The 113,085-nt window shown below is 54.6% G+C and overlaps 7 protein-coding genes and 1 non-coding gene across 13 annotated transcripts; 6 read left to right on the top strand and 2 right to left on the bottom strand.

Moving 5' to 3' along the window:
- Nucleotides 1,367-5,844, top strand: GHDC (GH3 domain containing). 3 transcript variants are annotated; one of them, XM_013972555.2, is made up of 10 exons: nt 1,367-1,475; nt 1,698-1,786; nt 1,967-2,247; nt 2,547-2,668; nt 2,947-3,448; nt 3,852-4,044; nt 4,155-4,226; nt 4,303-4,436; nt 4,725-4,810; nt 5,059-5,844. In XM_013972555.2, exons 3-10 carry the CDS (start codon nt 1,980-1,982, stop codon nt 5,275-5,277), a joined length of 1,596 nt encoding a protein of 531 aa, XP_013828009.2. In that variant the 5' UTR covers nt 1,367-1,475; nt 1,698-1,786; nt 1,967-1,979; the 3' UTR covers nt 5,278-5,844. The 3 variants fall into 3 exon arrangements, with proteins under 3 accessions (XP_013828009.2, XP_017920599.1, XP_017920600.1); XM_018065110.1 differs by having other exon boundaries at nt 4,725-5,844; XM_018065111.1 differs by lacking the exon at nt 1,967-2,247 and having other exon boundaries at nt 2,547-3,448; nt 4,725-5,844.
- Nucleotides 9,779-10,993, top strand: HCRT (hypocretin neuropeptide precursor). Its single transcript, XM_018064069.1, has 2 exons — nt 9,779-9,802; nt 10,619-10,993. The coding sequence occupies exons 1-2, from the start codon at nt 9,782-9,784 to the stop codon at nt 10,991-10,993; spliced, it is 396 nt and encodes a 131-aa protein (XP_017919558.1). The 5' UTR covers nt 9,779-9,781.
- KCNH4 (potassium voltage-gated channel subfamily H member 4) lies at nt 13,402-29,890 on the top strand. Its single transcript, XM_013972609.2, has 16 exons — nt 13,402-13,574; nt 15,468-15,701; nt 16,009-16,155; nt 16,289-16,413; nt 17,251-17,494; nt 17,800-17,957; nt 20,909-21,116; nt 21,552-21,746; nt 22,185-22,384; nt 24,028-24,277; nt 24,848-25,080; nt 25,952-25,990; nt 26,189-26,541; nt 26,799-26,905; nt 27,521-27,594; nt 28,830-29,890. Exons 1-16 carry the CDS (start codon nt 13,499-13,501, stop codon nt 29,223-29,225), a joined length of 3,039 nt encoding a protein of 1,012 aa, XP_013828063.2. The 5' UTR covers nt 13,402-13,498; the 3' UTR covers nt 29,226-29,890.
- Nucleotides 25,495-25,566, bottom strand: TRNAC-GCA. Its single transcript has one exon. It is a non-coding gene; the product is annotated as a tRNA-Cys (tRNA).
- On the top strand, nt 32,306-54,372 carry RAB5C (RAB5C, member RAS oncogene family). Its single transcript, XM_005693844.3, has 6 exons — nt 32,306-32,456; nt 49,554-49,807; nt 51,272-51,423; nt 51,630-51,752; nt 52,824-52,917; nt 53,448-54,372. Exons 2-6 carry the CDS (start codon nt 49,642-49,644, stop codon nt 53,561-53,563), a joined length of 651 nt encoding a protein of 216 aa, XP_005693901.1. The 5' UTR covers nt 32,306-32,456; nt 49,554-49,641; the 3' UTR covers nt 53,564-54,372.
- HSPB9 (heat shock protein family B (small) member 9) lies at nt 55,160-55,717 on the bottom strand. Its single transcript, XM_005709618.3, has one exon. It carries the CDS (start codon nt 55,661-55,663, stop codon nt 55,190-55,192), a length of 474 nt encoding a protein of 157 aa, XP_005709675.2. The 5' UTR covers nt 55,664-55,717; the 3' UTR covers nt 55,160-55,189.
- KAT2A (lysine acetyltransferase 2A) lies at nt 57,105-65,810 on the top strand. Of its 2 annotated transcripts, none has more exons than XM_018065108.1 (18): nt 57,105-57,502; nt 57,644-57,767; nt 58,103-58,248; nt 58,341-58,430; nt 58,731-58,912; nt 59,004-59,195; nt 60,927-61,033; nt 61,225-61,335; nt 61,437-61,573; nt 61,657-61,865; nt 62,047-62,173; nt 63,502-63,612; nt 63,916-64,059; nt 64,311-64,425; nt 64,509-64,545; nt 64,632-64,695; nt 64,830-64,914; nt 65,022-65,810. In XM_018065108.1, the coding sequence occupies exons 1-18, from the start codon at nt 57,164-57,166 to the stop codon at nt 65,213-65,215; spliced, it is 2,514 nt and encodes an 837-aa protein (XP_017920597.1). In that variant the 5' UTR covers nt 57,105-57,163; the 3' UTR covers nt 65,216-65,810. The 2 variants fall into 2 exon arrangements, with proteins under 2 accessions (XP_017920597.1, XP_017920596.1); XM_018065107.1 differs by having other exon boundaries at nt 61,434-61,573.
- On the top strand, nt 66,030-75,844 carry DHX58 (DEXH-box helicase 58). 3 transcript variants are annotated; one of them, XM_018065104.1, is made up of 13 exons: nt 66,031-66,292; nt 66,487-66,655; nt 66,872-67,073; nt 67,452-67,642; nt 68,963-69,079; nt 69,668-69,794; nt 69,946-70,137; nt 70,943-71,205; nt 72,055-72,204; nt 72,299-72,460; nt 73,601-73,791; nt 74,895-74,991; nt 75,252-75,844. In XM_018065104.1, exons 2-13 carry the CDS (start codon nt 66,488-66,490, stop codon nt 75,432-75,434), a joined length of 2,043 nt encoding a protein of 680 aa, XP_017920593.1. In that variant the 5' UTR covers nt 66,031-66,292; nt 66,487; the 3' UTR covers nt 75,435-75,844. The 3 variants fall into 3 exon arrangements, with proteins under 3 accessions (XP_017920594.1, XP_017920593.1, XP_017920595.1); XM_018065105.1 differs by having other exon boundaries at nt 66,030-66,655; XM_018065106.1 differs by lacking the exon at nt 66,031-66,292 and having other exon boundaries at nt 66,351-66,655; nt 73,601-73,690; nt 75,252-75,842.

Here is a 113,085-nt window from a genome sequence, read left to right as displayed (position 1 = left end):
TACCAGGTAAAGTTATTTATCGAGAACATGTGTTAACAGGTTGTGTCTGTTGGGCTCTAGCTTTATTTTTTTTTTTAATTTTTATTTATTTATTTGGCTGCTCTGGGTCTTAGTTGTAGCATGTGGGATCTAGCTCCCTGACCAGGGATCGAACCTGGGCCCCCTGCACTGGGAGCTCAGAGTCTTAGCCACTGGACCACCAGGGAATTCCCGGGCTCTAGCTTTAAAAGGGAGTGATACTGATGAATCTGTTGGCAGGACGCAGACATAGAGAACGGTCATGCAGACATAGGGAGGAGAGAGTAGGATGACCCGGGAAACTAGCACTAACATTTATGTACAATGTGTGCGTGCGTGCTAAGTCACGTCAGTCATGTCCGACTCTTCGTGAGCCCGTGGACTGTAGCCCGCCAGCCTCCTCTGTTCATGGGATTCTCCTGGCAAGCATACTGGATTGGGTTGCCATGACCTCCTCCAGGAGTTCTTCCTGACCCAGGGATCGAACCCGTGTCTCTTATGTCTCCTGCATTGTCAGGCAGGTTCTTTACCACTAGTGCCACCTACGAAGCCCAACATATATACACTATCATGTGTAAAACAGATAGCTAGTGGGAAGCTGCTGTATAGCAAAGGAAGCTCACCTGGGTGCTCAGTGATGAGTTGGTGAGGGGTGAGATGGGGGGAAGGGAGGGAGGCTCAACAGGGAGGGCGTATATGTATCCATATAGCTGATTCACTTTGTTGTACAGTAGAAACTAACATAACATTGTAAAGTAATTATACTCCAATTAAATATTTTTAAAGATAAAAATAAAAAGGTAATAAAGTGAAAAAAGAAAGTAAGCCCATACAAAATCAGGATGACAAGTTAATAAATTATAACTACAAAAAAAGCGGGGGTGGAGAATGAGATTCTTCTCTGTCTTCGTGGTCCCAGTAGTTCGCCTGTGATGCGCCACACGCTGCTTTAATGTTTATTCAATAACAAAAGGATTTTCTTTCTCTACTACCTTTGTGGAGGGCAATTCTAGACTGGAAAAATGTTGCTTTTGGACAGTGCTCAAGTTTACGCCTGCTCCAGGATGGGATGTGCCCACTGCCCACTCAAGCTGATCTGAGACACTCTTTTCTGCACTTAGGTTTCTCTTCCTTCACCGACACAAGTCTGAGGACCACTCTGCATGCTAAGTCACTTCACTTGTGTCCGACTCTTTGCAACCCTCTGGACCACTCTACTCTGGCTATAACTTCCCTCCACCTGCAGGCTTGGGCCACCTCCTAGCTTCGCGGCCCTTAGGCAACCTGTCCCTTTAAGAGCTCTCCCGACCCCGCCTCCAGCTCCACCCTCAGGCCCAGCGGCAGGACTTCCCCTTAAAGCCTGGGCTCCATCTTTCTGGCTAGCTGTGTACTGAGGCTGTTCCAGAGCCTTGAGGGGCCCTTGGGTGCCGGGCAGAGGCTCAAGTGGGCTGCGACAGGTGCCTGTGGGACGTGGAACCACTGCTAGGGGCTCAGGGCTTGTAGGGGGGTGGGGGTTGGCGGGGAAGGGACACGATGCTGGGACAGGGTGGATCCTGGACAGAGCAGAGCCTCTCGGGAGTAGACCAGACCTGTCATCAGCTAAGGAACTGCTCTGAGCCAGGTGCTCTGCCTTGCCCTCCGTGCTCCTTCTCAGGGGTATCATTATTTCCATTTTACAGGTGGGGCAAGGGTATGGGGCTCAAAGCAGCTGACTGAGTGCCCCAGGGCCAGACAGCTAACCAGGGGTAGAGCCAGGATCCAAACTCAGGTCAGTGTGACCCCAAAGCCTTGCCGTTGTCTCCTCCACATCACGCGCCTGACAGGGGTCCAGTCTTCTTCCCCAACTTCCCTTTGAACTTGATTTTCCTGTGCTCGGCAGAGTGAGGGGAGGAAATGGGTTTCCCCTCCTCCCTGCAGTACCAGTACTTGGAGGCCTTCCTCCTTCCAGGAGCTGCTTGGAGATGCTGCTGCTGCTGCTGCTGACGACCCTGTTGCTGCTGCTGCCACTAGCCATGCTCCTGTGGCGGCCGCGGTCCCAGGATGCCAGGCAGTCCTGGCTTGTCCGCCTCCAGCACCGTGTGGCGTGGGGGGCCCTGTGCTGGGCAGCCGCCTGGCAGCAGAAGAGACTAGCGCAGAGCACGTTGCACGCGGGCCAGAGCCAGCAGCAGGCCCTGAGGCGGTGTCTGCGCAGAGCCCAGGGTCCCCACTGTCCCCTCAGAGGGAGCACAGGTGTGTTTCCCAGGGTCTGGGGAAGTGGCCCAAAGAGAAGGAAACCCCACAGGAGAGTCAGATTCCAGAACCCAAAGACTACCCTTTCCCCTTCTACCGCCAGCACAGAGAGAGGTCTGACCCAGAGAAACTACCGAGGCCGGATTGTTCAAGATGAATTTTGTCATCCTGGCCCCTGATAGCCTCTCTCCCCTCAGGCCTGTTCTGGATTCCTTTGCCGAGGGTCTCACCAGTCTGGTTTGAACCCTTGGGAAACTCTGTGGCTTCATGGGGATTTTATAATGTCTTTGGGGCTACAGATATAAGCACCTTCCGGAATCATCTCCCTCTGACCAAGGCCAGCCAGGCCCAGGAGGAAGAAAGTGGCGAGCAGCCCTTGCCCCCCACCTCAAACCGGTACCATGGTGAGGCCTCTCTGCAGGTAAACGGGGAAGGCTGGAACCCAACCCCATCAGAGGTCCCTAAGTGGAGCCAAAGCCTCCCATCAGGATGGGAAAAAAGCAAACAGCAACAACAGCAACAAAAACCTCAAAACAAAACTGGGGGGCTTCCGTGAGGGTCCAGTGGTTAAGACTCCCCGCTTTCAGTGCAGAGGGTGCGGGTTCGATCCCTGGTGACCAAAAAAAAAAAAAAAGAATATCTGGGGGCTCAGAGTCTGGCTCAGGCCCAGGGCCAACACTGTCTCTTGTCTTCCTCCAGGCCACCTTGCTGGGTCTGGCAGCCCTAAACAAGGCCTACCCGGAAGTGCTGGCTCCAGGAGGCACGGCTCGTGTAACTGCTTCCTCCCCTTGGCCCTACCCCCTCCCTTGGCCTTGGCATGCCCTGGGCCAGGTGAGCCCCCCTGGAGCCAAGGACCCAAGGATCCTGCTCCTGGAGGCACTGAGGTCCCCAGGGCTGCGGGCTCTGGAAGCTGGGACGGCAGCAGAGCTCCTAGATGTCTTCTTGGACCTGGAGGCCCATGGGGAAGAGCTGGCTGCGGCCATCGCTGCCGGGAACCCAGGAGCACCTCTCCCCAGACGGGCAGCCGAGCTGCGGGAGGCCCTGGAGCAGGGAACCCGAGGACTGGCCCTTCGGCTCTGGCCAAAACTGCAGGTGGTGGTGACTCTGGACGCAGGAGGCCAGGCTGAGGCTGTGGCTGCCCTGGGGGCCTTGTGGTGCCAAGGGCTCACCTTCTTCTCACCTGCTTACGCTGCTTCTGGAGGTCAGCAAGACTCAAGGGTGGTGAGGGGCACACAGCTAGCTGCCAAGTTGTCGTTGTTGAGTTGCTAAATTGTGTTCAACTTTTTGCGACCCCATGAACTGCAGCAAGCCCTATATAGTCATCTCATTGATTCCTCCCCAACACCAGTTCCATTTTACAGATGAAAAAACTGAGGCTCAGAGAGGTTAAGAGACTTACACAGATTTATACCACACCAGCATTTTCTCCAGGTCCATCACCTCCAGAATCACTGCCTCTTCCCAATTAGGGCCTTAGAAGCAGAGGGCTGAGCCTGGGGGAGCCGGGAAGGATGGAGTGGAGGGGCAGCAGGGGGATCAGATGCGCAGAGGGTTAGGGCCTGGGCGAATGCCTAGCATATGAAGAGGCTGCTTGCTCCCCACAGGGGTGTTGGGCCTGAGTCTGTGGCCAGAGCAGCCCCATGGCCTGTACCTTCTGCCCCCTGGAGCCCACTTTATTGAGCTGCTCCCACTCAAGGAAGGAACTTGGGAAGAGGCTACCCCCGCTGTCCTGCTGGCTGAGGCCCAGAAGGGCAAGGAGTACGAGCTGGTATTGACCAACCACGCCAGCCTCACCAGGTGAGCATCTGCCTGCCCTCATCTCCCCACTCTCAGTTAAAGGCCATGCGCATGCTGTTGAAGTTAATGGGCCCTCGGGCCTGACCTCATCCCCACTCCCTCCCCATCAGGTGCCGGCTCGGTGATGTGGTACAGGTAGTGAGTGTCTACAATCAGTGTCCGGTCGTCAAATTCATCTGCAGGTAAGTCACCCCCCGGGTCACTGAGGGACCATGCTCGTGCCCTGGGTTCCTCTGCCTCCTGCTTCCTTCTCCCCAGGCTGGGCCAGACCCTGAGTGTTCGAGGTGAAGTCACTGGTGAGGACGTGTTCTCTGAGGCCCTGGGCCGGGCCGTGGGGCAGTGGCCGGGGGCCAAGCTGTTGGACCATGGCTGGGTGGAGAGCAGGATTCTGGGTAAGCTTTTCCACTGGCTGACTATCCCTCACCCATACCCACCCCGCTGGGAGACCTCTAGGAAGGAGGAAAGACCCAGCCATTTCTGCTGCTCCTAACAAAAGTCCTTCCGCATATCTAACCCCGCTCCATCCTGCTTCAGTCTCTACCCATTTCCTCTCCATTGACCCCACTCCTTGCCAAGAAACTCCTCTCCCCTGTGAACCTTGGAGTAGGGGCAGTGGGCTTGGGCTTTCGAAGATGCCCCATTCACAAAACATGTGTCCGTAATAGGCGGTTTGTCCACAGATTCCTCTGAGGGCTCCGCTCCCCACTATGAGGTATTTGTGGCACTGAAGGGGCTGAGGAACTTGTCAGAGGAAAATCGAGACAAGGTAAACCAGAGACAGGGACAGGATACAACTGAATGTCCCCTTCACTCTGCACACCGCCCCGTGCGCCATGCGGATGTGGGGGAGGGAGGAGAGCCTCCCTGGAGCTCTGGGAAGGGAGGGTTGAGCCCCACGGACACACGTGTACACATGAAACTTCTAGCCACGCATACCCTGGGCACAGCTGTGCGCGCCTCACCCACATGCCGCCCAGCCCCACATCAGCCTCACTTGAGCCGTTCTGTTCTCAGCTTGACCACTGCCTTCAGGAAACCTCCGCTCACTACAAGCACCTGCGGTTCCGGGGCAGCATGGGCCCCGCCCAAGTCCACCTGGTGGGGCAGGGGGCCTTCAGGGAACTGCGGGCAGCCCTCGCTGCCTGCCCTTCGGCCCCTTTCCCTCCTGAGATGCCCCGGGTCCTCAGGCACAAGTCCCTGGCCCAGTGCCTGCAGAGGAGGGTAGTGTCCTGAGCTGAGGCCTGCCCCTGGCCCCGTTCACCCCCATGGGCTGCCTCGCTCTTTCTTCTGGGGCCCCTCTGGATGTGGAGCCCTTGGCCAGGGTCTTCATGTGTCAGCTGACAGCTGCCCACGAGAGCTGCTGCCCTTAGGGAGGCCCGACCTGGTCCATCAGTTCCGAGGAGTTGACTTCAAGGACAGAGCAGACACCAGCAGCGCCCCGCCTAGAGCCCCCAGCCCACCCTAGAGGACAGGGGGAGTTCCAATCCATGCTGGCAATGCCTGTGTTTCTCAGCCTGTGCACCAGGCAGGCTGGAAGTGTTGGAAGTTCAGGCTCCCAGGAATGACCCTCAGCTGGCACGGAGCAGGGGCTGGTGACCACAGACCTCAGCTTTGTCATCCCTCAGTAGAACAACTCTGAAGTGTATTCTGTAGCATCTCCCTCTGAGGGTCCCCACCAGTTGCCCGCAGTGGTAAACTTCTTGTTAACACGGTTCTTACTGGTTTTCTTCCTGTCTCTCCTGTCCCTCCTCCCACATGCTTTCTAGGGTCACCTGCCAAATAAACTTCTTACACCCAGAATCTTGGCTCGGGATCTACTTTTGGGAAAACCAGGGACCCCATTCGCTCTGCTCCTGCTACAGCCTGGATTGCCCTCTCCGCTTCAGTTCTGGACACTAGGGCTTTCCCTGTAACTTCTGCTCCAAGCTGGAGTGGGCCCTGAGTGTGTGCCCTTGGAGACCTGGGGGACCCCTACCACAGCCTAGGTCAACCTAGGAGACACTGAGCACCCACTGACCTCTCCCCATCCCAAGCCTTCCCTAAGTGCAGAGGGGCTGTTCCTCAACTCCTCTTGCCCAGGCTTAGCACAAGTCTCCCTTCCTGGCCCAAAACCCACAAATCACTTCCATGGGCAGGACCTATACTGCAAATCATAAAGAATCACAGCAGGAAGCAGCCCCAGAGACCATCTGGGTTGACTGTCCATCTTACCACAGGGGAAACGGGCTGGCCTTCAGTTTCAGCAGGCTCGTGAGTCTTGTCCAAACCTTGCAGCGCGTCCTAAATAACGTGGCACCTAATCCCAATCAGCTGCCAAGCCTCAGATTCTTTGTTCTTTTGTTTGTTTTAATATTTATTTATTTATTTGTCTGGGCCGGGTCTTAGTTACAGCATGTGGGGTCTAGTTCCCTGAGCAGGGACTGAACCCGGGGCCCCCTGCATTGGGAGCACAGTTTAGTCACTGGACCACCAGGGAAGTCCAAGCCTCAGATTCTGACTCTGAATTACTACTTCTGAATCAGTTCAGTTCAGTTTGGTCGCTCAGTTTTGTCCAACTCTTTGCAACCCCATGGACTGCAGCGTACCAGGCTTCCGTGTCCATCACCAACTCCTGGAGCTTGCTCAAACTCATGTCTATCGAGTTGGTGATACCATCCAACCATCTCATCTTCTGTCGTCCCCTTCTCCTCCCATCTTCAATCTTTTCCAGCATCAGGGTATTTTCCAGTGAGTCAGTTCTTCCCATCAGGTGGCCAAAGTATTGGAGTTTCAGCTTCAGCATCAGTCCTTCCAATGAATATTCAGGACTGATCTCCTTTAGGAGGGACTGGTTGGATTTCCTTGCAGTCCAAGGGACTCTCAAGACTCTTCTCCAGGGTGGGATGATTTGGGAGAATGGCATTGAAATATGTATACTATCATGTAAGAAACGAATCACTAGTCTAGGTTCAATACAGGATACAGGATGCTTGGGGCTGGTGTACTGGGATGACCCAGAGAGATGATATGGGGAGGGTGAGGGGAGGGAGGTTCAGGGTTGGGAACTTATGTACACCTGTGATGGATTCATGTCAATATATGGCAAAACCAATACAGTATTGTAAAGTAAAAAAATAAAATGCCAAAAAAAAGAAAAGAGTCTTCTCCAACACCACAGTTCAAAAGCATCAATTCTTCAGCTCAGCTTTCTTTATGATCCAACTCTCACATCCATACATGGCTACTAGAAAAACCATAGCTTTGACTAGACAGACATTTGTTGGCCAAGTAATGTCTCTGCTTTTTAATATGCTGTCTAGGTTTGTTATAGCTTTTCTTCCAAGGAGCAAGCATCTTTTAATTTCATGGCTGCAGTCACCATCTATGGTGATTTTGGAGCTCAAGAAAATAAAGTCTGTCACTGTTTCCATTATTCCCCCATCTATTTGCCATGAAGTGATGGGACTGGATGCCATGATCTTAGTTTTTTGAATGTTGAGTTTAAGCCAGCTCTTTCACTCTCCTCTTTCACTTTCAAGAGTCTCGTTAGTTCCTCTTTGCTTTCTGCCATAAGGGTGGTGTCATCTGCATATCTGGGATTATTAATATTTCTCCCGGCAATCTTGATTCCAGCTTGTGCTTCATCTAGCCTGGCATTTTGCATGATGTACTCTGCATAGAAATTAAATAAGCAGAGTGACCATATACAGCCTTGACGTACTCCTTTCCTAGTTTGGAACCAGTCTGTTGTTCCATGTCCAGTTCTGTTGCTTCTTGACCTGCATACACATTTCTCAGGAGGCAGGTAAGGTGGTCTGGTATTCTCATCTCTTTAAGAATTTTCCACTTCTGGATTTCACACCCCAAATCCAGGTCCCTGCCCCCATCTGCCTGGCCCCTACCTCAGCCCATGACTCCTTACTGCTCAAATCCTCCCATAGTGCCCCCCGCACCTGTGCCATCAAGACTAACCAGCTTAGCTGATAAGACCCTTTGACCCACTCTGACTTCACTTACCTGGCCAGCCACCTCTCTCTTCTAAGAGAAGTTGCGATCAGTGGACCACACCCTGCTTCCTGCATGAGTATAGCACGGTCATCTCTAGGTCTCTGCTCAGGCTGTCCCTTCTAGGTAAAGCCTTCTCTCCCAAGCTTACTTGATGGAAACTGACTTTTCACAGAAGGCTTTTGCAGAGTCCCCTCTCCATTGAGCTATACTTTTGCTGGGTCACCTCCCAGCAAAACTGGGCCAGGGCTTCCCTGGTGGTCCAGTGATTAAGAATCTGTCTGCCAATGCAGGGGACATGGGTTCAATCCCTGGCGCAGGAAGATTTCACAGGCAGCAGAGCAACTAAGCCCATGAACCACAACTGCTGAGCCTGCAAGTTGCAGCTACTGAAATCCCCATGCCTAGAGCCCATGCTCTGCAACAAGAGAAGTCACTGAGATGAGAAGCCCCAGCACTGCAACCAGGAGACAAGAGTAGCCCACCGCCTGGCACCCAGCTATAGAAAGCCCGTGCGCAGCAATGAAGACCCAGTGCAGCCTATGCGTGCTTAGTCACTTAGTCAGTCGTGTCTGACTCTTTGCAACCCCACGGACTGTAGTCCACCAGGCTCTTCTGGCCATGGAATTTTCCAGACAAGAATACTGGAGTGGGTTGTTGCCACTTCCTTCTCCAGGGGATGTTCCCGACCCAGGGATCCAACCCGTGTCTCCTGCATCGGCACGCAGATTCTTTGCCATAGTGCCACCTGGGTAGCCCCAGTGTAGCCAATAAATAAATAATAATAATAAATTTTGGTTGTTTTTTTTTTTTAAGAAAACCAGGCAGTATCTTATGCACACTGTCACTCCAGCGCCCAGAGCAAAGCCTGGCACAGAACCAGTGTTCAGTAGACAGTGCCCTAGATAAGAGAAACTCCAGCCTAGAGATGGCACATGTCCGTCTCCCCATGGCGGCTCTCCTCCTGCCGGTGATGGGATGGGACTCAATCCATCCCGTTGAGGCAGCCCAACCAGGTAGAAAGCTGGCGAGGTGCAAGGATAACATTAGTTTCAGCTGGTGTTCTTCCACTACCCAGGAGTGGCTTTTTAAGGTTTTCCATCTTGGAGGTTGGTGGAAGGGGCAGAAGGAAGAAGAGCCAGAGGGGAGAGAAAGTCAGCTAAAACACCTTTTCCACAGAGGAAGAAGGCCCTGAAGCATAAAGGCCCCAGGGGCAGAGACAGAAGCAGGGGGGAGAGGCTGTTGCCTGGCTGCCCTCCCCCAGACACACACATCCTATGGAGCGTGGGTCTCATGACTGCTTCCTTTCCTGCCCTTAATTAGCAGCTCCCCCTATGCACCGTCCCACGCCAGCCCCCAGGCAAGACCTCTTTTGTGCTCCCAGATTCCTAGGAGAAAGGTGGCCTCATTAGTGCCTGGAGACCGCCCCATCTCCAGGGAGCAGGCAGACAGACAAAGCAGGGGACCAGGGGCACAGAGATCCAGCTCAAGACTCTGATCGCCTTGGCGGTCATTCCTGGGGCCCAGCCTGGAGACGGCACTCCTGCAGGAGGCTAATCTTAGATTTGCCTTTGTCTGTTCCCGGAGTAGATGCAAGCACCCATCTCTCCCCGCTTCCCGCCTACCACCTCTGAGCACTATAAACCCCAGGGTCCTGCTAGTGGGTTGCAGTTAACAGCCTCAAAGTTCCTGGCTATTTGGACCACTGCAGATGACACCTTTCCCGGCTACCCCACTCTGAGCTCCAGACACCATGAATCCTTCCTCTACAAAGGTAAAGACCCAGGGATGGAGGGGTGACTTAGGGGCAATGAGACCGGGGACAGTGAGAATGCTTGCTCGGGGAGCTAGAAGGAAGGTTGAAAGTGTCTTTTCCTATATGGGTTCTGAGGCAGGATGCAGGGTGGACCCTTGACAGAGAATTACACTGGACTGTGCCCTGTTCTCCTAAGAGTTCGTGTTTATCGAGCTTTTACTATGTATCAGGTGCAATTTGCACCTGTCATCTCATCCTCCCAGCAGCCCTGCACAGCAGGAATTACTTAATACCCAGTTTACAAGTGACAACGTTGTGCCCCATGAAAGGGTAGGAAACGGGTCCAAACCCACAGAATCGTTTCCCCTGCAAGGGATCAGGCAACAATCTGGATCCTGCCAGTCCTTGATTTTCCCGTGTTTGCCCTCTGTGGGGAGGAGGAGCGGATAAATGGGGCTTCTGTTTCCCTGAGCAAAGTCTCCATTAACTTCTGGGGCAGATTCAGACATGCCTGTTTCAAATGGAGTGGTCAGCGCTCTAATGAGGGTACAAGGGACTAAGGGCACCCAGAGGAGAGAGAGATTCATTCTGCCCAGGGGGTTTCAAAGAGCTTACTGGAGGAGATGCTCTGCTGGATCTTAAGGTCAGTCAGTTCAGTCGCTCAGTCGTGTCAGACAGAGCCCGTCAGACAGCTTTGAACAGAGAGGCAGGAAAGCCAGGCTACAGCGAGTGAGAAGCGCCGGCCACGAGGGGGCGCCGAGCCAGCTGGGCAGGACCCGGACGTAGGGGCTGGCATGCGGGCGACCCTCAGCGCCCGGTCTCCGCCTTCCTTAGGTCTCCTGGGCCACCGTGACGTTGCTGCTCCTGCTCCTGTTGCTGCCGCCAGCGCTGCTGTCACCCGGGGCGGCCGCGCAGCCCCTGCCCGACTGCTGCCGTCAGAAGACGTGCTCCTGCCGTCTCTACGAGCTGCTGCACGGCGCGGGCAATCACGCGGCCGGCATCCTCACGCTGGGCAAGCGGCGGCCCGGGCCCCCGGGCCTCCAGGGCCGGCTGCAGCGCCTCCTGCAGGCCAGCGGCAACCACGCTGCCGGCATCCTGACCATGGGCCGCCGCGCAGGCGCAGAGCCAGCGCTGCGTCCCTGCTCCGGCCGCCGGTGTCCCTCTGAGGCCGCCTCATCCGTGGCACCTGGGGGACGGTCCGGGGTCTGAGCTCTCGCTCGGGTCCAGTCCTGGCCCTACCCTGGCCCCTCCCTCACGCCCGCAGGGAAAAAAAACGTGTCAGCTCGCAGGGAAAAGGGGAATAAAGTCTCCCTGTTAGTGTGGCTGCTCTCTGTCCCTGTGCGGTCGCGTCCCGCCCTCCAGGGGGCGTGAGAGTCTTTCGAACCGTAAAGAGCCGGAAAACCCAGAGTTCGGTTTGGGAGTCTTTGAACCACTCTCGGGTGGGCGCTCTTAGGGCAAGAAACTGTGCAAGTCCCCGGAGAGCGGAGAGAACCGCATATGTGAGTGCTAGGAGGGGAGAATGGGGGCAGACACGGTCCTCGGTGCTCCGCCAGTCATTCTGAATCGCCAGGCCTTTCCTGAGAGACGCGGAGGAAGGTGCAAGCAGAGGAGCGGGATGCGGCTGGGAAGGAGGGAGCCGCGCCCGCCGAAAAGGCAGGGAATATGAGGTTCAACAGGAATCTTCCAGAGGGCTACAGTGTGGGATAGGGCTTTTGGGGGAGAGGTGAGGCACTGAAGGGGAGGCGGTTAGGCTTGTGCAGCCCAGATTGTGAAAACCCTCACAGATCATCAGGCTTTGCCCTTTATTCAGTAGGTAGCTAAGAGTCAGGAGAAGTTCTTAAGCAGGGATGAGGCAAGATATTTCCAGCAATTTCAATGGAACACCCCTGTGACAAGTTGAATTGTGCAACCCCTCCCCCTTCCCCATTTACATTTGAAGTCCTAACCCCCAGCACTTCAGAACATGACCTTATTTGGAAATAGAGTCTTTGTGGATGAAATTAGTTAAAATTCAATCATACTGAGGGGGGGGGGAATCTATCATACTGGAGTAGGGTGAGCCTGTAATCTAATATGACGTGTCCTTATAAAAAGGGGGGGATTTGGACACAAATGTACACGAGGAGAATCCGTGTGAACATGAAGGCAGAGATGGGTGATGGATGTACAAGCCCAAAAGTGCCAACCAGCCACCAGAAGCTAGAAAATAGGCATGCGACAAATATTCATCGAAGCCTTCAAAAGGAGCCAACCCTCAGTCATTTTGGTCTTGGACTTTCAGCCTCCAGAATGGAAACAACAGGTTTCTGTTGTTTAAGTCCCCCAGGTTGTGGTACTTTGTTACAGCAGCCCTAAGAAACTAAAACCCAGAAGTAGAGGTGCAGAAAGATGTGGCGCTTTTTAGCATATAACGTCCCAGATAACACCCAGCTCAGACTTGGGGTGAGGGTGAGGAGCACTGACCTGCCCTCTCCCCAGCCCATCTTCCCTTTGTCATTGGCTTTAGCTGTTTTTTTCCCCAGGAAGCAGCCACCCTAAGCCACCACACTCAGCTGCCACAGTAATTTTCTGCTTCCATAGTGAAAAGTCCCATGTCTGGTGTCACCTGGGTCCTTGCTGCACTGGTTTCGTTTTGGGGAAGATGAAGAACAAAGCCCACCCGTGCACTTTGGGGATTTATAAACTGGATCTTTCTCAGCCCCAAATTTACCTCCAACCTCTCTTCCACTTGAATGGTTGCAGCGAGAAGGAGGGTTAAATCAGAATGATAGGAAGAGGGGGCGAATAAGGACACAACTGCTCTCCAACACATTGTGTGCCAACGATATGCATTATGCTATTAAATTCACACAACCATACGAGGTAAAAATTATTAGCTCCATCTGACAGGTAAAGAAAGTGATGCTGCTGGAGGCTGAGTCACACAATTAGTAAGTGGCAGAGCTGGGATTTCTACCCAGTGGACTCCAGAGCTCTTTTCATCCATCCTGCTGAGGTGAGAGGCAGAGTTAGTCAGGGTATCCTATGCAAACTAAGGCACAAGTGACGGTTCTAGCATTTGAGTTTCCTGCCCTCTCAGCGATCCTCCACCGGGAAAACTAACCTCTTTAACTCTTTGCTGTCTCATACTGGAGCGCAGGAAGCTAAGGTTGCTGCGAGATATCCCAACTCCAGCAGGCGGCGCTGTGAACCAGACACGAGTCCCAGCGTGGGCGGCTAGAGGGGGAACCCGAGGGGAGGAGACACAAGGAGCCGCCAGGGAAACACGCGTGGGGGAGTGGCCACCCTGGAAGGTGGGCGTGTCTGTCATTCAAGCCCCGCCCCATCCCTTGGCGCTTCGGCCTCGGGTGGGCGTGTCCCAAATTCTCTGCGGGAGAGACACGCGTGGGCCGTTCCCCACCCGGAGGAGGGCAGCGGAGGGGAGTGAGGGTGTCGCTGGCGGCCCCTCCCCGTTTGGGGCCACGTGGCGGGCTCCGGGCGAGCCCTAGGGAAAGAACATAGCCCGTGGGGAGGTGGGGGGACCGAGGCGGCGCCGAGACAAGCGGAAAGCTACTGGGTTTGGAACAGAGAGGCGGCGGCAGCGGCGGCGCCTAGAGGGAGGGGAAGAGGCAGGCGGGCGCATGGGGCGCCCCGGCCCCGCCGGCAGCGCGCCCCCTCCGGCCCGGCCGCGCTGAACGCCCCCAGCGCTGCGCCTGGAATCTGCGCCCTGAGGCCATGCCGGTCATGAAGGGGTTGCTGGCCCCGCAGAACACCTTCCTGGACACCATCGCCACCCGCTTCGACGGCACGCGTGAGTGGGGTGGAGGCTGAAGCTGAGGGTTTGAGCTAGAGGTCAAGTCTCCTTTGGCGCTCGCGTGGGTCTCCTGAATATGATAAGAGAGACCCAAGGCGAGGAGAATGGGCTAGGAGGGTCTAGGAACTACCAGAGCCCCAGTAAAGGAGCAGAACTAGCAGCGCCCTGGGAGGGGAAACGCGGAGAGGACCAACAGTGCGGGCAGCCAAGGTTGGGGCTGTGTGACAGGAGGCAGGAAAGGTTCTTTGCGCAGCAAAGCGGAGGAGTCCTTGAGAGCCGCCCACTCTCGGGCAGGGCTCTGCTGGGGGCGTGTATGGGAGTATCCAAGACGCGGAGGTGGGACGAAGTGGCCAGGTGCTTTGGGGTCTGCTCCCCGACGACTGCAGCATCTACTTTCCCCAGAAAAAATAAATAAATAAAAGAGAGACATAGAAAAGGTCAGACTTTTGCAGGACCTAGCTTGGATTAAGGTCACGCACCCCCAAACTGTAGCGCGTCCCTGTCTGGGGGAGGTATGGCAGGAAGGCAGGGGGTGGTCTGTGTAACGGAGAGAACTGCCTGCCCTCCCAACAGAGCTTGAGTTCCAGGTTCAGCACCTTGGACAGCCACCATCCTGCTTCCCTTCCTCTTCTCCCACCATTCCCTTTTCCTACTTTGGAACTGAACGATCTCCCCTTGCCCGGTTCGGACACCCAGGCTGAGATCTGGAAGGTGGGGGGAGCGGTACCTGAGGGAGGAAACAGCCGCTGGGGCCCTACCCGCCTCCCCACCCAGCCCCCACACACACCTCCCTTGTTTCCATAGTGCCTATCACCCGGGCAACCGACCTGGGATGGAAGAAGGAGGCTGCTTGCCCAGGGCCCAGCACCTCCCAGATACCTTCAGTATCCCCATCAGCTGCTCCATCCCCACACATTCACCCCTCCTATCACCCCAGGACTGGTTTCTTCTCAGATCCCTTCCTTCAGCTGAGACTGTCCCTAGATGGCCTACCGACCCCCCGCCCCACCCGAGGCCTCCCACCCAGTGGAACTGGAGGGGAGCCAGCTCAGGTTCTGTTGCTGGGTTTGCTGGAGCCACAACTTCATTGCTCAAGCCTGTCAAACTTTGATAATGGGGACAGACCCCCTGAACTTAGCTAAGGGATGCTAAAAACAGGACTTTTCCTGGAAGGCAGGGAATGAGGATGCTATTCATCACTGTCTTTCTCCCTACACAAAGGAGACTGGACAATAAACTCTGAGTTTGGATAACCTCTGCTTTTTGGTTTCCTATCAATAACATGGGTGTGATAACCCCAGAATCTCTGCCTTATCCAGGATAGCAGCTATGGATTGTGCTTTGAAAGCTGGGCAAATATGGGGCATCATTTCACCTTCTCAGTGTAACACTTACTATGTGCCAGGATTTGCTCTTCCCAGGTAACCCATGTAACTCACACCAAACCTTTTGAGGAAGATATATAATCCCTCACTTTTCAGATAAGGAAGCTGAGGCACAGGGGAGTTCATTAACTTGTTCAAAGTTAAGCAGTCAGCAAGTGGCAGGGATAGGGTGCTGGAGCCCATGCCCTCACTCACCATGCTGTGCTGCCGCCTACGGTCACAGCTCATCAGCTTCAAGGCAGAAGTCATGACCTCTTGGAGTTCCTTTTCCAACCCCCTAGACTACCCTGTCCCAGTTCCAGGCCACCCTTAAGTCCTTGTCCTTTTGCTCTATCTCTTCTTACTCTCATTTCAGGACATCCCAAAGGGGATCCAGGAATCCCATGGAAACCTGGGAAGCTCCTGTCTCTAGGATCTCTGACCTCAGCTTGGGGGAGGTATGGCTCACCTAGAAACTGAGCTCCCCTCCTGGCCTTGGCCTGACCTTAACCCTTTCTTCCCACAGACAGCAACTTCCTGCTGGCTAACGCACAGGGCCCGCGGGGCTTTCCCATTGTCTACTGTTCCGACGGCTTCTGTGAGCTCACAGGCTACGGCCGCACTGAGGTCATGCAGAAAACCTGCAGCTGCCGCTTCCTCTACGGTCCAGAGACCAGTGAGCCAGCCCTGCAGAGGCTGCACAAGGCTCTGGAGGGCCATCAGGAGCACCGCGCTGAAATCTGCTTCTACAGAAAGGATGGTGAGGGGATCTGGCCTGCCCTGCCATCCTGCCCAGACCCCAGACCTTACCCAGAGTCCACTGGGAGACTGGAAACCTGGTTGCTGGTCCCCACACTGCCACAAGCTGACCATGTGACACTGAGTGTATCCCTGACCCTCTCTGAGCCATGGTTTTCCCATCAGGAAGGTGAAGGAGATGGCTGACAAAATCTCTGGGCTTTCCAGCTCTAATCCTTGGCCAAGCCCTTTGATCATAAAGAGGGATGAGAGAGAAGGGGATGCCACGAGCTGCTCACCCTCCTCCTCTTACCTCTCCACACCTGCAGGCTCAGCCTTTTGGTGCCTCCTGGATATGATGCCCATCAAGAACGAGATGGGGGAGGTCGTACTTTTCCTCTTCTCCTTCAAGGACATCACTCAGAGCGGAGGCCCAGGACTTGGCCCCCCAGGAGGCCATGGCGATAGTAATCATGGTAACCTCAAGTCTGCAACTCTGGGGAGATGGCGTGAATGGTCAGAAGCCCTTGCTCAAGGGCACCCAAGCCCTCTCCCTACTCAGCATCATGGATGTGCCCCCACTTATTGCCGTACCCTTCTTCCCAACAGAAAACTCCCTTGGCAGGAGGGGAGCCAGCTCAAGACTTCGATCTGCCAGGAGGCAGAGCCGTACTGTCCTACACCGACTGACTGGCCACTTTGGCCGCCGGGGCCAGGGAGGCATGAAAACCAATGTGAGTCCAACCTCTACCCCAACATCTCCCAGACATGTTTTTGAGGCACCCTTGCTACTGTGTCCGTTTCCCTGTCTGTCCAATCTCCTTCGAGTGGCTTGTTCTTTTGTCCGCCGTTGCTCACGTATGGCTCTCTGCTCTATCCCGTGTTCCCCCACGTCTCCTTTCATCCCCCTCTTCCTTGCTTCCTTGTGATTGACATTACGCTGCTCTGATGATGCCACAAAGGTGGGGCTCTAGCAGGAATTACATCACCCACCTTTGGGTCTTAGGGTTACCTCGTGGGGGGTATGAAACCACGTTAGTGGTCCCAGGGAGAAAGCCCCCATTGGGGTCTGGCATCTGACTCTGTGTACCACTCCTAGGACCCTGATGAAGCCATGGGTCTCCAACCTTCTGAGCAGACCGTTATGGCAACAGGGAATGGGGTATGCCATGTCAGCCTCCCCTCAGCCCTGGGATATACTTATCCTCTACTGCATCCCTAGAACCCAAGAGGATCTTGAGGGAGAAGCTAGTGACCCCTCAAGCTAGGGCATTGTCTGACTGGTCATAATCACCTTCTCAAGAGTGGTAAAGGTCAAACCTTAGAAACCTTGTGCATGCACACACACACACACACACACAAAACATGTGATTCCAAAGAGCAATAAGTTGGCAGAGGAAGGAAGTATCAGGTGTCAGCTGCCAACCCCCACCTCCTGCACGTTCTACATCCTCTTGTGGTTGTGCTTGCAGTGCCCACTCCACCCCTTTCCCCGATCCCTACCTGTCCCTCCCCCAGCTTTGGCTCCTCTTTTCCCCACGTGTCCCCAACCGCCACCCCTCTCCCCTTAGAACGTGTTTGAGCCAAAGCCATCAGTGCCCGAATACAAGGTGGCCTCCGTGGGGGGGTCCCGCTGCCTCCTCCTCCACTACAGCGTCCCCAAGGCCGTCTGGGACGGCCTCATCCTCCTTGCCACCTTCTACGTTGCGGTCACTGTCCCCTACAACGTCTGCTTCTCGGGTGATGATGACACGCCCATCACGTCCCGACACACCCTTGTCAGTGACATCGCCGTGGAGATGCTCTTCATCCTGGGTTAGACCCTCTGCCCCATGTACCCTGGTGGGTGGGGTGGAGGGACCCACTCACCCAAGCCTCATTTCATCCTGGGCTTGCCGGACCCAGATATTTAGAGCCCACCTATTTCTGGGTCTTTACGTCCTCATGGTCCATGAGCTCTGCCCCTGATCCCTGGAGCCTTCAGCCTTTAGACCCCTCGTCTTTTAAGAACCAGTCTGAAGCCCAATCCATCATCCCCATTCCTGCCTCCAACACTATTCTGAGTCTTACACAAGGTACCTTGGCCAAGGTCCCTTAGTAACAGCTTCTTGCATCCCCAGATATCATCCTGAACTTCCGCACCACCTATGTGTCCCAGTCTGGCCAGGTGGTCTCCGCTCCTCGTTCCATTGGCCTCCACTATCTGGCCACCTGGTTCTTTGTTGACCTTATTGCTGCTCTACCTTTTGACCTGCTTTACGTCTTCAACATCACCGTGGTGAGTGATCCCTGTCCTGCCTTGCAGCCTAGCCTGGCAACTTCAACACAGCATCTCCCATTAAGGGACCCACCTCAGTCCCAGACTCAGTCATCAGCGAATATTTGCCAGGCATCTGTGATGGGCAGAGCCCAGCACTAGAAACCAGGAAGGATCCAAGAGCATCTGCCTTCTTGGGGAGTTCAGCTCACAATCTCTGAGGGAAGCTGAGACAAATGAAAAGCTAACTAGGGCTACCAAGGCGGCATTGGTCTGCAGCCAAATGAGTGGCACTTTTCACATTTTTATTTAACAAACAACGGATGAGCATTTAGCTGTCTGCAAAGCACTGTGTAAGGCATGGTCACTGTGGAGGAGAGGGATAAGGATTCAGCCACTCGGCAGCTAAGCTGGTAGAGACAGCAGGAGCAGAAGAGGTGAATGGACTGCAAGACGGGGCCCAGGTAGTGCTGCGCAGGGGCTGGACGCAAAACTAACCGACCTTGGAATTCCAGGCTGGAACACGGGCTCCCACAAAACTGATCTGAAATCTGGCTGTTGCAAGGAAGCCAAAGCATGGCAGTTGGGCAGAGGCTGGCGTGGTCTAGGAAGGGTTCCCGAGGGAGGAGGTGAGAGCTGAGCTAGACCCTAGACAGAATAGGCCCCAGCTGGCGGGAGACAAGGAGAGGGAACATTTAGGGGGAACGTAGCAAGCCAAGATGAGGAGGTAGAGGCTGCGGGGTGGACTTGGATGCAGAGAGTCCCAGAACTGCCTGGAGGCGCCCTCAGTGGTCAGCTCTGCACCCAGCCGGCAGATGCCAGGTCTTCTATGACCCAGGGAGAGGGAGTCCCACTCTGTGTCCCCAGACCCCCTTGAATGGGGAGGTGGAGAGCAGTCTCCCCGTGTGCTCCTCTGCCTGCCACACTCAGCTATAGCGGGAAACCACCTACACACAGCCGGATTTAACTAGCCGCCAACGGGCTGTGGGCCTCTTCTCCTGGCTGTGTACACGTGTGTGCATGCTCCCACACACGTGCATGTGGGTGTGTCTGCCCTGAGGCTCTGGCCGTTCCAAGTGGAGCTCCTCACCTCTCCCCTGGGTGCATCCCACCTGGTTTGTGCCCACCAGGCAGTCCCCCCTTCTCTGGTAGCTTCAGGAGCACTTTACAGTTTTCTAAGTTCTTTCACACATCATCACGTAGGAACCTCACAGTAGCCTTTCAGGGCGGATTCTCATATCTTTCTTTCTCAGAGGTAGATGCAGAGGCTCAGAGAGGTTGAGTGGCTTATTGAAAGTCACACAGCTAGCAATGGCAGGCAAGAGACTAGAACCAGGTCCCTACACTCCCGGTCTAGAATTCTTTCCAGCATGCCACCCTGCTTCCCAGGAAACCAGCGTACCTGAGTGGATGGCCTGGCACGAGGAGAGAGGAGGAGCCATGCTGGGGCTAGAGGGAAGCAGAGCAAAGATGGAGGCTAAGTAGGCACTGGCAGAGCCATGGACTTGAAGGAACTAGGCCTGAGACATCCTGGTCCAATGAGGAGAGCAGGGCCCCAACGGAGTAGGGCCCAGTGGTAGGTGACAAGGGGAAGCCTTGAAGAACTCAAGGTTGGAGTCAGGAGCTCTGAGAGCTAGGGGTAGGCATTAAGCCCTGGAGTGCATGTTCAGTAGCTAAGTTGTGTCTGCCTCTTTGAGACCCCATGGACTATAGCCTACCAGGTTCCTCTGTCCATGGAATTCTCCAGGCAAGAATACTGGAATGGTTTCCCTTTTCCTTCTCCAGGGGATCTTCCTGACCCAGGGATCAAGCCCGAATCTCTTGCACTGGTGGGCAGATTCTTTACCACTGAGCTCCCTGGGAAGCTCCTAAACTGTGGAGAGGGTCGATCAGAGTCACCTCCTTTCCAACTCCTTTGTCTAAAATTAGAGAAAATGTCATGTGACTCAGGAGCTGTGTAGGGCCAGGGCTAAAGGGGATGCTCCTGGAAGCCCCTGAAGGGACAGTGAGGGGCCTTCATACAAAGTTCCGCATGTGCTGCCCCAGAGCCCCCAGCCCTAGCCTCCAGGCTGCCCCACCCAGAGCAGTGAGAACATAAGCTCTCACCTGCGCATCATGTCCAAGACTAGAAGGGCTTATCAAAACACAACCAAAACAGTCATGGTTAATACCAGCTAACTTTTACAGGACCCTGACTAACTTCAGCAACCCACAGCAAACCCTGCAAGGGCTGGGGCCTCACAGTCTAAGTACCCTGCTCTCCTCTCTCAGCATCCCAGCTGTAGCTGATCCATAAGGGATGAGGTCCCTAAACCTTCCCCTGTCCACAGCTGATTGTACCTAAGACACTGGGGGCTTTGAGCAAGGACCAGAGATCATTATGTCTGTTGTCCTGCCTCTGACTTGCCCTTTTACCAGCCAAGGTGCTAAGAGGCAGTATAGCACAAATGGACTCTGGTGTCAACTCAGATTTGAATCCCAGTCCATGATTTCCTTTTCTGTGCCCTTGAGCAAGTCACCAGCCTCTCTGAACCTTACTATACTCATCTGCACACTGAGAAAGGTGATGAAAATTGGACCGAAGGCGTAAGTCTGTCTGTTTTTATGAGGATTACAGTTATTTAGCCCAGTGCCTGACACACATAGTACTTGCTGTTAGCCCTTATTAGGGTTGCGTTGTTGTTGTATTGGTCGCCGCAGTGCATGGCTTGTGGAATCTTAGTTCCCTGACCAGGAATTGACCTCTCGCCCCCTGCAGTAGAAGTGCAGATTCCTAACCACTGGACTGCTAGGGAAGTCCCCATGATTAGTTTTGGTATCATCCTGTCCCCCTTGCATTTCCTGGTCACCTTCTCAGCACAGCAAGGATCCTTTTCCTCAGGCAGCCTCCCCTAGCTCCAGGGCACCTGGGGGAGGGGGGAACATTGAGGAGGGGCCTGCTGACAGCCTCCCCTGCTGCACCCACTCCGCAGACATCGCTGGTGCACCTGCTGAAGACGGTGAGGCTGCTGCGGCTGCTGCGGTTGCTGCAGAAGCTGGAGCGGTACTCGCAGTGCAGCGCCGTGGTGCTCACGCTGCTCATGTCGGTCTTTGCACTCCTTGCCCACTGGATGGCCTGCGTCTGGTATGTCATCGGGCGTCGGGAGATGGAGGCCAACGACCCCCTGCTCTGGGACATCGGTGAGCCACTGACCCCCAGGCTTTCACCAACTACCCATTCACCTGCCCTGTCCAGGCAGGCCCCCAGGCTGACACCCCCACCCCAATCAGGACCCCACCCCCACCCCATATGCCTCCATCCCTCCAATAAACATGCAATCGAATAGGCGATCAAGTCCCAGCTCCTTGTGAACAGGAAGCACTTATAAACTCTTAGAGAATGGAAGGGGCCCCTAAACAGTCAGCAGTGTAGGGAGCTGGTAGCCTTGAACTGCAACTGTAACCACTTCAGGGCCGGGAGGCCCAGACACGAGCTGCTCCTCACATTTCCTGTGCAAACCTCCCCTCACCTCTGTAAATACTCCCCTCACCCAAGGTCAAGTGCAGACAGCTCAGGGAAACCCCATTCTCCACTGCTCACACAGCCGGGGCTCCTTGCATCCCTCCACCCGCTAGGCTGGTTGCACGAGCTGGGCAAGCGGCTGGAGGTGCCCTACGTCAACAGCTCAGCCGGCGGCCCATCACGGCGCAGCGCCTACATCGCTGCGCTCTACTTCACGCTGAGCAGCCTCACGAGCGTGGGCTTCGGCAACGTGTGCGCCAACACTGACGCTGAGAAGATCTTCTCCATCTGCACCATGCTCATAGGCGGTGAGGCGGGGCCTACCAAGCCCAGCGTGCAGATGGGGAAACTGAGGCCCAGAGAAGGCAAGGTGTCCACCCACGACCAGACACTGGGAGAACATTCGTTCATAGATGTTTGCTCAGCACCTACTACATGCTGGCCTTGGGGGGAACGGCCAAAAACTGGAGGGTTGCTTGAGAAAGGGATGGGAAGCCCAAGTTCATGACCTAATGGGGTAGGGCATGAGAGAAGCAACAGGTGTGACCCGTCTCAGGACCACCTGCTATTCCCTGCCCCAAACCCAGAACCTGGCATCAGGTAGGCACTCAGGGGCCCTCTGGCTCTCCTGCCCCTCCCCAGGAGCTCAGAGACTGGTCCAGGGCAGGGGGCTCACCGTGGAGGGCGGGCGTGGGGGGCGGAGCCCGGAGGGGTGGCCATCCCTGACTGCCCGCTGCGTGCCACAGCGCTAATGCACGCCGTGGTGTTCGGGAACGTGACGGCCATCATCCAGCGCATGTACTCGCGCCGCTCGCTCTACCACAGCCGCATGAAGGACCTCAAGGACTTCATCCGTGTGCACCGCCTACCGCGGCCGCTCAAGCAGCGCATGCTCGAGTACTTCCAGACCACGTGGGCGGTCAACAGCGGCATTGACGCCAACGAGGTAGTGCGTGGCTGGGGGGCGCCCTGTACCTGCAGCGCAGAGGTGCAGGAGCGGGGAATGGGGTCGAGGCCTCTCAGGGTTTGGGATGGAAGCAAATGGGTTGCAGGGAAAGGCAATGATGTTCACAAGGACACACACCTACCAGAGTCCACATCCCTTTTCCTTTACACGTGGCTAATGCCATGGTCAAGCATCTGCTTGCAGCCAGTCTCTGTGCTGGACACAGGAGTCCTGGGGAGGATTACCCCCAGCCCTTACCCTCGGGGAGACAGCAGCCTGGTGAGGCAGACAGCTTGGTAAACAAAGAGTTACCCAGTGAATGGGACTCTACTGGAGAGAGTGGGTGCAGCAGCGCCATCACTGTGTCTGAAACTCAAAGTGTCAGGGGAGGTGGCACAGAAAAGTGAACATCGTGAAGGACAAGAAGGAAACTGGCCTGCTACCAGAAGGCCATTCCAGGCAGAAAGAGCAGTAGGAACACAGGTCTGGAAATACTGACGCCAAAGAGCAGGACAAGTTCAGGGAACTGAAAGTAGTTCAGCGAGCTTTCAGGAAAGGGTGTGTGAGCACTGCGGAGGAGGGAGCAGCAGAGGGTGGAGAGAGGGGCTTGGGATGGGGGCAGGCCCAACTCAGGGATGGCCTTGGATTTAGATTTTGTCCTACCACATTTTTAGGCTCAGGAGTCACCCGCAGATCCAGAAAGTCTTTTTAAAAAATTATTTATTTTGGCTGCACCAGGAAAGTCCCCCAGGAGGTATTCCTGAGAGCAGGAGCCTTGGGACTTGGTGATCAGCTGGTTGCAGGAAAGAAGCTCAAAGAGATTCCTGGGTTTCTGGCTTCAGCCAAAGGGTGGGATGGAAGCATTACCCAGGGAAGATTGGATTTAGGGGTGAAACTGAGAGGGTCAGGGTTGGGCCATGATGAGGGTTTCATGCCTGTGGGGGATCCAGGTGGAGTCTGCCCCATGGGTAGTTGAACACACAGGTCTGGACCTGGAGGTAGGGCTCCAGACTCACAGGGAGTGGGGAAAGTTGTGGAGCTGGTCACTATGATGCAGCGAGAGTGTACAAACTAAGAGGAGAGCTGAGGAAGTAGGTTGGCTGAGGAAGAGGAGCCTGAAGGAAGCAAGTGGAACAAAAGGGAGAGGTCAGCAAGCCTGAGTGGCCAAGGGGCTCCAGGAGATGAGGGTAGAACCATGAACATTAAGTTCGGCCCCCAAGAGGTCACTGCTAACATCCAAGGTCTAATGTAACCCTGCTTTTTACAGATGGGGACACTGAGGCCTAGAGAGAGGAAAGGGTTTGTCCAGAGCCCACAGGGATTTATGCAGAGCTGACTTCTAGTCTCCTGGCTTGAGGGCTGACCCACCAGGGATGGTCCGTGCATACTCGGGGTTGAGTAACTAGGATGTGTGTGTGTGAGACCAGTGTGTGTAGCCATGGGCAGTGGACAGACAGAAGATCTAGTCTCTGCCCCATGACTTGGGTTAGGAGGTCAAGCTGAGATGAGACACACAGAGGTCTCCCTGAAGGTCAGAAATGGGTAATTTGATCTCTGTCCTTGAAGACAGCTCAACACATCTGTAGAGCTCAAGTAGCTGCTGCCAGGGGAAATGGCCAGAATGACCTTTGCCCCTTATGCAGTTACTGCGTGACTTCCCAGACGAGCTGAGAGCTGATATTGCTATGCACCTGAATCGGGAGATCCTGCAGCTGCCGCTGTTTGGAGCAGCGAGCAGAGGCTGCCTGCGGGCCCTCTCCCTGCACATCAAGGCCTCATTCTGCGCCCCTGGCGAATACCTGCTGCGCCGCGGGGACGCCCTGCAGGCTCACTACTACGTCTGCTCCGGCTCGCTGGAGGTGCTCCGTGACAACATGGTGCTGGCCATCCTGGGTGAGGATCCCACCTCTACCTTCTCCGTACCCCGGATCCTTCTCCCAGAGGCCTTGGGAGGGGCCAGGAATCTAGGGACTGGATAGCTGGCGTTCTGGCAAAGGAGTACTCTCTCTCAGTCCCAGCATCTACCACCATCCCTTTTTGACCATTCCTCTCAGACCCTTACCTCATCCCATTGGCCATCCCTGAACCCATCAACCCTTCCCCAGTGACTATTCCCCCAAATCAACTCTCCCACCATACTGTCTCCCAACTCCCTTGACCCTTCTCCATCAACTTTCAACTCCACTGACCCACTACCCTTTAACTGACCTCTCTGGCCATTCTGTATTGACCATCCAATTCCATGGATCATTCCTCCACCCTTACTGACATCCCCAACTGACTGTCTCCCAACTTCACCAGCCATTCTCCACTAACCTGCCAACCCCATTGATTATTTCCTCCAATTCCATTGCCTGACCCACCTTCAACCATCCTTCAAACACACTGACCATCTCTCACGAATCTACTAATATCCTCTGGGTCCCTCTGCCCTAGCTGACTGTCCCTATCCCTCACCCACAGGAAAAGGAGACCTGATTGGGGCAGATATCCCCGAGCCTGGGTCAGGCATAGCTCCAAGCTGCGTGCTGAAGACTAGTGCTGACGTGAAGGCACTCACCTACTGTGGCCTGCAGCAACTGAGCAGCCAAGGGCTGGCCGAAGTCCTGAGGCTCTATCCTGAGTATGGAGCTGCCTTCCGGGCTGGCCTGCCCCGGGACCTCACCTTCAACCTGCGCCACGGCTCTGAGACCAATGTACGTAGACCCCCACGGCCTCCACCTCCTCCAAGGTCACCTCCTTCAAAGTAGACCCTCCCCCAGCCCCAGAGAGAGCCTCATGAATTCCTTCCACCCTGAAAACATCATCTCTCAACCCTGGGCACCCCTTCCATTGCCCCGCCATACTTAACATCTTCAACCCACTGACCCTGCTCCATGGACCATCATCCAACCCCATGGACGATCTCTCACCAACTCTACTTCCAACTCAACTGACACAGCTCCTGTTGGTCCCCCTTCTGCTCAATCCAGACTCCTCAAAAGTCAAGTCGCTCAGTCGTGTCCGACTCTTTGCGACCCCATGGACTGTAGCCTGCCAGGCTCCTCTGTCCATGGGATTCTCCAGGCAAGAATACTGGAGTGGGTTGCCATTTCCTTCTCCAGGGGATCTTCCCAACCCAGGGATCGAACCTGGGTCTCCTGCATTGCAGGCAGATGCTTTATCCTCTGAGCCACCAGGGAAGCCCCAGACTCTCAAAGGACCCCCACTTTGAAAACAATCCCCTCCATGTGCTCTTTCTCCATCAATTCCCTCCCGCTTTGGACTGGGTCTCCTCCCCTGGGGCTTCCTCTGCTCCACTCAGCAAATGTTTCCTGGGCCCATTTTTGGTTTAGGCTCTGGGCCAAATCTTTAGTTTACACCCTAGATCTTGGACTTTAACTGCTTTCCAGACTTCTGTTGCCACTCAGGAGTCGTCTGAGTTGGAGTTGGGGGTATCTCTGACTCAGTTCCACAAAAAGGCCTCACATTCTCCAACCCCATTACTCTGATGGGCAGGACTAGGAGGTGCTACCCTGGGGGAGTGGGGAGGTGTGAGTCAGCCAGAACCCCACTGTGTCCCTGCAGGGCCTCTGCCGCTTTTCCCGATCCCCTCGCCTCTCCCAGGTAATGCATCCTTCCTGGGTAGGGTTGAAATCGCATGCAGAGGTGGGGGCGCAGGGGTGGACGCATCTTTCCTTGACTGCCCGGCTGCAGGGTGAAAGGAGAGGTGATGGGGGGCAGCAATGCCAGTGGAGGCTGTTGCTCACTGTAGGGGCCCGTTGTCGATTGCCCTGTGACATCAGCTGCATCCTCTGCCCACAGCCCCGTTCGGATAGCCTGGGCTCCTCCTCAGACAAGACCCAGCCATCCATCACAGAGGCCGAGGCTGGGGCCGAGCCTGGCGGTGGTCCCAGGCCCCGGCGGCCCATCCTGCTGCCCAACCTCAGTCCAGCGCGGCCCCGGGGCTCCCTGGTCAGCCTCTTGGGGGAGGAGCTGCCCCCTTTCTCAGCCCTTGTCTCCTCTCCTTCCCTGTCCCCAGCCCCTTCCCCTGCCCTGGCTGGCCGGGGCCACAGCCCCTCCCCTCATGGCCCCCCCAGGGGCTCTGCTGCCTGGAAGCCCCCCCAGCTTCTCATTCCCCCACTGGGAACCTTTGGACCTCCGGACCTCAGTCCCCGGTGAGATGCCAGCCTCCTCTGCCTTCCCTATACCCCTGCTGGCTTCCAGAACCTTCTCTGGGCTCTGTCCCTAGCATTCTGACCAGTGCTCCACCCCGCCCTTCCTGATCCACCACAGCTTGCAACCCCACCCCTGTGTGACGGCTGCTCCTCCCCAGCTCCCTGGTGCTGCAGCCCCATTCACCCTCTGCCTGCTCTGCCCTGCTCTGGCCCTTACTCTCTGCCCATGGGACTGATGACCACTGCCTCCATCCCAGGATAGTGGATGGCATTGAGGACTCTGGCAGCACGGCAGAGGCCACTACGTTCCGGTTCAGCAGGCGGCCTGAGCACCCTAGATCTCGCTCGCAGGCCCCTCCTACAGGTAAGGGCCAACAGTGGACTTCAACTCACAGTCACCCACCCACCATCCATCCATCTATCCACCCATCCCACACATAGTAAGGGTCTACCAGCTGCCGGGTGCTCTGCTAGGAGCATACAGATGAACCAGACCTGGCCCACACTTAGCAAGTGCCTGGTCTAGTGGAGGCAATACCTGTGTTCTCAGACGAATGGTTCCAGATCAGAGTGCTAAGAGCCACGACCGAGACAAGAGCGAGAGGAGGGAGCCTCTAACTCTCCTTCTTAGAGGAGGGGACACTTGAGGTGGGCCTTAAAGGGTGGGTAGGAGTTTGAGTTGCGGAACAAGGCAGTTGGAAAGGCACATAGGCATGAAGGGTGGTTGTATTCAGATTCCAAGGAGAAACTTCGTGCCTAGAGCTGGGGGAGGGTGGGAGGTGGGTGAGGCAGGGGAGCTGTTGGAGAAGTGATACGGCCTCAAAACCAGCCTGAGGAGCTTGGGTTTCCCATCATCCTGACCCCAGAGCTTCCTCTACCCTTGCTCTTGGCATGCCCAGTGACAGGAAGGGCCCAGCCCAGGCTGCAGACTCAAGCTCCCTGCATTAACCCAAATCCCTTCTCCCCACTCTGTCTGCAGGGCCCATGCCTAGCCAGGAAGCTGCCCCTGAGGCTGAGGAGGTGAAGGAAAAGGTCTGCAGACTGAACCAGGAGGTTAGTTGGGGTCCGTTCCTCTCCTCCAACCTTGGGATCAGAGATGTGCCTCATAGAACAGCATTGCAAAGGGTTTGGAGCCAAGGTCCTGATTTCAGATATTCGTGTTAGCTGTGTGACCTTGGGCAAGCCCCACAACCACTCTGGACGTCAATCTCCTCATCTGAAAATGGGGAGATAGTTCTTCCCATCTCGTATGCATTAGATGAGGGCGCATATGTGCCCAGTTGATCCTTAGCGGGTTGTAAGTACTCAGGGAGGGCTGCATCCCTGCCTTCCAGCTGACTCAGGAGGTCTGGCCGGAAAAAGAGGGCCTCTCCACTGACAAGGGATTTGCTCCTGCAGGGGCCATTCCCCCTACCCCCACCAAGTCACGTGCTCCAGTCCTTCCCTCCCCGTCTCCTTCCCCTCCCTGCCACCACCTGTCTGGGCAGCAACTGTGGGGCATAACCTGGGGGGCCTGGACCCTCCCATCTGAATCCTGTTGGGAAAGAGCCCAGGTCCTGTTTGCTGAGATCGTGTCTCCACCTCCCCTTCAGGGATCTCAAAGCCACATCCACAGCGCAGCCAGGCCCAGCCCTTGGGAATGGGCCTTCCCTGGGTTCTGATAAACATCAGGCATCCCCAGGGGTGCACCTGGGTGGGGCGGGGCCTGGGCAGGGGGCAGAACCAGCCCTGGTTCTGCAGGATTCAAGGTCAGTCCTGCTTCAGCTGGCAGTTCTGGACCAGTGGTCCCCCGGCTTCAGCATCATTATCCAGAGAACCTGTTAAAATGCGGACTCCTGGGCCTCACCCAGTTTGGAATGTCTGGGGTGGGGCCCAGAAATCGGCATTTTGACAAGTTTTTCAGTTGATTCTGTAGTTCCTGAAATTTGAAAAATGCTGAATAGACATTTGAGCGCCTGTGATGTATCACCTGAGAGTAAGCCTGCGTCTGTCACTTCACAGCTGTGAAGCCTCTTTGAGCACATTCTTCTACATCTTATAAAAGTGTGTGCGTGGCAGGGGTGAGGGGGTGGGAATAGCAATAGCTGTCGTCCCAAATCCTTTTTTGGAAAGAGGCTGGGGTATTTACATCTAGACAAAAATAACTCCTGTCCTGTCTTCTTCTTCAGAGGGTGGCCATGAGCAGAGAGTGGATATGAAAGCCCTTTGTAAACTGGGGAGGGGAGTGCACCTAGGAGGGATGATGACTGTTGTGGCACCTGGGAGACAATTTGATGTGTTTTCAACAGATTTCCCGTCTCAACCGAGAAGTGTCTCAGCTTAGCCAGGAACTTCGACACATGATGGGCCTGCTGCAGGCCAGACTGGGTCCCCCGGGCCACCCAACAGTCTCGGCTTGGCCCCCACACCCTCCTTGCCCACCTCAGAGGCCTCCGTGCAGTTCTCCTTATATGTCCGGACCACCACCTGGCCTCCACGATACTACTCGGGCTGAGGTCCACTGCCCGGCCAGTGTGGGGACAGCAGAGATGGGGGCTGCCCCCCCCAACCTGCGACCCTCTGTACGGTCCCCCTACCTCTCTGAGCCTGACCCTCTGGGACCCTTCCCAGTGCCAGAGGCCCCGCCTCCGAACTCAAGCCTCATGAGGCACAACTTCCGGTCCAGGTCAGACACGATCCACTGACACTGGCCACGGGCCCAGGCCTGTCTGGGGTGGGTGCTGCTGCCTGCCATCCAGGGAGGGGCTGGGCCCCTTGGCCTCCTGCCTTGGGTCAGCAGCCACCAGCGGGTCTGGTTGGCTCTGGATTCTCTGACCTTTTTTAACCAATTCTGGTCACTTGTGACTCTTCCCTTTTCCCAAACCTTCCTCTATTCTCCTCTGTGAGGGGAGCCACCTGAGGCCGTGGAACCCAACAGGCATGAGATGGACCACAGTGCCCATTAAGCTGGGCAGATGAGATGTCTGGCTTTCTCCCCAGGACCTGGAGGCAGGTAGAGATGGGGGTGGGGTAGGGAAAGGGCCCCAGATCCAGCCTAGGAAATGAAGACTGAGGAAAGAGCAGGCAGGATCTTGGTGTCTACAGCAAGGGATTCTGGTGCGGAGATAGCTAGTGATACTGTGAGGTCTTTTGTCCCAGCCCCCAGGTCTCTGCTGGAGATGGGAGTCCTAACCACTGGGAAGTCCCCTGACTGGCATTTGAGTAACCCAAGACTTCTTAGGGCTCTCAGCATCAGTCCAAGGTGGAGGGGCTCACTTTACTCCACAGCCCACATAGGAAATGAACCAATGACCCTAGATATATATTCTTTGACTTGCACAGTATTTTTTTTTCCAAAATATGAATGCGTTGCCATATTCAAAATCAGGAAAGTTCACATAAAAATCCAGATATTCTGGGAACTTCCCTGGCGGTCCAGTGGTTAAGACTCCATACTCCCAATGCATGGGGCCCTGGTCCGTTCAAGCCCTGGCCAGGGAACTGGACCCCACATGCTGCAACTAAGACCCAGCACAGCCAGAAAAAAAAAAAAATCCAGATATTCCAGCTTCTCTAAACAAATTACAGAGATCTGGCAATTCTGAACCAACATTGCACCTGGCAATAATTAGTGGGGGTGGGGGGAGGGGGTGCTGTCCTCTTTGGATGAGGCCTGCATCCTCCACGTCTTTGCAGTCCCCAGGTTCCTTGATCATTTCCTGACACCTAGCTAGCTTCCCTCCTTTGAATTTTTATCTGATCTCTGTTGGTATCTGAGTTTGTAATCCCTGCCTTATAGTGTGCTTCCAGGTTCCTTTGCCCCAGTGGGTGCTTTTCAGGTCAAGTAATATCTATTTCTACCCCTGGGGCTGGGGCCTGTCCACATCTCTGTTTCTGTCTCTCTGCAGGCCAACACTGAAAGTGGTCTCTTCTGCTGCCAGCAACCTGAAACACAGTCCCAGCAGCACTCCTTCCACTCCCCCACCCCTAGACCTCAGCCATGCCTGTTCTCCCCCTTCCAACATGGTCTCACTCAGGGCCTTCTCGAATATGCACCCTGGTTTCCAGCTCTCCTTTACCACCCACCACCCTGGGCTCACTTTTGGATAGGAAATAAACTCTTTTATTTTTGTAGTTACTGGCTCTGGCTGTTTCTGGGGGCTGGTGTGATAGCCCCAGGGCTTTGGAGAAGCATATGTGATAGTCACTCCCACACAGTACCCCAGGGCCCTGTTACTGTCTCTAGGAGGGCAAAGGTGCCAACCAATCCACTTGGCACCACATTCACGCCACCAGGAGCCCCTGGGATGAGGCAGAAACCTTAATGAGTCACTATGGGCCCGTTATACCCACCCTCCCCCCAACCTGGTCAGAGCCACAGATTCAGACACAGTGTGTGGGAGGGACAGAGCCCTGACTCAGGTCCACCTCCAGCCCTGGAAAGGTGGCCCACGGTACTCGCCACCAATCCTGCAGTAACTGACCCTGTCCTTCTTGCAGGCAAGGTACAGCAGGGTCTGGAGGAAACCACTTGTCACCAATCAAGAACCTGCTAGGAATCTCACTCTGCCCCATCCCCTCTGCTCTCCTAAGCTTGCTCCTCCTTCTGAGTTTTCGCTACTTTGATGATCACTGCAGGGGTGGATGTTACGGATGCTGTTAGAAAGAGGCACCCTGGTGACCAGTTGGAACTAGATGTGGGCAGTTTTGTGGCAGGTTGTCCCAGAGAGGTTGCCAGGTCGATTCTCCAGCTCAGGCTCCAAAGTGTGATTGGTGTTGGCTGGCAGCATAGGAACGATGCCCATAGCTATCTCTGGGGTGAGTTTTGATTCCATACAGTTTCTGAGTAGTGTCCCTGGGGATGGGATGCAGAAGTAGAAGAGACACTGGTTTGTGTTGAGGCGTCGGGGGGGGGGGGGTGAGGGGCGGGGGAGGGCAGAAGCAGAAATGGTCCAATTCATATTGTGTTGTTCAGTCGCTAAGTCGTGTCCGTGTCGGACTCTGCAACCCCACACACTGAAGCACACCAGGGGAACAGAAAAAACAGAAATAGTCCCGATCCATATGAAGGGCAAAGTGGGGCAAACAGAAGTGGTTTCAATCTGCATTTATGGAAGGATGGGGAGAGCTAAGGCAGAAGTGATCTGGTTCTGTATTTGGCATCAGAGAACAGAGCAGGTTCTGGTTGGTGAGGGGAGAGGCAGGGCAGAGGCGGAGGTTGGGATTGAGCCAAAGGCGAAGCGTGCTGGTTAACAGCTGGGAGATAGAGCTCTTTCCACCCGGTAGCCGCCAGAGAGCCCTTCTGATAGCGACTCCATCATCTTCCCATCTCAGAATGTCCCTAACAGTCGGGCTACCAGAACTGACTTGGCCTTAAAGCGCCGAGAGGCTTCCCTGGGCTAGCGAGTGCTGAAGACTGGTCCACGCAGCCTCACGTGCATATTCACTCACACCATGTCTTTCCTTTCTCAGTTCTGCACACACAGCCTTCTGCCCTGTCGCAACGCGCTGCCTCTCGACTCCCCTCGGGGCGCCAGGAACCCGCGATGACGCGGTCGGCGGGCCTGGCCTTAAAGAGTTCCCGGCCGGGCTCCGCCTAGCCGGCAGCCGGCTCCACCCTAAGCCTAAGTCCCAGGCTGCCACCGACTCCTCCCAAAGCTACGAACTACAAGTCCCGCCACCCTTCGCGCGCTCTCTCCCGCCTCTCCCGCGCCCTAAGCCGGCGCTGCCAGTGAGTAGGCCTAGAGTACCTCCCATTGGTCTCTCTGCCCTGTCAGTCACCTGAGAGTACTGAGGGGCGGGTCAGAGGTGGAGATCCGGATCCGGAGCGGCTGAAAGGCGGAAGTGGAGGCCGGAGCCTGGGACACAGCCGGGGGGAGAGGAGCGGAGCCTGTCCGAGCCCCGGCCTCAAGTAACGCCGCCGCCCCGGAGCCGCCGTGAGTGTGCCTGACCTGGGACCCAGTGTCTCTTTCGTGTTGAAGCCTCTCCGGGGCAGCCTTTCCTCCCGCCCAACCCTGGCTTAGGGAGATACTGATCCCTCCCCCGATCCGTAGCCCCTTCTTAAGGGACTCCCCAGGCGTCGAGCCAGAGCTGGGAGATCTCTTCTTTCCTTCCCTTATCTGCCCTTCCTGAGCCTTTGGAAATCTCTGTGGCTCTTCTCTGGCCTGTCTGGTCCGATTGTGGGAGGGAGAGCCCCTAAGTTCCTCTCTCTCTGCTCCCAGAATTGGAGGAATCTTTGTCAGGTGTGAAGGATCTTGTCCCCCTTCTCTTTCAGAGGTAGCCCGGAGTGTTGTCTGTCGCCTTTTTCCTGCCCCTCACTCCCCATCCCATAAAAACAGTTGTCCCTCCAGCCCTGGAAGAATTTTATCTCGATTTCCTGGGGCTGGGGCTGGGTGGGGGTGGGGGTCCTGGGTGAGACTGCTCCCACAACTCCTTAACTTCCTCTCTCTCCTGAAGCCAGAGAGCCACCGAGGATCTCAGCAGAGTTTAAAGTCTGGATCACTCTTTAGGAATGAGCTGTCTTCTTGTCTTGCCCCCTCAGCCCCTGTTCTCTAGTTGTGTTGTTCTCTTGAGTGTATCGCTCACTCTTCCTGCCTCTGAACAATTTAGCTGAGGTTTGCTCAATCCTAGCTACAGATCACATAGATCAGGGTGGCTCTGCCCATTCATTATCTTCTCTCTCCCCTCCTCCTCCCCACTTGCTGGAGTCCGAGCCCTGTCCTCCCAGAGCACGTGAGTGGTTCCAAGCTGCCTCAGAGGGGACTGCTCCTCCTGGGACTGCTGTCTGTTGGTCTTTAGGGAAGAGGGAAAAGACCAAAAATAAAGAGTCTGGAACTAAAGAGTCCTGGGCTATCTCTTTCCATCCCTATACAAGCACACTTACCTCCTTGATCAACAGGTCTCACCACTTTTAGTCCCAGGGTCTATTTCCATTCCCCTCTGGGCTTGATCATGTAAATCGTAGGTTACAGAGAATTAAGTTGAGGTCACAGTAGCACCTCTGGGTTCTTAATGTGTTCATTTTTTGTAGCCCAAGGAATTCCTATGCATGGCAGAAAGTGCTGATTTCTCCTAGCTTCTCCGAGCGACGGCCTGTACTGACATCTGATCCTTGTCCACTGCTTAGGACTTAGGTGTGTGAAATGGCTGCTGTCTCAGACCAAGCTGGGAGGTTCTTTGTTATGTGGCCAAAGTACAGGCCAGAGACTGTACCTTAATGAGTGCAACCTGACTCTGAAGGCCATGACTGACCCTTGCTATCTACAGTGGAGGAAGGGAGGGAAGGCCATGCAATCTTTGGGAATTTCTGAAGCTCTTCAGTGTTCTGGGCCATCTTTACTGCCCTTGGATGCTCCTTACAAGTATTCCAGTTGTTTTGCCTTGAGATCTTTTTGACTTCTTTTGGACAGTGTCTGACTCCTATGAACTTTCGAGCTAGACCTAGGATGCACTTATTTCATTTTTTATTGAACAACAAAAAAACCTTGTTAGTGTCAACAGTCAGGTCACAAGCTCTCTCTGTCTCTCTGAACTTCTTTGGAGATTGCTGGAGACTTCTGTGACTAACCTAGCTTCTCTAGCCTGGCCAGTCTGTGTTCTTGAGGGGCAAAGCCAGAGAAGCTGGCTGCTCGCTGGCCATTGGTCTCTGACCAAACTTACCTCCTCAGTATTGGGGTATAGTTTCTGGAACTCTGGGAGTCCTGGGATGAGGCTAGCTAGCTTTCTGAGGAGACCTTCTTTGTTTGGGCTTGGTCTCCCAGCTCTGATTCTAAAGCAGGCTTTTGAAGGAGAAGCTCTCCCTTTCAGAGAGACAGGAAGGCATTAATGTCCTGGGTTAGGCATGTACTTCTGTCATCCAGAGATTAGAGAGTCCAAGCAGAGATCTGACACTGCTTGGCAGAGAGAGGGAGGGCTGTGGGTGGGACAGAAGCCCATCCCCTCTGATGCCCTTCTTCTCTTGTCTTGCCTCTGACAAACAGTAGGCCTTTTTTCTTTATACTGTGGAAGGGTGGTAACAACTAATTTTTTATAAATCAGTTTAAAGTTGCCAAGTTCTTTTCACACGTGTTCCTCACAAGAGTGCTGGAAGATTGTGGGACTTGTATGTCCACTTTAGAGACGATGTTGAAGGAACTTAAGTGGCTAGCCTTAGATTACACAGTCAGAAGAAGGTCGAACTGGGTCTGTTTTGGGATTTGATGTGCCTCATCTTCCCTAATAGCGGGTCCTCCTTTGGTCTGTTTTTGGAAGGCATGAACATTCGGATGGGCAAGCAGTGGCCCAGGTGCAGACCTTTTAGCATCCTCACCAGTAACCTCCTCTGAGTCTGGTTTTCTGCCCCACCCTCACCCTACCCTCCTGTCTTCTTTCACCCCTGTTTCTGGGGACCATGGCAGTTATGAGTCCCAAGTCAGGACCCTTCAGGGCCTGAGAGTGCATGCCATTAATTTCTTGGGAATCTGAAAGTCATGATGGCTGGAAAATGAAAGCAAAAGTGAGTGGACTCATGGTCCCTCTGGGCAGGGTGAAGGGCACAGAGAGGTGGTGGAGCCGGCCTCTGCTTAGCCTCCTGATTCTCCCCTGGTGCTGCCTACTGCTTACAGTGGGAAGAATGTGGCAGTCCACCAGGGGCTCCTTTCACTGGAGTTTACATGGAAACACAGAATAAGGTCAGAAATTTAAATTCAGCCCCACCAACCAAGTACTTCTCAAAAGGACCCTTCTTCCTCTAACCCTTGCCTGGTAAACAGAGGTGGTGTGGTGGGGTGGAAGGCACGAGAGCTTTAGAGTCAACCAGGCCTGAGTTGTCATCTGGACTCCCTCATGTACCAGCTGTGTGGCCTTGGACTTGTTGACCTCTCTGAGCCTCTCTTTCTTCCAGTAAAATGGGGATACAAAATATCTTGCCAAAGTGGAAACAAAGGGGACAAAGAAGTTAGTCTGTTCCCTGGCACAGAATAGATACTCACAAGGTCCATGGGGTTTTGAAGGTACATCGTAATTTATCCCTAGGATTCTGAGTCAGTGTTTCTGCCAGTTTTTACTGTGATGCCTGGTGCTTGGCTGGATGGTTGCCATGTTGTCTCATTCCGTGGATGGGGAACAGAATTGATGTAGGTTGTGTTCCCATTTTACAGAAGAGAATGCTGAGGCCCTGATTCTGCTCCTCCCACTGGGGGTTCTCAGACCCACTGGATACTCAGAATCATGGATCTTTGCATCTCCTAGGGACTTCAGTCTTACGCAGTTTTAGACGTTTTTATATTCAAACAATCCTGAATCTATTATAGATTGGAATGCAAAGTTTGCATATATTTAAGCTAAAACAGGAAACTTGAGGACAATATTTTCGTTCCTGCAGGCTGCTTTGGGTTCAGTTCCCAGATTTCTGGGCTTTTGCATTTTCTCTCGCCTGAGTTGAGTCAGGGGTACTTTTGTTGGGGCCATCTGAGAAGTATCACTTCAGATAGGATTTGTAAACCAGGATGTCCCCCAACCCAGGTAATAGTGCTTTCAAGAGCCTTGACAGAGTAGAACTGGAGTATTTCTTTTTATTTTTGGAGTGTTTCTTAAGAAGTTCTCTGCGTTAATAGCCTGGTACTGTAGAAGGTTGGTTTTCAGAGTAACTATCCCATCTCCTGTATATAGGAACAGTCATCCAAATAAAAGCTACATTTTTGAATCGTGCTTCCTGTGTGCAAGGACAGACTGACTGCATTCAGTCCCCAGGTTATGGTGGAGTGAGTGGCAGAGCAGGAGGAAAGTTGAAAGTCTGTGCTCGGGCCCCTCGTCACCCTGTCTCTGGGTGAACTGTGCGCTTTTCCCTTTGCGTGGAAGGCCCTTCTCCGCCTCCCGCCTGTGAGCCGCAGTGCCCAGCTTTTCTCTCAAAGCGCAGCTGGAACATCACTTCTCTGTGAAGCCCTCCTCTCCCGAGGGAGTCTGAGGGCTTTCCTCTTGCTTGTGCTTTCCTTTCATTGCTTGTGGTCTGCCTCCTTGTCTAGCAGATGAGCCCCGTGGGGGCACCAGTTGTGGCCTATTCTATCTCTGTGCCATCCTGGCACCCAGCATAGCAGGCCCCCCACTGTGGTTGTCCAAGGAAAGGGCAGACATTCAGACCTGCCCTTGAAGCAGATGGCAGCCTGTTTCCTCTAACTCACCCAGCGAGGATGCAGTGAGCCTGGGATTCAGGCTCACATCCCTCTGATCAATTTCTTCGTCCAGCCGCCACATAGTTGCTCAGAGATAGGAAAGCAGACAGGTAAACAGGATGAATGCTACAGTACAGGTAACAGGAGGGCCAGAGATAAGCCACCAACTCAGTTTCTAGAGGGTAGAGCTCTCCGGATATCACGTCCCACACAAGCTTTCATCGGAAAAGGGCATGGCCGTGGCCGTCCATGGTCCACTGACTGCCTCCCAGCGCCCATGCACCTGGTCGCTGTGCCCCGTGGCTGTGTGTGGTGGTGGGGCAGTGCTGACCCCAGGCCAGGGTTTGGCAAGGGTTGATGGAAGTGAACTCGGCTCTGGTCCCTGGGTCCTCGCTTGCACGTCTGCACAAGGCTCATTCTTGTAAGAGTGGGCCTGAGAAAGTGGTGTTGGCAGAAAAATTGCAAGGGTCCTAGAGTTTTCACCCAAACTGCACACCCCCCCCAACTCCCACATGGTTTCCACTGTGATTAATATCTTACATTAATTAGTATTGTACATGTGTTACAATTAATAAACCAGTTATGCATTATTGTTAACTAAAGTCCACAGTTTATTCACAGTTGCCTTTTTATAAAAGTTAATTACTTGGTTGATCTGGCGGTGACAGGTCTTGGTTGCGGCACACAGGGTCTTCGGTCTTCACTGTGGCATGCAAGCTCTTAGTTGCAGCCTGTAGGGTCTAGTTCCCTGACCGGGGATTGAACCTGGGCCCCTTGCATTGGGAGCGAAGAATCTTACCACTGGACTGCCAGGGAAATCCCACATTTCCTTGGTTTTTATCTAGTGTTCTTTTTCTGTTCCAGGATCCCGTACAAGACACCGCATTACTTCAGTTGTTATCTCTCTGTAGGTTCCTCTCCGCTGTACATTTTTTTAGACTCTCCTTGTTCTTGATGACCTGGACGGTTTTGAGGAATATTGGTCAGATATTTTATAGCATATCTTTCAGTTGAGATTGGCCTAGTATTTTCCTCACGGCCATACTGGGGCTATGAGTTTCGGGGAGGAAGACCACAGGGCTAAAGTGCCATTCTCACCACATTGTATCAAGGACGCGTCCGCTCTGCGCCGGCTGAGGTGTTTGTCGGGCTTTCCCACGTCATCATCTCCCCTGCCCCTTTTTGTGCTCTCCTCCTTGGAAGGAAGCCCCTCTGAGAAGTCCACACTGGAGAGGTGGGGAGTTATGCTTCTCTCCTCCCTGGCAGAGGATCTATATGGGTTGTTTCGAACTCTCGTACACAAAAGATTTGGCTATTCTCCCCCATTTATGTATTCAGTGAGTTATATCAGTATGGACTCGTGGGTGTTTATTTTACACTGCGGTTTATAATCCAGTGCTACTTTATTGTTCAGGTTGTCCCAGCTTTGGTCGCTGGGAGCTCTTTCAGCTCCCTTTGGCCTACCCCCATCCTCTCGGGGTGTTTTGGTTTTCAGTTTTGTAAGCACTTCCTTACTTTTTGGCACTGCAGGGTGCTTCAGGCTTACCTTGTGTGTTTCCTGGCCTGGTCCTAGAATCAGCTGGCTCTGCAGGGCCCCTCCTTTTTAGCAAATGCTTCCTCTCAGCTGCATTGATATGGAGTTATATGGTTGGGCTCAAGTTATTTCTCCTCTTGATGGTTAGTCATAGTTGCTGAAGCCTCCAGGGGCAGGTGAGGTGGAACTGCACCTGGGAAATCCAGCCCGGGAGACTCCTGGGAGCTGACCCCAATGGCCAGCAGCTGCTTCTCCATACTTCTCCTACCCTCTGCCTGATGCTTTTTGACTGAGCCCAAAATGGTCGGATTTGGTATTTACTTTGGAATTTACTATCCATTTGGAAGGATGAGGTTCATAACCATTCCTGTATTTCAGGTACTAAGTTCTCCAGCCAAACCTTCCAGAATTCTTGAGTCTGGTAGGCGAGTCCCTGTGGTCCAGGCCAGCATTCTATTGCTGTCATTCAAAAACAGACCTCCTCTTTAGGGGGGCTTGCACAGGGTTTGTGGCTCCAGGCAGGCCCAGGGCAGGCTGTCACTTTGAGCTGTGATCCTGAATCACTGAATAGCTTAAATCCTTCCGTTGTTGTGTCATCCCTCTGAAGATGTGTAACCTGCTGGAAACACTAACTTGGGACCTGAACAGGAGTTGGTTTACAAGCCTCTTGCCTTCTATTCAGAGCTCCATGTGTGTCCCCTTCAGGTGGCTCTGTCAGAAGCATCCCAGGCGTGGGGGAGGGCGTGGGTGGCCTCCTGAACCCTGGCTGCTCTGCTAGTCATCAGATTGCTCTCTGTGCGGCTCTGAAGGCTGTGGTGATTAATGACACCAGTCTCCAAATCCCTAGCATTTGCAGCCTGGTGTTTTAAAAGGAACTCTCGTGTCTTTGTCAGCTGTCCTAGCCCTGTCCCCTCCCCCTCTCCACAACCGAACTACTTCTTCCCTTTCCTGAAAGAGGCTCTGAGATGGAAGGAACGCCGTTTGGCTTTACGATGTTTCATGTTGTGGGACTTTTATTTTTTTTTAAGAGTTCTTGTTTGCCTGGTTGGGGGCTTTCACTCAATGTTGATTGTTTTTTTGGTTTTTTTTTTGGACGACGGTGGTGGTCCCCACCCTCTGTTCTCCTGGCTTTGGAAGTCAGTCTCCAGAGAATACAAGGTTATGGTTGTTTACAGGACAGAGGACATCAGCAGTGAGCTGGTCCTTTTTCTCAGGCACTGGGGGAAGTTGTTGTCTTAGTCCATTTGGGCAGCTGTACAAAATTACAGCAGACTGGGTGACTTACAAACAAAGAAATTTACTTCTCACACTTCTGGAAGCTGGAAGTCCAAGATCAGGGGCCCAGCATGGTTGGGTTCTGGTGGAGGCCCTCTTCCAAGTTGCAGACTGCCCACCTCTGGCTGTGTCCTTGTGTGCTGGAAGAGGCAGGGGAGTTCTCTGGGAGTCTCTTTCATTAATAAAAGGGCACTCATCCCACTCATGAGGGCTCTGCCCTCACAGCCTCACCTCCCAAAGGCCCCACCTCCAGACACCATCCCAGTGGGCATTAGGGTTTCAACATAGGCATTTGGGAGAGGAACGGAAGTATTCAGAGTCAAGCTGTTGTCCTCCTCAGCACGCTCTCCAGATGAGGGGCACTGATACACGGGGTCCGGGAAAACTGGAAGCAAAAGCAGTACGTGAATAGTGTTGGAACGTTTGGTGGAGGACTCCGCTTTGTTGGGACCTCCCCGCCACAAACGTTTACAGGGAGAGCTCTCCCTGCGTCAGCTCGCCCTCAAGTGCTTGGTGGAGTCTTTTCTGCATCCTTCCCCAGCAGCCCTGGGAGATCGGTGGTGCTAATCTCTGTTTTGCACGTGAGGAGGTGGGTTCAGTGATGCAGTACAGACTCACCCTAGGAACTGGCAATTCTTGGACCTGAAGTTTGTCTGACTCCAGCCCTCGTGCTCTTCACCCCTGTGCAGATGGAACCTAAGAGGTTCTGTCTGGACTGTGGAAGCATCTCTTCCTCTGGGCTATGGCTCTGTTGAGGGATACAAACCGTATGGCAGATGGGTGTGTGTTGCAGCCTTGAGCTACCCCATTCGCTCGCCAGACCTAACCAGTCTGTATGTGCCTCTCAGGCTCGGTTCACCACACTGATGCACACCCACTGTGCGTCAGGTTTGATGTTATGCGCTGTTAAAACAAAGAGAAACCCATAGTCTGCCTTTGAGAATTTTATATTGCGATCGTTTCATCTGCAACAGTGCCCTTAGTTTCTCTCTCTTTCTCACTTCCAGCCCTCAAGCCCCCAAGTTCTCCAGACTCTTGCCACCGACCACAGTCATGAAAATAGGGCCATGAAATAGAAGTGTGATTCACTCATTGAAACCTGTTGAGACTCATGCATTGCCTGACTTCTTCCCCTCACCCATCGACATTTTGTACGACAAAAATTTAACAAAGGAGAGATCAGCCTAAAATACTGTTCTTTGGGATGCAGACTCCCTGGAGCAGCCATCATCCCTCAGACCCCGCAGCAGGAACTTTGACCTTGTTTCTTGGTGGCTGGGCAGCCTCTGACCATAGCGTGTGGGATGTCTGAGCAGGAGGAATTTGGTTTGCTAGATCTAATACCTGATTCTTTTCCCCTGCTTGCCTGTGAAGCATGACCTCTGCCCTCTGCTCTCTGTTGAGAAGCTAAGGGCAAAACAAAGCGGGGCAGTCACTTAAACCGGCTTTCTTTCTTTCCTTTTTTTTTTCTTTTTTCGTTAAGGACAGGAAGGGTTTGTGAGAGGTGTCAGTTGTTGGTATGAGTAGCTCGGTAGGCAAGTGTTGCTGATGACCCTGACTTTCAGCAAAGGTTTTTGGAGGCTTTTCTGGCCTGGGGCTGCCGTGGAAGCAGCCGCTGTCCAGGCATGTACTCCTGGCTCCTGCAGAGACCTTCCCAAGACAGAGGACTCAGTGGGCCCTGCGTTGTTGAGATCCTAATTAGCGCTGTCTTAGGAAATGAACTGTAGGAGCATGAGCAGCTCAGACAGAGGAATCGTGAGGCTTGTGGGTTGGCCGGTATCCTACATCCATTCTGACTGGCTTCCACGTGACTCAGACTCCATCCTGGGACCATAGTAGGTATAGGCTGGGATGAGGGAGGAAGCTTGCCCGGCTCTCTTCTTTGTGTTCCACCCAGCCCTGGCAGGTGAAGAACCGGGGATGGAGTGAGGGTGGGGAGCCACCACACCGCCTTCGTCCCATCCCCCCTCCCCTGTAGCTGGATGCAGAGGGGTTTGTGCCACCAAAAAAGCGTCAGACTTCCAATTGGGCTTTTGCTTGAGGCCTCTTAGAGAGCTGCCCTACATGGGGCCAGAGATTCTGACATAGCCTTGAGGACTGAGGTGTGCTGAGCTGGAGGCCAGGCCGTCTTAGGGAGAGTCTCTTAGTGGCTGTGGTAGGCCCGTGCACCTCCAGGACCTCTTCAAATCAGTAGGCAGGACAAGCCTCACATGGTGTAGCTGCTGGCAGACCCCTGTCTGTCTGGCCTTCCTCACCACCCTGCCACCCAAGTGACCAGCAGAGAATCCCAGCACTGCCCCTGGGTCCCAAGGCCCTTGGGTAGATGGTATGGACGGGCACACTGGCCGGGCCATGTCAGCAGATCCCGGTAGATAAGCCCCCGCCCCTCAGCAGCCTTTTTGCCCATGGACACAGGAAGAGAGGGCCTGGAGGTTTCCATCCAGCGCTGACTCTGCTGTCCGCCTCTCCAGGGAGACCATCTGTGGTCGAGGGCTGAGAAAGCAGCTTGGAGATTGGGGAAAGATTTCTTGGGGCTCTTGCTGGGGCCGGGCATGGGGAGGCCAGGGCTCCGACCTCAGGGGTGGCTTTCACCCAGCTCCTCCTGGCATCTGTGCTGAGCGATACTGCCAGCCTCCCCTACCAGGGAGAGGGCTGCAGGAGCAGCCACACTGTCCAGGCTGCTCCTTGGCACGGCTCCAGACACGGGAAGGCCCACGCAGTCACGTGTAACCAGGGTGTGTGCCTCTTGGTGTCCCTGCATGCGGTCCCTTCGGCAGGTGTTGGTATAGCTGGTGGACCCCGTGCTCACAGCCTCACTGCGGTGCAGGGGTCTAGGCCCCCAACCCCGTGGAGTCTCCCTGTTGGAAGAGAAGAGGGGAAACTGCTCCCGGTTGAGGGAGTTGGGCGGGCTGGGGCAGATTCCGCGGCCTGTCCCAGCAGTAGGACCCTCCCCTCTCACTCCATCTGAGTCCCCCTCTGGGATGATTTCTCTCCCTGTCCCCTGGACAGGGAGTCACGTGCTGTGACTGTAAAGGCAGCACCCCTTCCCTCTCCTCCTGCTTCCATCTCCCCCAAGCCCCTTCCTTCCTTGTGGGATGAGATTGCAGCCCTGGCCCCATACACCGTCACATTCTCCCCAGATCTCAACCTGCGTGCACTGCTAAGCTTCTGGCTTCCAGGGCCCAGCTTCCTCTATTACACACTCCAGATGAGACTCAGGCCCTTGGTGTGGTGATTCCACACAGTTGCCAGTGGTCACGCAGGGAGGACATGCCTCTCTTTGAGTCCACCCCTAAACCCTTTTCCCTCTGGACTGCTTGGGGAGTGCAGAGAGTCTCACCGCTGTAACCTCTTTCTCCACACTGAAAAGACATCAGCGTCGGCTTTTCCATGAAGCTTTAAACAACCTTAAAATTCTTTAACCCACAATTAAGTACAAACCATAAGTATGTTCTTAATATGTATGCAGCAGGCACATTTGTTTATGTTGAATTCTACCATCTCGCCCCTTGTTTGTTTGGGTATCTTTGCTCTGTTGGTCCTCTTCTAATTCAGACAGCATTTTTTTGATTGCCTTTACTCTGCATCTTGTAATACTAAAATATAAAATATTTTATCTATAGGGGAGTTAGATTGGTCTCATGTTTCTAGACTTTAAGTTTTCATTGCTGTATGCAAAATTCTGTACCAGCAGCATTTTAAATCTTTTCATTAACATGTAACTTATATACAGAGAAACTTACAAGTCTTAAGTGCATTTTTGCTTGTGTAGACATCCATGTGGGTGCGCCTGGTGGCTCAGTGGTAAAGAATCCACCTGCCAGCGCAGGAGATGCAGGTTTGATCCCTGGGTTGGGAAGCTCCCCTGGAGAAGGAAATGGCAGCCCACTCCAGTACTCCTGCCTGGAGAATCCCATGGACGGAGGAGAGCCTGGCTGGCTCCCGTCCTGCTGCAGCTGCTATGTAGTTGCTAAGTTGCATCTGACTCTCTGTGGCCTTGTGGGCTGTGGGCTGCAGCCTAAGCTCTTGCCCACAGACTGTAGCCTGGAGCCCCTGGGGACGCAGAAGAGTTGAACACAATTTAGCAACTGAACAACAACAGACATTCATGTGTCTGCCTCCCGAATCAAGATACAGAACTTTTCCATCCAACAGCATGCTTTTTTTTAGTTTGATACAAAACTCCTTTTTCCACAGTTAAAAGCCATATTTTGGTGGCCCTGTTACTCTTGGTGGCTGTAGCGACATTATTAATATTCTTGGGCTTTCTGTCTCTGATTGGGGAGCCTTGCTGGAGTTATAATCCTGGGCTTGGGCTCTGCCACCACCCGACTGTGACCCTGGGCAGGTCACTTCGCCTCCCCTTCACCTCCTCTGTGATTGTGAAGAGAAGCATTGAGCTTTGACAACCAATGAGTCAAAGCTAGTTAGTTAGGCTGTTAGTAGTGTGACAACCTTGCTGTTCACAAGTCCCTCACCTTCAGGAGGATACTGTGCCATGCACCCTGCATGTTGTTTCATTTAATCTTGTTTCATTTAGCAACGCTGTGTGATTGGTGTTAGGTAATACCATTTACTAGATAAGGGACGAGGGGCTGAAGCTGACAGCGGTCACTCGTCTGACTTGGCCAAGGTCACTCAGGCTTTAACCAAACCCAGTTCAGCCTCCCAAGTCCTGACTGCTAATAGTGCCAGGAAAGGGCGTGGCGCCTCCTGTGGATCTTGACTCCTGTCTCTCTGGATCTGCCACCAGCTGGAGGCCTGGGTAGTCCTGCTGTGCGTCTGCCCTCTGGTCCTGGGTGCCAGTCTTGGTGGTTCTGGTTTTCCCCTGTGCTTTTAAGTCTAGGGGTGAATCAGCTCCCCTGCTGATCTGAGCTTTTTAATGTCTTACACCTTAGATTTAAAAAAGAAATTTGTGTTTATTTTATTTTGGCTCTGCTGGGTCTTCGTTGCCGCTGCTTTCTCTGGTTGTGGTGTGCAGGCTTCTCGTCGCAGGGGCTTCTCTTGTTATGGAGCATGGGCTCAGTAGTTGTGCCTGGGCTTAGTTGTTCTAAGGTTTGTGAGGTCTTCCCAGACCAGGGATCAAACCCGTGTCCCCCTCACTGGCAGGCTGATTCTTAACCACTGGATCACCAGGGAAGTCCCCCCACCTTACCTTTTGAACCTAATTACCTCTCCTACCTTCCCTGATTTGCTCATTCTCTGTAAGTTAACAGGTTGCTTCTGCTGTCCTCTTGCCCAATTCTCACCGTGTTAAATATTCAGGAATGCTTTTATCCAGAGTAAAGTATAGCTGAAGAGTCACTGGCCAGCACCCCCCAACCCCCAAGGCTAACCTTGAGTAAGCAAGTCTAGAGTCTCAGCCCAGCCTCTGGCCAAAACGAAATCTGGTTTCCCTAATCTGCTCACTATCCACGCTGTGCTGGGACTCTCAGCTAGAGGAAGTTTCTGAAGCAAACAGGAAGTTCAAGAGACACCCACCAGCTGGAATTGCTCACTCTTTACCAGGAAGGACAGAGCGTATCAAGTGGGTGACTTCATGGATTAGAGAAGGGAGAGGTGAACTTTTCGAGTATGGATGCTGGGGGCAAGGGTGACACTCCAGCAGCATCTGGTGTCTTGGAGAGGGCTTCAGGTGTTGGGCAGAGCCAAGAGCCAGTCCCCACCCCCAGCTTGCTCCACCTGTACTGTCCACAGTACCCAGCTGGGGGCGCCTTTTTGTCTCATTTTCCTCCCTCCTTCCTGTGCCAGCTGCAACTCTTGGGCTTAAATCAGCCAGGTAGAATCACTTAGGGAACTTATTTTTATTTTATTATTTTGGGGTTTTGGCCATGCTTCACAGCTTGTGGGATCTTAGTTCACTGACCAGGGATTGAACCTGGGCTCTTAGCAGTGAAAGCGCTGAGTCCTAACCACTGGACTGCCAGGGAATTACTAGGAAACTTATTTTATCTTTTGTTGTTATGTTTTGTTTTTTTAATTAATTAATTTTTTTGGCTGCTCCAGGTCTCAGTTGCATCATGCTGGAGCTTTCATGGTGGTGCACAGGCTCTGGAGTGTATGGACTTCAGTAGCTGCAGAGTGCAGGCTTAATTGCCCTAAGACATGTGGTGTTCCTCAATCAGGGATGGAACCCAAGTCCCTTGCATTGGAAGGCAGATTCTTGGGACCACTCGGAAAGTCCCAAAGAGACTTATTTTAAAAAACACTGATTTCTAGACTCCACTCCTAGAGATTCTAGATTCAGTTGGTCAGCCCTATTTTCTAAACCTAGTGGGTGATTCTGATGGAAAAAAGTTTGAGATCCACTGACCTGGTGGCTTAGACAGTAGAATCTGCCTGCAATTCAGGAGACTCAGGTTTGATCCCTGGGTCGGGAAGATCCCCTGGAGAAGGGAATGGCTACTCACTCCAGTATTCTTGCCTGGAGAATTCCATGGACAGAGGAGCCTGGCGGGCTACAGTCTACAGCAGAGTCGGACACAACTGGGTGACGAAGCATGCGTGCACTGAGCAAGACCTAAGTGTCTAGAGGTCAGAACAGCAGCATCCTGCTCTTTTTTTCCCTCTTTCTCTTACCCCCTTGGTTTCAGGCTGGGCTAGGCTGGGCTGTTCATGGACCAGAATGTTTAGGAGCTCGGATCCCTTCTGCCCTTTCATGTGCCCTATGGAGAAAGGTGTAAGGGTATCTCCGCCCTCACAGTCTCTCCCAGTTGCCTTGAAGATTGGGAGTGATGCTTGTTCTAGTGGCCTCTGAATGAACCAAGTTCTGATATGGAGCATGGGGGTGGTGGGTGGCTGGGTCATGGTGAGAAAGGGCCCTCACAGTGGGTCTGAAGCTCGACACATTTCAGCAGCTTCATGAAAATATCCAGGAGGAAATTCATTCCACTTGTGTTTTTTCTGGTGCTGGAGAAACTGGTTATATATATATATATACACACACACATACATGTTTTGGCCTATTCTATATCTTATAAGAAACTTTGACCATAACTTCAGCTCTTCAAGAGAACTGGATGGATTTCGGTCTGAAAGAAGACTGACTTTTACTGTGTCATTTTGGGTTAGAATGCCACCACTTGACTGCACCTATGGGTAATCTAGCTGCTGGTTCAGGAGGAAAGGTTCCCAGACAGAAGCCCAGTTCAGTGAATTCACCTTTACTACCTGCCGGGGGTCCATCTCTGATTTCCCAGTCTTGGGAGGGGAGGGCCTAGGGCTTCCTCCTGGGGCCTTGGAGTATGGCCTTTGCCTGTCTCAGGCACCTCCATGTCTCCGTGTGCCCTTGGTGACAAAATCAACTTCCTCTGTGCCTTAGTGTCTGGGAAGGTTCAAGACCTTGGCTCATGTGATCACTGAGTGGGGCCAGGAAAACCACGAGGCAACAGGCCATTAAAAAAAATGCTGTGTGTGCCTGCTCAGGTGTCTCTGCAAGGCAGGACTGGCATCCAGGAAGAACATGTCCCCAGCCAGTTTGTACTAGGCAGAGCACCTGCAGCGAGTTATAAAATGCAGACGCCAGGCCCTTCTCCAGCCTATACCGGAACCTCCGGGGGCTGACTGCACGAGTGGTTTTGTTGTGTAGACTGGGTTGCGAACCACTGCATAAAAATTATATGTCTCTTCTTCTGACTTGTTTAAAAAAATCAGAGTTGTCTGGGCAGGTTTGGAAACCCGCTGGCTTGATAAGAGCAAGACTTAAGTGTTACCTCTATTTTTCTTGACTTGTGAGTGCTGCTTACCCCCCACCCCAGTAACCCTCAGCCCCGGCTGTTTTGGTTTTCTTGGAATTGTGTCTTCACCTCCTGTTCCCCTTTCCCCACTCATTCATACCTCCTTCTCCAGTGCCCCAGCCGCTCTCTGTTGCTGGGCCAAGATCACGCATCACGTGGACTCATGGTACTAACCAGCCCGTAATTCCACTGTGGTTTCACACTGTCGCTGTCACCTGGCCCTGGGCAGCTCCTCCCACTGGTGGCAAAAGTACACAGGGACTTCAGGGTGGCTGCGATTGGCAGCCAGAGCCAGCCCTTGCTGGGCCAGGAAACTACTGCCACAAAAGGAGAGTCTCATTCACCCAGCCGCTCAAAACCAAACACAGAGGGAGGGCATTGCCTCCACAGTGCCCCCTACAGCGGGGACTGTGGCTGGCATCCAGGTTCCCTCACCACATTCTGGGTGGCTCTGAGCAGGGCAGTTAACACCTGAGCAGCAGGCTATATCTGAAAAATAGGAGATGGTTTTAAAGCTTAAAGGAGATGTTGGTTGTGCAGTTGTTCAGTAAATGTCAGCTGTCTCTGAAAACCATTTCATTTGCTGAGTGCTCTTTGAATTCCCTGTTTGTTCAGAACACTGAGAGGAAGGCGACAAAAGAGCCGAAAGCACAGACCTGGCCTCAAGGGCGCAGTGTAGGGTCTTGCCAATATCACTGATTGGGATGAAAAGAGAAAGCATCTAAAACTAGAAAATATTTCAAAACTAGCATTTCTTGTCACCAAGTGAGGACTCCCCCCCCATACTTCCTTCCTTGTGCTCTTGGGGAATAGGTGGCCCCCGCTTCAAACCTCTTTTCCTTTAGAGCCATCCAGAAAGGAAACTCTTGTTCCTGGTTAGTGAATCACTCTTCCTGAAGCTCACTTTTTCAGCGAGTTGCTGGGAGAACTTGGACGTGGAGAAACGATTTGAGGTTGCACAAAGCGAGCCCTTTGTGCCTGCTTCTCACATGAGCACAGACCACTGCTTCTCACAAACACCCCCCTCTTCATTCACACCCCCTCCTTTGACTGGCGGGGAACGTGCTCCCCGTGCTCAGGGGCCAGTCGGGCTGCCTTGCTCTGAAACCTTTCCTGCATAGACTCTGTCCTGCAAAGGGCAGTCTCATCCAAACCTTTTCTTCTCAGCTTAGGTTCAGATGCCCCACAGCGTCTTCAGGATACAATACCTACTCACAGAGCTCGTTTGTCAGACATTCTGTGTACGTTCTCATACCAGTTAATCTTCTAGAAGCTTCTGGAGATGGGTGCCTCAGCCTTCCTTTCAGTCCCAACCACCACTAACAGAGTGACTAAGATGTCAGTGTAGGAACACCAGCTCCGGGTGGGGTGGGGGATATGCAGGTCTTGGCTCCTGTGTTTGTCTCCGCCCATCCACACCTCCCTCCTTGCCCTCCTCCATGTCACCCTCTGACTCTGCCAGTGGAGAATGGAACTGTGGCCTCTATTTAAAAGGGAAATTTGGCAGCCCTTCTGACTGCCAGCAGAGCTGGCTGGCTGTGGTGTGTGTTTGGTTTTGTGTGTGTTTGGTTTTTTAATGTGTGTGAGACTTCTGGGCCATCAGAAATGAGAGAGCTGGTGGGGGGCCGGGGGAGAGGCTCAGGAGGAGGGAGTGAAATGAAGCTTTGATTCCAGCGCACAGTCCAGCCTCAGATTGAGAAAGTTGGTCAGTCCTTCTGGAGATGACAGGACAGAACGACTCTTTTGATAACAACGTGCACCTGGCCGGGCCCTGGTCCCTAAATGCCCATGAGGTTGACCAAGCACCTTGTCTAAGAAGCTTTCCACGGGGACTCGCCGTTCCCTGGTTGGCCTCACCTCCCACTCTGGCTTTGCTTAGAGGCGGGCTGTGATCTGAGCTGCCAGGCCAGAGGTCCACTGTTGTTGAGCTAGATCCTAGAATCTTCTGAGCCAGTTTTTGATGCCCCATGTTGCCTGTTGACTTACCCAGCAGTCACCAGGCTGGCAGATGCCCGTTCCTTTCCTTTGGGTGTTAACTTGTATGCGAAGGTACATTTCTGGGGTTGGGAAGTCAGTGTGTTTGCTGAGAACTGTGAGCCTAGAGTTGGGTGGCCACTTTTCTCTTTACCATCAGATGGTTGTAGGGCCAAGAGATGTGAATTATAGCCTAGTAAGGGCTCATGTCCTAACTTCTGGAAGAGTGGGGCAGGATGTAGAGGGAGAGGGGAGGCAGTCAGCCAGGTCGTCAAGGAGGGCGGAGGGAGTGACCTGTGGTTTAAGAGGGGCTCACTGGGCCACAGTCTTTATACTAACCCAGTACTTCTGATCTCTCCCTTATAGTTGGAGTCCCCCTCCCCACTAAGTGCCTCTTTGCATAGCACCGGCCCCTGCCCCCACGCTCACTGGTACCACTACAGCGGGACGGGCCATGGCGGGTCGGGGAGGCGCAGCACGACCCAACGGACCAGCTGCTGGGAACAAGATCTGTCAGTTTAAGCTGGTCCTGCTGGGGGAGTCCGCGGTGGGCAAATCCAGCCTCGTCCTCCGCTTCGTCAAGGGTCAGTTCCACGAGTACCAGGAGAGCACAATTGGAGGTGAGTGGGCCCGAGGGCAGGGATGGTGGTCTCAGGGAAGTGGAAGAAATGCCTGGGCATCGAGGAGAAGGGACACTTAACTGCGCCCAGGCTAAGCATGCCTCGGGCAGCAGCAGCTCGCCTCCCCTAAACCCTGGGATTGAATCCAGCAGCTGGTCTCCATGTCTGTGTCCCAGCAGACATTTAGTGAGAATAATCCGAGAGACTAAAACCGCCCTCTTCCCCTGGTTCCACCTCTTGGTTTACCTGCGTGGCCCGAGGTACCCCCCCACCGACCTGGGACGGGAGGGCTCCATGTGGGTCTCTGAGGATTGTTATCCTCTTACCACAGCCAGGCAGTGCATCAACCCTGGAATGGGGAAATGGCCTTGTGAGAGAGGGCTGGTGTTTCTGAAGCTGACCTTTAGCCCTTCTTGAGCCCTAACCTGTCTCTGATTTCCTAGTGATTTCCTAGCATGTAGCTTGTGATGGTCTGGTCTCAGCCTCCTGCCTCAGTGGCTAGTATACTCCTCGAGGGGCTGGGGCTGACCTTGGGCTTAAGTCATCCTTTTTCTACCCTCTTGGTTTGGTAGGAGGTTTCCAGGCAGCTGGAAACAGAATGGGCCGTGTCAGCAGTCTTCGGCTGCCTCCTCAGCACTCCAGTCAGGAGCTGAGAGGGGGAAGTGAGGCAGTGCCGCAGGCCCCTCAAGGAGGTGTGGGGCGGGTGGCTGCAGAGGGCCAGCTTCCTCCACAGAGCTGCCCGGAGTCCTCTGCTGGCTCTCCCGCTTGCCAGTCCCAGCTCCAAGACTCTTCCTTCGAAGCACATGCACAGGTGCTGAGTGTTCCCCTGCCTCCTCCGGCCAAAGATAGGGTCACTGTGTTCCCTGAAGGTCGAGCCAGTCAGGAGTGAGTTGAGGGCAAAGCCAAGGGTGGCGGCAGCCGGCGTGCCTGGAGGTGGCAGGGGCGGCGATGGGAAGCCAGTCACCCAGCCTCTGCCTGGCAGTAGCACGGTGTGTACTTCATTCTTCCCCAACATAGCTGAACGTGTGAGAGTGTCCTCAGGACACCAAAGGCCAGCGACACCCCTGGGCTGGAGCAGAGAGAGGGGCTCGGAGTGTTCTCTGATGGGAGAGCAGAGGAGGGCGTTGGGCCCACCCTGTTAAGCTTGGAGCCTGGTTTCTCCTGTAGTCTTCCTCTCCTGCCCCTGCTGCTGCCCTTCAGGGAGGGCTTCTGCAACAGCTTTCCTTCTCCTCCCACTCCCTCCTGGCCGGGTCTGTAAAGCCTGTGCAGCCCCGGCCCCCTCGACACACACAAGCACCAGCTCTGCCTGCCGTGCTCAGCTGCTCTGGCTGCCAGCTTGGGGGTTTTCGGTGCCCCCCTCAGCAGCAGGCTTCTGAGCGCCAGCGCCTGGATGGCTCAGCACAGATGTGTGGGGGTGTTTTCTCAGCTCTTCCGCACCTGATAACACCGCCTTCCCTCTTCCAGCGGCCTTCCTCACACAGACCGTCTGCTTGGACGACACAACAGTCAAGTTTGAGATCTGGGACACAGCTGGACAGGAGCGGTATCACAGCCTGGCCCCCATGTACTATCGGGGGGCCCAGGCTGCCATCGTGGTCTACGACATCACCAACACAGTAAAGACTTTCTCTTGCTTCTCCACCCTTTGTTCCTGTTTGGGGTGTGGGCACATTTTCCTCTGGTGTTGGCGGGCGTCTCTCCAGAATCTTTAGGGTGGGGGCATCTTAGACACCTGGGCGCTGTCAGCTCCAGCCTCTCCAGCGAGTGGCCCTGGGCAGAAGGCCCGCTCTGTCCTGCTGACGCTCTGGCCCTGTTTCCCCAGGATACCTTTGCACGGGCCAAGAACTGGGTGAAGGAGTTACAGAGGCAGGCCAGCCCCAACATCGTCATTGCGCTTGCAGGCAACAAGGCGGACCTGGCCAGCAAGAGAGCCGTGGAGTTCCAGGTGGGGGACAGAGCAGACTTGGGGGGAGGACGAGCTGGCTGCACTAGGCTTCCCCAGGCTGCTCGGGCTTTGCGAAGGACTGCATGGTTGGTGGTAGGGGAGCTTCTGTCCGAGTCCCCTCACGGCTCGAGCACAGCCTAAAGGGAGTGTCATCTGCCGCTCTGCCTTCTGTGTTCATCAGGGTTGGATGTGTGTGTGTGTGTGTGTAGATAGCAGAAGCTTCAGCTTACTTTTTCTGTAAACTGACTTTTTAACAAAACAGTAAAAAACTTCTTTTTTTAAACACGTGCACATCGGAAATTTTTAACAGTACAGGAAAGTGTATAGGATGAAATTTGGGTCTCTAACCCTAGAAAGTCAGTCCCCCTCCCCCCAACTTCCTCTCAATTTCTTGTCTTTCTGGAAAATATACACAAGTCCTGTTGTTGTTCAGTCGATAAATCGTGTCCGATTCTTTGTGACCCCATGAACTGCAGCACGCCAGGCTTCCCTGTCCTTCACTATCTCCTTGAGTTTGCTCAAACTCATGTCCATTGAGTTTGCCATTCAACCATCTCATCCTCTGTCACCCTCTTCTCTTGCCCTCAATCTTTCCCAGCTTCAGGGTGTTTTCCAGTGAGTTGGCTCTTTGCATCAGGCCAATGAATCTCTTTCTTTACATACTGTGTGGTTTTTTTTAACCAGTTCCCACCTGATGGATTTCTAGCTGTGTGTAATTACAAAAGACTAGAAACAGTGCCGTAGTCAACATCCACATACTTTTGTCCAAGTGTGTGAGTGTATTTATTTGTAGGATAACTTTCTAGAAATATTTTTTAGCCTAGTAATTTTGAAAAGCAAGAGGGCAGAACTGGGGCCCATGGATACTTGAGTCAGACATCTGCTGATGTGTGTGAGCTGAGAGGTGCTGTATGTGACGCGGAGAACTCAGAACAGGGGCGCCTTAGGCCTGAAACCCGCTGCATCGTGTCTGTCGTATGGAAGACACTCATCGGGGACCATTGTTCTCCTGGGTCTCAGCCCCTGTCAGTGTTTCCCTCCCACTCACTTTCTCACCTCTGTCCAAATCAGGAAGCACAAGCCTATGCAGAGGACAACAGTTTGCTGTTCATGGAGACATCAGCAAAGACTGCGATGAACGTGAATGAAATTTTCATGGCAATAGGTAAGTGGCCTCTGTTCCCTTCCCCCAGCCAGGGCGTATTACTTGCTTGCTGTCCTGTCGTAGGTCTGTGGGGTCCCTTCATCAACAGATCTTTTACCATTTTTAGTACTTTGATAAAATTGTTTTCTTTTTCATCTCTCAGATAAATATAGTTCACTCCAGGAATTTCTAAAACCTGAGCCCACGTCTCAGCACTTCACTTCCAGACCCTTTATTGTACCACCATCTAAAACTATACATCACCAGCTCCCTACCCACTACTTAGGATTTTTCCCCCCCCTCCTTTGGATCTAGAGTCATCCTGTGTGGGTTTGAATCCTCACTCTTCCACTTATTAAACTCTGTGGTCCTGGGAGAGTTATTTAACCCCTCTTCGTCTCAGTTTTCTGCAAGACCCAGAACGCACTTGGCACATAGCAGTGAAGCCATCAGTATGCTGGGTATCACTGATTGGGTGGTACCCAAGTGGCCTTGGGAAGAGTGCTGGGGTTCCCTCACAAACACACATCTTCCTGTTCCTCTCCCAACAGCTAAGAAGCTTCCCAAGAACGAACCCCAGAATGCAGCTGGTGCTCCGGGCCGGAACCGAGGCGTGGACCTCCAGGAGAACAACCCCGCCAGCCGGAGCCAGTGCTGCAGCAACTGAGCCCCCCTTGCCTGCCCACTGCCCCCACCTCCTCCGCCTCAATGACCCGACTGGAATCCACTCTAACCAATCGCACTTAACGACTCGGGCCACCACTGGGGGGGCAGGGGGAGGGGTCCACCATGATTTCTCCGTATCATTTTGATCATAGGCCGGAGTGAGTTATTCCACCTGCACCTTTCTGTACAAATACTAATTCAATTTTAAGTCTTAAGTCACTTTTTTAATATATATGATCTGCTCTTCCCATTTCCTGCCCTTTCTACTGCTCTCCCCCTCTTCTTCTGCTGGTAGTAGCCACGTGCCCCTGTTCCACCCCCACCCTGGTGTGTGGGGAGGCAGGGGTTGGATCAGTTACCCTTCTTCCCCTCTTGCTGATTAGCGGGCTCAGCAGGAGCATCCATATCCTTACTGTGTCTGGAGTGTGCTTGGTTCTGGGTGGCGGGGCAGGCCCTTGGGGCCAGGGAAGGGAGAGGCAGCTCTTCCCTCAGCTGGCAGTCATCAGGCTGCAGCGCCCGCCTTACCCCCCAACTCACAGCTGGGAGAGAACCCACAGCATTACCACAGCATTATTGTGACAGCCACGAACCCATTGCTCATAGCCCTCTTCCCCCTCGTCCTTGGTCACCCTGACCTCTGGCTCTGAGCCCTGTTCTGACCAAATCACGATGATGAGTATTTGGGGGTGGGTGGGTAAGGGGGGGTAGTGGGAGGGAATGGAACCAACTTTTTCTGTATTTTGTATTGTATGTTTTCTTCAACATGTAACCAATCAGTATCTTGTCAATATAGTCAGCCGATCGACCTCCCGCTTGTCTTCCTTGTCTTTCTCTCTCTGGCAGAGTTTATCAGGCCATAGCCTCTCCAGCTTCCTTGAAGTTAATTTCACATGAACCTCTAAATCTTCTTAAACAAAAGCGTTCTTCCCCATCTAAAGTGAGGGGATGTTGGTGGTCATGGTAACCAAGAGAGAGAGGCCAGCTGTTACCAGCTCTAACCGGGTGGCATGGGGTAAGAGTGAGCTGAGGCTGAATCTCACCAAGATGAAAGTTGAGGGTCCAGCATTTGCCTCTCCTCAACCCCCTCCAGATTTTATTGGGGCATGTGCAGTCTATATTTGAAAATAATTGTTCTCTCAACACCAGAAACAGCCTCTTTGGGGTTTCTTGACTAGTCTGTACTAGGCTGGTGAGGGAATGGGGTCCTCTCACCCTTTTCCCTGAAGAAGAAGGAACACCCCAAGACCTTTGGAAACTTGGCTAGTCCTAAGGCCAAGATAGCAGCTCCACACCAGATCCAAGTCACCTGGTTCCCCGTCTCTCCCGGGGCCTTCTGCTGGTCCTGGAGTCCAGTGATGGTGGGGCCCTTTCGGCTCTCTGCTGCTCCCTGCTGGAGCTGCTGGTCCAAGCAGTGAGCCGAGCTGAGTGAAACAACACTGCCCACTGTCCCTCCAGCTTCCCCCCAGGGCCTGATTTATGATAGGCCACCACCTTGAGGTGCCTTTCCTTCCCCTCTGGGCCCTCCCCTTGGCCTTCTACCTTTGTTCAACTTCCACCTCTGATCCCAGCCCCAAGAAAAGACCACGGACACTGAAGCTGTTGCTCACTACGGTGGTTGTTTACTGGGTCAGGCTAGTTTCTTAGAGCCACGGCTTCTGAATCTCGAGGCGGGTCCTGTTTGAGCCTCAGAGGGAGGCAGTGCCCGGCACTGGCCACGGACACACAGCTGGCCGGAGGGGGTCAGGCAGCAAGTCATGGCAGCGGGATCCAGGTCCGGTGGTAGTGACATTTGCTGGTGCACCTTCTGCGCCACGCGGAAGCCGGTCCCATCCGGGTTGCAGCCCTCCAGTTGTCGCTGGCCAGTCACCACCAGGCATCCGCTGTTCACCTGAACCAACAGCTCCTCGGGGGTGAAGCCATGGGCATACAGTTTCATCTGGAAGCCATCTTCCGGGTGGACGTTGTCCCGCACAGCTGCCACATCCTCCGTGAGCCGCTGCACCGGTAGAGTGGCCACCTGGTTCTGTTCAGTAAAGGCCACGCTGGGACATCGGGAGGCTGACTGGCTCCCGCTAGGGAGACTGCCACCGACCCGCTGCATCCGAGTGAGCAACTGCTGTTGGGCTCGAGGCTCAGAACTTAGCGGCCCGTCGGAGCTGGGGGGCGGGGCCTCGTGGCCCCGCGTCGTTACACAAGCGCTGCGCGCTGCGCTGAGCGCTGCGCTGAGCAGCTCTGAGCAGGGCGCTCCCTTGGCTTCCAGAGAGGTTCGGTTCCGCTGAGTTTGAGGTCAGCTCTGCTCCGGGAGTTGGTGATGGACAGGGAGGCCTGGCGTGCTGCGATTCATGGGGTCGTAAAGAGTCGGACACGACTGAGCGACTGGACTGAACTGAACTGAACTGAACTGAACTGAACTGAACTGAACTGCATGTCCTACCTCCACGGGTCAGGTTGGCAGCTGCTCTGTAGCCTCTTGCTGCTGCTTTTATCCCAGATCCTGCTCCTTTTTTGGTCAGGGCTCTGTCCTACCTCCATCACAGGGCCGGGCGGCCAGGGCTGTGACCCAACAAAAGAGGTTGGCAGCGCTTGAGCCCGACCATGCAGCGGTCACTAGCATGGAGTGAAGATGAGATTGAGCCATGAGACTCTTGCTCTTCTGCGAATCAGGCCTTGGGGCAAGGAGGACTGCCCCCGAACAGAGCCATCAGTGTGACCACGGGGTCATTGGTTCTTGTAATATCCTACAGTTCTCTGACCACATATGAACCTGTACTAGGAGATGCACGCGTCTTTCTGGTTTCCTTCATTCATCCTACCCTCGGCCTATCGCGGCAGGCTCAGAGCTGGGCTCTGGGACCACACAGATGAAGACGTGGGCCCTGACTGGGAGGTGCCCACGGTGTGGGTGTATAGCACGTCCCATGCTCCCTCATCCCCACCTCAGGAGCCTTTTTCCTGACCCTGGCCATTACTCTGACGCTCAGTGCTTTTAATAATAAACCTCTTTTTGTTGAAGTATAAGTTAACACAGAGAAAAGCGCACAAAGCACAACCATGTAACCACTTAACAGGTCAAGAAATAGAACTATTGTTATCTAACCACCACCCTAGTCGCGAAGAGTCGGACACGACTGAGCAACTGAACTGAACTGAGCTAGCTGCAATTCTGTGTCCAGAAACGTGTGGGATAGGGGCGGAGTGAGGGGAGGAGGGAGGTGGGCGTGAAACCACTACACTTCTGGCCCCAGGCCTGGATTTCCACCTTTATGGCTTGAGAGGTGATTCCCCAAACAGAAGCCTGTTTTCTGGGGTGCTTCTCCTTGCCCTCAAAAGGCAGTAATCTTGACTACCTCGGAAGCCTTCTAAAAGGATTACAAGTGAGGAGGAGTCAATCTGGGGTGCTGGCTCGAGCCTCGTTTGGCTGTCCGGGATCGAGGGACAGGACAGAAAAGTCTGGAACCTGGAGGCGACGAAACTAACCGTGAAAGACTACAACTCCCATCATACCCTGGGGCAGCGACGCCTGCGCATTGAATGCCGGTTGCCCATGCGGCCCTAGGGCTGGGAGCGCCGCGCTGCGCCGCGCTCCGCTTCGGGGGAGGCCATGGCGGAACCTTCCCAGGCCTCTACCCCGGCCCCTGCCGCGCAGCCCCGTCCGCTTCAGTCCCCAGCCCCTGCCCCAACTCCGACTCCTACCCTCAGCCCAGCTTCGGCCCCCACTCCGGCTCCCACTCCGGCACCAGCCCCTGCCCCAGCTACAGCCCCAGCCGGGAGCACAGGGACTGGGGGGCCCGGGGTAGGAAGTGGGGGTACCGGGAGCGGGGGTGATCCGGCTCGACCTGGCCTGAGCCAGCAGCAGCGCGCCAGCCAAAGGAAGGCGCAAGTCCGGGGGCTGCCGCGCGCCAAGAAGCTTGAGAAGCTAGGGGTCTTCTCGGCTTGCAAGGTGGGGGCGGGGCCTGGGGGTAATAGGGGGCGGGGCTTGGGGCATCCTAGGGCTTGGGTGGGAATCCGGGCAAAGCTGTGACAGGGGAGCGGCTACTCTTCTCCGGGTTACACGCTTATTGACTGATATTTCTGCTTCCAGGCCAATGAAACCTGCAAGTGTAATGGCTGGAAAAACCCCAAGCCCCCCACTGCACCCCGCATGGATCTGCAGCAGCCAGCGGCGAACCTAAGCGAGCTGTGCCGCAGCTGTGAGCACCCTTTGGGTAAGGCAGATAGTACCCGTGGAACTGGGGTTGGGGAGGTGGAAGTGCTGGGTCCTGCTTGGACAGGACCACACAGTTTCATCTCTGAAAGACAGAAGATGCCTCCTAAGGAGGAATTGGGCTGGGAGTGTGTATGCCCCAAGGAAGCAGAAAGGAAACCTCCCACCAAAAGAGACAAGAGGCCCCCCAGGGCTGACATAGGAGCAGTCAGTCTCATTGCCTGGTCACACTGGTCAGAGGGACTGAGGATGTGTCTTGGCTGGCAATAATGAGGAGGAGGAAGTCCTGTTGATTTTTTTCTGTCAGTGTTTCCCAACGACCACTTATTCTTACAGCTGACCACGTGTCCCACCTGGAGAACGTGTCGGAGGATGAGATTAACCGGCTGCTGGGGATGGTGGTGGACGTGGAGAATCTGTTCATGTCTGTTCATAAGGAGGAGGACACGGACACCAAGCAGGTCTATTTCTACCTCTTCAAGGTGAGCTTCCTTCAAATGAGAGTGTGAGTGGGCAAAAGGGAGGCTGGGAAGCTCTGTGCTCCACTGATCTCTACCCCTCCCTCTTCCTGCAGCTCCTGCGAAAATGCATCCTGCAGATGACCCGGCCTGTGGTGGAGGGGTCCCTGGGCAGCCCCCCATTTGAGAAGCCTAATATTGAGCAGGTGGGATGAGGAAGGTGGTAAGAGGATTGAGGGCATCTTGGAGGAGCGGGGAGCCTGTGTTATCTGCCGCCCCCCGCCTGCCCTGAGAACAGGGGAGAGGTTAGGAGAAAGGAGATTGCTTTGTGCTAATCTCAGGGTGGGTATACTAGGTGGGAAGCGGTATAATCTCTCCTGCTCAAAGTGAGAGTGAAAGCCCGAGAGAGCCCCCTGCCCTCAGGAAGCACCTTACTTTTGGATAAGAAGGCCATGCTAGCTGCTCACACCTCTTCTCCTATTTTTTCCCTTCCCCTCCCCGCCCAGGGCGTGCTAAACTTTGTGCAGTACAAGTTTAGTCACCTGGCTCCCCGGGAGCGGCAGACGATGTTCGAGCTCTCAAAGATGTTCCTGCTCTGCCTTAACTACTGGAAGCTTGAGACACCTGCCCAATTTCGGCAGAGGTCTCAGGCCGAGGATGTGGCTACCTACAAGGTTAATTACACCAGGTAGGTCCAGCCAGGGATAGCATGGGGGGAGGCTTGTAGGCTCAGCCTGAACTTGGTTTCTGCTCTCCCTTACCACCTCCTGCTCTTGCAGATGGCTCTGCTACTGCCACGTGCCCCAGAGCTGTGATAGCCTCCCCCGGTATGAGACCACTCATGTCTTCGGGCGCAGCCTTCTCCGCTCCATCTTCACGGTTACCCGGCGACAGCTGCTAGAGAAGTTCCGAGTAGAGAAGGACAAGCTGGTGCCCGAGAAGAGGACCCTCATCCTCACCCACTTCCCCAAGTAAGGCTCGTTCTGGCCCATCAGGACCTTGCACCACGCTCACATCCTCCCTCTTGTCCCCTTTTTCCAGGAAGGCTTCCTGGATTGGTCCCTCTTCTCCCTCCATGAACCTTCTGGGGTCTGGACCTCTACCTGGGAGGCTTGCCCAAGGCCCAAGTGTAATTCACTAGCTCTTTGCCTGTCTGTATACTGGTGGGATGGCAGGTATATGGCCTGAGTGCTAGTGCTGCCCCTGCCCACCCACCTGGTAGACATGACTGCCTGTTTCCCTTGGGGCATGGACACAGCTCAGAATCCGTCTCACCACAGCATTCCAAGAAACCAGAGCTTAAAACTTGAAGAGAAGCCAGTTTCCACCCCTGTTCTAGTCCTTGTGTAAGATTTTTCTCTGTTTTGCCACACTGTCTTTTCATTTTAAACGGGTTCATAGGTATCCACAGATTTCCAGGTGGTGCAGTGGTGAAGAATCCACCTGCCAGTGCCGGAGATATAAGAGATGGGTTCGATCCCTGGGTCGGGAAGATCCCCTGGAGGGGGGCATGGCAACCCACTCCAGTATTCCTGCCTGGAAAATTCCACCAACAGAGGAGCCTGGCAGGCTACAGTGTATGGGGTTGCACAGAGTCGGACTCGATGGAGCAACACACACACAACCCACATACACACACACACACCACACCACACACATACACACCACACCACACACACATACCCACCCCACACATACCCACCCCACATACACACCATACCAGACACACACCGCATACACACCACACCACACGCACATACCCACCCCACACACACACACCACACCACCCCACACACACCCCCACCCCACACATACACCCCCCACATACACACCACACCACACACACACACCCACACCACACACCCCCCACATCACACACCCCACACACACACACCACACCCCACACACCCCACACATACACACCCCACACCACACACACCCCACACATACACACCCCACATACACACCACACACACCCACACACACCCACATACACACACACGCCCCCACACACATCCCACACCGCACCACAGACACACACCCACCCCCCACACACACGCACCCCACACATACATACCCCACATACACACCACACCCACACACACCACACACACACACCCACCCCACACATAGACACCCCACATACACACCACACCACACACACCCTATACACACACCACACCACATAAACACACACCCCGCACACACACCACACCACACACACCCCCACTCCCACCCCACACATACACACACCACACATACCCCACACCACACACACACACCACACCACACCCACACACCACACCACACCCACATACACCACACACACACACTCTGTCTCTCTCCTGACTGATCCAGACCCTCCTGTGCTCCTCCAGCCACCAGGTGGGAGCAGGAGGTAGCAGGAGAGGGTGGAGTCCCATTTCGATACTGAGGCCCAGGGTGACTGGGTGCCCTGCCTGGTGCGCAGCACAGGATGGCATCATTTCAGGCCTTGTCCCCCTGCACTCCTCACCCTGGCATACTGGGCCTCTGATCTCTTCTGAATCATCCTGTCCTCCTATCTTCAGAGAGGGGCTCCCAGAGCACAGAGGCCATCTTTGTCTCCCAGGTCCCTGGGCGGCCTCCAGTCCCTGTGTCTGGCCCAGGCTGCTCCCTGTCGGAGGACAGAGTTGTGGGACAGATTGTACCCTTCCCCACAGATTCCTGTCCATGCTGGAGGAGGAGATCTATGGGGCAAACTCTCCGATCTGGGAGTCGGGCTTCACCATGCCGCCCTCAGAGGGAACACAACTGGTGCCCCGGCCAGGTACGTGCGCAGCAGGCTGTCTGCTTGGCCTTCCTGGCTGAGCTCAGCACCTCTGGGGGAGGAGGGGCTGCGACTGGTAGCAGGGGGGATGTGCAGGAGGGCTCGACAGGAGTGGGAGAGCCAGGCTATCTTTGCAGGACACACCCTACCTTTGAGTTCCATCCCGATTGTTTCCTCTTTTGCTCTCTCAGCTACAGTCAGCGCTGCAGTTGTTCCCAGTGCCCCCATCTTCAGCCCCACCATGGGTGGGAGCAGCAACAGCTCCTTGAGCCTGGATTCTGGAGGCGCTGAGCCCATGCCAGGTGGGTACTTGACCCCTGACCTCCACCCCTTGTTTCCCCCACCCAACCCTGGCCCGGTCTCTCTTGCTGTGCCTGGGAGACCTTGCCAACCCCCTCAGCAGGCGAGAAGAGGAAGCTCCCAGAGAACCTGACCCTGGAGGACGCCAAGCGGCTCCGTGTGATGGGTGACATCCCCATGGAGCTGGTTAATGAGGTCATGCTCACCATCACCGACCCCGCCGCCATGCTAGGGCCCGAGGTGGGCAGCCCAGCCTCCCAACCCATTGGGCGGGGGCTCACCCCCGGAGACCCTGGCTCATCACTCCCTGCTCTGGTTCCCAGACGAGCCTGCTGTCGGCCAACGCCGCCCGGGATGAGACTGCTCGCCTGGAAGAGCGCCGAGGCATCATTGAGTTCCACGTCATCGGCAACTCGCTCACACCCAAGGCCAATCGGCGGGTGTTGCTGTGGCTGGTGGGGCTACAGAATGTCTTCTCCCACCAGCTGCCGCGAATGCCCAAGGAGTACATTGCCCGCCTCGTCTTCGACCCGTAGGTCCCTGGGAGAGCCCAGGCCACCCCCCACTGCTCCCTGGGCCTCTTCCTCCATCCCTGGGGAATTCTTGCTCCTTAGTTCCCAGCACTGTGTGCAGCTCAGGCCTCCGGGGTGGTGGGTTCCTGAGGAACATTCAGGGGGCGGGTAAGGCCTGTGACCTGAGCTCTCTCCCCTCAGGAAGCACAAGACTCTGGCCTTGATCAAGGACGGGCGGGTCATTGGTGGGATTTGCTTCCGCATGTTTCCCACCCAGGGCTTCACGGAGATCGTCTTCTGTGCTGTCACCTCCAATGAGCAGGTCAAGGTGAGTCTATGCTCGCCCCCAGTGTGGGTGGAGGTCAGGGAGCTCCTGGTCCCAGCTTCATCCCACCCCCTGCTTCCGAGTCTGGACCAGGTCAGAGCAGCACAATGGTGACACAGCTGCCCCCAAGCCTTCTTTTAATGGCCCGACACTTCCTCACATCCCCACAAGGTGGCAGTTGTAATTTGATAACTGAATTAAGAAAACACCTGTCAACACAGGGTGCCCAAGAATCAGTAACACTTGTTTTCCGCTAGTTTTATGGAGATGCAACTGACATGTAGGACTGTGTAAGTTTAGGATGTACAGCCCGACGCTTCGACTTATATACATCATGAAACAACCACAGCGAACATCTATCATCTTATATAGGTACAAAATGAAAGGAGCAGAGAAAAAATGCTTTTTCCTTTGTGATGAGAACTCTCCAGATTTATAGTAACACTTTTAAATGGATCTGTGTTTCCTTCATCACAAGAACATGTACATGCATCGGAGAGTTGATAATTTTTTCAACAATCCCGCTCTGGGTGGTCGTCCCGTCTTCTATCCTGTCTCAACAGGCCGACTAGTAGGGTCCCCGGTTTGTCTTACCTATTTTTTTAAAATGGTGTGGCTACTTTATTTTTTATTTTTATTTTTTGGCTGCACTGTGAGGCTTGCCAGGTCTTAGTTCCCCAACTAGAATCAAACCCACACCCTTGGCAGTGAAAGCAAAGTATCCTAACCACTGGACCACCAGAAGATTCCATGATTGTCCCATTTTCCATAACTCAGATCTGCGTGGTGCCTCCGGTCCTAATGTTTGTGGATGACAGGGTGTCTCTTTGGGGTTCAGATGTCATGATGAGGGGGGCCCTTGTGATCCCCTCTCCCCTTTCCTCCAGTTCTGAGGCCCAGGGACTGGGAACCGTGGCCTGTGGACCACAGCTTCCCGGTTGGGTTTAGATCCAGGCTCTCCCTGCCATGGCTGGTCACCTGACCTGGACATATTTCCTGACATAGCTGAGTTTCAGTTTTTTCTTCTGTAAGATGGAGGTAATGATAGCTGTTTCATGGGTTAACTTGAGGATTGCTCTGTAAAGAACCAAGCGTCGCACCTGGCCTGGAGTAAGCGCTTAGAAACCCAGCATCCTTTGCTTTTCTCCCTATAAGCTCCCCTTCCTCTGCCGGTCGCCTTTCCTCCTACCTGACTCAGATCCCCTGGCTGTCCCCACCTCCTTTCCAGTCGGCTCCCTCCTGTCCCTGCCCTCCTCTCCCCACCCTCCTGAGGCCGCTCTAGCTGTAGGCCTGCCTCCTCCCGCCTGATGAGCTCTGCCCCTCCCCTGCAGGGCTATGGCACTCACCTGATGAACCACCTGAAGGAGTATCACATCAAGCACAGCATTCTCTACTTCCTCACCTACGCCGACGAGTACGCCATCGGCTACTTCAAGAAGCAGGTGACTCTCACCTCTGTTTGCCCACTGACTGGGGTCAGGAGTCATTCTGTCTCGCCCCCGGTGTGGGTGGGCTTCATGTCCCCTGTTCCATCCAGCACCTGTAGGGAAGTCCTTCATGCCTGTCTTTCTCCCTCCTGCTGCTGCCCCAGGGAAGAGGCAGCGGGGAGAGCTGGGAAGTTCTCAGGGTGGGGCACAGGGGTCGGGGGTGAATCAGGAAGGGCTGCCGGCCTGGAAATGTTCCAGGGACAGATTCAAGCTGGAAGAGCCTTGCTGATGGGTTGGTGGTAACTCTCCACTCCCTAGGGCTTCTCCAAGGACATCAAGGTGCCCAAGAGCCGCTACTTGGGCTACATCAAGGACTACGAGGGTGCGACACTGATGGAGTGTGAGCTGAACCCTCGAATCCCCTACACAGAGCTGTCCCACATCATCAAGAAGCAGAAGGAGGTGAGTATGCTCACGTGCGTGTCTCCATGGGGCTCTCCGTGAACATGCGCTTGAGTGAACACGCGCTTGAGTGAACACGTGTGTGGGTATAGAGATGCGTATATACCTGCTGTGCACACATGAAGTGGGGCTGGCCAGGGTCTTGGTTCTTGCGCTGCCTCGAGGGGCAAGTGGGGGAGCCCTCCCTGCCTGCGGCCGGAGAGTCTGGTCGCTGGAGCTGGGTTGGCCTCTCAGACCCTTCCTTCCCTCAGATCATCAAGAAGCTGATTGAGCGCAAACAGGCCCAGATCCGAAAGGTCTATCCCGGGCTCAGCTGCTTCAAGGAGGGTGTGCGCCAGATCCCTGTGGAGAGCGTCCCTGGCATTCGTGAGCAAGGGTCTTGGCACGGGAGGGGTTGTGCTGCTCGGGGTGTGGATAGGCATTCTTAAGGGTGTTCTCCCATTTTGCAGGAGAGACAGGCTGGAAGCCACTGGGGAAGGAGAAAGGGTGAGTGTTGTGTGGAGGGAGTGGACAGTGTGGGGCAAGGGCAGCAGAGGGCCCAGGAGCCTCAGACTCGGCCTCTCTTGCTCCAGGAAGGAGTTGAAGGACCCTGACCAGCTCTACACAACCCTCAAAAACCTGCTGGCCCAGATCAAGGTGGGGAGACCAGGCTCTCTTCTGGGGGTCCCTGTGCCAAAGGCTGTGGCTTTCTGACCAAGGGTGAGGGGGTGGCAGTCCCGAGTTGGGCAGGGGCACAGTGGATCTGGACCCAGCTTGACTGTCCTCTGCAGTCCCACCCCAGTGCCTGGCCTTTCATGGAGCCCGTGAAGAAGTCAGAGGCCCCAGACTACTACGAGGTCATCCGCTTCCCCATTGGTGAGGACCCTTCCTTCTAACCCCTTCCTCCCACGCCTGCCCCAGCTCCGGCCCTCCATGGCCGGGCAGCCTCTCAAAGGTATGCCCTTTCCTCTCTTGCTGCCCAGACCTGAAGACCATGACAGAGAGGCTGCGCAGCCGCTACTATGTGACCCGGAAGCTCTTTGTGGCCGACCTGCAGCGGGTCATTGCCAACTGCCGCGAGTACAACCCCCCGGACAGCGAGTACTGCCGGTGCGCCAGCGCCCTGGAGAAGTTCTTCTACTTCAAGCTCAAGGAGGGCGGGCTCATTGACAAGTAGTCCAGCCTTGGACCTCGGCCTCAACGTGGAATGTCTCCTCCTCCAGTTCTGATCTCATCCCTGGGGTGCCCCTGTGCCCAGGTCCCCCTCTGTCTGAGACACTCCAGCCCGGGACCCTCCAGCCCCTGATCCTGCAGCCCTTTCTGGGCCCTGAGGCATCCCCAAGGCTGCAGCTCTGTCCCACCTTTCATCATGTCTGAGCTTGGGAATGGGTTTCCCTGCTCTGGGAGCCTCTAAGCATGGCTAGTGGCCAGAGGATAAACGCTGCCCCGCCCTGGTGCCCCCCCCCCCCCGCCCCTCTTCCTGATCCGATCCCCACACACACACACACACACACACACACACACACACTCCCCACAAGCGATACAGCTTTGGAATCCTGGGCCTTGCTCAGATCACTGGTTCCTCAAGGGCAGGATCCCCAATTTTAGCTTGAGTAGGGGGCATCAGAGCTTGGAAGCTCAAGCTGGACTGAAGGGGCCATGCCTCACCCGGCACTGCTCTGTTTGTCCCCTAGGGGTAGGGGGCATGGGGACCATTCATTTCCTGGCATTAATCCCTCCAAGGGAACAATAAAGTTTTGGTTTTGTTTTGTCTTGTGTGGTGGTTTCCTCAGTAAAATCCCCTGTTGACCCTGTTCCACCAATATCCCCTGCAAGCTGGGGCTGCCCTTCCCAGCAAGCCTCTGGCCCCTCCCGTTCCTGTCCCCCCACCCCCCGCGCCCCGCCCCCGCCATCTCCCTGCTGGCTGCTCCTGGGGGAGGGGCTGAGCAGGACCCAGGCTGCTGTCCCGTTCGGTCAGCAGCATTTCTCTTCCCCTCACTGCCCACCCTCACCCTGCACCAGCCCCCGACCCCCGGCCCCCGGAAGCACAGGATTTGTTTTTCTGAAGGGCCTGGAAGGGAGATTCCTAGATTGATCTCTGCTGGGCTGGCTCCTCCCCTCAGTTTCAGTTTCGATTTCCTTCTCTGCAGAGCCCAGCAGCATTTGGGCTGAGCCGGCAAGGCTGCAGGCCAGACAGGCCTTGTCAGCATATCTGGGGCTGGCGTGGTCTGCTCCCACCCACCTCAGGTTCCCGGTAGGTCCCAGTGTTGCCCTGCCCCTTCTCCTTCGAGCGCGGAAGATGTTCCCACCCACCACCGCCCCACGCCCTGCACAAGGAGCTCCCCCAACCAGATGGAGCTGGCCAGGAAGGGGGAGTGGCTCTGACAGGGGCTGGGCCTGGGAGGGAGCCAGGAGGGTCTTTGGGTCTGAGCTCCCTGCCATTTCCAGGATGGAGCTGCGACCCTACCAGTGGGAGGTGATCATGCCTGCCCTGGAGGGGAAGAATATCATCATATGGCTGCCCACAGGCTCTGGGAAGACCAGGGCAGCTGCTTATGTGGCCAAGAGGCATTTAGAGACCGTGGACGGAGCCAAGGTGGTTGTATTGGTCAACAGGGTGAGTGTCCTGCCCTCCCCACACTGTGGCTTCTCAATTCCTCAGGTAACCTCTCAGGAGCCTCCAGAACTCCAAAGTGGCTGTGACCATCTCTAAGTTTCCCTGTCTCTTCACCCATTCCAGAAGCCAGCTATGTGCTGAGGGGTTCACCTGGCTCCACCCCCATCCCCCAGACCCTCATCTAGCTTCCTCTCCCGTCTCATTCTCCACCTCCAGGTGCACCTGGTGACCCAGCATTATGAGGAGTTCAGCCGCATGCTCGACAGACGCTGGACCATCACAACCCTGAGCGGGGACATGGGGCCACGAGCTGGCTTTGGCCACATGGCCCGGAGGCACGACCTGCTCATCTGCACAGCTGAGCTGCTGCAGAAGGCACTGGCCAGCCTGGAAGAGGAGGAGCATGTGGAACTCAATGGTGAGGGCTGTGGGCAGGGGAAGAGGGTACACCCGAGGCACCCTGCCTGGGGGACCCCAAGGCTCCTGTTGTAGTAAAGGAACACTTTATAGAATGAGGAATTCCCCATTCACCAAACCCCAGCATACACCCCAGTAGAAACAGATCTGGCTAGAGTGCAGGATTTGGGGCAGGTCCCTTGCCCCAGCTGAGCCTTAGTTTACTAATCTGCAAGATGGAGGTAAATTGTCCCTGCCTGGCCCATTCTCTGGGGCCCAGGTGCAGGCTGTGAAGGGAGGGAGGGATTCTCAGATAAGCTGTAAGGACTGCGCAAAACAAAGCTTATGGGAAGAAGGGCTGTGCAAACTCAGGTCATAACCTTCCCTTGTGCGCCCCCAGCCTTCTCCCTGCTGGTGGTGGATGAGTGTCACCACACGCACAAAGACACCGTCTACAACATCATCCTGAGCCGATACCTGGAGCTGAAACTCCAGAGGACCCGGCCGCTGCCACAGGTGCTGGGTCTCACCGCCTCCCCAGGCACTGGCGGTGCCTCCACGCTCAAGGGGGCCATTGACCACGTCCTGCAGGTCAGCTTGGCCCCTGTGACCCACCCACCCTGCCCTATACTATGCCCATCAGCTCTCCCCAGGCTGCCCCTGGCGGGGAGGATTGGGGTCCCTTCCCCACCTAAGCGCTAGCCTCGCGCTTAGAATAATCTCCCAAGTCCACTCTAGCTTATAAAGTCCCACATGATCGAGCCCCTGCCTACCTCCCACCTTCATTTCCTGCACCTTCTCCTCCCTACCACCCCCTGCCCAACTCCCACTTTTCTGACCTTCTCTCTGAATCGTGAGCATGTCAGGCTTGTCCTCATCTCAGCACCTTCTGCCCTGAGTGTCTTTATCCTGCATTTCACCTGTCGGTTCTTTCTCATCATTCAGGGAACAGCTTAAATGTCACCTCTTCAGAGTTTTCCCTGATCATCACTGCACTGTTCCATACCAATTTTATTTTTTTCAGAGCTAGTTAACACTACTTGAAATACTCTCATTCTGTTACTCTTTACTCGTTTATCATTTGTCTCCCCATTTCCAATGTAAGATGCTTTATATCCCCAGGAACTAGAACAGTACTGGGCATACAGCAGGGGCAATAGCTATTTGATTTTGTTGTTGTTTGTTTTTAAATTTTACTTATTTATTTTTGGCTGCATTGGGTCTTCCTTGCTGCTGTGCACAGGCTTCCTCCTGATGCAGAGAGTGGGGGCAACCCTTAGTGTGGTATTCTGACTTCTCATTGCATTGGCTTCTCTTTTTGCGGGGCACAGGCTCTAGGTTCGTGGGTTCAGGAGTTGTGGCTCGTGGGCTCTAGAGCGCAGGCTCAGTAGTTGTGGTGCAGGGGTTCAGCTGCCCTGAGACATGTGGAATCTTCCTGGACCAGGGATGGAACCCAAGTACATTGCATTGGCGGCTGCTGCTGCTAAGTCGCTTCAGTCGTGTCCGACTCTGTGCAACCCCAGAGAGGGCAGCCCACCAGGCCTCCCCGTCCCTGGGATTCTCCAGGCAAGAACACTGGACTGGGTTGCCATTTCCTTCTCCAATGCATGAAAGTGAAAAGTGAAAGGGAAGTCGCTCAGCCGTGTCCGACTCTTAGCGACCCCATGGACTGCAGCCCACCAGGCTCCTCCGTCCATGGGATTTTCCAGGCAAAAGTACTGGAGTGGGGTGTTGCATTGGCTAGTGGGTTCTTAATCACTAGACCACCATAGCAGTCCACAAGATGTTGGTTGAATACATGAATCCCCATTCCTGATGGCCCTGCTTCAGCCCACCCTGCCCCAAAGCTCTGCCCATTGTCCCCACACCTCCCCCACCCCCATTCCAATGAACCCATCTCTGTTGCCCCAGCTCTGTGCCAACCTGGACACATGGAGCATCATGTCACCCCAGGACCATAGCCCCCAGCTGCAGGAGCACAGCCACCAGCCCTGCAAACAGTATGACCTCTGCCACAGGCACACCCAGGTACGTAGAGGGAAGGCTGGGGCCAGGGGTGGGGTCTGGTGTCAAGTTAGGGCACCTGGGATTGAGCTCTGACTCCACCCTCACCAGCTATGTGGTTCCAGGTTATTTGCTTTTGTCTCAACCTCCATTTCTCCTTTCCATGAAATGGGGCAGACACAGCCCATGCCCTCAGCCTGCTGTTTGTTTAGACTCAGATGCCACCGTGGGGGAATCTCTCAAAACCCTGGGCATGGTTTGCAAACTGTGAAGCTGGGCACTTTGTCCTGAGGCTGTTCCAAGCTCGCTCATGCGGTGCAGACACTGTCTGGTGTCTGCTCTGATGGGGCTGGACAGGACTAGACAGACATCACTGTGCTCAAGCCAGAGGTCAGGGGTGCAGACAGAGCAGGAGCGGGGTGCAGGACTCCGGCTCCTACCTCCAACCAGAACTCCTCCACCCAGCTGGCCTCCCTCTGGGGCTGGCTCCTCTCCAGCTCCGATATGCCGCCAGTAGCAACGCAGCTTCACCCAGAGATCAGCTTCGCCGCTAGGTGCCCATTTCCTCTATGTGTTTGGAAATCCCCTCACACCCTCACTCTTCTCGCCCAGGACCCGTTTGGGGACATGCTGAAGAAGCTCATGGACCAAATCCACGACCACCTGGAGATGCCCAAGTTGAGACGGGACTTCGGGACGCAGACCTATGAGCAGCAAGTGGTGGAACTGAGCCAGGATGGTGAGGGGGGCGCCCTAGGGGAGGGTTGGGAGGTGGGGGCGATCCGGGGTGGGGCCAGCCTGGGCGGAGCCTTCGGGGGCGGAGCCTAGGCGGACGTTGACCCCTGGAGGGGCGTGGCCACTCAGATCCTACGAACCCAACCCTCCCGCAGCGGCTGAGGCGGGGCTCCTGGAGCAGCGGGTGTACGCGCTTCATCTGCGTCGGTACAACGATGCGCTGCTGATCCACGACACGGTCCGCGCGGTGGATGCCCTCGACACGCTGCGGGATTTCTACAACAGGGAGCGCGCCACTAAGACCGGGGTCCTACATGCTGAGCGCTGGCTGCTGGCGCTGTTTGATGGTGAGGCTCGCAGCTGAACTAGAGGTCAGAAGCCAGTCAGGGCACAGGTCCCACCAGGGGTAGGAGAAGTGCTAATGAGGGTACTGGGGCCCTAATTTTCTAACCCACAGTCAAAGTCGAGGATATGACAAAAGATAGTATGCCCTCGTTTGTGAAGGTTTGAGTGGGTGTAACAACTAATTCATGTTTATGACAAAGATTTTTTTAAAAAACCATTTAATTGGGAACGATCCTTTAAAGTTTGGGATGTGTGGTACCTTTAAACTGGGAAAGTGAGGTGGTCAGAGGGCGAAATGTAAGGCTAGAGAAGGCCTCAGCACAGGCTGGAAGGCAAGGATCCTTCTGAAAAGACCTGAGGTTGAGTCAATCCCAGGGAGCAAAGATTAGCATGAAAAGATCCAGGGGTTACTGAGTGTGGTTGCTCCGACGTGCCGTGTCCAACGCTTTGTGACCCCATGGACTGTAGCCCGCCAGGCTCCTTTGTCCATGGGATTCTCCAGGCAAGAATACTGGAGTGGATTGCCATTCCCTTCTTCAGGGGATCTTCCTGACCCACGGATCAAACCTGGGTCGCCTGCATTGCAGGCAGATTCTTTACTGTCTGAGCCATCAGGGACGCTACCAGGGCAGGCAGAGGGTATCCTTAAATGTGCTTTTGGTGCTGTTCAGGGGAATTAGGCAGGAGCACGTATCCTCAGGCACCCCTCCTCCCGACCCCATACTCCTGTAATGTTATCCCTATGAATCCCCCACCCTAGCCATGCCTTGCCCACCTCCAGGCCTCTGTTTTGGGCTTTTCTGGCAGATCACAAGAATGAGCTGGCCCGCCTGGCAACTAGCGGCCCGGAGAACCCGAAACTGGAGGTGCTGGAAGCGATCCTGCAGAAGCAGTTCAGGAGCCTTGACAGCCCCCGGGGCATCATCTTCACCCGAACCCGCCAGAGCGCTCACTCCCTCCTGCTGTGGCTCCAGCAGCAGCCAGGCCTGCAGACAGTGGGCATCCGGCCACAGGTGTTGATTGGGGCTGGGAACAACAGCCAGAAGACTCAGATGATCCAGATGACACAGGTGTGGGCTCTGGTGGGAGGAGCTGGGGGCGGGGGAGTTCCCTAGAGGAGAAAAGGGGACAGAGTCTTCACCGAGCAATGGGTGACTGATTATGTCTGGGGGGAGGCCAGAGAGCTGGGGCAGAGATAGAGACCCTGAGTTCCCTAATGCTGAAGGTTCCCCTAGTCTGGAGGTCTCTGGGGGAAGAGATGCAGAGGCTTGGGGAATCTATGGGGACAGGCAAGTGATGTCCTCAGAACAGAGAGTCAGGGGCCTGGGATCCCTTGCGTGAAGAGAATAGGTCCTGAGAGCTCCTAGAGTAGAGGGGCAGGGACCTCTGGGGACTCCTAAGGGAGACGGTCCATCCTAAAGGAAATCAGTCCTGAATATTCATTGAAAGGACTGATGCTGAAGCTGAAACTCCAATACTGTGGCCACGTGATGTGAAGAACTGACTCATTTGCAGAGACCCTGATGCTGGGAAAGACTGAAGGTGGGAGAAGGTGGGAGACAACAGAGGATGAGATGGTTGGATGGCGTCACTGACTCAATGGACATGAGTTTGAGCAAGCTCTGGGAGTTGGTGATGGACAGGGAGGCCTGGCGTGCTGCAGTCCATGGGGTCGCAAAGAGTTGGACACGACTGAGTGACTGAACTGAAGGGAGACAGAGTTTACATGGTTACCTGGGAAGATGAGCAAGATCCTGGGGGGTACTTGAAGATCGAAGTGGGAATTCAAAGTTCCTCAGGAAAGGGACCAAGGTTGTGAGTAAAAGGGCCAAACCAGGAGAGGCTGAGCTAGCAGGATGGTTGGACTGAACCTACATCATTTACCATCTTCTTTCTCTTCCCCCACCCGCCAATCCCAGCGGGACCAGCAAGAAGTAATCCAGAAGTTCCGGACTGGTACCCTGAACCTCCTGGTGGCCACAAGTGTGGCAGAGGAGGGGCTGGACATCCCCCAGTGCAATGTGGTGGTGCGCTATGGGCTCCTGACCAATGAGATCTCCATGGTCCAGGTGCTCAAAGCAGCCCTTCCCCAACCAGCCCTCAAAGGGTGCTGTGTGTGGGACCCCAGCCCCACTTAGGTCCCTCTGTTTTCTCTTTCCCCAGGCAAGGGGCCGGGCCCGGGCCAGCCAAAGCGTATACTCGTTTGTGGCAGCCCAAGGCAGTCGGGAGCTACAGCGGGAGCTAACGAATGAGGCGCTGGAGGCGCTGATGGAACAGGCAGTGGCTGCTGTGCGGGCGATGGACCAGGCCGAGTACCAGGCCAAGGTTTGTGGGCAGCCTGAGGGGAAGGCGGCTGAGGACACTCTGCCTGGAAGGTCTCTGACCACTCACACATACACTCCCTGGGTCCCCCTTCCTCTGGGGGCTAACCTGGCCCACTTGGGAAAGGTAGAGGCTGGAGGCTGGGGGGGTAGGGCTACCAGGGAAGGCAGTGGCTGTTCTCCAAAATGCCTTGGGAGCAGGGCTTATCCAGGGCTTTGAATTTACCCTTATCACCAAATATTCTGTCTATCTGGGAGAGCCGCCTTACAGCCCTTCTGGAACCAGTGTAGTGGAGCATGGGAGTGTAGTTGCCCAGTTGTGTCCGATTCTTGTGACCCCCATCAACTGTAGTCCGCCAGACTTCTCTGTGCATGATGTTCTCCAGGCAAGAACACTGGAGTGGGTAGCCTTTCCCTTCTCCAGGGGATCTTCCTGACCCAGGGATTGAACCCAGGTCTCCTGCATTGCAGGCAGATTCTTTATCGTCTGAGTCACCGTGGGGACTCCCTTCTGGAACCAGAAAGGGGGAAACAAATAGACACATCCACAAAATAAGCCCAGAACCAGGACTGAAATGAGTTCCCCTGAGGTAGGATCACCAATATCCAGGCTTGTTCAGGATGGTCCCTGCTTCTGTTGTCCTTGCATAATTATTCATGATGCCCCATGTTAGATTCCCTGGTGGCTCAGCTGCTAAAGAATCCGCCTGCAATGCAGGAGACCCTGGTACAATTCCTGGGTTGGGAAGATCCCCTGGAGGAGGGCATGGCAACCCACTCCAGTATTCTTGCCTGGAGAATGCCCATGGACAGAGGAGCCTGGTGGGCTACAGTCCATGAGGTCACAAAGAGTCGGACACAACTGAGCAATTAAGCACATGTTAGATTAAGTGAAGCCACTTTGCACAAAATCCTCCAAAGTAGGGGTAAATATTCAGCAAGAAAGCTTGCTTCCCTCCCATAGTTGTCCCCACCCCCCTATTTTTTGCCACAGAGCTGCTTCTAACAGCTCCAGGAATGGTTGAAGAAGTCCCTTCTGGCTGCTAATGATCTGAGGTCTTTGGGAACCCTTTGCCCCCTGAAAGCATTCCTGGGGTCAGGTCTCTCTGGTCTCAGCCATGCCCAGTGTCCACTCCCATCTCAGATCCGGGATCTGCAGCAGGCAGCGTTGGTCAAGCGGGCAGTCCAGGCAGCCCAGCGAGAGAGTCGGCAGCGCAAGTTCCTGGCGGAGCAGGTGCAGCTCCTCTGCATCAACTGCATGGTGTCCGTGGGCTATGGGAGTGACCTACGGAAGGTGGAGGGTACCCACCACGTCAATGTGAACCCCAACTTCTCGTGAGAACTGTGGAAGGGGATGTTGGGATGGGAAGAGGGGAGAGAGGAAGGGGCATAATGGGGGATGAAGAATCCCTTGCATCCAGACAGTGCTTTGAGAGTTTGGGAGGTTAAAGAGCATTTTAACAACTACCAAGTGTCCATTTTCACAATAGTCTGATTAGACAGGTCTTATCATTATCCCATTTTACAGGTGAGGAAACAGAGGCCCAGAGAAGCTAAGTGACTTGCCCAAGTCCCCACAGCCACTGTGTGGTTGAGCAAGAGTTGGAATTCAGGAAGCCAAATGCTGAGAGGCCACAAACTGGCCCCTTGGTCCTACCTACTTTGAAGACCTGAAGAGGGCTAATTGTCCCCAAGCCATCCCCTTGTCTTCTACCATAGAGGGTGACCTTCCCCTATCCTCCATCCATTCATTATTTATTAGGCACCTGCTGTGTGCCAGGCCACGATCTTCACAGTTTCTTGAGGTAGCATTTCCACTATATCTTGTCTTGAAAAAGGCACTGGATTAGAGTATGTGTGGAGGTTAGGGTGATGCAGTGGGAGTAATTGTGATTGACATGAATGGAAGAGGTGGTGAAGGAAGAGATTCTGGAGGAACACAGACTGGCCTGTGGAGGACCTTGAAGGTCAGACCTGAAAGTTTGGCTTTTGTCCTGTAGCCCGTGAGGAGTCTGGGAGGGATTTTTGAGCAAGGGCATGTCAGGGTCAGATGTACATTTTTAGAGGATCACTCTGGAGGTCGGACACGACTGAAGCAATTTAACAGCAGCAGCAGCAGCAGCTGGAGGTTGGTGGCAGGATGACATGGGGTTGAGAAGAATGGGATAGAAGGATAAGGGAGGGAGAGCTGTTGGGAGACTGTTAAAATCATCCAGGTGCTGAGGCCTGAACTTGGGCAGAAGAGGATGCCGGGGAGGCAGCATAGGCAGAGCATAAGGAAAATGGGGTTTCCCGGCCCTGGGACGTCTCTGTGCCTCCTGACAGGCAGAAAGGCCCAAGGCCCAGGCAGAGGCTTCGCAGGCAGGAGAGTGTGAGACCTGGGGTTGGGGTGGGAAGTGGGGTTTGTGAGGGCTGTGGCTACCCCCATCCCTTTCCAGGATCTACTACAACGTCTCAAAGCAGCCTGTGGACATCAGCAGAAGCTTCAAGGACTGGAGGCCTGGGGGTGCCATTAGCTGCCGGAACTGTGGGGAGGTAAGTGCCGGGGCTGTGGCCCTTCGCTCTAGCCTTGAGAAGTCCTCAGTCTGAGAGAGGGGGCCCACCACCCTGCCCCAGGACCTCCCAATCTGGGGAGCTCCCCCACTATGGTAGGGAGACCACAGCGTGATAATAGGGAGATAGTTCTCAGGCTGAGGTGGGAGACACAGGCCCAGCATGCATGGACCCCGACTGGAGAAAAGAAGCTGTCTGAGGACAGAGACTCAGACCTGGCCATCTCTCTCCTCTCCCCCCAGGCCTGGGGTCTGCAGATAATCTACAAGTCAGTGAAGCTGCCGGTGCTCAAAGTTGGCAGTATGCTGCTGGAGACACCACAAGGGCGAGTCCGGGCCAAGAAGTGGTCCCGTGTGCCCTTCACTGTGCCTGACTTTGACTATGTGCAATATGCGGAGGGCCTGGCGGGCCTCTCTCTGGACTGACTGCCTTGTCCTGCAATGCCCAGCACAGCCTGCAGGGGGCAGAAGAATCCACAACAGCCACCATCTCCTGGGCAAAGCCTGGGTCCAGCCCCTCCCACCAGAGTCACCAGTTCCTGAGTCCTGGCTGACCAACCAGCCACAGAGGAACCCCGGGCTCCCAGGCTGGCTCGACTCCTACACTGAGGAAGCAGCCAGAGAGCCACAGCTCATCCCAGATCCCCTCACATGTACATAGACACCTTCGTATACACTGGCTGGAACTGGGGTGGGGGTTTGGGGTGGACCTGAGGCAGGAGAATGGCCATCCTGACTAGGCATCGTCACGGCTTCCCTTCAACATTCCTTCCCTGCCAAGGCCACTTCTATGTTTTGTGATTCTCCATAAATTAAAGAAGTGGAAAACGGGTGTAGAAAATGTGTGATGTTTGAAAAACAGATGTGTGAGGTATAATTGATATTGCTGTACATATTTATAGTGTATGATTTGATAAGTTTAACATATGTACGCTCTTCCACAATCAAGATAATGAACATCGCCGTCACCCTCAAAACTTCCTTGTTCCCGTTGTGATCTTCTCTTCCCCTTCCTCGTCCGCTGATCTGCTTTGTGCTATATTTCTAATGTCAAAAGCTTTTTTTTTTAACACCCCTCTTTATGGGTCTCATTCATGTAACCTTTATTTGGACAGAGCATCAAAAGTCTAAATTTGAGAGCCATCAAGAATGTGAGGCTTTCTCACCTCTTCCACCCCATAATAGGCTCAAACCCCAGTGACCCCTCTCTATCCTCTCCTGACCCCTCGGTCATCTCCCTGGGCTGGGGACAGGCTGAGATCCAGGATTTTGAGGGGTAGGGCTCAGGCAGGCATGGGGTGGGTGGGAGAAGTTGTAAAGGCCTAAATTTTCTGTTCTCATTTTAACAAGAAAGAGAAAGGCAAGATCTAGGTTGATTCTTCAGGGAAAGGGCTATTTCTGTAGTAAGAGGCCCAGCAGGCAGGAGTCACCTTCAAGAGGAAGGGAGGGGGTTAGGGCAGAGATTTGAGAGCAGGATGGCAGTCCTTCCTGCCATCCCACCTCCTCCTCTCCTGCTGCACCCCTGCTCCTGCCTAAGGATAGATGGGAAGTAACGCACACTCCCTTCTTCGGCATCTTTCTTCAGTCTGCCTCTTGTCTGACTGAGGGCTGACGTTCCAGTTCCAGTCTTTTTGGCCTCCACTCCCCCAGAGAGTGTACCCTTCTTTCCTAGGGCCTCTCCTGCTAATCTCCAGCGTTCCTTGGCCCTGGCTCCAGGAGTCACCCTTCTCTCCTGTCCCATCTGTGCCTCCCAGGACTGCTGCTTCTGCCCCTCTGCTCCCCACTTCACCTTCAGTCACGATCTCGCCTGTCAGCAACGTGCCTTTTACAGGTCAATAAAATTAGCGACTGGGGGCAGAGTGGGGTTGGAGGGGGGGGGCAGGGGCCCAGGGGTGTTAAGCTCAATGGCCTTGAATGTGGCTGGACGCACGGAGTCCGGACGCCTATCATTCCAGGGCTAAACAGTGACAGCTGAGGGACCTGAGCTGGCATTGAGGGCAGGGTGGTTGGGGGAGGCGGAGATGCTATGTTGCTGGGAGAGAGATGGACAAAGGATAAAGATGACCTGGGCACCTCAAGGTCCCCTCGGTGGCCTGGGCCCCTGCACAGCTGACCCCTGGTTGGGGGGCCTTGACTTTAGAGGCGGTGGGAGAGCTTTGCAACCACTTTGCCAGGCTGGGAGAGCTTTCCTGAGCTCAAATGGAACGGGGAACGCAGATAAGGAGAGGTTCCCAGGCTTGCTTCTTCGTGTGAAGGGGTCTTCACATGGAGCCACTGCCTCCAGGGCACCTGGGTAAGGTTGCCTGAAGAAGGGCGTTTCATGAGGTCCTCAGGACCCAGGCGCCCTAAGCCTTCAGGAAAGCCAGAGCTCCTGAGCGTCCCTAGTGGCCCGGATGCCCCCCGCCCCGCACACCCGACCCCCGCTTTCTGCCCACCTGAGTAAACCAGTCGGTCCCACCCCGCGGAGGCTCAGGAAGGGGCGCGGCCGCCGCTCCCCAGGCCCCGCCCCCGCCCGGGCCCCGCCCCCTCCCCGGCCGACTCGAAGCCGCTGCGCTCCAGAGCGCGGTGGAGAGCAGGTGGCCGCAGCCGGCTCATCTCTGCCCCGCAGGTAAGTCCGCGACGCGGTCCGGTTCACGCTGAGGACCTCAGGGCAGTGCGGGAGAACAAGGCAGCCCCTTCCACCTGTTATGTCCCCTCGACTCAAAACTGGGGGGCCTCGAGGGGCAGGGAGGAACCCCCGTTGGCTCTGAGCACTGATGCTGGGCATCTGGGTAGAGGGTGAGACTAAACTCTGGAGAAGTTTCGAGGGTTCCGGCTAGCTTCCCTTGACACTGGGGCTGGCTGCAAGGCACGGAGGACAGAGCCGGACGGTAGGCACGCAACGTTCTGGAGGAGAGCAGGTGGAAGGTGGGGACTGCGGGGTTCATTGACTAAAGGAGCCCCGTGCCTCATCAAGGGCAGCTTCCTTCACCCTCCCTTTACGGGGTGATGGGGTGACCCAAACGGCTTCTGTGGGGAAATGCGGTGAGAGCTGCTGCATAGCTGAGCTGGAGCCTGGGTCTTTCGGTGTGCCCGGCGCAAACACACCTGGATCATTTATTTACACCCTGGATACAGATATGTGAGGGAGAAGGGGATGATGGAACAGGGGCTGCTCTAGATGACCCGGGGAACCCCAAGAGCCTGGGGACTGACTAGATGTTTTCTGTGTCCAAGTCCCAGAGTCAGATGATGGAGGTGATCACAGAATCGGGCCTTATGGTAGACCTGGGTGCATTTGCACCTTCTGTGTCGAGATTTGGGCTATAGGCAGGTCCTAACTCCTAGGATCACAAGGAAGCCATCCTAGAAAAGGAGGTCCTGGGCTGCCAGCTCAGATGTGGTGCTTAGCACTTTGAGCCACAAAGGAGAGTCAGACTTTGGGTGTTGGTGCTGTGTCGGGGTAGAGCAGAGAACCCCGGATTGTAGAATGGGAGAAAGGTCAGGATGTTACTGTCTGGGATCCAGACAGGACTCCTTGGACCTTCTAGAGATCATCGCAAGCCAGCAGACAGACCAAGACCCAACTCAGGTGGGGAGGGGGCTTCCTGCATCTGAGTAGTTTCCCCATTGCGTTGTCTCCTCTCACCACATACACCATCATTGTCGGAAGTCCTTCCTCATATCTGACCTTCATCCCTTCTGCTTCGGTGCCAGTTTGTTGCTTCTGGGAGGGGGAGGCAACGGAGGCTATAGTGGAAAGAGTGGGGGCTCTGGGGTCACTTAGACTTGGGCCCCATCACCTCTATCTGCTGAGTGACCTTGGGTGAATTCGTTAACCTCTGAGTTCGCTTCCCCATCTGTAAAATGGGGATAATAATAGAACCCACCTCATAGGGTGGCTGCAAGGATTACATGAGAACACACACGTAGAGCGCTTAGCACAGTGCCTGGCGCCTGGTGAGGGCTCAACAAGTGTAAGTGTCCCCTCGCCTGTAGGACAGCAAAGCCGATCTGCGGGGGGTAGGGGTGGGGTTGGAAGTTCTTTTTTAAACTTGGCCAGAGAGAGCAGTGCCCTTCACGCCCCCTCCCCCCACCCCCACCCAGCCCCTGTTGGTCTCTGGATCTCAACTAGATCTGTCTGAGCTGCCCAGGGTCCTGCACCACCTTCTCCTTTAGTCACCCTGCTTTTTGTCTCCAGGGTGAGGAGAGGGGTCCCTGCAGGGCAGGGACCAGCAGCAGCCCACTTGGGGAGGGCTGTGTCCCAGGGGAACAAACTAACTTAGAGACCCAACCCAAAGAAAAAGGCCCATTGTCATCACCTCCCTGCCCTCCCCATGTCCAGAAATCCACAAGTTGGGATCAAGCGGCACTCAATTTTTTTCAGGAAGATAAATAATACAAGTGACTGAAAGTCCTGCTTGGGGATTGTCCAAGCTCCCCTCCAATGAAAAGACAGCTCCAGTCCCTGCCTGGCCTGAGCTCTGGAGGCTGCCAGAGAAGGCTGGGTCTAATAAGCACCGTTAAACCTGGGCAAGGGCAGGGCTGCCCATGTCTTGGCTTTGTGCTTTCAAGGGCTCTGCTCTGGCCCTCATCTTGCCATCCCTCTCTCTGTGGGATGAAGAGTAGTCAGCAGGGCTAAGGGGATGGGCCTGAACATCCCTTTCGAGACCACATGCCCCATACCTGTGGTGCCGAAGGTCCCTGCCCAGAAGGTTGCCAGCTTGCTCCCAGCCCATGCAAGCCTCTTCCTTGAGCTTGCTCTCCTCAGGGCAGGTCACACACTAGTGTGTGCACCCCTGGACCTGAGAGAGGGACACCTGAAGATGGCCAAGGGCAGCTGTCTGCAGCGTGTGAAGATGGAACCAGGCTGTGTGTTGAGGCTGGGCATCTACCTCCGTGCATGTGAGTCTCTTGCAGTGCAGAAAGCAGCTGGCTGTAGGAAGCGGGGCTGCTGGCTGGGGCCAGAGTAGGAATGGAGCTCTTTCTCTTTACACAGAGTTCTGTAGAACTCCCAGGAGTCACAGGAATCTAAATTGGAAGCTGGTCTTCCAGGTAATTATGAAAGTGTATTTGTCAAGGTGGGAGTTTAGAATGTATTTTGTTTTATTTTAGGCCACACCACATGGCTTCGGAATCTTAGTTCCCCAGCCAGGGATCGAAACAGTGAGAGTGCTGAGTCCTAACCACTGAACCACCAAGGAATTCCCAGAATATATCTTAATTAGCAGTTTACTAGCTTGATTTATAATTTTTAAACATTTCGACATGGATAGGTGGGCCCCTCTTTGTCCCCCTGCTCTAGGCCTTGCAAATGTTAGGGGTGGAGCCCACAGCATCAGCAACCAAAACTGTTATTTGGTGAATTCCCTTCCTGCTCTCCCTGTCCTAACAGCACCCCTCTGAAACTGGGCTTAGGACACGCCCACCTGGACCATGAAGGAGTTTCAAGGTGAAATGAAGACTGTCAGCTGTCACCGACAAGCGGTGCCCCCATGGGTCTGCTGACCTCATTTTCCACGCCAAAATTGGGACATTAAAAAAATATCTCCTGTGATGCTTAACAGGGAAGGGATGAGGGGGAAAGAGGTTGCTCATCTCCTAACTGTGAAGCTGATGTGAGCACTCACTGGACCCAAGGAGCAAGGAGGGAGTTCAGTGGGGACTGCAGCAGGTGGGATGGCAGTTAGACTGCAGGAAGATGGGGGCTGGACCCCACCATCTCTCCGGCTGCCTGTCTGAGGGGGCGCTGGACTCGCAGCCAGGAAGAGGGCCGTATTTCTGGAATGCAGGTCCTCCTGTAAGTTTGGGTGGGGAAGAGTGTGGGGGCCAGCTGGTCAGGCAGTGGGAGTAGTCCCCAGCAGGCAAGAATGGCACACTGGTCTCGGCCATAGCCGAGTGCCCTGTGGCACCTGAACACACCGTCTGTTCAGAAGAAGATGCACAGCCTTTTGGAGTCGTGTCTGACTCAACTCTCCGATTCTGATTGGGCTGCTTGAGGATCAAGCCTGCCGCCTTGGCCTCATTAGGGCTGTGAGGTGCTTGATTGAACTGGACACACACTCACACTCAGACACACACCCAGGCAAGCATGCCCACCTTCAGCAGCCCACAGATGTCACTGTGCATGGTAGTGTACCCCTCATCACTGTCCCGAGTACAATCCGGGCTACGGACCCCACCATGGACCCACTCTGACATGTGGGCTCTGCCAACCCCTTGCCTTCACCAGAGTTCACATTCTCTCTCCCCTATTGGTGACTTTTCATTTCACCTTGGGTGACCCACCAGCTCCAGTGGCCAGGGCTTGGCTTACTTGAGGGTGGCTGGGGGCCAGATGCCTGCAGAGGTTCAATGCTGGGGACAGGAGGCAGCCGTGCCGCCCTCCTAGGACTCCTGGCAAACCCCACCGGGCTCAACAATCAGCCCCTCTGCTCCCCCGAGGCTGGAAGGGAGTGTCTCTGGGTCCCTGTGCAGTTCTGGGAGGCTCTCAGCCTGTAAGCGTGTCTGTCCATGTGTCCTGTGTGCTGTCAGGGCGGCCCTGCCCCTGCTTTTATGTCAGTCATTTTCTGCCTGTCTCTGAGCCTCTTTTTCTGTGTGTCTTTATTCCTCTTCCCTTTCTCTGTGTATCTGTCTCTGTCTCTCTTGGTCTCCTTCTGTCTTTTTCTGTGTGTCTCTGCCCTTGCATCTGTCTCTCTGCCATGCACACACATCTCACTCCTTGTTCCTCAGCTCTGTGTCCCTGATGGTGGGGGCGTCTCACTAGTTCATCTTTCAGTATCTGTTCGTCTTTGCCTCCCCCCATCTCTGCCTCTAAGTCTGGGTCTGTGTGTCTCCAACCTCTGTTGCTCTCAAGAGGCGTCCCAGGGGAATGGGGCAGCCAAATGTCTCTGACTGCAGAATAAGGTGACAAAGCTTCCCCGGGTGCTGCCATCACCTCTGGCCCCTCCAACTGCCAGGAGAGAGGACTGTCGGGTTCCAGGAAGGACCCTGAGGCTGGCCCACCTGCCCTGGCTCCTCTGCTAAGAACTTGAGAATTGGGGGCTTTGGTTCCTGACTGAAATAGTCAGTGTTTTCTTCTGCCACAAGGCCCAGGGTCATAGGCCTGGCAGTGGGGCTGGGGGTTCAGAGTGTTGAGGGGGAGAGCCCTTGTCTGTGACCTTGAGCCGAGGGAAAGAGGTGTTCCTCAGGAGGCTTCCTAGGAGCCTTCCTCAGAGGGAGGCTGATTTGATGCTTTTCTTTTTCCTCGAAGCAGCCAAGCTCAACGCACCCACCCCAGGCTCCAGCTTCCAGATCCAAACCACCGCTGTGCTCCCCGCCCTGTTCCAGATATTTCTGCCAACTGCCCCAGGGCCTCAGGGCCTTGTTCAAACAGCCTCCTTGCCCTGTCCCCCTGCCTCCTCACTTCAAGGGGCCTCTCCTCGCTGCCACGGCCTCTGGTACAGGAGCAGCTGTGTTGGCTGTTTGTTTATCTGACTAAAGTTTCCTTGGGTGGGGTGCAGACCAATTCCATAGGTGCTTTTTTCCCCTCTGCAGATGCCCAGACCAGAGACCAGGCTGACCCTGCAGTGCCCCCACTGCCCTCCCCCAGGCCTCCTTCAGACTCTCCTACCTCCCCAGGCCCCACGCATCTCCACCCTCCTGATCTCAGATTTGTTGATCCCCACATCTGATGCCAACAACCCCCTCCCACTGGCCAGGCAGGAGACGAAGCTATGACACTGCCCCGTACCCCCATCCCTCATCTAGGGCATGGGAAATACCCTGAGAAAGTGTTGGGAATTGGAACCCATGAGTTCTCTGGGTGTTCCCAAAGAGAAACATGTGGGGTGTGGTCTTCAGAAAGTGGGAGAAGTCTGCCCGTGTGCCTACCCACCCTCATTGGCCGAACCTGGAGCCAGCGGTAGAATGAGACTTCAGGAAAGGATTCATTCTCTAATGGGTTTGGGGACCCCTCCCAGGATTCATCCCAGAATGATCTCCCTGAGACCCCAAGGGTCTTTCCGTCCCTGGACTTTGCATGACAACGTACTACGTACAGAACCGCTACATCCTGCCCGATGAAACCTGGAGAGTTCATAAAAATCCCGAATCCAGGCAGTCTGGACTCGACCCCAGTCTCCTCATTCCCCACAGCTAGGCCTCCTCCAGGATGGAGCCAGAGCTGCTCTGTGGGCACCAAGGAGCCCAGGCTGCCTCGACTGTCCCTGTCATCTCGCCCTCACCCACACCTCCTCCACCTCCACAGTCTGTGATGGAGACGTCTGGTCCCCACCCATGTCTCCAGCAGGGAAGGGAGTGTAGGGGCCCGAGCCTTGTGACCTCGTTCTGAGATCTGCTGTCCTAGTTAGCAGCTTCCCGAGGGGCGAGGGACACCAGAACCTTTCAGAGATGCTTGCATACCATCTGGGTGCTAATTGGGAACGGGAACGTCCCTAGTTGAGGCCAGGGACAGCTATTCCGGGGCCACAGGATGGGGTGTGGGGGTGGAGAGGCCAGAGGGGGGATCAGGAAATTTCCCCAAATAGCCTGGCCAGCAGCCACATGTGGGAGCTAGGCCCGGGGGAGGGGGGCCACACAGCCCAGCTGGGCAGGTGGGGAGCAGGCAGCTGGCCAGTTGACACATGGTCTTGAACCTCAAGCTGGGCAAGGGGCAGAAATGAAGAAGGACTGGTACGGTCTCCTTTTTTTCTGCAAAAATGGAATTCTCTGGAACTTGCGGTGGAAGACTATGTCCCTGCCCTGTCTCTTTAACTCTCCCACGGGCCTTTGTAAGCCCTAACCCATCCCCCAGCCCCTCAATCAGGTGACACTGATTTATTCATTCATTCAACAAATATTTATTGGGACTTCCCTGGTGGTCTAGTGGTTAAGACTCTGCACTTCCATTGCAGGGGGGCACAGATTTGATCCCTGGTTGGGGAACTGAGATCCCGCAAGCCACATGGCACAGCCAAAAAAACAAACAAAAAACCTCACGAATATTTATTGAGCACCTACCATGGGTTGTGTTTTCTAGGTCCTGCCCTGGGAATTCAAAGAGAAATAAGACGAGGGGTGGGGGAGCAGGGATAAGAGAGCATACAGAGAGGCAGGCAGGGCATCGACCTTAAAGAGGGGGAGGAGGGAAGGCTTCTTGTGGTATTTCAGCATCAGCTACAGAAGCGAGAGGTAGGAGCCAGGAGGAAAACAGAGCTGCAGGCAGAGAACAGGTCTTGAGATCCTCTGGGGTGAGGGAGAGCTTACTGTGCTCCGGTAAGAGAAAGAGCCACTGTGGCTGTAGCTAAGTATCCTAGCAAGGCAGGGAGGGGCACAAAAACAGATCTGAGGGGCACGGGATATTTTGACCTGGACATTTTGACCCCAAGGATGTTTTGAATGCAAACATTTGAAACCAAAACATACCAACACTGAAGACTTCTTCAGAAAGTGCTTTCCCGTTTGAACTCTGTTCATCCAATTTAATTCCTTCATCAGATTTTTCCATTTTTTTCCCTCTATGGTACAAACACATTTCCTTTTTTTTTCATTCTATTTTAACTTTATTGAAATTATTTTCACTGGCATCAATTCTGTATAGATTTTGCAGCCGAGAATTGATTCGCTGATCAATTTCACAATGATTAAAGGCCCCCGACCCTGCTCTCCACCATTGTGTGAGTGACTGGGTAACTCCGCCAATTTTGGAAGATTCGAATGTAAACAGATTTGTGTTCAAGATTGGATTCTTGTGTCCAATTTAGCCAACAACAAGTTTTCTTGTATCTGGTTCTAGCTATTACCAGTGTTACTTGTACCAGCCAAAGTCTTAGGTGGAGAGTTGCATTCATATCTCAGTTAATCTGTGGGCAGGATCATGGATTGCAGAGAAGGGTTTTGGGGAGGTAGATAGGAGCCAGATCTCCTAAAGTAAGAGAAGCCCTTGGAGGTTTTAGGCAGGAGAGTGACATGTTCAGATTTGCCTTTTACAAAGTCTCCTCTAGGGAATTCCCTGGTGGCCCAGTGGTTAGGACTGGGCTCTTTCACTGCTGAGGCCCAGGTGCAATCTCTGGTCAGGGAACTAAAACCCTGCAAGATGCACAGTGCTACCAATCAATCCATCGAATAAAAAAGCTCCTCTGGCCACGTGGAGAACAGACTGGGAGGGTGGTGGAGGCAGGGAGGCTGATGAGGAGGCTGTTGTGCCAATCCAGGTGGTAAAGAGAAGTGAACAGCTTGAAGACAGGTTAGGGAGATAGAAAGACAGGGTAATCCCATCTTGCTTCCCAGATCCCAGCACAACCCTCCCCACTCTCTCAGAATGTCCTCCATGCCATTTCCCACACCTCAGCTCCTGCCATCTCTTTCTCTGAGGTCCCAGATACCCCAGGGTTCGGCCACTTGAAGTTTGTACAGGGTGGAGACCAAGAACTGGGGTGTTTTCCTTGGGGCTGCCTCCCAGTCTGTCTCCTGGCTGAATGTGGTGAGGGAGGGTCAGGGATGCCCTGCTGAGGTTGGGGTTCAGGGATGGAATAGCCCTCAGATCCACCCACCTAGAGCACGTGGCTAGAGCAGCCAGGAAGACCACAGACTTGGCCATGAAACAGACCCAGACACAAGGCACTTGTCTGGTCCATGGCTCTGAGCTCTGGGTGTGACCCTGGGCAGGGGTACAAAGGGGCCTCTGTCAGTGCAGGGCACGGAGCCCACCTGGGCCAGGCCAGGCGCTGGAGGAGTGAGGAGGTGGGCTCTAGGGTGTTTGAAGAGAGAAGGCTTGAAGTAACTGACCTGAGGTTTGGGTGTCATCTGGGGCAAGTCACTTCCTGTCCTTGACCTGTCTACTCACCTGTGAAATAGAATCTGAATCCCAGCCTCCCAGAACTAGCTGCATTGTCAGGACTGACTTTGTTGATGAAAACTTTACCTTCCTGGAATCATGTATTTTAAAATATTAGTTAACAACCACACATACTGATCACCGGGTACCTGTTTCCAAAAACACTGTAGAAACATTGACTCATTTAATCCCTGTAAAAACCCTCTAGGAAAGATCCTATTTTATCCTTGAATCTGCCTGCAGTGTGAGAAGATCCATCCTTGGGTCGGGAAGATCTCCTGTAGAAGGGCATGGCTACTCACTCTAGTATTCTTGCTGCAGAATTGTCCATGGAGAATTCCATGGACAGAGGAGCCTGGCGGGCTACAGTCCATGGGGTTGAAAAGAGTTGGACATGACTGAGAGACTAACACTACAGATGGGGAAATTGTGGCTCAGAGGTCGCCAAGGCCACACAGCTGGGAAGAGGCAGGAGTAGGACTTGAACCCAGTGGGGGCTATAGCTATACTATGCTATTTCCCTACAGGAAGGGGTGATCATCCCATAGGCCAGGGAGCCCAAGCACAGGGTGGGGGGCCTGATTCTTCATCAGGGATGGAGAGGGATTCAGGAACACCTCTGCCTTGAGGAGCATAACCATGTAATCTCTCCCTCCCAGAGCCTGGCCCCTAGGACAGGGCTACGAGTGACCAGAGACCCAGGACAGGAGAAGAGGGTGGAACAGGGCGTTACAGGAGCAGGTCACAACCCTGCCACAGTTGTGGGAGCGGCTGTGACCAGCAGAGGCTGGGGTAGGTGTGGTATGCCTTCAGCTAGGACTAGTCATACCTGTGGGGTGCCAGACTTGGAGCCATGTGGTTGGAGGAAGGCCAGGGTCTGGCTGGACGTAAAGCATGGACATGTAACAGAATGGAGTCAGGGGCTTCTGCCAAGGGGCTGAGGATGCTGGAGAAACAGAGCCCAAGTCCACAGCGTCAGGACTTTCGGTCTTCCTGGAAAGCCTTTGAGCATGTGCAGAACCTGAGTTAAAAAGGAGGCGAGGCTTACCAGGCTGAGGTCAAACAGCCCAGTAGCTTACATCCTAAGCAGCAGGTGGTCCAGTGTGGGCGTGGCTCAGGACTGGATGTGGAGAGCTATGAGTGCCAAGCTCTGAGCTGGTACTTGCTCTTCCAGATGCATCTCTAGGTCTGTCTGCTCTTCGGAATCACCTGGATGCTTGTTAAAAAGGCAGACACCAAGCCTCACTCCAGATTCTGAATCCCTGGGATGAGAGCCCAGCCCAGGATGCCTGACAAGCTCCCTGGTGATGCTCACGTAGCCAGGCACATGGGAAAACTGCCAGGTGATGGGTTCTCGCCCTTGGCTGGACATCAGAATCACCTGGGCAGAACCGAAAATTCCTGGTGCCCAGGCTGCAACCTGGACAAATTCCATCAGAATCTCTGAGGAGGAGTCCCATCATTTTCAAAGCTGCCTAGGTGATTCCAGTGAGCGGCCATAGTTGAGTATCTTCGAGCAGCCCTGACCCTTATCTCAGGCAGCTCTGGGCTGAACTGTGCCATCCTCAGAGAGTCCTTTCCTGGCCACTTGTTCTCCCTGACCTTGTGCGTTTATCCACGTATTGACCTGACCATCCTAGATTGCAAGCTCCATGAGGGCCCCTTAAGACTTTTGTTCATTGCTGCATCCCCTAGGCATAGAATGGGGGGCCTAGCATACAGAAGACGCTGAACGGGTATTTACTGAGTGAATTTATCGAGTCCTTCCTCTCTGTCAGGCCCAAAGGGAGATACTCTCCATATGTCATCTCAATTTTCCCAACAAATCCACAAGGTAGATACTTTTGTACCCATTTTACAGATCAGAGAGGTGAAGCGGCTTGCCCAAGGTCTGAAGGCTCCAGAACCCAGGCTTTGTCCTGGGCCCTGAACTGCCTCCCAGCCAAGGGCTTTGGGCAGCCCCTGCTGTGGGAAGCAGCCTGACAGCCTGGAGGCTGAACGGAGGGCCTGGGCAACCGAGGGTATGTTGACTCAGCCCATTCCCAGGGCATTTCTTGGAAGCTCTCTGCTGGTTTTGAAAGGCTTCCTTCATGGCCTGCAATGGCTGTGTGCTTCCACCCACCTGACTGATTTGAGAGGAGGACTCCTTGATGCGGTCGGCAGCTGCTCCCTGGCCAGCAAGATGGACCATGGCCATCCCACCATCTCCCTCAGCCAGTGCGCTCAGAGGCTCTCCCCTCCCTCCTGCCCCAGGTGACCCCAGATTCTCAGCGTCATTCTCAGTGCTCCCCTGCCTTCATTCTTCTAAGGTTAGCATGTGTTAGGTTCAGTTACTTATACTGAGGAAGAGGGGAAGACCTCAAAGTCCAGGAAGGTGGGAGAATTCTGCTGGACAAACTAACCAAAGAAAAGCATCAGGAAATGAAGGGTGGGTTGGGGAAACTCAAAGATCTAAATTTCCTTAGGGTTGATCCTGGCTGGTAGTCAGGGCCTCTCCTGGCCTCTTCTGAATGCAGCTCTTTAAGTAGGAAGGAGGGTAGTCAAGATCCTAGTGAGGACCCCTGGGCCCTCAGCCATTCCTTCTCTTCCATGGGGCAGTATGAGCAAGTCCCTGCAGTAAGCTGACTGCCTTCTAGCCTGCTGCTGCTGCAATGAATATTCTGGGGAGGGGGCCACCCCTGCTGTGGACACCCTAGTCCCCAGCCTCCTCTCCTCCTGCTCCAGCCTCTCCTACATGACCCAGGCAGCTTTGCCCAGCTGGGTGAGGAGGTTGAAATAATTTCCCTTGCGTTGTCAGCAAACACAAGTTGGATATAACTCTGGACTAGGGAAGACTGGGGACAGGCTGGCAGTCTTGAGCGGCAGGATGATGGGCAGGAGGGGAGGGGTCTAGTCTGGATATGCAGACGGGCACTATGTGTTGGGAGAGGAGATTATTTGTGAGGTTTCAGGGGTTCCACCCAGGCCCGTTTGTCTTTCCTCTCTTTTTGCCCCATTAGTTTCCATTGCATAGCTGGGGGAAGTTCTTTCTGCAGTCTTACCACTGTCCCTCCTGCTTTAACTAACAATATCATCCCCTCACATTATAATGGCTCTTCACAGCCTGCAAGGTGTTTTCTATTTGTTATCTTATTTAATCTTCTCAGCTGTCAGCCTTGGGTTAGAGGAGTTATTATTAGTTAGTGTTAGCCCCATTTCATAGATCAGGAAACTGAGATGTGGGGAAAATGGCCATGTTCCCAGTCACAGGTCAGTAAGTGGCAGAGTGATATGTAAGTGCTTGTTTGCCTGATTACAAGTTACTCTAGTTTTCATGAGGCCCCCCTCCCCAAATTACTCTCACAGACACACACATACCCTTTACCCCCAGCTCCTCACTCTTCCATGTCACCACAATTCAGAAGCAGCCCAGGCCTGAAAAGGTCATGGTGTCCATCCCGCTGCCTCTAGGCCAGTGCAGTGGAGCCTCCATGGGGCCCATATCTGGAGCTCATCTGGCCATGGTCCAGGAGAGGGTGATGGTGGCAAAGGCGGGGGAGTCGAGGGTGTCAGCTGCTGCTGCTTCTTTTTGAGCAAAGACTTTTAAAGGTTAATGTGATAATCTCATCATGATTACTGCAAACTAAGGACCTCATGCTCATCCAAGAATCTATTACTAGCCATGCAGGAGGGGCAGGGAGACTGCACGGGGCCCACCCCGCCTCCCCACCGCCATCCTCACGCATGTTGAGGGGGGCCGAGCCTTTCAGTTTTACGTTTTGTTTTTAGTGGAAAGAGGTATTTCTAGATTATGGTAAGGATGCTTGGGTCTCCCTACTTCAAGACCTGGACCAAGGGATCCCAATCCTTCCCTTTTACGTCTAAGTTACTGTTCTAGGAGGGGCTGCTGGTGGATCTGGATGCAAGGCCAGAGATCTCAGAAAATCAGGGACCTGGGAGGTCATCACACCCCCCGACCCCATCTTCCCTGCTGGGCAACCAAGGCCTGTTGCTGTTGTCCCGCATCACGCCTGCCCAGAAGTAAACCAATTAGCACCGTGTCTGGTTCTGTGTTCCCAGCGCCTGTCTCATTATTTGGGGATTTATGTCTCGGTCACCGTGAAGGACGACTGTCCCGGTTTCCACTGGGGGGAGCCCGGCCAGCCATAGAGCCCAGCGGGCGGCAGGAGGTGGTGCTGTCCTGCTTGGGGGCAGGATGGGGATTTAATTTCAGGGGGATTTGCAAGCAGTGGGGAGCCGCCCTGGGCACATGGTGGCTTCGGGCTATTTTAGGAGGCAAAAGGCTGGCCCTGTGGGGGGAGGGCTCTCAGCCTTTAGCGATTCTGCCCTTTCAGTGGGAGTGGAGAGGACCTGGGATGGAGGAGGCAAGCCCACCTGAGGTTGAGGCTTCTCCCAACTTCCTGAAACTCAGGGCCCCAGAATGAGTCTGTACTTCCAACCCCAGGTGGGGCAGTGAGCAGAACACGAGCTGCTGACTGGGTAAGGGTCTTTGGCTCCTCTCCTGAGCCCCTCTGTTGTAGACTTTCTAACTGGGGTCCTTGGTGTTATTAGAGGGAAAAATTAATATAACCATCTCACACATTTGTGATAGGAATTATATTTACTGAGTGCTTAGGGAAGGCCCCATGGCACAGGGGAAAGGGCACAAGCTTAAGGCCAGACACACCCGGCTCCCGTTCTGTATGGGTCACTTCCAAGCTGGTAATGTGGGTTATGTAAGCCCTTTCATCTCTCTGAGCCCCAGTGCCCTGTCTCTAAAGCGAGGACCATAACGCCTCATTAATGACGCCTGTGTTATTAACTGGGCACAAATTATGTCAAGCACACTGCAGGGATGATCTCTCATCACCCTCTGCCATGTTAGGATGTATTAATTGTCCTGTGTTACAAATAAGGAAACTGAAGCTCAGAGAGGGAAAGTAACTTGCCTAGGCCCACACAGCCAGAGCAAGGAACCCGATCCATTTTCTGCGCCCACAGTGAGGGTTGGTTCATTCCTTAAATCCAGCAATATGTGTTGGTTATCTTTGATATGCTGGCACTGTTCTAGGGCTGGGGATTCATCACAGACAAAACAGAGGAAACGGAGGGACTTCCCTGGTGGTCCAGTGGCTAAGACCCTGCATTCCCAGTTTAGGGGCTGGGGTTCGATCCCTGGTCAGGGAACTAGATCCCGTATGCCACAACTAAAAGTTCCCACATGCCACAACAAAGATCAAAGATTCCATGTGCCACCCCGCCCCACCAAGCAGCCAAATAATACATATTTTTTAAAAATACGGAGGAAGAGGAGATAATGGGATGAGGCTGAGCAGCAGGGAGAACTGAGTCGGCCAGTTAGAGACACAGTGGCTTTATTTAGACTGAGAATTATTTTCTGATGGCATTATGGGGGGAAGGTGATAACTAGGGGATGGAACCCCTCCTTGGAAGATGCTAGGTGGGAAAGGGAGCACCAGCATCCCAGCAACCCCAGCTGTCAGGACTAGGAAAAGGGTTTCCTTGTTGTCTTCCTCCTCATCCCACATTTATAGGAAAAAAGTCTGGGTGTATTGGGATAAGGCACTATGAGATAGAGGAAAGAAGGCCTAGTGTTTAGAGTCAACCAGATGGGGTTCAATTTCACCCCTTTCTGGCTGTGTGACCTGGGGCAGGTAAACTAACCTCTCAGAACCTCCCTTTCCTTATCTTAAAAAAAAACACTGTTTATTTATTTTTGGCTATGCTGGATCTTCGTTCCTGTGCACGAGGGTTTTTCTCTAGTTGTGACAAGCAGGGGCTACTCTTCGTTGCAATGCATGGCCTTCTTATTGCTTACAGAGCACAGACTCTAAGTGGGCGGGCCTCAGTAGCTTTGGCACATGGACTTAGTTGCTCCTCAGCATGTGGGATCTTCCCGGACCAGGGATCGAACCCGTGTTTCCTGCATTGGCAGGCGGATTCTTTACCACTAGGCTGCTAGGGAACCCCTCTTTTGTTATCTTTAAAGTGGGGAGAGGAATGCTGACTTTTCAGGGCTATTTGGGAGGAGAAAATGGATCAATAAAGATGTGGGAAGGGGCTTGAAAACAGAAGGCTCACAGCTAGGAGCTGTGTTGTGTGTGTGTGTGCAGGGTCGGAGTTTGGGGGTGTGTTATCCTGGTGTATCTAGGTGAAGCCACGTCTTTGTGATGGCACTCAGCTGGCACCTGTGCTCCTGTTGAATGATTTCAACAGGCCAGGCAGAACAGGAGAGCCAGCAAGCCTAAATACAAGGTCCGGTGCTCACACTGCTAGAGATCGTTCTCTGGGTGACGAGATGGGGAGGCTGAGCTCGCCAGCAATGACATGAAAATAAATGAGGGAGGTTTCATGAAGCCTTGGCTCTCTATAGAGCTGACTCAGAAGTGCAGAAAAGTTAACAGTGGGCAGCATTAATAGAGGACAGGATAGAGGGTCGGGGGAGGTGATTCCCTCCCTGGCTCTGTCTTAAGGAGGTCATTGAAAGCCTAAATATGTTTAAGAGGGATATGAGTGGGATCATAAAACTTCTGGAGACAAGTTTTTATTGAGTTGAGTGGTTCAAGTCACTTGGTCACCATGCAGGGTACTGAGCAGAAGGAAATGAACAAAGGCCCAGAACTAGCCCCGTCAGCACAGTGGTATAGCCTGGGCAGGGTCTGGGGACAGTTACAGCATGATAAGTGCAGTGTTAGGGTCCCATACAAGATGCCCTAGGAGCATGTAGGAGGGGCTTCCTGGAGGAGGTGGCCATGTCAGGGGAAGAACAGCTGAGGGAAATGGGTCTCTTTCACTGAGCAGAGAGATCCCTGAAGAAGAGGCTGCCAGCCATGTTCAGCTGGCTGTGGAAGGTGGGGAGGGCTTTTTCTGCATTACCAGGGAGCAGATCTGGGCTTCCCTGGTGGTTCAGCAGATTAAGAATCCACCTGCAATGTGGGAGACCTGGGTTCAATCCCTGAGTTGGGAAGATCCCCTGGAGAAGGAAACAACTACCCGCTCCAGTATTCTGGCCTGGAGAATTCCATGGACTGTATAGTCCATGGGGTCGCAAAGAGTCGGACATGACTGAGCGACTTTCACCGAACCACTAGGGAGCAGATCTAGAACCCGTGCTCAGGCATTACAGGAAAGCAACTCTCAGCTCCCATACTGATGGGCTTTCTGTCCTTGAGACCCTCCATCAATGGGACGGGCCATCTCGAGAAGCAGTGAGTGCCCCGTCCTCAGCACGTTCAAGCAAAGGCCAGAGGCTAACTCATCAGGGACAAGTTACAAAAGGGACAGGATGACCTCTAAGATCCCTCCCAGGTCTGACCAACTGCATGCAGTTTGCTATGGACAGACATAGGATGTGGACCATGACAGAGGAGACGTGGTTGGATCAAGTTAGAGGGTGGCTGTGTTGGGGGTGTGCTTGCCAGGTACTGCCATGTGACTGTCAGCTCCACTCTGCGCTTACTGGTTTTTGAGTAACCCCTTCACTGAGATATGTCACACACCATACAATTTGCCCATTCAAAGTGGACACTTTAATGTGGCTTGACTCTTGGAGTGGGAATGAATTCAAGCATTCATTCCACAACCCTTTATAGAGCATTTATAGAGCTTAGCGCTGGTGCTTCCGATACCTGGAAAATAAAAGCCCTTTCCCCACGGGGGAGACAGGTAAGTGTCTAGGCAAAAGCATTGCATCTTGGGAGATGTGCTTAAAGGGAAAATAACCAGGGCCTGGGATAAAGATAATAATAACCGGGCTGGGGAAAGGGGGTCCTGGGGAGGTGATAGTGGAGTTGAGGCCTGAGTGGCAAGGAAAAGGCCTTGTGAAGATCAGGGGAGAGTTGCAGGCGGAGGGAACAGCAGAGACCTCAAGACAGGAGTGAGTTGGTAGATGTGAGAACCAGGAAGCAGTGCCAGGAGCTAGCAAGTGAGACATCACCAGGGCTCCCCGTGGCAAGACCTCCTCTCTGGAAGGCCTGTTTCACACGAAGGCTGGCCGGAGCGTGAGGTGGGAAGAAGGGCACTGGTCCATATTCTTTAATACAAGAGCCGTTCCTATCGCCTTTCTTTGAGACTCTCCAGTAATGGAATGATGGCAGGTTCTGTTAGGAGGCTATGCCATTAGCCCCTGCCTCCTGCCCTCCTCTGCTTGGCTTCATTCTCCTGTCTTATGCCCCAATGTGGGCCAGAGCCAGTGCACTGATTCCCTGGGAAGAATCAGAAATGATCCCCAGCCACATACACCAATGATGTTTCCCCAACAGGCCCACTGATTTAATCCCCTGACCTGTGGACAACCTGAAATCTCCCATTTGCTCCTGACTTCATGTGTGACTTTGAGCCAGTTACTTAACATCCCCAATCTTTCATCTCCTGGTCTGTAAAATGGGGATCAAACCAGTCTGGGGCAAGTTGTTATGAGGACTGAGTGCCATCCCTCTTGGCACTCAGGAGATACTCCATGAATGTCAGCTTCCTTATTCTCCCTGAGCTTCCCCCACAAAGAGGGGCTGGTTTACAAAAGGGTAGGGAAGGGTTCCCAGGTGGTGCTAGTGGTAAAGAACACGCTTGCCAAAGCAGGAGACACCGGTTTGATCCCTGGGTCAGGAAGAGGCCCCTGGAGGGCATGGCAACCCACTCCAGTATTCCTGCCTGGAAAATTCCATGGACAGAGGAGCCTGGTGGGTTACAGTCCATAGGGTGGCAAAGAAGCGACTTAGCATGCACAGGCAGGGAAGGTCACAGCAGGCCAGTGCGGGGTGGCCAGTGCGGGGTCCCCTCCCACCAACTCTGGGACCCTTTGGAAGGTGAGGGGCACTCAGGACTGGCCAGCCAGGGGTAGGGAGGCTACTCACCGATGGGTCTAGCCCTGCCGCCAGAAGAGCCCCTGCATCTCCCCTGTCTGCTGCCCGGGGAGCCCCAGCGCCAGGCCACTTTCCCGACCCGCTCTTCTGCGCTCCGCTCCGGGCGGCGCGGCTCCTGGCACCTGCTCCCCGTGGGCCGCCCAGGGGCGGGCTCCGGGGACGCGGCGGCTGCCCCGAGACGCGCGGGCCCGGGACTCATCCGCCGCGCACCTCCGGGAGCCAGGAGCCGGGAGCCGCCGAGAATCCGGACCGCCCTGGGCGGCCGCGGACGACTGGATGCGGCCCCGCTCGGGTCGGAAGCGCCCTTCAGGTAGGCGCGGGCGCGGGCGGTGGGACCGCACTCCCGGCTCCCCATCCCGGACCGAAGCGCCGCTGGGACTGAGCGCCCAAGGGGGCCCGCGCGGGGTGGGGGTGTAGGTGGCTCCGCAGGGCTGGTGGCAGCAGCGAGGACCCTACCCTGCCTTGTGTTTTGGGAAGGTGGGCGACAAGAATCACGGCTTAACCGGAAACCGAGGCCTAGAGGGGGGACAAGGGTGATGGCCAGAACTTTTAGCTCCCAGGAAGTAGGGGAAGGGAGGCTGGCGATAGCCAGGGACAGCGAGACTCATCCCGAGAAGGGACAATTCTCCGCAGACAGGGGGATTGACCACAGAACCTACCTTTTTTGCCTAAGTTCTTTAGAGACTCCAAAAATCAACTCCCACCCCATCAGCCCCTGAGATAGAACAGAAAGGAAGGGGTGGGGTATGGGAGACCTATTGTCTTTTGGGGGTGGGTGCAGAGAGTACACTCATCCCCCCCCACCCCCCCTACCCCCCCCCCCCCCCCCCCCCCCCGCTCCGTCACCCCCATCTCCATTATTCACAGTCATTGGAGGCCGCCTTGCCTGCCCCTCCTCCTTCAAGCAGAATGCCTCCTCTTCTGTCAGGGTCAGAGGTAGAGGCTGGCCCTCCTGGCCTTTGTGGGAGGCAGGATTCCGCCTCACCCGCCCCTCCCCACCCACCCCCACCCGCGCCCGACAAATCTCAAACAGTCCCCGGACCTCTCAGCCCTCCTTCCTCTGGCTCTCTCTCTCTCTCTCTCTCTGACTCATTCTCTCAGCCCCATCTTGGAAGTGCTGACCCTGGGGCCATCACGATGGGGAGCCTGGTTTGGGGGAGCTAGTGTTCAGGCTTTTGGGGAGTTGGGCCGGGAGAGCAAGCAGTGGATGAGGCTGAACTGTGCCAGGGTCCTGGGCAGGGGCCTTGGTGCGGGTCGGGGGGCTCTCCTATACAAATCAGGTTCCTAGGCCTTGCCTGGAAGCAGAGGTCAGAAGAGGGGACACTGAGGCTAATCCCCCCCGCCCCCACCTTAGAGGCAGCTGTTCTGTGTTACCACTGTGGGCCCTTCGAAGAGGGATGCAGCTGAGATAACAAGAAAGACTTCCTTCCTGAGGGTGGCCAGAGGATCTTTCAGGGGAGAATCAGTGTCCAGGAGAGGCAGCCCTTATCTCTAGGGTGTTCAGAGGAAGGAGGCCCTCTGGGACTCCCAGCCAATAGGGGGTGAGGATAGCCTGGGGGGATGGTGACCTCACCTCTGGACCATTGCTCTGTCACCTCTCATGCCCTCTCTCTTGCTTCCTTGGAGCCAGAGTGTTGACTTTCAGCACCACTTAGCCAGCTCACTCCTGAAAACCCCAGCACCCAGCCGTCCCCAGGGAAAGGTGACAGGCTTCATCTCTCATCACTTCGGATGGGACAACAGACATGACTGCCTTGGTTTGTCCAGTGGATCCCTCCCACCCCCACCCACAGCAGCCCAGCCTCAGGGCCTCCTGCCTGGCAAAGTGGGGATGTGTGAGCTGGGGGTGGGAATGGCTGCCCCCAGTCGGGCCATCCCATTCCTCTAGGTGGGAGTCTCTGACTCCTTTGGGGAGTCTTGGGTATGACCGTGGGTGACCCCAGCTCTCTGGGCCATCCCCTGGGGGTGCCGCTCTGTGGGGGCTGCACAGTGAACACCCTGCAAGGTGTCAGCCTTGGGAGAGCAGAGTGCTTGGTGGTGGCTCCTTGGGGGCCTGCGGGGGGCAGCCAGGCCCAGGAGGGCTCACACTCCACAGAACAAGAACAGATGAGGCCTCTCTTCTTCCAGACACGGCCCTATACTCCTGCCTGTGACCCTGAGAGTGATGGGATGGGGGCTGCCAGGCTGTGCACCCCTTCCCCCTGCATCATAGGATGAGGCCTGTCGTTTCGATTGTGAGCCTCAGTTTCCTCATCTGTAGAGCCTCATAGGGTTGCTCTGACGGTTAACAGAGGTGATGTCTGTCCAGTGCCCGGAAGGCAATGGGCACTCACCACAGGGCAGTTCTTTCTCTGTCCCCACCCCACCTTCCTCTGGCTGCTGAAACAGACAAATACAGCTTGGCGTCCCCCCTCCACCCCAACCTTAGAGGCAGCTGCTCCCCGTGGCCACTACAGCACCGCCTGCAAGGGACCTAAGAGATTAGCCCAGCCCAATCCGCTCTCCTTGAAGACAGGGAACTGAAGCCCAGAGGGGCAGGGCTGGCCTGACTTTGGCCAGCCAGCCAGGCTCCCTTCTCAGAGGCAGTGCTGGGGACCTGGCTCGGGGAGGCGAAGGGTAGATATTGGCAGACCTGGGGGAAAATACCAAAGTGTAATTGGGCTCATTAAGGATTAGGTGAGGGAGCCCTTCATGCCCTGCCAAAGGCTGGGATCAGGCCTGGAACCCTCCTCTTCTGTTAACCCTTTGCAAAGACAGGTCTTCCCCAAGAACCCCCTTCCCCAGGATGCAACCACTTCCCACTCTGCACTCAGGGCCTCCGAAGAATTTCTTTCTCTCTAGCCATCTTTGGGTAGTGCAGTGCCCAAGGATGCCACTGACACCTGGGGCCCCGAAGTCCACTGACACTCAGCAAGAAGGGGTGGAAACGGGCTCTGGAGCCATATCTGAGTGCTCCCTTCCCCCAAGCCCCCTCTACCTCCGCGAGGACAGACACATAAACAGCAACCTCGTGTGTGTGCTAAGTCATGTCTGACTCTTTGAGACCCAATGGGCCATAGCCCTCCAGGGTCTAGGCAAGAATACTGGAGTGGGTAGCCATTCCCTTCTCCAGGGGATCTTCCTGACCCAGGGATTGAACCTGGCAGGCAGGTTCTTTACCACTAGCGCCACTGGGAAGACAGCCACCTTGGTCTCCATCAATTCTCCTGTGCTGGCATGAGCCTGCCTTCAAGTGGGTGGCTCCCTCCCTGGTCCAACATCCCCCCACCCCTACCCCCGCCCTCTGCTGCAGGAAGGTGAGAACAGAGGGAACTTTATCCTCTTCCTGTGTAAATTACAGACTCCTGGGCACACCTATGCTCTTTTTCTCTGCTTTCACCAGGTCTTTTCCTGAATTAAGTCCAATTCTCCCCCGTCTTCATACCCTCTCTTCCTAGTCTCTCTGGCTCTGGCCTCCCCCCTCCCTGCCCAGGGGGTTGGCATCTCCCTGCCTGGCATCTGGGACGGTAAGGGCTGGGCAGCCCTGAGCCTCATCAGGAGCCCTTCTTTGCATTCATAGTCCCCTTCCCCACCCAGAAGTTCAAACCAGGGCATAACAGGCTTTACAGTGAGAAAGAAAGTGAAGTCGCTCAATCATGTCTGACTGACTCTTTGCAATCCCATGGACTGTAGCCTACTAGGCTCCTCCGTCCATGGAATTTTCCAGGCAAGAGTACTGGAGTGGGTTGCCATTTCCTTCTTCAGGGGATCTTCCCTACCCAGGAATCAAACCCAGGCCCCCTGAACTGGGAGTTCAGAATCTTAGCCGCTGGACCACCAAGGAAGTCCCCCAGAAGCAGCTCTTACACTATCTGTCTATGTACTTTGAAGCAAGTCCTCTCCCCTGCTCTGGGACTCAACTTCCTCTTCTGTTAAAGAGAGCGTGTCCTGTCCAAATGTGGGTCCAGTGAGGGTGAGTCATGCTGGTTCTGAATAGAAGCCAGCACAGGGTGTGCTGACCTCTTAATGCTCACAGCAGGGGTTAGACCGACATGTGTGTGCGATAAAAACTGCCCACCCCTCCACATTTCTGGCTAGGAGCCGTGGCTGAGCTGAAGTGGTGGAGCTCCCAAGAGGACAGCTGGGAAGCCCGTGTTAGGCAGGGCAGGCTGCAGCAGGCCCAGCAACCTGGCTGGTGGGTACACAATTAGCCCCAGAATCCAGGCGGGCCCTGTGAGCCCAGAGGCTGTATGTCATGGGGGTTTAATCAGCCCCGTGGCAGATATTTGCCTGCTCTCTTGGACCATGTCCTGGGCCTGCCTGTCATAAACTGCACTGAGATTTCAAAATACCACTGTCCCCCTGCTGCTGGGGCAGCCTGCTCTCCTGGGCAAGGCCAGAAAATCTCACTCTCCTGAAGACTCTTCCCCTTGGCTGATTGGACCACCCCCACCCCCATACTCGTACCTGGTACTTTCTTCCTGGTCCGCTTTCCTTCTGAGAGAGCAGGGGAAGGCTTGTAAAGGCACGAGAATAGCTGTGATGACTTCCATCTAGAGGTGAGGGGATGTAGAATCTTACAAGGTGATGGAGTGACTTTCCCGTGTGCCCTCTGTGGGCAGAGCTGTCCCCTGGACTCCAGACATGATGTCCAGGAGTTTGTTATGGCTCAGAGGGGCAACCTAGTTGCCTCAGAAGTGTGGAGGAGTGGAGTCTACCCTCCTGGGTCGGAGTTCTATCTCTTATCTTCCCGCTCGACGCTAGCTGCGCTATCTGGAGGCTATCTCTGGTACTGCAGTCCAACCAGACCTGCCTGTAGAAGCAGCTCCCCCCACCGCCTTGGTTTTCACATGGTGTCCTCCCGTGTCCATGAGCAGTGCTGTGCTCAGTCGTGGCCGACTCTTTGCGACCCCATGGACTGTAGATCACCAGGCTCCTCTGTCCACGGGCTTCTCTAAGCAAGAATACTTGCCTGGAGTGGGTTGTCATATCCTCCTCCAGGGGATCTTCCTGACCCACGGATTGAACCCGTGCCTCTTTGTCTCCTGCACTGGCAGACGGGTTCTTTCCTACTTGTGCCACTTGGGAACTCTGGGCATGACTGTGTCCACAGTTCCTCCTTTTATAAGAACACCAGTCATATGGGGTTAGGGGCCCACCCTAACTCCATCTTAACCTAGCTAATAGCATTTGCAATGACCTTCTTTCCAAATAAGGTTGCACTTCATATTCTGAACTGCTGGAGATTAGGATTTCGACATATGACTTTGAGTTGGGGACAGATGTTCAGTGACAGCCTCATTCCATGAGCTGGGCACAATGACACCCGCACCATGACTCAGCTACACTGTGACATGCATACAGAGTGACACAGATTCGCCCCAACAGACAACAAGGTAACCGAGACATTCACAGTGACCCAGGTACACCGTGATAGACACATAGGGTGACAGACGAAGGGACTGCACTCACAAGCTGCAAAACACAGACACATCCCAGATTTAAAAAACCGATGTTTATAGGACCCTGAGGGGTATTTTACAGAGAGCAGCCCGTCTAATCCTCACAATGTGTGTGACTTGGGAATTGCTCATCACCCCATTTTACAGATATACAAATGAGAGGACTGAGGCTCCAGTCACACAGCCAGGAAGTGACAAGCTGTGGTTCGAAACCAGGTAGGAGTCATTTCAGAGCTAGTGCTCTTAATTGCTGTGCCACTCTGGTCCATTCACTCACACTCCCCACATGCGTAATGACCGCCGATTTTGGGGGCACATGCCCACAGAAGTGACAAGCAGTTTACTGAGAGCAGGGGGTGGGGTCCAGGGACTACAGGCAAGGTTCTTGGCTCTGAACTTGAGAAATGAATTTGCTTTGTTCAGATGTGGGCTCCACCACTAGGCGTGTGGCCTTATGGGAATGTTATGGCCATCACTTGACTTCACTGGGTCTAATTTGCAAAATGAACACAAATCTAAAGACACAGCAAATGCCTTTTAAGAGGGTGTATTAGTTTGCTCAGGGCTTCCCAGGTGGTGCTAGTTGTAAAGAACCCTCCTGCCAATGCAGGAGATGTAAGAGACACAGGTTCAGTCCCTGGGTGGGGAAGATGCCCTGGAGGAGGGCATGGTAACCCACTCCAGTATTCTCACCTGGAGCATCCCATGGACAGAGGAGCCTGGTGGGCTATGGTTCATGGGGTTACAAAGAGTTGGACACAACTTAGCAATTTAACACAGCAGCACATTAGTCTGGCTCAGGCCATAACAAAGAACCACAGACTGAGTGGCTTGAACACCAACTATTTATTTTCTCCCAGTTCTGGAGGATAGAGGTTTGGGTTCAAGGTGTAGGGTTGGTTTCTTCTGAGGCCTTGTTCCTTTGCTTGCAGACTGCCATCTTTTTCCTGGGTCTTCCCATGGTCTTCTCTCTGTAGCTGTGTCCAAATTTCCTTTTATTTGGCTGCCCCATGAAGCTTGTGGAATCTTAGTTCCCCGATCAAGTATCGAACCCATGCCCTTGGCTGCGAGAGTGCAGAGTCCTAACCACTGGACCACCAGGGAACTTTTGAAATTTCCTCTTCTTAGAAGAGCACCAGTCATATTGAATTAGGGACCACCCTAATGACTTCATCTGAACTTGATTACCTCTTTAAAGGTCCTCTCTCCAAATTCAATCACATTCTGAGGTACCAGGAGTTAGGACTTCAAGTCATGAAATTTGTGGGGAGAGAGGACGGGGTCACTGGGCACAATTAATTCTGCCCATATAAGAGAAATGGGCTCAGTCATCCTCACTCAGGCCCAAGCCAGGGGTCAGCCCCAGTCTGGGGGAAAGACACAGTTCCTGACCTTAGGAATCCTCTGTCCTGGTGGGGGAGACACAGGCCCTGCCCTCAGGAAGCCCCCAGCTAAAGCAGAGGCAGGAAACGTGCACACAGATTCTGGAAGGAAGTGAAAATCAACCCAGTTCAGTCTGAGGAAGGTCATGGGGCAGAACAGAGCCCATTAGAGGCAAAGTCTGGTGGGAAAGATTCAGAGAAGGGAGTCAGAAAGGAGAAGAGGAGGGGCCTGGAGGGGTGGTGTACATGCTCTGCAGGGCCCGGGGTGTGTGTGTGTGTGTGTGTGTGTGTGTGTGTGTGTGTGTGTGTGTGTGAAGGGGCTGTGTTTAGCAACCCGGGGTGTGTGTGTGTGTGTGTGTGTGTGTGTGTGTGTGTGTGTGAAGGGGCTGTGTTTAGCAACCCGGGGTGTGTGTGTGTGTGTGTGTGTGTGTGTGAAGGGGCTGTGTTTAGCAACCCGGGGTGTGTGTGTGTGTGTGTGTGTGTGTGTGTGTGTGTGTGTGAAGGGGCTGTGTTTAGCAACCCGGTGTGTGTGTGTGTGTGTGTGTGTGTGTGTGTGTGTGTGTGTGTGAAGGGGCTGTGTTTAGCAACCCGGGGTGTGTGTGTGTGTGTGTGTGTGTGTGTGTGTGTGAAGGGGCTGTGTTTAGCAACCCAGGGTGTGTGTGTGTGTGTGTGTGAAGGGGCTGGGTTTAGCAACCCGGGGTGTGTGTGTGTGTGTGTGTGTGTGTGTGTGAAGGGGCTGTGTTTAGCAACCCGGGGTGTGTGTGTGTGTGTGTGTGTGAAGGGGCTGTGTTTAGCAACCCGGGGTGTGTGTGTGTGTGTGTGTGTGTGTGTGTGTGTGAAGGGGCTGTGTTTAGCAACCCAGGGTGTGTGTGTGTGTGTGTGTGAAGGGGCTGGGTTTAGCAACCCGGGGTGTGTGTGTGTGTGTGTGTGTGTGTGTGTGTGAAGGGGCTGTGTTTAGCAACCCGGGGTGTGTGTGTGTGTGTGTGTGTGTGTGTGTGTGTGAAGGGGCTGTGTTTAGCAACCCAGGGTGTGTGTGTGTGTGTGAAGGGGCTGTGTTTAGCAACCCGGGGTGTGTGTGTGTGTGTGTGTGTGTGTGTGTGAAGGGGCTGTGTTTAGCAACCCAGGCAGCAGAGCCCAGATTTCCACTGAAAACACCAACTGTTGCCATAGCCCGAGTGGCCAGCACAGCAGGGGGTATTGGGAGCCACGTGGCGAGGGGTGGGGATGGCTTCACATGCTCCCTCTGAGTGCTTTACTCTGAGTCCCTAAGCACCAGGCTCCCAGTATATGGCCATTTCTTTTGTTTTAAACCTTAAAAAAAATATTTTTTTAGATTATTTATCTGACTACAACAGGTCTTAGTTGCAGCATGAGGGATCTAGTTCTCTGAACAGGATTGAACCCAGGCCCCCCACAGTGGGAGTGCGGAATCTTAGCCACTCGATCATCAGGGATGTCCCAGTGTGAAGCCATTTCTGATACTCTTCCAGATATTCCTGCATTTCACTGCTGCTTTGTCTGAAATAGCCCCCATCTTGCTCCCTTTGGCCATTCTTGGGCTGGGGCTTTCAGAAGGAAGGCCCCCGGGAGGTCCAGCTGGGACAAAGGGCACAGTCATCTCTGGGTTCCGAAGCCCTCTAGCTCCTTTTGTTGTTTACCGCACTCACCTTTGTTTACCTGCCTCCCTCTCTGCCCAGGTATGAAGCGGCCACTGAGCCCATCTCCCGTGGGTGAGAAGGAGCCCCCCGTATCTGAAGCTGCTGAGTGCCCCCCTCGGCCCCCAGAAGCACCTAAGCCCAAGCGGGAAAGAAAACGGCCCTCGTACACCCTCTGTGACGTGTGTAACATCCAGCTGAACTCAGCGGCCCAGGCCCAGGTGCACTGTGGGGGGCGGGCCCACCAGAGGCGCCTGCGGCAGCTCAGCCTTGAAAAGACAACCCCCGGGCCAGGTCAGTCAGGAGGGGCGCTGCCTCCAGACTTGGTTCTGGGCCCCTGTGAGGGGCTCTGGGTCTCTGGTCTTTCTTTGTGGAGTCCTTTGATCTGAGGGACCCTCAGTGGGATCTTAGGGTCTCAGGCTTCCCAAAGGCCGTCCAGTTTTGTTTTGCATCTGGACAGCTCTCTCTGGGGTCTCTCAGGGCCTGGGGTCTGAGGCCTCCCCTGGATCTGGGGCTCTTCCTGGGGGATCTTTTAGGACCACGTCCCCTAAGTAGCATTTCTCCAGCCTGGAGCCCCCTGGAAGATTGTTTTCCAGTTAAGGGACTCACCAAAGTGTCCTGGTTTTCTGCTCTGGTCTCTGCAGGCCAAGGTCAGTGAGGTACACAACATGCCAACCTAGGGCTGAAAAGTGGTCAGGAGAATGGGGTGAGGGGGTGCGGGGGGCAGGGAAGGCCCCCTCCCTCTGGCTGCCGGACTCCTGGCCAGGATTTCGGCCTCTCCCTAGCTGGGGTGCCGCTGCAGAGGTTTGGCTGAAAGAGGGCCACTGGCTACGAGGCAGATTTCTGGGCAAAGTGGGTGAATGGATTTGTGAGGATGATTCCAGCTGACAGGCACATGGGAGTCATGGGAGAGATGGGCAGCAGTCGGCTGCTGGCGGCAGGGGAAGCAGGTTCAGAAGCAGGCCCAGCCTGGGAGGCGGGAAGGGCTGAACTACTGCCTGGTTCCTGGAGGCAGCCGCAAGAAGCGTGCCCTGCACACACACCCAGCAGCCCAGGGTGCTTTTAAGGGCCGCCTGCTGTCCGAGTGTGTGTTCATGGGGCAACCTGTGTTCCCAGTACTGTGCTGGGGCCTGAAGACGAAGTCCCAGTTCTATACCCGCCCCGCCCCCGTCCGCCCCCACCACCGCCTCTTGCTCCCACTATGACTGAAATCTTTCAGGCTGAGATAGGAAAAGACCAGGTGAGTGCTGTGGGTGGCACGTGGGACATGCCCCCATGGGAACAAAGGAGAAAGGGTGATTCTACCTGGGGGTACCACAAAAGGCTTCTTGAAGGAGGGGGCTGCACTGAGCTTTGGAACAGGGGTGAGGGGAGGAGGGATGTGTCGGACAGAGGACACTGCACGAGCAGAGCTGGGAATGCTCTAGTGGCTGGGACTGTTTCTCCCATCTGAGCATTCCCCCATCGGGGCTGGACCTCAGGACATGACTCTGAATAAGAGCATATTCGACTGTATGGGTGCGTTCAGAGTCATTCATTGATTCATCAAATGCTTAGCTGCTGTCTGAGGTATTCATATTTTTTCTTTTATTAGTATTTTTCTATTGAAGTAGAGTTGATTTGCAGTGTTGTTAGTTTCAGGTATACAGCACACTCAGTTTTTTTGATATATATATATATTCTTTTCCCCTATGGATTATTGGGAAAATAACAAAATATTGAGTGTAGTTCCCTGTATTATACAGTAAGTCCTTGTTGTATTTCTCTTCATTGATCTTTATTGAGATATTACTGACATATAACAAATGTCAGTAAGTTTAAGGTGTACAGTGTGATGATTTGATACATATATATATATTATAAAATGATTACCATAATAAGGTTCGTTCATATTGCCACCCCCTCACACAATTATGATTTTGTGTGTGTGCACTGATAACAGTTAAGATCTACTCTCTGAACAACTTTCAAGTATATAAGGCAGTATTGCCAATCAGGGGCTTCCCTGGTGGCTCAGATGGTAAAGAATCCACCTGCTATGTGGGAGACCTGGGTTCGATCCCTGGAGAAGGGAATGGCTACACAACAGTCTATGGGGTCGCAAAGAGTTGGACGCAACTGAGCGACTTCACTTTTCACACACTCCAGAATTCTTGCCTGGAGAATCCTCATGGACAGAGGAGCCTGGAGGGCTACAGTCCATGGGGTCGCAAAGAGTTGGACATGACTGAGCAGGCACACACTTGCAACAACTCACAACAACTGGGGTACATGAGAAGGAAGGGGGTGGGATGAAGGAAACACATTCTGGAGTCTTTTCTGCAGGACTTGGTGACTGATGAGATGTGGGGCCAAGGAAACAGGAGGTGCCAAGACGGGCCTAGCCTAGAGGGTGCTATGATGGGCAGTTCCATGATTAGAAAGGAGGCTCTCAGAGGGAAGTGGGGCTGGAGGGTAGGGGTGGCTGGGGAAGGCCATTCCTGTGGCCAGAGGACTCTGTCCCACCCCTGCTCCCCTCTAACTCGGGCTCTGCAGGCCCTCCTCCCGGGCAGCGGTTCTCCTTCCTCTCCCAGTATCCCAGGGTGGAGGGAGCATGTGGGGTGTGAGAGAAAGGACCACAGCACCTAGATACCGGTGGCCCAGACAGGCTGCCCAGAGGGAGGGAGTCCCCCTTCACTCAGCTTCCCTTTTCTCACAGCCCTAGTACGGGCCAGGTGTGGAGTCACCAGGAGGACTGAGGCCTGGTACTCCCCTCCAGATTGCTAAACAGGACTTGGTAAGTCACCTGTCTGGGCATCCCTGAGCCCTTGGGCCCTGTGCTGGTCCAAGGCAGGATGCCAGAATTCTGCACTGAGCAGTGCTGGCCACTCAGTCCACATGGCAGACCTTCCCACCACCATGCTAAGAGGAGCGAGCATCACTGTGGGAGCATGGCGGGAGGGTGGTGATGGCTGTGACTAGAGCAGGGATGAAGCCAGAACCCTCAGATTTCTGGGAACTCTGGAATCCCGGGGCTCCAGTGGGGAACCGGTGCTCCCTTAACCTGGTTATCTTCGAACCTACTTCATGCCATGACCCCCCAGCATCCACCCACCTCTCCCATGGACTCTCCTGTCTCCTCGGCCTCCTGAGAGCTGGGGGTGGGAGAGGCAGCCCACAGCAAGAGATGCTAGCAACTTCCCCCGGGGGTGGGGCGTAGGGACTTCCATCCTGCTGAAGGTCTTTCCCAGGCCTTCATGAAAAGGAAGAGGGTGGGCCAGGGGGTTCTCTCTGCCAGAGCAGAGAGACCTGAGGAAGGGACTGGGCCAGAGCAGAGAGACCTGAGGCCACAGCTGACTGGGGCTGGGACTTCCCAGGTGGCGCTACTGGTAAAGAACCTGCCTGCCAATGTGTGAGTTAAGAGATGTGGGTTCGATCCCCGGGTCAGGAAGATTCCCCTGGAGGAGGGCATGGCAACCAACTCCAGTAATCTTGCCTGGAGAATCCCATGGATAGAGGAGCCGGGTGAGTTATGGTTCATAGCATCACAAAGAGTCGGCCACAACTGAAGCAACTTAGCATGGACTAGAAGCAGACAGAGTCACACCTACTGGGAGGAGGCTTGAGGTGAAGTGTGAGGAGCCCTTAACACACTGCTCTGTCCTTGGACACCCGAGATCTCAGGCCTGTGGCAGCCAGGAGGGCCACCCCGCCTGTTCCCTGGGAGGGTGCTGAGGGGGTGGGGGTGGGATGGCCCAGTCAGGCCCCTTGGAGGCTCCCATTCTAGAAGGCCTCCTGGAGCTGTCACTCTGATTAGGGGTCTATGGGGCTGGAGCCTTGCTCAGTGACAGGCCGTCACGGGCAGTGAGGCGGGATCGTGTCTGGAGGATCCTGTCCCCGAGGCTTCTATGGGAGGGAGACGTGGGGGGGGCCGTTCTCTCTCTGAGCTTTATCCCCAACGCCTGGGTCAGAGCCCTCCTTACTCAGCCTTACCCAGCTTCTACCCGGACTGAGCCTGGAGCACCCAGGAAGGGGCACTGGCTGGGAAGACAGCAGGAACCCCACCCTTCCCCCCAGCCCCTACTCCAGGTCATTCCCCTACTTTCCTTCCTCCCCATTGATCTCCCACACAGCAGGCCCTTTCATCCTTCAGGAGTTCATCTTGAGCCATCTTTCAGCCGCCCTGCCCCTCCTCCTGTGAGAGGGGTGGGCACCAGGAACCCTGGCTCCAATATGGCTGAAGTCAATGACCCTACTGACCATCACACACACACACAAACACATACACACACACATGCCCCTAAACAACTGTAGGTAGTTATTGAACATCCACAGAGATAAAGGTTTGCTGGCTCAACCCTCCACCTCCAACCTTTAGTGCGGATGTGGGGCCAACCCCAGGCTTAGGGGACAGATACCTGGACCTCGATCTGGGGGGACCAAGAGCTGTGATGTACACCCAGCGCCAAGCTGAGCATGTGCTTAGGAGATGAACTGTTTGCAAAGCACTTCCATGTGCAGTGCAGCACAGCATTCCTTTCTTACCCAGACATCCCAGAGTGTGGATGACTGGCATTCAGCCCTCATGTTAGAAACTGAAATACCTTAGAGCTCAGAGAGGGTAAGCAACAGACCTAAGGCCACACAGCCAGGTTCAAATCCCAGCATCTCTGACTCTAAATCCCATCTCTTGTGCCCTCCCCACCTTGTGACTGTTAAGAGAGACGGAGCCTTAGTGTTTCAGGAATGGGGAGGGGGGATGACCCAGAGCAGGTGTACAGGCTCCCAGGACAGGCTGATCAAGCACGCAGGGCCCATGCCTTGGTGTCCTCAACTGAAAAATGGGGAGATGCCAGCCATCTCCCGCTCTGCCTAGGCTAGCTAGGGACAGGGAGGGGAGCCTCCTAAATCCAGTTGGTTCCTCCCCCCTCCCCCCTCCCACGTCTCTTGGCAGGACTGACCCAGCTGGCCCATCCCATCCGCTGCCCCCCATCATTGCAACATGACACCAGAGGGGAGAGAAGGGCATTTCAGAAATGTCTTAAGCTCTGGCTTAAGGGGAGTGAAGGGTAGACCCTAAGGAGGACAGGAAAGCAGAGATGGAGGCAGACTGTGTTGGATTTCAGGGCAAAGATGGCTGCAGTTGAATCAGATGTCCCTGTGCCTTTGGGAATGAGAAGGCATCAGAGTGGCAGGTGGAGGCTGTTCCCGGCCCCGTGCCCTCAGACCTAGCTCCTGTTGTAATCAGTCCCTCCATCTCCTCTCCTAGTCTTTGCCTGCAGAAACCTCTGGCTGCATTCTGAGCCCCAGAGATCAAAGACCTTGAGCTTGGGTCATGCCTGAGTTACTGGTTTGATGAGCTATTCACCCCCCACTCCCTGCAGATGGATTAATTTCAGTCCCATCAGGAGGTCCCCAAAGCCCTCCAGCCTGTCCCCCCACGGCTTCAGCATCTCCCTTGGTTGCCAGTTCCTCCTCAGTGGCCCCTCCCAACTCATCCTGAGGCCTCTGCATGCACTCCCCTTGGCTCCCTCAAGGCCTTCCAGGTGGTTCAGTGGAAAAGAACTCACCTGCCAAAGCAGAAGATGCAAGAGATGTGGGTTCAGTCCCTGGGTCAGGAAGATCCCCTGGAGGAGGGAATGGGAACCCATTCCAGTATTCTTGCCTGGAAAATTCTGTGGACAGAGGAGCCTGGCGGGCTATGGTCCATAGGGTCTCAAAGAGTTGGACACGACTAAGCATGCACACAGCACCCCCAAGGCCAGTGAGAAGTTCTTGCAGTCTAACCAGCAGTGCCTCCTGCTGCTGTCCTCCTTAATGCTAGGTGATGTAAGTGCCCTCACTGACCCTGGACAGCCTCCCCGCCCCCTGCCAAAGGAGTGAACCTGACCATCAGCACCTCCCCCTAGGGACCACCAGGAAAGGCAAGGCTGTCTGGGTGGAGAATTAGGGGGCTTAGCTCAGATCCCTGGCCCCACAGAAGACAAAGTTTCTGTCTGTGTCTCTAGGTGGGTTAATTAGCTCTGGGCTTGAGTTTCCTTCCTCTGAGCATACCCGCAAGCCCTCCCCCCAGAGCCTTTTCCTAACAAACCTGTTTTCAGGGGCTGCTGCCACCAGCCCCTCCCCAGATCTTCTTTGCAGCTGGAGAACTGGCTGCTCCAGAGATTATGGGTTATTGTCTGGTGGAGACAGGATGCTGAGGGGGTGGGGGCTAGCGCTGGGACCCGGAGCTTGGAATGCGAGGCTGGATCCAGCTGTGTGGCTTTTGGCTGTTTCCCCTGCCGCATTCCACCCCACCCTCCCGGCACCAGGTGCCCAGGTGAATTGGGAACCAGCAGGTTTCAGGAAGAGGAGGGGAGGAAGGAGCAAAATGAGGAGAGAAAAGATGAGTGGGGAGGGAAGGGTATGGGTAAGCTCGGGGTGACAGACCTTCTAGGAGATCAGATAAACGTGCCCCTCCCCCTCTTGCTGGCATTGCCAGGTAGCAGATCTGGCCAGCAGTCTCCAGGTCCTGAACTGTAAGCCACCTGAGCTCCCTTCCCACATCACCATGGCCAGTACTCTGGGACACTCTGTACTTCACTTTCCCTGTAGCCTGCTGTGCTTAGTCGCTCAGTTGTATCCGACTCTTTGCGACCTGACCCCGTGGACTGTAGCCCGCTGGGCTCTTCTATGAGATTCTCCTGGCAAGAATACTGGAATGGATTGCCATGCCCTCTTCCAGGGGATCTTCCCGACCCATGGACTGAACCTGGGTCTCCTACTTTCCAGGCAGATTCTTTACCATCTGAGCCAATAAGGAGGTAAATAAAAGATAATGGGGGCAGAGGATGAGTAAGGCTGGAGAGAAGAACAGGGGCTCCTGCGGCAGCAGCTGAGTTCAGCAGGAAGAGCTACCTGGCAGGCAGAGAAGGGGCTGGCAGCACCTCTTTTCCTGGGGCCTGGGGTAAACTCTTCTTCGGTATGAGAGGCACTAGGCCCCCTGATACCCTCGCTCTGTCCCCATACCTGTGGGGAAGAAAGAGCCCCATTCTTTCCATCAGTGGCTGTGATGTGGGGACACCAGGGAACAGGCAGCTTCATCCTACGCCCGAAACCACGGCTCTCCAGCAGAAGCGAGAGTCCCTCCCTCTTGCCCTCCCCTGTCCCTCGCATCCCCCACCCCTTCCCTCTGTCACTCTGGCTGGGTTTCATTTGCTTCTCACTCAGAGCTCAGCGGTGCCTCCAAAGGCAGAGAATGCTCTTGGGTGAGTGCTGAGGACGCTTGAGCTGGGGGATGGGGAGGGGGCTTCTAGCCAAGGGTGGGCCTCTCCCCTCTCCCCTGCCCTATTCTTTCCCTCCTGTTGTTGGCCTCTAAACAAAGTTGTCTGTTTAGAGGCTGCAGTAACCAGCTGGCTCTTGGTACCTTTCCCAGGTACAAGTATGGACAGAGGGAGCCCCCACTCCAGCTGGGAGCAAAGGTGGGGTGGGGCGGCAGGAATGGTTGGGGGTCCGGAGGTCCGGCCAGCAGGAATAAGGCAGCTGCACCTTGGGGCAGGTGTGTGTCGTCTGGGAGCCTGCTACAGAGGTTTCTTGTATCAAATCATACTTTCCATGCCTCTAGGGGCTGCCTGGAGGAGCAGGCGAGGAGGGGACTAAGAGGGGATTGTGAATGCAGCAGAGAGAGAGAGACAGAGAGCGAGCCAGGCAGATGGAGGGCAGCATCCACTGAGGCCCCCCAGCATGCTGAGGTCAACATCCGTGCCCCTCCCACATACTTTGTGGTCTCCTGGCTCACCTCCCCATACGAGGGGTTTCTTGGTCGTTTCCAAGGGAAACAACCATTACCTTTGAAGTATTTGGGAGATCCCCTGCTACAGGGGCGAGGGCTGGTTCCCCTGCTCGGGCTCTAGGGTCTTCTTCCGACGCGGCAAGGGTAGGAGCCTGGAACACCTGGAACATCGATGCCTCCATTGTGCTGGCCAGCCCAGAAGTGGGATGGGGGTGCTGGAGAATGAGGGGAAGAATCCTAATCCTAGCAGGAAGTGGGGACCTTGGTTCAACTTCTCATTCCCTGCGTTTGGCTCTCTCTCCCTCTTGGGCTCCTCTTCTTCACAGTGTTTTGGTTTTATTTGTGATAGTAATGACAACTTTACTACTTGAGGGGTGTGTATGTGTGCGTGTGTGTGCGCATGCCTCGGGGGTCCCCATCCCCTGCCCCTGTGACTCGAGGTGGGGGTGGGAGGGGACTCTGGGTTTGGCTGCCTGAACTTGCGTACGTCAGATGCATCTAGTTTTGTAAGGGGTGCGTGTGTTTCTGCACGTGACTCTACCTGAACACACACCTCACTTTGTGGCGGCGTGTGCCGCTGCATGTCTGCTGTTTGTGTTGTCTGTATGTGCGTCTGTAGGGGTCTGTGTGTCCTCGTGTGTCTGTCCCTCTGGGTGTGTATGATCTGAGTGTGTCTTTGTTGCTCATGGCCGTCTGTGTGTACGTGCATGCTTGTGCGTGGCCTCTGTGCCCGCCCCTTGGCCAGAAGGCCTGTCTGTCTGCTGCGGGTACGACCTCCATGTGTGCACACATCAGTGTGCGTAGGCCGTCTCACCATGGGGAGACGTGTGCGAGTGTGTTCCTTGGCGTCTGTCCCTGTCACTCTCTGTGTGGAGGCCTGTGGGCCTCAGAGTGTGTGCCCCTGTGCTCTTTCGTGCGATTCTTTCCCAGTGATGGCAAAGCAGCAGGACAGTTTCCCCAGATTCTCACTCCCTTGGGTGGTAGGCAGGGTGATGTTATTTCATGAGACACCTGCTCTGCTCCCCTGCCCCAGTCTCGGTTGGACCCCTCTGGGTGGTCTTTTCTCCATCACTCAGTCTGGTTTGTTCCAATTTGATCAGAGCAACAGTCACCCTCTTGAGGCAGCATCCAGTGAGTCCTGGGTCCCGGCTGCGGATGCCTGGCCATGGAGGCGGGGAGGAGGGGCTGCTCTGAGACACTTAGCCAGGGTGACTGTTCTGTTGCAAGATGCTAACTTAGGGAATTCCCTAGGGGTCCAGTGGTTAAGACTCAGCTCTCACTGCCAAGGGCGGTTCAATCCCTGGTCGGGGAACTAAGATCCCACAAACAGGGCTGTGGGGCAAAAATAATAATAAATAAAATCAAAATGTTTACTCTTAAAAGATGCTAACCAGGACCTTCCAGCACATACCTGGCCATTTTGGGGGTGCAGAATTCTAGACCTATCAGGCTGTGTGGGACCATCCTAGAACAGGGGTGTCTCCCTTTGTCTGAGTGTACCCACAAGCCAAACGGCAACACGTGTGTGTGTGTGTCCCATGATATATGCGTCATCCCGGTGGCCCTGGGTGCCAAGGTGCACAGCGAATGTCAGAGGCAGATAGTGGGCGGCAGAGAGCAGCATGGTGTGAAGGGGATTGGGGGGAGCTCCCAGCCTGAGATGCCCTGACCTCAATGTGTACCCTAGGCCTTGAGTGGGAGAGGAGTGTACCCAGTTGTGCGGGGGCTGGAAGGTATTCCCGGGTGACTTTGTGCTGACTGGGTGACTGGGTCACCAAGTGCCCTGGCACCTCCTCTGCAAATGGCCTCCACACCCAGCACTGCATTTGGTCCTCAGACCCATTCCTGTCCTGCCTGTTCCTCCTCACCAGCTGTAACTCCCACTTCACAGGTGACGAAAATGAGGCTAAGTGCTGGGCTGCCAAGGCCCCAGAGTTCAGCTCTGAAGCTCCCCTGCAGGCCTCCAGGTCTGGGAGGAAGGAGGTGCCACAACCCCACATTCCTCCTGCATGGAACCCACACAGTGGAGAGGGTCCCCTGGATTTCTGAAAGTTCTAGGAAGAGGTCCCTCCTCCCACCCACCCCATTTCTGTCATCCCTCTTACAAGTAACTCATTGGATCATTAGATTAAAACATTGATTTCCTGGGAATTCCCTGATGGTAAAGAATCTACCTGCAATACAGGAGACTCG

This window comes from Capra hircus, chromosome 19 (genome assembly GCF_001704415.2).
Source record: "Capra hircus breed San Clemente chromosome 19, ASM170441v1, whole genome shotgun sequence".
In the NCBI taxonomy this organism is placed as follows: domain Eukaryota; kingdom Metazoa; phylum Chordata; class Mammalia; order Artiodactyla; family Bovidae; genus Capra; species Capra hircus.
The sequence above is the reverse complement of the archived record's forward strand: the minus strand, read 5'-3'. Positions and strand labels throughout refer to the sequence as shown.

Coding starts and splice junctions, on each gene's coding strand:
- GHDC (XM_018065110.1), top strand. CDS start 1,980: ATGCTGCTGCTGCTGCTGCTGACGACCCTGTTGCTGCTGCTGCCACTA. Junction 3,449..3,851: donor TGCTTACGCTGCTTCTGGAG/GTCAGCAAGACT, acceptor TGCTCCCCACAG/GGGTGTTGGGCCTGAGTCTG. Junction 4,437..4,724: donor GGTGGAGAGCAGGATTCTGG/GTAAGCTTTTCC, acceptor GTTTGTCCACAG/ATTCCTCTGAGGGCTCCGCT.
- HCRT (XM_018064069.1), top strand. CDS start 9,782: ATGAATCCTTCCTCTACAAAG. Junction 9,803..10,618: donor TGAATCCTTCCTCTACAAAG/GTAAAGACCCAG, acceptor CGCCTTCCTTAG/GTCTCCTGGGCCACCGTGAC.
- KCNH4 (XM_013972609.2), top strand. CDS start 13,499: ATGCCGGTCATGAAGGGGTTGCTGGCCCCGCAGAACACCTTCCTGGAC. Junction 15,702..16,008: donor CTGCTTCTACAGAAAGGATG/GTGAGGGGATCT, acceptor CCACACCTGCAG/GCTCAGCCTTTTGGTGCCTC. Junction 24,278..24,847: donor CATGGTGCTGGCCATCCTGG/GTGAGGATCCCA, acceptor CCTCACCCACAG/GAAAAGGAGACCTGATTGGG.
- RAB5C (XM_005693844.3), top strand. CDS start 49,642: ATGGCGGGTCGGGGAGGCGCAGCACGACCCAACGGACCAGCTGCTGGG. Junction 51,753..52,823: donor AGAGAGCCGTGGAGTTCCAG/GTGGGGGACAGA, acceptor TGTCCAAATCAG/GAAGCACAAGCCTATGCAGA. Junction 52,918..53,447: donor TGAAATTTTCATGGCAATAG/GTAAGTGGCCTC, acceptor CTCTCCCAACAG/CTAAGAAGCTTCCCAAGAAC.
- HSPB9 (XM_005709618.3), bottom strand. CDS start 55,663: ATGCAGCGGGTCGGTGGCAGTCTCCCTAGCGGGAGCCAGTCAGCCTCC.
- KAT2A (XM_018065107.1), top strand. CDS start 57,164: ATGGCGGAACCTTCCCAGGCCTCTACCCCGGCCCCTGCCGCGCAGCCC. Junction 58,431..58,730: donor AGAAGCCTAATATTGAGCAG/GTGGGATGAGGA, acceptor CTCCCCGCCCAG/GGCGTGCTAAACTTTGTGCA. Junction 64,546..64,631: donor CCACTGGGGAAGGAGAAAGG/GTGAGTGTTGTG, acceptor CTCTTGCTCCAG/GAAGGAGTTGAAGGACCCTG.
- DHX58 (XM_018065105.1), top strand. CDS start 66,338: ATGTTCCCACCCACCACCGCCCCACGCCCTGCACAAGGAGCTCCCCCA. Junction 69,795..69,945: donor GGTGGAACTGAGCCAGGATG/GTGAGGGGGGCG, acceptor ACCCTCCCGCAG/CGGCTGAGGCGGGGCTCCTG. Junction 72,205..72,298: donor ATGAGATCTCCATGGTCCAG/GTGCTCAAAGCA, acceptor CTCTTTCCCCAG/GCAAGGGGCCGGGCCCGGGC.